The sequence below is a fragment of the Oenanthe melanoleuca genome, chromosome 3 (assembly GCF_029582105.1).
Source record: "Oenanthe melanoleuca isolate GR-GAL-2019-014 chromosome 3, OMel1.0, whole genome shotgun sequence".
NCBI classification, from domain to species: domain Eukaryota; kingdom Metazoa; phylum Chordata; class Aves; order Passeriformes; family Muscicapidae; genus Oenanthe; species Oenanthe melanoleuca.
Genome location: NC_079336.1, coordinates 87,884,142 through 88,028,320, shown reverse-complemented (window position 1 = coordinate 88,028,320; position 144,179 = coordinate 87,884,142). Strand labels below are relative to the sequence as shown.

General features: G+C 40.0%; 3 protein-coding genes and 1 long non-coding RNA gene across 5 annotated transcripts; 2 read left to right on the top strand and 2 right to left on the bottom strand.

Moving 5' to 3' along the window:
* Window positions 1-52,596: 52,596 nt before the first annotated feature.
* On the bottom strand, window positions 52,597-56,977 carry NENF (neudesin neurotrophic factor). The gene is made up of 4 exons (XM_056488992.1): window positions 56,611-56,977; window positions 55,637-55,697; window positions 54,828-54,931; window positions 52,597-54,286 (listed from the first exon to the last, which is right to left on the bottom strand). The coding sequence occupies exons 1-4, from the start codon at window positions 56,773-56,775 to the stop codon at window positions 54,110-54,112; spliced, it is 507 nt and encodes a 168-aa protein (XP_056344967.1). The 5' UTR covers window positions 56,776-56,977; the 3' UTR covers window positions 52,597-54,109.
* Window positions 56,916-57,452, top strand: LOC130251927 (uncharacterized). Its single transcript, XR_008840257.1, has 2 exons — window positions 56,916-57,025; window positions 57,122-57,452. It is a non-coding gene; the product is annotated as an uncharacterized LOC130251927 (long non-coding RNA).
* Window positions 57,453-58,290: 838 nt separating this feature from the next.
* On the top strand, window positions 58,291-75,848 carry PACC1 (proton activated chloride channel 1). 2 transcript variants are annotated; one of them, XM_056488990.1, is made up of 8 exons: window positions 58,291-58,527; window positions 61,998-62,094; window positions 62,778-62,987; window positions 65,022-65,176; window positions 66,021-66,163; window positions 71,275-71,419; window positions 74,360-74,464; window positions 75,161-75,848. In XM_056488990.1, the coding sequence occupies exons 1-8, from the start codon at window positions 58,492-58,494 to the stop codon at window positions 75,320-75,322; spliced, it is 1,053 nt and encodes a 350-aa protein (XP_056344965.1). In that variant the 5' UTR covers window positions 58,291-58,491; the 3' UTR covers window positions 75,323-75,848. The 2 variants fall into 2 exon arrangements, with proteins under 2 accessions (XP_056344965.1, XP_056344966.1); XM_056488991.1 differs by having other exon boundaries at window positions 58,292-58,527; window positions 61,935-62,094.
* Window positions 75,849-77,714: 1,866 nt separating this feature from the next.
* PPP2R5A (protein phosphatase 2 regulatory subunit B'alpha) lies at window positions 77,715-119,602 on the bottom strand. Its single transcript, XM_056488989.1, has 13 exons — window positions 118,818-119,602; window positions 101,699-101,895; window positions 96,817-96,918; window positions 91,929-92,021; window positions 89,849-89,979; window positions 89,587-89,646; window positions 88,257-88,365; window positions 85,875-85,928; window positions 82,779-82,829; window positions 81,957-82,076; window positions 81,742-81,869; window positions 79,646-79,747; window positions 77,715-78,939 (listed from the first exon to the last, which is right to left on the bottom strand). Exons 1-13 carry the CDS (start codon window positions 118,966-118,968, stop codon window positions 78,807-78,809), a joined length of 1,431 nt encoding a protein of 476 aa, XP_056344964.1. The 5' UTR covers window positions 118,969-119,602; the 3' UTR covers window positions 77,715-78,806.
* Between the last annotated feature and the right edge of the window lie 24,577 nt (window positions 119,603-144,179).

Here is a 144,179-nt window from a genome sequence, read left to right as displayed (position 1 = left end):
ACGTCACGGCGCGGGCGCGCGGCTGCGCGGCCCCGCGCGGCTATTGATAGGCGGCGCCGCCGGTGGGAGGCGGGCGCGGTGACGTCACGCGGGGCAGCGTGTGTGCGGCGTCACGTCACTTTACGTCACGTCACGTGAGGCGCGGGGCTGACGCTGCGCGTTCCCCTCAGGATGGCGGGGGTGAGGAGCCGCCCGCGGGTACAGCCGGACCCCGCAGCTCCCGGGACTGACGGCCCTTGGAACAGCGACAGCGTGCCGCGGATTCGCCTTTGTCACCAGCAAGGGAGCCGCTGCCAAACCTCCCTCTGCAGGGTGCTAAGTGAGAGGATAACTCTGTATGGCGCTGCGAGTGAGGGCAAACAGCAAAGCGTGCTGCTCTTGCTGCCTGCTGTGCTCTCCAAGTAAAGAAAAGCAATGCATTACCCCAGGGGATGGTTTCTAAGCCCGCTGGAACACGACATTCCCCACAATTAATTATTACATAAGTATCATGTCAAGGATGCCATTGATATTACGGTCGTTCTCTCAACTGCAGCAATGACAGCAGTAGCTTGTATCCAGAATGTTAAAAGAATGCTGGTTCATTTCTGCTCCAAGCCCGCCTCTCAAGAGCAGCCCGAGGATGTTCGCTGCCTTTGTGGTGCTGGACTCTGAAAGGCTGAAGCCTGGCATTGTTTACAGTCCCCTGCTGGAGCTGGCCTTGGCCTTTTTCTAGGAATCAGATAATGTGAAAAGATACTGGGCCACATGTGTAAGCTCCTAATAGTAGTATTTGCTGGACAAGGCTTACATGTGCTTTACTGTAACTCTTTGTATTTTGCTACTCGGTATTAAAAAGCTGCTAGGTCCTCTTTGATCCCTTCTGAATGCAGGTTGGGGGGGGGTTGTGGTTTGTGGTTGGTTGGTTTGGTTGGGGTTTTTTGTGAAATTGTTCATAAAAGTCAGTGACTGTCTGTCTGTCTCCCAAAGCTGTTGCTTTCTCTAGGCAGACCAGATAGCGAGTAGGTCTCTAATCTGAGATGGCATCTTCCCAGACTGTTCATGTTCAAAGAAAATGTGGTGGACCATGTGAAACAAGGAACTCTGTCATCAAGTAACTTCTGGTACACTAGTCACTGTGAACAAGTGAAAGATCTATAAAAAGTTCACTGAGAGTTACGCAATAAGCACCAAATAAAACACCAATTTAAGCACCAAATAAAGATCCTTGTAGAGGAGCTGTACAGTAGGATAAAATTTCCAGAGGGCAAAACTGAGTGTGCCAAATTCTGTCCCCATAAGATTGATGTGTCTGCATCAGGATGCTCTCACCCTTAAGTATGGGGTTGAACTAAATATAGACCAAACTGAACTAAATCTAAACCAGGGATATTTTCATTCCACAACTTAACCAAATAGTTAATTTGCTATTATTCCCAAGTGGTTTTGAGTAGGCTTAGCCAAAGTCTCAATTCAAAATTGAAGGAAGTAGAGGTTCAGCCCTTTCTGTGTGCCTTTAAAAAGGAATTCTGGAAAACTGTATCAGTAAGTTTGTGCTGCTCTTAAAACTGTGCTCTCCATCAAAAACCTGGATTACTCATTAGCTTTTAGAAATGTAATAGCTGCTAGTCTCCCACTAAGGTGTTCCTGGTTACATGCTGCTAGGGACACACCTGTCAAACAGAACTGTGTTTGGACCCATAAATGTGTAGTTGCACAGATAACTAACTGCTCAAAGTGCAGCAAAGCAGCCCTGGGATATGTTGTCTGGAGATTACACTGCATCTCCTCTGAAGGGGGAATTTGCAATGCTTACCTCACCATTTAGTCACCTGGATGACTGTATGCTGACAATAAAACAGGCTTCTGAGTGAGCCACCAGAATATCATTGCAAAGCTTACTGTGACCTGAAGAGAAAATCTGTACTGATTGTACATCTCTGCAGTGGTGTACCAGCCTATGCTAGAACTTCCCTGTAAAATTGTTAAATAATCTTCTTAACCTAGAAAAAAAAGTCCTGTGGTTTGAAGTGAAGCTTTCCTGGAATTTTCCATGTGCCCTTCATGGCTTTGAGGTGGTGCCCCCTATCAAAAACAACCTTCCAGGAAGTCTGTGAGTGCTGAGCAGTATCAGTCTGTGTGTGAGTCTTGCATAATAAATGCCCTCCTCTGCAGAGCTATGGATTCTACTCATTCCCATCCCAGAATGTGAGGTATTTGCTCAGTGTACTGAGTGTCCTTATGGAAGTTATTGGGAACAGCTACCAGGAATGAAATGGCTCCCATGGGCTGAAAGACAAAAATGGCCTGTCAGTAGCTGGAAAATATTTTCACAAAGCAATCCAAGTGGACTAATAGAGTACCTCCAAAACATAAGCTCAGAGCTTAACTTTTTCAGCCTAGGTGGACACTTAAAAACAGTGGTTTCAGCAGAAATATAAATTTGGCACCTAATTTTGTCCTCCTGTCAGCCCTTTGCTTTCACACAGGTAGCAGCTGTTCTTCGAGTTCCATGATGGTCCCTCTTCACTTCTAAGTGTCAGTTACCCTTTTATCTGAAAACATCTAGCTTTTTAGAATAATCAAGGCATTCTAATTCTTACGAGGCTTGTGAAGGTCCACATACTTTTAACAGATCTATTGATGTTATTTTTAAAAAGACACTCTATATTTTCTGTTGCCTTCTATGTCTGGAAACCATTTTTCAGGGCAGACTAGAAGAAGTTTCTGGTGGAAGCTGGACTCCCTGACTCAACAGAGCTCTTTGTTTTCAAGGAATAGAAATAAAGAGGATCTCTTTTGAGTTTCCTTTAATTATAAGCCTGAGGGCAGAGGGAAAGGAGGAGGGATTTCAGTCTCTCAGTATGATGTTTGTGATTTAGTTCTGCCTGGAGGAGTTGCTGTTTTGTTGCTAAATGATAATTGCACCTTTCCTGTGGCTGTAGAGGAGATTTGGCAGTGTTGCACTCGTGATTTGTGGGAGCTCTCCAAAAAATTAATTGGGAGTTTCTTCTGTGACTTGAACATGCTACTCTCCTTCACAGTCCTAAGGATTTCCTTGTGGTATGATCCAGGGCTGAATGTCAAGTCAGTTCTTGCAGTCTGGCTTTTTCATTCTGGAGAGAACACGGTGCATTTGAAATGTATCTGAGATAGTATTTTCTCATTAGATGGTTACGTTATGCAAGGTGGAGAATGGCAGTTACCCTTAGAGCTATTTATTACACTCGTGGATCTAATGAGGGAAGATGGGAGTCAAGAAGGGACATGACAGAAGTTTTTGTACAAGTGGGGTTGGTCTGGATGGTGAAGGTATATGAGAGCACTAATATTTAAAAGAAGATTTTTAAAAGTGTGTGCAGTTCTGCTGTTATGAACAGCCCTTGATCAGGCATAGGCACTAAGTCACTATCCTGTCATTTTCTTCATGGGAATCTCCTGTCTTTCTAGCAGCACCAAAGGAAAGAATTAACGTATTTTTTTAAATTACTTTAACTCATTCCTTGGATGATAACTTCCTTTCTCTGAGGAAAGCAGAGTTGTCAGTGGTCATGATGACTCCTTTTTCAGGTAAAAAAGAGAAATAAAGATGTGAGCGAGAAATTTAGGATATGTGCAGTCTGCCAAGGGTGTTTTGGGTAAGTTGTTCAGTGCTTTCTGACAAAGATAGGAGATGTATCATGCCCACCAGGGGAACATGGTGAGCATAATGTTAAGGCTGTTTATCATGTAAGTACCTGAGACAATTGGAAATGGCACATTAAAGGCGTTACCTGTTTCTTTTGACCATTACCTGCTTTCTGCAGAACAGCCACTACAGCACCTTTATGAACTGAAACAAGGTAGCTTTTCACAGATTCTGCTGCAGTCTAATAGTCTCACAAATGTATTTATTCCATTTCTGGAATTTGTTACATGACTGAAAATTCAGATAACTTAGCAAAAAGGGTGCCTTTTATTTCTTTCTCAAATCTTGGTTAAAGTTCAAAGCATTCAGCTCTAACAAATTTTCTCATGGTTTACTGTGAATTAATCAAAGTTTAATTAATATAATAAGGCCATCATAGATTTTTATGTAATATGAAACTATTTCATAAGTCTGTTAATTTCTAATTGGCATTTTGATCTACTTGATCTACCCCGTGCTCAAGGTCAGTGCAGGATTATTACCTGTTAGTGTTTGTCATGACAGGATGAATTACAGAATTTATGAACTTTTTGTGGTTGCTGCTGCTGTGTACCAACAGTGCAACTTGAAAACTTACATTAAATATGGCTTTCAAAATTCAGAAATAGATTAAGCCCTATTTCTCTGTTCTCCCTTCTAATCCTTCCTGTCCTCACCCACCTCCACCCTTAGATCAAAGTTTCCAAGAGTGGAAAGTCAAAATGTTTCCCATGAATTGATGCAGCCTGAGCTCGATGCAGCTCAGGCTCTTTGAAACTTTTGTTGTCTTCTGTTTGTTTTGTGCAAAACTTATTGTTGCTTCCTCTGTATCCACCAGGTCCCTTTTTTTTTTTTTTTTTTTTTTTTTTTGACGTGGATAACTTTATTAAGTTAAGACAAAGAAATATCTGTGGTATACTGTAAATCACAATGAGAAATATGTTTTGCTAAGCAGGCACAGTTGTGTAAAGAAGTTTAAAACAAGCTAAAACCTCATTGTTTTCCCAAAAGGCTCCTGTTTTTGTAACTGTTTAGGTTTGTAAATTCTTTGGAATTTGTCTTTTGCCTCGGAATGTCTAACTAGATGGGAGATGTTGAAAATGGACTCAGTAGATCATGACTACCATTCTGAGATTTCCATAAACAACAGGGCACTGTTCACTGTGGAACATTTCTCCAGTGAACACAATGCTTAGAAATCCTAAATCTGTTACTCATTCAGTTGAAAGCGCAGCAGAGGCAAAACCAATGCATGAACACGTGTCATGGCAATATACTTAAATGTTATCAGAATTTGCCCTCTGAGAATTTAATCTTCAATTTTATTGACTTTTCTGCATGTTTAGATATTAAAATATTTTTTTAATGAAAGGATTCTGAGATAGTATCTTCTTTCTGCCCTACATTTAGAAGCAATGAAGGTAAGGTAAAGGTGTTTTGCAAGTAGGGCATGACCCTGTTCCTGTGGAGCTCAGTGACATTTCTTGCTAACTGAAGTGGTGCACAACTGAAGTGTAGGTTTTTGGGTGGCAGAATTTGCTCCTTCTTGGTTTCCTTTCTTTACACAGATTGATTGTAATGTCTACGTTGTTATAAAGGCAGGATGTTCCAAGGCTTTCTAATTAGCTTCTGTCTAATTTGGCATACTTTCTGGAACTGAGAGATTCCTCCCTCATCCCAGTAATATCACTAAATTACTTTTGAAAAAGTATTTCAGTGCTACCACATGTCTAATTATAAGGGAGTTTTTTGCCTTTTAAATTTTATTTGTATTACAAAAGTGAAATTATTTTTATGGATTGAGTTGCATACTGCTTAAAAGTTGCTCAAAACTCTAAAAAAAAAAAATTCCTCTGATTTAATTTTCATATAATCTATAATTTTAGTAGCATTTTAGAAAGGTTCATTGCAATAACTTGTCATGGTAGCTTATGTCCTAAAAGCCCTTTGTAATCTGGAACAAACACGATTTTTTTTAACCTTTCTGCTACTCTAAACAGGATACTTAAAACTAAGCCTGATTTTGCAGTAACTTCTCTGATTCAGATTGCTTTTAATAGCTGTGGTTACAGTGTAGTAGTCTTCCTACCTCCTGGGTAGTTATGCTGTCTTTACTGCAGTCTTTGTAGGGACTTGAAAATGCAGATGAGGAAAGCCAGGTTTTATTCTTTTGCTTCTTGAGAACTGCTGTAGAGTTTTGTTCTTTCATGATTGCTGTTTTGTTTAAATGCTAAATTATTTTGCACTGAGAAGAAACAGGTTTCAGCTGTTGAAAGTAAGAGTGCATCTATAATAAGGGTTATTATGATTAATTTTAATGCTTGTTATCAGTTCTCTGAAAAATATAATTTCAACTCTAAAAAGACACAGACTTGTTTACTTAATGATCCCTTCGAATATATTCGTGTGTCGCTGAGATCGGTGATAACAGGATGAGGTAAGAATTGATTATTCATGGTAAGATTTTGAAGTTCATTGAGAGTTTTAGCACCAGTGGATGATATTCTGCACCAAAAAATTTAGAAATTATCACTTATTTCAGAATGCTTTCGGGTGAGGCTGAATTTGCTGAAAAGGTCTGTTTTCACTCATCTTGGAATATGAGGATTATCTGTTGACGTGTATTTAAACCAAACTGGTGTGAATACAAACCAGATGTTTCTTGGGAACATTTTTATAGTACATTTGAACCCTAAAACAAGGTGACACATTTTTTTAATCACTATTCCTGATTGGGAGTTGAGAAAATGTGTGTTCTAAGTGTTACTTTGGTATTTCTAAGTGGACAAGAATCTGTGATCTTGTATAGCATTAAGTGCTGCAGTGAAAATCTAGACACAGAATAGAATGACCCTCTGTATAAAGAAAATAAATCATGTTTGATTTAGATCTTTAACACGAATTAGGACTCTTTTAAAATTATTTTCGGCAATCATTTTAAAGGCTTGGGTCAATCTTGATTTCCATATCCATTCTCTGAGCCCACAGGAGGCTGTCAGCAAGTAGCTGGTGATGTGTAACAATGACTCTAGGACTGAAAAACACTTTAATATTGTGCATTGATTCAGGAGTACCTTCATGTTATAAAACTTTCAGTGTCCCAGTAGTTTCTTCCTGCAAACCCTCCAAGAGGAGATAACCTGTGTCCCTGGTCTTAGAGTCTCTTCTCCCCTTGTGAATGTGCTACACAGGGCCAGGGCAGAGGTGGGACATAATGGTATTGGAATGTGGTGATACCATAGGTGTAGATTTGTATAATTTCTAATAACAGCAGCAAGGAATGTTATTTGGAGTTATTTTTACTTTTTTATTTCACACAGTGAGGCACAACACACAGAGTCAATGTTTCTCTGATCTTGGCAGTTTCTGGTTAATTCCATTCTCTAGCATTTTGTAGCTAATGTTTTATTATTCTTATTAAAAATAAGACCTACAATTTGGACAGTTCATTCCTGTAAACTGTCCTTTTAATCTGTTGTAAAATTAGCTCTTGAATCCTTCAGTCACAGGAGTTTTGGTGTTTAAAGGATTGGGAAGATGACTTTGCTGGTTTCACTAAATACTTAGATTCATCAAAGAGCATTTCTCTCAGACTTGAAGTAAATTAAAGGAGAGAAGTCACACGGAGGAAGAAATACTTTTTCCCCCTTCTTCAGGTCTCCTTTTGTTTCCATTGGATGAAACAATATACAGAGAACATGTTGAAAGTCATCTGTACTCCTTTTGGGTATGTTCAGATAGCTTTTCTCAAAAGCTTTGTAGTTTATGAAGAACCCTTATTTCATCTGACACTGGAAATCCAGTCAGTCCTTTTCTGAAGTACACTGTGGATCCTATTCTGTCTCATTGTGCTCATGGAGAGATCCCAAGGTTATAAACAAATTCATGGTAGCCATATGTCATGACAGTGTGTCTAGTTTGGGTCTTTGAGGCACAGTTGGAATATACAGACAATATAAAAGCTCATACTGTATAGTATAAATGTGAACATTTTTGAAACTGGCAAGTTCTGGTTGTTTGCCTTCATCATTTTCTATTCCATTTAGCTAAATTTGCTAAGAATATAAACTGGCCATAAAAATGTAATTACAGCTTGATCCTGTACACTGATCTAGAGGTATAGCAGTTCAAAATGCAGTTGGCATTTGGGTGCTTGTATAGCTTTGTCAGTGCAGTTCAACTTCACAGAGGGTGTGTTCATTTAGCAAAGGGTTCAGGCTGCTTCTTGTTTAGGTTTGTTCATACATTTTTTCCCTCTATTTGGTGGTGTTAACCCTTTGCAGAAAGGCAAGAGTGTGTTAAACAGCATCAGTTTGTTGGGTGAATAGAGCATAGGTAATAGCAGATGCACTAATAGATCTCTAACAGTGACAAGGGTTTCTAGCACTGTTTGCAAAGCCTGGCTCTATAAACTCTGACCAACATAAAGCTGAAACAGCTGCCAGATTTACTGTCAATTAACTCTTTTTGTGAGTGCTCACAGTTTGGGTGTCTGGCTATTCGCAGACAATGTGTCAGTTTGAGAACTTCAGTCATACTCATTTAGCAGGCATCCAAGGGTTTGATATCAATTTTTATGGGATTGGGTTGTTTTTGCATGGTGGCTTGTTTGATCCAAGTGCTATTGAAAGCAGCACAAATCTCTCCATTGACTTGGATTAGTTGGTCACTGTATGACATAACAAGCCTGTGTTGATTAATTCCCTGCAGTTCCTACTATGAGCCCACACATAATAATGGAGAACCATTAATGGCCATTGTTAGTCAGTTTCCAGTAATACCTCATTTTTATTTTCAGGCTGAACCCCCCAGTCCTACACAGTGTTATAAATAAACCATGTAAACAAGGCCTCCTTGTCACATTCTTAGAATAGTAGATGCAACATTTGCTGAACGTAGAACTTTCCCAAAGTCATGGTCACAGGTTCATGTGACCTGTTACAAAAGTTGCTGATTTCATTGTTTGGTTTTTGAACATGACTTTCGACTTGTAGCCTGCTGAGGTTGCTGCAGCCTGTAAGCAGGAGGGCACAAAGGGCGGGGTATTGCAGAAAGGTTTGTTGCTCTGACTCAGTTTTTGCAGAATGTAATGCTCATTTCGCTTCTCCTGCTTCCTCCAGCTTATCAGGAAGTGCCCTACAGCACTGCAGTAAGAGAGCACTGCCTGTTCAAAGAACACCTTCAAAACATACTAGAAATAGTGAACTGCAGAAAAGCAAAGCTGTAACCTGTAGTGTTCCTTTCTTAGTTGTGAAATCTGGGGGGAATAGCTATGCTACAGTGTTACTTCTTATTTTAGATGTCTATCACTTCTTGTATATAAATGTCATATAACATTGGTCAATTGAAAACGTCTAACAAATATTTGCTGGACAGTATTGTCTTAACAGAGGAGATGAAGTGTCAGCTTGTCATGTGTTTTTTAGGCTACCTTACTAATACATTGCCTAAATTACCTTAAAATTTATGAATAATTTGTAAATAATAAGAAGAAGAATTAGTGGGGAAGTCACTCTTTTTTGTAGTTCTGCAAACTTGGTCACCCATTTGTATCATTGCAAGGCAGTGTCACTTTGAGGGTTGGTGCAGGTTTGGTAATGTTTGTACCTCCTAAATAGATTGTGATTCTCAGGATAAATGAAGTATGTTTTGAAATTCCTATAAAGAAGAATTATGAACATGGTAAAAGTACCATTTTTTCCTTTTTAGAGTTTCTTGCTCTGTGAGGTGTTTGCTGCCTTTTCTTACATTTCACCATGAGCATCCCTCAGTAATTTCACATGATGGAATACAAAACAGGCCAGAATAGTATACAGATAAAAATCAGTAAAAGGAGCCATTATATCTCTTGAGATATCTTGAGGATCTACTTTTCTGTAGCAGAAATACTTACTATCTCTTTGATTAATGTTGCTGTTGTCTTTAAGTCTAGGAAAAGAAATGTATTAAAGTAGATTGTAGAGTGCATTTTTGTTCTGCACAGTAATGTTGCTTTAATTCTTTGTAAGAGGCAATTAGATAAAGTATGTCTTAAAATATTGTATTGGTGTCTCTACTCCCAGATTAAGTTTTTAGAAGGAAAATTTTTTGATAGAACTTCCTTTACCTTAAGTATCAGTGGTTTTCTTGCTTAAAGTCTCATTTCATATCTGAGGAAAAAAAGAAATAGTTAATAACCATAACAGAGGGGGAAATGCTTTGTTTTGTTCGTTTGATTGGGTTTTTGTTTGGTTTTATTAACATGTAAGCATGATCTTGTACTGATTCTATGTTTAGGAGCATGTTTTTGGTCTGCTTTGTCCCCTGATATCTGCACATGAGACAAGAGACAAAAGGTTTTGTCTTCTTCCCATGCACTGTTTCTCTGTCTCCTTTTTTCATAGGTGCTATGGCATCTCTGCATTCCTGGCCCCTGCACATGGCCTGAGCACAGGAGTCATTTGAGCAGTCAGGGTGCTTTTATGTGCAGACAGCCAGCTCTCCTGGAATAATTCATAAGGACTGCATCAGGAGCAAAACCAGGGAGTTTGGAGGACTGCCCTGAGTTGTGCTGATGGTTGTGTGTGACCCCGACCCTCACTGAGGGAGGCACAGGCCCTTCCCTTGCATTGTTCTACCACTGCTGGTATAGAAGAGCAGCAGATCTGAGTTGATGTGGGCAGTCTGTAGGCACTGAGAGAAATCACACGGTAAGGAAACCCCTGTGACTCCAGAGTGTGTTGCTGTTGTTTTGGGTTTTTTTTCTGCTGTGCAACTCGTCCTCCTGTTAGTCCAAAGAATTACCACAAAGCAAAGTGGTGGTGAGATAATGTGTCGATATGAGAAATCCACTCATTTTTGTATGGCAGGGTGAACTCAGGTGCACATTTCCTGGTTCTTTTTATTACAGTGGATTTTGCTGCTGTCTTAATTATCATTAGTGGATTCCTAGAATTATTAGTGGATTGTATATTCTGGAGAGTTTGAAGTAATTGTGAATATCTGTGAAACACTAATAGCATATGAGTGTTGTAAGCAGGTAGCCACACTAGGAATTGGTGGTGTGAGCAACTGATGGGTTGTGTAGATTGATCTTTACCTGTCCTTTAATTTTCCAGTGCCATATCAAGCTATGTTGTTGGGTTTTTTTGGTTTTTTGTTGTTTTGTTTGTTTGTTTGTTTGTTTGTTTGTTTGTTTGTTTGTTTTAATGTATAGATAGGACTTAAATTAGTGTCAATATTTAACTTGCAACTTGAGCTAAGACTACAACAAAACTAAATCCAATACTGAATTTCAAAGGAGCCTGCAGGAGAGTGTGTCTCTTAGATCAAATAGTAATGGTCGATTGGAAATTCCAGTCTCATCCATGTATGGGCCTTTTGAAGAATGAAAGTATTAATTCCAGTAAACATAAAGGCAAAACCTAGGGAAGTGAGGGCACTGATCATCCAAGCATGTTGAAGACTTAAGAGGAAGTGTAGTTGTACATTTGTTTTGTTAATCTTGTGCAAATTGTATTTTTATTGTAAAGTATTGTTGTTGTAAAGCTTTCAATTCCGTTGAGCTTCCAACTGCCCAAAACAGACCATTTTGCCAGCCATCTCTGAGCTCTGTGCTGCCCCACCTAGATCTCTGCAAGTATCCCAGGAAATTATTCCAAAGCTAGAACAGGCATGTCTAGATTATATTTCAGCCAGTGTTATGACTGCATTTATAATTACTGTGAGTTAACATAATTCTTTCCTTTATGAGGACAGCTCTTGGAGAAACTTCTGTTTCTCTTTGATTTTATTGTTTCTGTTGGTGTAAGATAAAAGCCACTCAAGCTAAAGGAATATAAAAGCTTTTTTTTTTTTATGGAAAAAAATGGTATGCCAGTATGAACACATCTTACATGAAACCAGAAAGTCAGTCAGTTGCAATCTACGCTTTTAAAATTCTAAGCGATGATGTGTACAAGAGGTTGAAAGTAACTTTAAAAAGGACCTTATGATGCATACATCTTGTGTAATTCTGGATATTCTACTTACAGAATTACTTTTGCACGTACCCAGATTTAGTCATGTGTGAATCAACCATAGATAGCTTTTTGGTAGGGAAGTGACATAGCAAGCATTATAGGATGTAAAACAGAAATGGGCCATATTGAATTAATCTTTAGTGTTTGACTTAAATTCATAAGGGATTTAGTTACACTCTTAAATTCACTCATTCTCAACAGGTAAGAATTTGAACATCACTATGTACAGTAGATAAAAGAGGCTTGTTAGAATACTAAGTGACCTGAAGTTTTCTAGTCTAGGTATCATTTAATCTAAATATACCTATCAATGGCTCAAAAAAAGTCATATGCACACAGCAGTTTGCTTCATAAGAATGCTTTTCTGGGATCTGTTAGTTTCCCATGTGAAAGTGGTCTCTCTCTTCCCTTCATTGCTGAGCATCTATATCCATGGCCACCCTCCAGAATCTTATTTTACCTCTTGGCTCCATTGGAGCTCCTCTTGGCATAAGTGAGTATAACTGTGCCCTGGGAAATTTTCTGGATTTTTGTTGTTCCCTGTGCTGGATGTACAGTGCTACTTTTTTTATTGCTCTGAATGCTGAAGAGACATTGTCTTCAAATACTAATCCTGCCCAGATAAATCTTCCTCCTAGAGTTCTGCACTTCTCCTTTTAGTTACTGTTCAAATGGCCATCTCTTTTAACTGACAATGTTAATTTTTCACATAAAATCAGGCAGCACTGTTCCACTGATGACATCAGTTCAGAATTTAAATATTTTTCTTAACACAATGTGTTATACATTATTCATAATTATAAAGTATAGTTACTGAGTCAAGTACATCTCAAAATATATACAGAACTGCTCAGGGTAACCATTCAGTAATGCACTTTGTGTGCCTATGCTAATCTAAAACCTTATCTCTTCTTCCAGGTTTTTAACAAATTAATGTCAAAATCACTGTATTTTGCTTGAGAAGTGTGGGGTTTTTAAAAACAGCTATGTTGATATGCATTCTTTACCAAGCTGGTGCTCCAGATGAGCACCAATTATACAGTTTGGTAATAAGTAATGTATTTTATGCCTATGTAAGAATACATATAAAAATATTATTTATGTCTGTAACTTACTGCTATTCCAATGGATTTGATATTTCCTATTTGTTGTAAATTAGATTTATTTTCCAGTTTAATATTTTCTATATGACTTTCTAATCAAAAGTTTTATCATAAAGAAAAAGAATATGGGGAAGTTATTAAAAACTACCTGGCACAGATAATGGATTTATTTCCTTGTAGTGGGTGTTACTCCATGTTGTCAAGTGCATATGAAACATTTTTTGTAAATGATTGATTTATAGAATGGCAGAGCATATTAAAAACACCCAGTCATTTACAGTAAATATTTAGGTTTTTCTTGTGTTTCTAGTAAGGCTGTTTGGAAAGAAAACAAGTATTGGGATTTTGTGTGACTCACTGTGGTAGGTAATTCTTAGTCTCTGAAGAATATGTCTTCAACAGTCCTTGGAAAGTACACTGTTGGTTGTATAGGAATTGCTTAATGCATTCACAAACACTAAATAATGCTCTACTTGAGTGAATGTTGCTTACAGAGAAATTCCATGCTAGGAATGGCATACCACAGACTGAAACGTAAATGAGAGTGTATTTTGTTTTTCTCAAATCTGTGATCTGGAATGACAGCATAGAATGGTGCCAGAAGGTCTTGGTAAAATCCAAAACCCCCACAAAATACATTTAATTTCATGTTTTGTTATTCACTCTGTAGGTGAGCAATGCTCATCCGTGCTTGCAAATCTTTTAAGAAGATGTCACTGTAATTACTGATGCAGATGTCTGGAAAATGTGTGCTAACTCCTGTAACATGCAGACTATGTATTTCTCTTGTTAAAATAGTACAGTTAATGAAATGGCATGATTTTGTGGCAAGACTTGCATAAATATAATTATTCAGATGCAGAGTTGTGAATTATTTTGGTGGCTTTTGGCATTAAACTTGAAGTGAAGTTTTTTTCACGAAGTAGAAAGTCTGCTTTTGAAATGAGATGTATGTAAACTTGTTCACAGTATTTCCTCTCAATTCCAATCATCCTTATACCATGTGTTTTAAATAGTCCAGATTCCAAATGAATGCTGATGTCTACAGTACAAACATCTGCTTTATCATCCTTTAGTACTGATGAATTATTTCCTCTGTTAAACTCTGGGTTGCCTGTGGAATAATGTTTTGTCTATGATGAACAGGTCCAGTTATCCTCAGTTACTCTGGCTGCAGCACAGTGTTTCACCATATAAGATGCACTGTGGGTATTTTAAATCAGCCCTTGCTCTGTTAACGGCATATAAAGTTGTTACTTGGCAGAACTGTTTTTAGGTTTTCTTATGTGAATGTACTAAATAGGTTTTTTTTTTAGGTTTTTATACCCTGCTTTACCAAATTGAATAACACATTAAATATCTTTGCCTTCTCTGGGCTATTCTTTCTCCTCGAATCCTGTATGTCTGAAAGTTGGCTGTAGAAACCTCTGCTAAACTTCCCCTAGAGTGACTTTCTTCATGGAAGTCACATCTCATATTTAGTTGCTTACTTCATCAGGCTTATTTGCTTAAAAGCTCTGCTCTGTCAGTGCTTAACAATTTAATCCTTTACAACACTTAAGTATTGCATCACCCATATAAAATTTAAAAAGCCAGTGGCCAGGCTGGAAAAGTCTAGGAACCCAATTTCTGTATTGATCTGATGACAACTGTGAGTTAATGGAAGTTCTTTCAGACAAGTTAATTTTCCCTCCTTGTTTCATTTCTGGTTTGAGCCTTTGAGAGTTTGAAATTTTCTGAAAAGAACTGGAAACAGGTTGTTTTCTGGTAAACATGAAGAAGGCAGGACCAAAGTCTGTAAATAAGAGTTCTGAACTGGATCAAATACAATAATTTTTTATTGCACTACTTTTTGAGGTTTTGTGTTACAGTTGTGAGATTAAATTCACTCTGTCAAATGAGAAATAAATTACAATCTCCTTCATGTGATAATCTGTTATCCATATATAAAGTCTTTTTCTGAGCTCAAATCCAGTGGGTTTTTTGTCACACTTTTTGGTTTTCTGCCCTGATTATATGTTGAGAAAGATATCATTACACAGACTTTCCAAAATATTTCCTTTTTGCAATGTACTTGCTGCCAGGCTTGTGACAAAAATTAGTAAATGTATTCAGCTGTATTTATTAATTCAACAGAATGATATCAGTGATACTCTCTGAGCAAACTAAGGTCAAACATTCAAGACAGTAGCATTTTCTGACTACTGTGTTTTAATATTTTAATGAAGCCACATTGTTTATTCCCAAACTTCAAGGAATATCCTCAGTATAATTTTTAATTTTTCAGCTGATTGTCTTTATATATATGACAGATCTAGTTTCTGTTAAGTTTATTTAATTTTATTTTATGTACCTTATCTGCTTGGAGCATTTCAAGGTGGTCAAACAAAAAAATTAGAAGCCACCACGCAAAACAGAAAGAGACTTGTGATTTGGGGGTAAGGAATACTGAAAGACAAGAGAAGTAACAGTTGGTGAAATGAATAAAATAGGGATTGGTGAAATGAGGATTCTGGTAGGATTTTTTTGATGTCATAAAATGTGATATTTCAAATGTAAAATGTTTTCTTAGAATGAAAAGAATTCTTATCATCTTGTTGTGAAGCAGATGAGATGCTTCATTTAATTTTGTTTTCCAGCCAAGCAAGCAAGAGCCTGAGGGAAGTATGGAGATACACAGTTATTTCATTTACAAAAGTGCAGCTATTATGTCTTTATTTTCAAGGCCTCCTTGTGCAGGAAGCTTCTGGGTTGAAAGACCAACATTCACTAAACAACATTCAATAAAAATTTGGATTAGAAGTGTCCACTGGCCCAGTCTGTGTTTTAGGAATTGGTGTTAGAAATTCAGTATTTGGGGTTTACATTTTGGGGAAAGTGCAGTGGAAAGCTGTGATATAGAGGTGTCTTGGAAAGAAGCCATTTGTGGTCAGCCAAGATTATTTCCAAGGTTGTTAACCTCTGTATTCCTGCATTGTGTTTACATAGCTTCCTAAAGGATTCCTGCAGTTTCAGCTGGAATATGTTCCCCAGCCAGAACACTTGTGTGACACATCTGTTCTCATTTGCCCCATGGATGCTCACCTTTCAGTTAGGGCTGAAGTAACCTCTGGCTAACTTCTAAGATAGCTGCACTGGTTAGAATTCTTCATACTCATGTATTTCAATATTAATTAGGCTTTCAGGCTCATTAACATTGATTACTGCATTTTGACAGGACATAGGGCTGTCACCAGGAAGTCTTATCTGTTGGCTAGCAGTTTGCTTAAGGCAAGTTAGCCTGACAGTTGTATTGCTAGAATTTGGAGAATTTGTTGTAATCAACTATTGTTGCTAAGATGTTTAATTCTGTAATGTAGATGCACAGGAAGGCTACGAAAGATGCACAGTTTTCTATTAGAAAAAATTAAATTTCAGTATTTAAAAAATAGTATGTGTTATGTGCAACTAAAGATACATAATCATATCTTGAGTTTGTTTTATTTTATTTTTCTCTTGTAAGTTCTCATGGATTTCCCTCCTCTCTTAGGAGTCTCAATTTTTCCATCGGAATCTGCCGCTTTCAAAAATCTGCGTCAGCTCACTTTGCCAATATTTGCTGTTATCACATCCCAGGTGTATGAGACTAGGGACTGATTTTTATCACGCAAGATCTTATGGAGTATTAGGATAGTATCATTTTGCTTCTCCAGAACGTGTGCTTGGCTGGAGGGACTTGGAAGAGCAATGATAGATGTTCCCTGCTGAACACAAGAGGAGAAAAAAACCTAAGTGCTCAAGTCAATAACACAATATAAAAGGAGGCACTTCAGTTTCCTGAAGCTCAAATTACCTTTTAAGAGCAAATTGCAGACTCTGAACTACTGGAGTTTGTGTGGTAACTGTGACACTGACATTTTGAACTGCCCATAGTGAGAGGAAACCACAACTTAGAGCATTGGCCACACCTACTTGTCCTATATTTTACCTATCTACCTATCTTGGACATCTTTTTCACGTGGGAAAAGATGTTAATCTTAATTTTGATACTCTGTGTAAGCTGCCAGTCCTTTCACAGCCCTATTGATGGTGGCTTGCCAGGGGAGTGGCCATGGGTGCTGTTTATAGGAGGTGTAACATCTGTGGGACAAGAAGGGGTTCACCACCTTGCCTAAGGCAATAGGGAGGTGGTTGCATTATGCCCAGATGTGCATGATATTTTTCCATATCCCTGATCAAATCTTTGTGATTTAGCCAGAATAATTTTTAAACTGCATGAGTAAGAGCCTTTCTGCAGTATGTATTTTTAAGTTCTCTTCAAATAGAGAGTTATTTTGCCCTTTGCTAGACCTTTTTATTTTAATGGTTGCTGAGGTCAATGGATCTTCTGTTCAGATTTTAATGCTGCTTTTATATAGCTGCAGAAAATAGCTTAGACACACAACCCTTATACTTGTAAACCTGAGGAAGTACAGGATCCGTGGACTTACAGGCCAGTTGCAGTATGTGAAGAATCTTCACTCAGAGGCACTACAATTTTAATCTTTTCAATATTTACATGTGCTGTTAGAGGTGCACAATTTCCAACTTTTGCCCCTCCCAACCTTATTATGATGTGCTGTTTAGCTGAAAGTAAGAACTGACATCCCCCTCTTGGGCTCTGTTCCAGCAGTGCTCAGGTCCTTGGGAAGAGACACATCTTTCTCCTGCTGTTTGTCTTGCAGCTGCTTCCCAGTTCTTTAAATCACAGCACTGAGATGCCACAATCCAGATACCAGAGATTCTGCTTCATTTCTCCCAGGCAGAAATGTGATTTGGCACTTACCTTCCTATTCTTTGACTGGAACTTTTTAAGACACCTTAATTTGATGTATTTGGGATTTCTGTAAAAGACTTCATATGCTGTAAATGAAGATGTATCATCTCAGAGACGAGGGTCACATGTTTAATTGCAAATGACTTGGGTTTACTGCATTCTGGTGCAATTTTGTGATGTCCTCACCCAAGAAACAGCACATGATTATTTGTAAGCTTGCCATCTCTGGGAGGAAATTTGATAAGGCTTTCAGGATCTGCCTTGTAAGGCCAGTAATTGCTGTGATCCAATAAGGGAGAGCTCGGTGGTGGCATCACTCGAGAGAGTAAGCGTGGTGTGACTGCTGCTGCTTCTCGGATCATGCTGCCTAATGAAAGATTAATGATGAGATGATGCTCTGTAACAAACATCTAATACTGCCACCAGGTGACAGGCTTGATTTGAGCCAATCAATACAGTTCATTCTCCTAAAGGTAGCTAATGACAGCATGCTTATGAGAAATGAAATGGCCTGCAATCTAAGACAGCCTGCTCCTTCCCACTGTGTCAGCTTTAAAGAAACAGCATTCCTTTTATACCATCATCTAAACCTTGGGAAGAAAGGAGAGTTTAAATTCTGGGGGAAAATGTTATTTTGAATGTTTCATGAACTTTTATTATTAAATGGATCTCAAGAAGGGAATCCTTTATATTAAAAATGAATTAGAATTAAAACTCATTGAAACATAAGTTGGAAAGAAAAATGTCTCGTATTCTCAGAGCAATAGTATCTGAAGGAGAAAAGAGTTTGATTTGACATTGTTGTTTAAAGATCAGGTATACATTTATGTGTGTGTTCTTAATCCTTAGACTGCCTCACTTGCTTATGAAAGGCAGGGGGTCAAGTCCCCTCTATGTCACATTGACCCATCTGAGGAGGAAAGGAAAGAAATTGGAATATCATTCTTCTTCAGGGCCAGATAAATTGCAGATGTAACCTACTGAGTATTTTTTTTAAAAATTATACCATCTATATTAATTCCAGGAGGCAAGCTCACAGAGGACACAGAGGAGGGTCTGTATTCAAGTAATTCCCTCAAGGATAATCCTATGAGAGGCTGAACAATCTTAAAATTAGAAGGCAGAATGAGGAATCTCAAAAAGCTTTTCAAGATTCAAAAAGATTTTCAAGATTTTTTCCTGAACTTCTAAGCCCTTTGAAGTAGACTTTGCATTCTTGCTTTTGACTAAGTAATAATGTGCTGTGAAAGTGTTGGCAGTAACTTACTGTAACCACACATGGAGTAAGATACTGCAAAATATGAATAAGGGAGCTTGACTTTTGAGCTCTTGATTATGATACTTCAGCTTTCCAAGATGCAAAATGGGAGCTCCTTACCTGTCTTTAAGAAAAAAAAAACTCAAACCCCAACCCCCCCAAAACTCAAGCTCGAATTCTGTAATGAAATATTCTGATTTTCATAGCAAAGTAGAATTGCTGTCCTCTAGGTATGAACTGAACCATACTGACCTGGCTTCAGTTACTTCTTAGGTACAAAACAATATTCTAAAAAATCATGATAATTTATTCCCTAGATGAAAATAGTATTTGCTTGGTATTTAGGATACTTGCCTGTGTGGTACTTTCATTCTAGACATCATAAGCTTTGTAAATGTTAGCATTACTATCATTAACAATGCTACATTCCTAATACCTGGAACAAATTGAAATTGTCACCAAAAATATCAATTTGTCATCAAAATATCAGAACTAGAAAATACATTAAATGTAAATAGAATTTTCATGCTAGCATCATTTCCCAGGAGCACAATGCACTGAAACACTCCCTTGCAGTGACTAAGCAGTGTTTGATGAGTAAGACACTTCCTAAGACCTGAAGAGAAATTCTATTAGCAATTTCATACTTGCATTTTGCCACTCTTGCACAGTTGTAAGAAATATATATATTGACATTAGATGACATTTCTTAATGTTTAGCTTTCTAGTTTTCATCATAGAGCAGGGGTGATGGCAAATTTGTCACCTCTAGCTGCAATCTGAGCATCTGTTCCTCAGTCACTGGAGCTGTATCTGTTTCATTTGATTTCTCCCCCTCTCTATTGATTACATTTTCTTTCCAGCCTGCACTGTGATCAATTGCTATCGCATTTCTTGGATTAACTTGGATTTCTCAGCTTTCCTATTTCCATTTCCTTTTTTCTATTCCAGTAAGTGCTTTAAAGTTTTAAATGTTTAAATAGAGCCTCTTTCCCATAAACCCTGGAATTTGCCAGGATCCCTTTTTACAAGAGAAGCATGGGCTAATGGTGAACAACCTGAGAGATGGACATTGCTGTGTTTTTATCCCAGCTGATTTACTTTTGTGGCTTAGGCAGGTCTCTAAACTACCTGCCAGAGCAATGAGGATTCATTGAGCAGACAAAGTGCTGCGTAATGGTTAATATTGTCTGACAATCAGTGTACATTTAGTGCCAGTCTTGAAAACAAAGTCTGTGATCTTAGTGGGTGAAATTGTTGGGTTTGGGGTTTTTTTGAATAGTCTTGCCTGTAGAATGACAATAGAATTCCTGACTCCAGCTGTAAAAATTCATAGTTGCTCAGACTTCAGGGAAAAAACTGTCTCTTCTGTTTCTCCTTGGTAACTGGTGTTTTTTCTAAAATTTCCTGTCAGTCTTCGAGAAAAATACAAGTTTGTCTGTCTTTGTGAGGATTCATGTTGAAATTAATTTCAAACTTGTTCCTATCCATAGTCCTGGGACAGAAGATGGAAAAAAACAATATCCAGAAGAAAAATATGCCAAAACTGATTTCTAGAGAAACAAAGTAGTACATAACGCTGTTCATTTTAAATTGTAATTATTTCCAGATAAAGGATATTGTAAAAGAAATATTCAAAGTATTGAATTTTGTCAGCTTGTTAATAGTTAGATCAGACTTTTTCATAAGAATTGATTTATCTATATCCTTAGTGTTTATCTTTTTTTTATTACTGTGTCAAACTTCTCTATAATTACACTATTTTGACTTCCTTTTTCTTGAATATGAGTGGCAAGATCTTGCATTATGTTTCATTCTGATTACGATTTTGTATCCTGGCACTGCCTTTCCTGGCAACAACTCACCCAGAATATCCTACTGTTCTTTGTGCCACATCACAGTGATTGCTCACAGTCATCCTCTGATGCACTAAATACGCCCTCTTCTTTCTCCTCATTTGTAATTTCCAGCTTGTCACAGGAATTCTTATTCCTATATGGATGACCGTGCACTTTATCTAATTTCTTTCTGTTTCTGTTTTTCAGAGTTCTTTTCTCCCCCTTGGTGTGGAATACAGACTTTCTTTGTACTAACAGCTTATTACAAACCTAGTTTCTCTGCCAAGGTCACAAGGGAAAATATTAAATATGTCTTGAGGCAGCTACTTGAGGAATTACACTTGCAGTTTCTCTCTAGCCCGATACTGGAGTTGTTTGAATGCTTTCTCTTTAACCAGTGTGTGTAGAAATATAAGTACATATATTCCAAATTTTCCTGTTCAATATATGCATGGATCTTAGATTTTATAAATCATACTGAAGCATAAAAATGGATTGCCCTGCAGTAATCAGAGAAGTCTCTGAAAGGTTCTAGATGTTCTTCAGATATTTGTAAAACAGCTCTACTCAGTCCACTGTGCCAGCACAAAGATTTCCAAGCCAAGCATCACATTTAAGAGAAAGCATCTCTGCAATTGTTACTTGCTTCCAGTCTGTGTAACCAGGGCTGTGATTAGGAGCTGCCAGGGCTGGCATGTGTTTTTAAGCACCTTTCAGTAGCAGAGCAAGCCACCGTTAGTAACTGCAGTTTGGGTTATGGCATCCATATCCACTCTGAGTTTTATCTAGTCAGGTCTGCAGTACTGCCAAGGATGAAGCTTATGCAACCTCTTTGGACAGCCTGCTCCAACGTTTGGCTGGTGAGCCATGTTTATTCTGAGCTCAGACTTGCCTGAGAATCATTACAGAATTTACAGAATGACTAGGTTGGAAGAGACCATCAAGTTCATCGAGTCCAACCCGTGCCCTAACACCTCAACTAGACCATGGCACCAAGTGCCATATCCATTACAGTCATATTGGTGTCCTTGGTTACAATGTAAAGATGTGCCCAAAAGTATGTATTCTATCACCAACTGCTGAAACCAGGTGGGGCAGTGATCCTTATCTCTGTGGGAGATATCCTCTGCTAATGGGCCATCTGTTAAAACCAGATGGGGCAATGTTCTTAATTTTTCCCATGACCCACCCTTCCTCCAGGAGATATCATCTGCTAATGGGCCATTGAGTCCCACTGCAAGACTGATAAAATGACATCATCCCACTGGGAGATGCTCCACCCAGGGGGAGGAGCCAAGCCTTTTCTACCCAGATGAAAACTGAGATTTGGAACACCAAGGCAGCCCTTACCCACTGATTTCCAGGGGACAAGAGCTACCAGACCTTTCTACAGGATCACTGCTTCAAAAAGACCCCTTCACCTGAACTGCTACCACCACCCTAACTAGTGGGGTGTCAGGTTGTATTCTAACTGTCAGTGGTTTTTCTTTTGTACTATTGCATGTATTTTATTTTTCTGTTTTTCGTATTATATTGTATTTCTGACTTGGAGTCTCTCTCTGGTTTTGCTTTCAAAACCATTACAATTGGTATGTTGTTGCTTAGTCATGATGTACTTAAGCCAGCACGCACATTTGCACATTGTTATTTTAAGTAACTCTGCCCCTGTGTCCTGATTTATATGTAAAATAGGCAGCCCACCCAGAAATTTGACCAAGTTATTGACTGTGGACTGACAGCAGGGCCTTTTAGTAACTGAATATTTGAGTCTGAGCACAACTTTAGTTCATATTTTCCAAGGCAACCTCCTGCTTCTATTTGCCATATTATTTGGGAAATATAAATCAAATAATTTGGCAAATTGTTCTTCTGATGTCATTCACGAATGAAGCAGATGTTTAAATGATCCTGTTTATCATTGCAGTTATAGCATAAAAGATGAAGAAGGAACCCCTTTAAAACTAGGCCCTGAATATTTTGTTCTTGAGCTTCAGTTGAAGCTGAAACTTTTGGAAAATTTGACTCTGATGTCAATGGGAATGAGATGGGGCTTGTTTATAGAATAAAGGCATTATGTTGGCTGTTAGTGGTGCAATGTGTATGAATAAAAAGGGTTTATCTCACTAAATGTTCAGAGATTTGCCTGAAATCACTTTCAATATCCTTTCTTGTTCTCTATACAGTAAACTATGTAATTAGGGAACATGTTATACAGCAAACTCAGTTTAAAAAATTGATTTTTAAGGCATAAAAGAGGCAGTGACTGAAGTCCTGCCAGGCTCTATCGAATACTCACATGTATTATATTGTAAACATAATATGGTTATACTGTATGTTGTCATAATAATTGGCAATGGTACTAGAGTCAGTCATTGAGTGCTTTGTTCATGTGGTAATAGATGACAAGGGCTACAACATTTGTTGGCAGCAAAGTTGTTTTCCTATCTCTTTCTCTTCGTAAATTTGTTTCAGAATAGTTTTGTGGGTTTTTTCAAACTGACTGTCTTAGGATCCAGATGGCTTTATCTCTTTTTAATGAGATTTGGGATATTTTCCTTGCAAATGGTGTTCACTCAGTGCTGCCACAAAGGCTGCATTCTTCATTTTTCTTAAAGCATGGCACTGTGACGAGAGAGGGAAGGCTCAGCAGTGACCCACAGCACAGAAGGGTGGTTAGACATTCAATGGGATCCAGGGCTGAAAGGTAACCTGAATCAAGAGAGAACATAAAATATTAATCTGGAGGCCAGGAAATGATTTTAGGTTTGTGGATAGCAGCAGCCTAGTTAGTCTGTGTAGGCTTGATTCTGTGATCCTAACTCGTGCAAGTCATGTTACTGGTGTCCAGCAGGCTGACATGGGAGGACAACTATTCCTTGTGAGTAACTAGAAATTTTAGCCCTATCCATTTGCAAATGTTCTGAAGGGGCAGTCAGAATGGAGAACAATTGGGAAATGGCCATTTTTCCTGCAGAAACTCCCAGAGTTGGTTTGTTGTTTTGGTTTTGGTTTTGGTTTTTTTTCTGTTAATTGCTGGAATTTCATGGGACACAACCCTCTTCAAATTTTTTCTTTTAAGATCCAGACCACATGTAATATAGGGCTCTGCAGGATCCTGAGAAACAATTTGTGGTGCATCAGGCATTCACAGTAGGCATTCATTTCGATTGCGAGGGAGTGAATTTCATCTAACACAGGTTTAACAGCTGAGAAAGGTTGTCTATACCAGCATTTCACCTTCCAAATTCAGACTATAAGCCTCAACTTTCTTAGCTTCAGATCCTTGTTAAATCTGCACCAACACAACCTGTCCATCACCATGCTTTTACCTCTGTGTGTATCTTCCACTTTTTCCAGTTTGAGTCAGCTCTTCCTGACTTTAGTTATACATGATGTAGTCATGTCTTCTACCTTTTTCAGGCTCCCATGTCTTCTCTTGTACTGTTTGTGTCCCTGTCCTGCTGTCTGTGTGTCAATCATTTTCTGTCTCATTTCACATTGTGTACCACTCTCAGTCTCAAAGCCCATTTGTGTCTTGTCTCTATTCTCAGTGTCTTTGGACTTCCAGCTGCAGAATTTTCCACCTGCATCTATCTCTACTTCTGCCAGCAGGACAAGAGCTGCAAAACAATCAGTTCTATGAGGATGTCTTGTTCACAAAGCAGGCATAACTTGATTATGTCTTGCACTGATATGTGGGATTTGACTTTCTCTGTTGTCTACACAGGCATTCTGGATCTGTAAAGCTGCTGCCAAAAATCTGAACCTAAGGCAGGGATTGTCTAAAGCTCTCAATCCATAGCAATATCTCAACAATTTCCACTTAGAAAGCAAACAAATTAACATTGTAATGTTTTTTCAACATTGTAAAGATTTTATTTACTGGTATCTGATGAAATTGCAGCATTTTTTTCTTACTGATATGTAGCAACAGGTGCATGTGTAAATTCTGTTGCACAGTGGATTCTCATTTCAGGTATAATCATTGCAAACTGCAGTTGTCCCAGCTATTTTCTCATCAATATTCTGATTGTTTGTTGTGTGACTAATCTGTATTTTAAAACAACATTTGCTCATAAAGCATTATTGATTAGGACATGTTAACAGGTCGTCTCCTGACACCAGTACCCTGCAGAGTAAGACATGCATTGGCTGCATGGGATCAGAACAGAATCAGAACAGGAGATTTCACAGAACACAAGGGAGCTGGAAATTGTTTTTCAAAACCACTATGATTTTTTTCTTGGTGTACTTTACACCCTGTGAGGGGAAATCTTCATGCAACAGTGCTCAGTGCTGTAATTGGGTCTGATTTAGTTTGTACTTTAACCAATGAAAACATCCTGATATCTGCACAATTTTTTATTTTATTTTATTTTATTGTCCAGTCGGCTGCTTTAACAGTCAAGCTTTACAAACCATGAAAAATCTTACAGGTAGGGCTGTACTTAGCCACACCTCTTACTCTAGGGGAAATGACAGAATCTGATAAAGGTTTCCTGTACTGGAGTAACCAGAAGTTGGGCCTGTTTATATCCTCTACACTGGAAAATTCAGAAAAGGATAGTTTTGCCCTTCCTGAGATTCTAAGGTGAAAAAGCACACAACAACCTAGCCATAGGAAAATTACCTCTCCTGGTGTTTTCCAGTTTTACCAAACCTTGTAGCAAAGAAGGAAAGGAGTACACAGACACAGCTTTCCCTTGATGAGTCATCTAATTTATTATAATTCTGCCGTTGATAAAATAATTTGCAAACAGGCTTGAAGCTCTTGTTTTCTTCAAAGTGGCACTGTTTTAGAAAACTGAAAGATCATGTCTTGTACATGTACATCTTACGTGAGAGATCATCTGAGCTGCTGCTTCTTGCACATGGATAAATTCACACCTGTCTTGTTCTGGAGGCTGCCCAAAGGGCAGGTGCAGAGTTTGTGAGCATGAATTGGGTGCTGCACCACTTTGGAGTCACGCTAAACTCTTTGTCCTTCATGGTACCCTACCCTCTCAATGAATGCTGTGGAAAATGTTGGCTGTCGCCCTTTAAACAGCACAGTGTTTGCATTTCCCTTGATCATCGTCCCAGAGCAAAGTTCAGTAGGTTGAGGAAGTGTTGTTTAAGGGCAATTGATCTAAAAATATATCCAAAGGAAGACTACTGTATGTGAAGAAATCATGGAGAGGTTTTATATAGGCTTGTTGATATCTGTAAATACATAAAACAAGGAAGCAGCAGCTTATGACATGGTTATTTCTGGAAAAGCGGAAGGTCTGGCTGTTATTATTGTGCCATGCACAAGCAGTTGCTCCAGAAGAAACTGTGTGTGAAATTAAGAACCCCCAAATTAGAACCATTTCCATAGGGTTATGAACACCCTGCTCCAGATCTGGCTGCTGCAAATCCACGGCAAATCACATATTAATGTCAATGGGATCAGGCTTAGGATTTCCACTTCCCTCTACTGCACCCTTTTAATAAAACCCTTACCTTTCCAGGGAATACCTATTCTGAAAGAAGCCTGAGGATCTGACAATCTTTAGGGAATTGTGGCAGATCTCAACATAAAATATTCCAAAATCAGAGAAGTGGTGTGTTGGTGTCAGCTCAATTCTTCAGACAAAGAGTGAAAAATATATTTACAGTTCCACGTGAGGGAAAAAAAGGCTGGAAGAACCTACTAGGTCAGTTAGTTTGCTGTCTGTGCCATAGGTCATTATTGCCCAGTTACCTCTGTATAGAGTATTTTATGTTCAACTGTGGTAGTAAGCAGGCAAATGCACGCTGACATGCAACACTCAAAATATATATCCAGCCTTGAACTGAAGATGCCATTGAGATTTCCCATGGTAATTTCAGCTATAAATAGCTTGTTGTTTAATAGGCCATGTTTCTACATGAACTTTGTGTTTACACTAAGTAACCATTAGGAACCAGCATTTTCTCTTCTATTAAGTCAAGCTAGTTAATAATGTTAGCAAGTGAGTCTTTTCTTCAAACAGGTCATTGTAAGACATTTTCCTCTTCAAATAATTTTGTTTACTTTTTTATGTTTAAATTCTATTATGAAAGCGTTCTCTCTGAAGTGTGAAACTTGGTGTGGTGATTCACAGCACGTTTCACCAGTGAAAAAGCTGGTGTTGCTTTTTGTCTATACATACAAGGAATGTATTATGACTGGTTTTTAGTTTGGACTTTTTAGCTACAAAGTCAGCTGTTTGTTACCTGTAATTCTTGGTACTTTTCAGACCATGTGTTTTCCAGGGAGAAGACTTGGCTAGTGGTAGATCTGTTATTTCTACTCCCCTTGCAATTTGCTGTATTAAGACATGTTTAATTAGAGCTGGCTTAGTTTATTAAGTCATTCAAATTGTTCTGCATTAATATCTTCATCTTTCATCCTCACAGTTTTATTGACCTCACGAATCTTGTTATCATTGATGCATATATTTATTTTCTTCTCACGAAAGCCCTAAAGTTCATGTTGCAAGTCTCCACTCATTATTACTTTGTTAGATCTTTCAGTTTTCAGTTCATTTAATACATTTTACTGATAGTATTGTGCCAGTGTTCATAATGAGAATGTCATACACTATTAAGTCAAGTGCTTTCCACAGATACATTGCAAATATACAGTTACTTTCATCATCCAAATACTGTCTCATCAAACAATGCAAGGACTTGTTTTACAAGATCTGTTTGCCACAAAACTGGGTTCACTGGGATGATATTAATTATATTCCATCAGTTCCATTCTTCATTAAATTTATAACAGCTTTATTACCTGGAAGGAAGGTCAGGCTCACTGTCCATTAGCTCTGAGTCATCCTGCTGGCCTCTGTTATTATTGGCACAACATTAGCACTTTTTCAGTCAAATGGGATTTCCCTGGAATGCCTTAATTTAGTAAAATAAACATGATTAGCTCTCGAGTCTTCTCTGTCTTAGTTCTTAGGTGTGAGGTAGATGAATTGGCTGACCTAAAAAGGTTAATTTTTAATGCATGTTGTATGACATCCTGCTTGGTTACCAGGGGACTGGAAAATAGTTCAACTTCATCATGTGACATAAGAACAGCTGTCCAAATATGGAGTAGAAATATTTCTAAATATGTCTGTCTCTTCTGCACCACTACTAAAAGTTTTATCATTTCCATCTGGCACAGGGTTTCTATAGCTGCTAGGGTATTGTAGTCTTGAGAAGTTTGAGGGGTTTTTAATTCTTCATGTTACATTGGTGGTGTCAGCTGTGGACTTTCTGCTGATGCCTCTAACTTATTTATATTTTTCCTTTGTAACTTCTAACTCATAGGCATAATTACTGTTTATCTTCATTATTATGCAGTGCTTTTTTGCTTGCACTTGAATTGTGAAAGGAAGCAGTATTTTTAGGTAAAATTATCCTTATCTCAACTGTGGAATTACAGGAATTACTAAGATTTCTTCTTAAAAAACTTCTCACTTCTGATTTTCAATTCAATTTCAACCATAATTTTAATTACTGTGATAAGATTCCGAACTTGCAAGTTACTGACTACTGCAGCACATATATTACACTCATGCAACAGCATCTCCCTCATATCTTCTACTCATTATACATTGTTAGTGTAGTTTGTTGGGTTTTTTAGCACTTAAATGACATTTTAGCATTTAAATCACATTTTATGTCGTTGTGCAGTGTTCACTAATAACAATGACATTGGTGGTAATTTCATGATCTCTGGTTCATTACCTTGTCCAATCTCAGTATGTAAAGGCCTGAAAAAGTAATATTTTAACACTCTGCCAGTTCAAGATTGTCAGAGATTGAGCACGTACTGGGTTTGTTTTCTTGCCAACTTCCTTGGGTGTTGCTACTGTAACATCTTACTCCAACTTATCCCAAATCAAACAGAGGTAAACACTTGCACTGTCCACTTTGAGTTTTCAAGAAGTAAGGTTACCACAGAGGAAGTAGTTTCATAAAAGCCCTGTTAAAGAGGTCTTCCCAAGTCATGGACTTGTTTATCTGTTTTCCATATGATCATATTTTCTCTGAGGATAATGTCATCTGTTCCAGAAGTGATGCTGCAAAAGTGAGATTTCAGATACATTTCATCACAGCATTATGATCTCTATGCAAAATTTTCATCAGCAAGTCTCCCATAGTAGTATACCATGAATGTAGAATCTGAGATCTAGCAGAAGCTAAAACTATATTTTTTTTCTTACAGTCTTGTAGCAGACTCTCATTTTAGTTTAGTGCGTTTTGCCTCTGTGGCTCAGAGTCCCACATATCTGGAGGATGTGTCAGCATTTTGTTCCAACCAATGTATATTTTTCTGCTTTTAGAATAGCTTGTTGTAAATTAAAAGGGATGATATAAAGGGTATTGAGGGAGCTATAGCATCCAGCTGGTTTGTAAGTGATGTTAAAGGCTGCTCCCATGAGTAGAGCACACTGCATGTTTTACAGAGAGAATTCAAATTTAGTCAGCATTCTGAAACAGTAGCTGTTCAGAGATGATAAAGCAAAAATGTGCATTGGGCATGCCTCCTTATTTTATTTTAAAGTACATTATTTTAAATCAAATGCTTTCCCAGGGCAGGGTCCTTAGCACAGTTTTCCCTTCTGACTTCCTCTTTCCTTCCTGAAATAAAATCACTGTAGGTTCTCCTGTCTCCTGTACTCCCAGGAAAAACTGTTTCCTTAATACACATACATTGTGTATTAAACATGGTTTTAGTAATAATTATTTTAGGAATATTCCTGATTAAACCTGCCAATTAGCACAGGAAATTAGAAGTAAATAATTACTTCTTTCAGTATGTTTTCCTATCCAGAATAGTCCCAGATAATGAGCAGAGGAAGACAGTTGTCAAAATTGAGCTGTACCTCTTCTTTCATGGGCTTTCTAACTGAGGGAAGAGAGGAGCAATAACCAAGAAGAATTAGGATGTACAAAGGCTTTTAAATGCAGGGGCTTATTTTTCTAATTCTTATTATTTTATATGTTGCTAAAGTGATCATCTTATGTTTACTTAATGTCATGTTTTCCAGTGATAGAGACAAAAAACTTAATGATGTCTGAGTGTCACACCTTGAACCTGTGGTCTTGATGTGGTTTGTCCAGATCACGTTGCTAAGGAAATTTTTGAGGTCTCATCAGTACATAAGGACACTTATTTCCTTCCAGAATGAAGACCACAGAATGACTTTTTGTGATAAACCAGTGCAGTCCTACTGTAGTAGCAGTGTTATGTTTGACATGATAAATGCAGAAAAAGTACTAAGAGTCACAGTGGCTGAGCCACAGAGTCTTTCTGAGTCCAGACTTGTTTGGATGTTTTGAAAGAGAAAATGAAATTGTCATATGGTTGCTGATTACATAGTGACTGAATTGTTTGAAACTCGAGTCTGCAGCTGGGAAATCCCCAGCATGTGACTGATACAGCTGTGTTTGATAGTGTGGTTAAATTTTACTGCAGGCCTGGGTATTTCACCACATTGCATCTTCTACCTGCCTGTTGCAGCATTCCAATAACTGCCAAACATTCCTTGGTTTTCAGAATTTCATTGGGGTTTGGACATCTGAGCTGCTTGAACTGTGCTAGTCTTTTGTTGATAAAGCAATGGGGAAGCAGAGTTTCAAGTGAGGCAAAGGCAAATTTCTCATTAAGGGTGAATACTGTGGCATTTGTGCCATGCTGCCAGAAAATATAAATCAACTGTTAGAAAAAGGGGAACTTCTGGACTTCTGCTTTTCTTCAAGCTATTTTTGTGCTTATCCATCCCCATCTTGTTCCTGTGTTTCATCCTCCTCTGGCATCTTGTCAGCAGTGGATGTGGTGTGTTGTTTGGGATGGGAGCTCTTTGTTACTTACTGGTACAGTGCCAAGGGTAAAGAGACACAATTCCTTAGGAGACTTATAGGACTTTTTGTAATACTAATCCAATATCCACTCTTAGTTCCTTGGCTGACTTGCTTTGACCCACTGTGTTGTCTAATGTGTGGAAGCGTTGGCACTGGGTGGTGCAAGCTGCTGCCACATTTTCATGGGAAAAGGGAGATGCTGCACTGTGCCCCTTTAAAACTAGGGGCTGCAAGACAGGCTTCTAGCTACTTCCTTGGAAATTTGGATCATTAACCACTATAAACCATCCCTGTGGTGACATCACCTGATAAGTAGTCAGCCTTTTCCACACTTCTGCCACTCCCTGGTGGTTTCCTAACACTCCGTGGGCTCCACTGTCTCTCTGAGAGAGGAACTCATGGCACAACCTGGTAGCAACCAGCAAGCTCCATGGCATTCCAAGGAACCATCTCTTCTGGAGCTTGGGGTACCAAATACTGTGATCCCTGACCAGAGGAAGCTATTAAGAAATAAGTGATCTGATTTAGGAGGAAAAAAAAAAAAAAACAAAAAAAAACTGTGAAGCACCAGGTTACAAAGTCTTCCATACTGTGAGGAAAATGCACAACTTTTCCACTGTTTGCAGAATATTTGCAGGATGATGTCCCTTGAAAATATATTTAGCCTTTTCTCAGATTTACCACATATTTCTTTCACATGTGTGATGTCCAGGTAGAATCCAGTGGAGCTCTGATATTCCTCCTCTATCTCAACTCTGCTGATTTGGGGTTTGGAGAATGGTGGCACCTAATCTTTCTGCTAAAGCTTTGCATAATATTTAAAATACATTTTCCTCTTCGTGTGTATCACCTCGTGTTTCTAGAGACCATGTAGGGCTTCTAAAAACTTATCCCTTAGCGAGGCCTATAGGTATTCTCTGCTTTCACTTCTTTCATAACAAAGAGCAACCTGTGCTTTAGTGGATCTGGTTAAGCAGTCAAAGGGTAGCAGGAGATGACAGAAATATTTGAGAAATGCAGAGCATGGAGTAAGGATTAGCACAATAGCAAAAAAATCATGAGATGAGTTATTATTATTCCCCCAATTTGTTGGTTCCTGGTTTACATATGTTATTAATATTCCTCTGTATTTTGTTTGAGGAAGTAGTCAGATGAAAGGTCACAACTGTTTTATGAAAGTGGATGAATCATGCACTGATTCACTGTGTATAGGCAGTGAATGCTCCATGTATTTGTGACTGTGCATTCCTCTATTAGATTGCCATCTGTTCTGTGGAAACACAAATTACTAGAGATGAAGAAGGCTGCAAATCACTTAAACAGAAATGGTGTTGCAATATAACTTGATGAACTTGAACAGGAAATTGCATAGTTCATTTAAATCACACACAGTGCAAATTTGGGCTGCATCTCCTCACAAATATCTGAGATAAAAGTTAAATGAGCAGGTATTTGCTAGGCAGAAGTAGGATGCACAATCATGCCCAGTGCTTTGGTCATGAGAAGGAGAATGTGCTTGCTTCAGACTTTAGTGATCATAAGCCAGGGCTGCAGCTTAAATATGTGTTGCCCCCCCAGATTCACACTAAAAAACCCCAGTTGTGGTTGGGGTCAGGGTCTCTGTGACAGATATGTGACCCAGAACAGCACTTCTGTTCTTGCTTTCCCATCACTGGCACTGGAGATGGGAAAATTCCCACAGCTGAGGTCGGATGAAGACAGAGAGGGAAAAATCACAGACAAAAATTCGGAGAAAAATAATGACCAAAGATTGTAATCAGGATGATGGAAGGGTCTGGGTTAGTTTTGTTTGCTTTTTCTCTAGGATTGTCCAGGGGCAAAGTTGGCACATTTTTAAATGCCACATCTGCTCACTCATTTGGCAAGCGTGCTACTTCTGTTACCACCAAATTAGATAATGTGGTGGGACCAAGGCCTCCTGATGGGTCACTTGACAGGATGAGGAACACAACATGATAATCAGGGAATCTTTTTCTTTCCTTTTCCCCCTCCAACACAGACAATTTCATGCTTGTGGGAAGGTGCTGTGCTGGCAGCTCTGGGAAGTGACGCGCTGTCGCTGAGCAGGCGCCGCACACACGTGGTTACACCGCACGCTGATCCCGTGTGTGCAGAGACACTGCACCCTTCCCTCATCCTGATGGGACAGCAGCCTCATTCCTACAAGGAGAAACAGCCTTCAGGGCTGAAAAAGCACACCAAGCCAGCTCAGGTTAGTCTTTGTAACTAAATTGTTACTACAACTTCTTGCCAAGACTGGCAAAAGCTTTAGAACTGGAGAATTCTCTATAGTTTCAGCCAGAGCAGACAAGAGTCCATCTTACCAATACTGATGGAAATGTAAAGGCCCATCTGCTACCTTTTAGTTGAGGCAACACCTATAATTCTCACCAATCATGTAGTACAAAGCCTTAAAACTGCCCCATTAGGTCTGCTGGTGCAGCTGTGATAGGGGCAGGGGGCTGCATGGACATTGAGCAATCCATGGCTGGGTACTGCTGCATGGAGTGGAGTAAAGAGAGAAACAGTCCTGCTAGAAATGCACGTGAATCTACTGTAGACTGCTTGGAATCCCAACCCACATTTAGCATCCTATCTAGGAAAGTACTGCTGACCTTTTATATAGGACTTAAGCAGCTGAAAGCTAAGCAATTTCATTGATACATTTCTGGAGTGAAGCCTGAGTTTCTTCTAAATGACAAGTTTAATTACAGCTCCTCTGCTCTGACCTTTAGTTGGCTTTATGTAGGCATCCAGGCTTGCAAGTTGCACATTGTACAAAGGGAGTTCGAGTTTGGTTTTCTCTTACTACACCTACTAGTGGAATGCCAGTCTGATGCACTCAGAAATGAAAATAAACACTGAGCAGAGCAAGCAGAAGCACTGTGGGACATAAAGGTTCAGAATAACTTCATTTGTCCAATGCCATCCTGAAGATTGATTTTTTTTTTGTTGTTGTTTTTTAGCAGAAATAAGTCTAAATAAATGTATTTTTCAGCCTTTTCTCTCAGGTGATATAAGATTAATTTATGTGGTACTGAGAAAATTTGGTGAGTTTTACAGTGCACATTTTTGGAATTACCTAACAAGACATGTATTGAGTATTGCTTCATTCTAGCAGCCATTGTGTTTTCTGCAGCTAAATGAAGGCTTTCCATATTTGGAATATGGACTGACAAAACTGCAAAGAGAGAGAATGTCTCTGTAAAATATATGTAGCTATTTACCTTCAAATGTGCAGGCATTATACAATATAGGATCATAAATGTTTTATCTCTTCTTGATAGGCATGGAGCTTATATCTTTTTGAGATCAGAATGTACAACATGCAAGGGGGAAAACTAGAACTGTTGATTCTCCCTAAGTTTTTTGGTTTTTGCAAAATAATTTCCTATAATTTCCTCCTTTCCTGTAACCATTTTAAGCTGTTTCATGTGTGACTGTATGTGAGGGGTTTCCTGAAATCAGGAGGTTTTATTTTTACTGGTGCCCTTTCTTTCTTGTAAATTTATGTTAAAGAAATGGTACTGTGTTTTAAAAGATGCTTAAGCATGTCATCAGTTCTGGGAAAAATTAGCAGAGGCTACTTGAATATTTGAACAAATTGTACTAATGGGCAATATTAAGTCATCTGGGGAGGGGAAGCACGTATGCAGAAGGAGCTGGGTTTGGAAACTTAAACAGAAAAACCACAGAGTGAGTAGGAAGCTTATCTTGGGTAAGAGTAAAGACAAGCTGAGCAAGAGCTCTCAGAGCAGCATCCTGCTTTACCCACTGAGGGCACGTTCATGTCTCATTTGTTGGACTCTTGCACAGCTGGGAAAGATCTGACCCTGTTAAAGGGCTTGTTAGTTTTATCTTGAAAGTAGAGCTGATAAATAAATTGTGAAGGGGGAAAAAAAACAAAGAGTAAAGTCAGTTGTTGTTTCTGCCTGCTCTGTGTGGGAGTTTTCTCACCCTTCAGCTGCAGTGCAAGTACTCAAGGAGGCTGAGTACCTGGAGCTGGCACAGCTGAGAGGCTGAAACTGTGGAGCACAGCCTGGAAACAGCGTCAGACACCTCCTGAGATCAGTCTGGCACTGAGCAAAGTTGCTGTGCTTTCAGCAGCAGAGCTACTACAGTAGAGTCCCACTCCTTCCCTGGCTGCTCCCTCCCATTCCTCCACTGTGGCAAAGGCTGATCCAGCAACCTTTGCAGCTGTGCTGTGAGTGATGGGGTGAAAAGCCCAGTCAGCAAGGTGAAAGTGAAATGCTTTGAAATTAGAAATTAATGCCAGTTATTAAAACTAACAGTTAAAACTAATTATTATTTGTGAACTTAATTAAAGCAGCTCCATTTTGGAGTTAAAATCTATACCAGTATCTTCTAACTGGAAAAACCACCTGAGTTTTGGCAAGGCACTCAGGTTATAATGTTAAGAGCTGAGTAGTTTGACTGGTGCCAAAGTTAAATGTGCTCCCTCAGTGATTAATGATCAGGCTCAGCCTCCACGAGAATGTGGTTTCACAAGCCCTTCTTTCTCACAGTGGTGTCATCTGCGTGTCACTCATTCCTGCCTGCTGCCACCATCACCTACATATTCACTTGTGCCAGTGTAACAGCTGATGTGGCAGCACAGTGAGCTGGATTGGGAAGCTAATTAATTATTTCTAAAAAACCCTTCTGGGGGGAGGAGAAGGGGTGGGAGAGGTTAATTTTCCTCAGTACAGTTCAACATGTGCCTGTACCAGCAGCTGTCCTGGCACAGGTAAGGTTGTGGTGTAAGGTGATAGAAAATTGGAGGGACCAAGTTGTTCAAGCCAGTGCTGTTACTGAGAAGTTTGTGAAAATACACCTTGTTTTGGTGCAGCAGGAAAGAGGATGAAACCAACTCTTCTGGGAATTTCTGGGTTCCTTGTGGTTACTTTGCTCAAAACAGAGACCTAGCTCGGACTACCTGTGGATCCCCATTCAGATCCCTTTTTTCTGTAGCAGACTGAAGGACTCACCTTGCTTCTAAATTCTGAAAGAGCACGCTGTGCTGGAATGAAATAGATGTGAGTTTATTCACTGGTAGAGAGGAAAAAAAAAAATCCTAACCAACCTGAATTTTTCTGTATGATATTGTTGACCTCTGGTGCAGCCCTCTCATGTCCTTTGCTCCACTGTGCCCTGGGCACTGCTGCCACAGGAGATGGTGCAGGTGGCCTGTGGTGCTGCATGGATGTGTGTCCCTTCCAGGCACTGGCCTCAAATCTGCCTTTCTTTGTGCTCTACATCAGTCCTCCTGGACTATCTTCTTCACTGCACAGCCTGTGCACTCCTTGCCTGGGTATCTTACAGCTTTCCCTGAACCTTAGTTCCCTCTGGTACAGGGGTTACTTGCCTTTCTTTTTCCAGGTGTAGTATAGTAAGATTTTGCTCTTTATCCAGTGCTTTCTACTTAGAGTTCTCACAACTAACTGTGCACCTCCTCATTTCTTACACAGAAAAATAGATATAGGTGATAGTAGCAGTGGAATACAATCATAGCCTGCTCTCCAGCAGGGTGTGGAATAGTTAAATAGCTGTCCTGGCTTCAAGCCACTGCTCAAGTAATCTGCATTTTAACCATTCCTTTTGGCAGCTTGATTAGCTTATTTTTGTGTTTATATATCATGTTTCTGTGGTATGTGTTTTTCTTCACTAGAAATTAACTTTATTTAATGGCACAATTAATGAGAGATAACCAAATCCTGCTGTGTGTCTGCAGGCATCTTGCACTTCATACCTGAGACCACACTCACCTTCTGTTTTTCTGTATTGCTTCTATTTTTCCAGTGCTAAGTTTCCTGTGCTGTTACTGCCCAAGCACACAGTGCTGTCCTTATGCAATGTAGATGAGCACCTGCTCAACCCCTGTGATGCTGTGAAGCTCCTGGGGTCTGAGGAAACAGGCTCATCTCAGTCAGAAATCAAGAGGAACCTGCAGGTTCAGTGATGTGATTTTAGAAACCTAACTGGGATCAGGGTTGTATCCTACCAAACAATGAGAAGCTAATGATATTAAAGAATAAAGAAAAATAATTTTCCCCTGCTGTTTGTTGTAGTAATTTTATTAATAGAACTCATTGATCCCTTCAATTCTGTGTATAATCTGTTAACTGGTCTACTGTCAGAAGCTTTTCTCCAGATTTTATTCAGTTCTCAGGTAGGCAGGTTGCTCAGCTGGGTTGCATCCAGGAGTCTCCCTGCCAGCAGGGAAGCATTTCCAGTAGGTTGTGTTCTGCTGCCTTCTTGTGGTCACGGTTCTGCTCGCAGGCTGCTCTCCAAGGCAGAGGCTGCCAGGCACTGCCCCCTGTGCTGCTCCCTGTGCCCTCTGTGCTGCTCCCTGTGCCCCCTGTGCTGCCCTCTGTGCCCCCTGTGCTGCTCCCTGTGCCCCCTGTGCTGCTCCCTGTGCCCCCTGTGCTGCTCCCTGTGCCCTCTGTGCCCCCTGTGCTGCTCTCTGTGCCCCCTGTGCTGCTCCCTGTGCCCTCTGTGCCCTCTGTGCTGCCCTCTGTGCCCCCTGTGCTGCCCTCTGTGCCCCCTGTGCTGCTCCCTGTGCCCTCTGTGCTGCTCCCTGTGCCCCCTGTGCTGCCCTCTGTGCCCCCTGTGCTGCTCCCTGTGCCCCCTGTGCTGCTCCCTGTGCCCCCTGTGCTGCTCCCTGTGCCCCCTGTGCTGCTCCCTGTGCCCTCTGTGCCCCCTGTGCTGCTCTCTGGGCCCCCTGTGCTGCTCTCTGTGCCCCCTGTGCTGCTCACCACCATCCCTGAATGGCAGTGGGGCTGTTCTGGCTCTGGAAAATTTGCCTGACAGCAGCAGAAACATTCAGGAGGAATGTCTAGAGGAGAGCAGCAAAGATGCTCAGAGGGCTGGAGCTCCTTTCCCATGCAGACAGGCTGGGAGAGCTGTGGTTGTTCAGCCTGGAGAGGAGAAGGCTCCAGGGAAACCTCATTGTGCCCTCCAGTGCTTAGAGGGAGCCTATAAAAAACAGGGAGAACAACTTTTTACTGGGGCAGATAGTGGTAGGGCAAGGATGAACAATTTTATACTGAAAGAAGAGAGACTTCGATTAGATATTAGGATGAAATTCCTTAGTGAGGCACTGGCACAGGTTGCCCAGAGCAGCTGTGGATGCCCCATCCCTGGAAGTGTTCAAGGCCAGGCTGGATGGGGCTCTGAGCAGCCTGGCATGGTGGGTGGCACCCCTGCCTGTTGCAGGGGGTTTTGGCACCAGATGATCTGTAAAGCCCCATCCCAAACCATTTTATGATTCTATGATAAGTTCTTAAGGGAGGAAATTTGTGACAAAGCTGATTTGAACTGTGATACTGGGACTTTGCTGACATAATTTCAGGTTTAGTTTTGAGGTTTTGTTGGCTGTCTCAGCAATCATTTGTAATTGTTCCTTGAATTCAAATGAAGGAAAATTTGTTGGAGAAGTACAAAACAAGGAATCTGAGTTATTGCTCTGTTTCAACTGGTAAAGTGTTGATGAAATTCTGGATGTAGCTTTTTTCTTACCATTTTCTGTATGGAGAATGAAGTGACAATAACAGCTACTTTATCACAGTGTTTGGGGCCTGATTGGAACAAGGTCCTCAGTGCAAAGATTATGTGGTGTAAGACCAGTAATACATTTCCCAATAAAATAGGACCCAAGTTCTTTCAGAGAATCCTGTCTCAGGAGCTGTATTTTTTAAATGTTTGTACAAAATCAGGGTGACCTCATGCCAAACGCAGATCACCATTTTAAAGTTGTTTTTTGGTAAATTCTTACTGCAAAGTAGAAGAAAACTTAGGAAAAATACTTACTTTTCATATAGGCATATTAGAATATGCTTTTCAATATGTTTAGAGCTGAGTGATTAAATAATTGACAATTAATCAGTTGTTGATTTAACCTTTAAATTAAAAAAAAATCTTGTGCAATAACTAGAAATTAGTCATTATAATAGTAATAATATTATATATAGTAGTAATAATTTTATTACTGTCTTGTGTCCATCCAGCTGTAGTGATGTACAGGTGAAAATTCTACCAAGTACCCTCCTGCTCAGAAAAACCACATCCTTCTGTGCTGTTTGCAGGGCTGCCTTGCCTTGGGTGCCAGCTTACTGGCATCCAGGGGTTTGAGTCCCTGAAAGGTTGTTTAGACTTCAATACATGTGTGGTTCCCCATCTGTGGGTTTGGGATAAAGGGGTGGGGTGAAAGGGAAAAGAGAAAGGAATAGATTAATTCAAGAGAGAAAAAGAGACAGAAGGAGATCACTAGTTCTGGTTCCAGTATTGACTCCTGTCTATTATTAATTACTAATAATTATTGGGTATGTCAGTTTTTTCATTAGTAGCATATCCTGATAATTTTGGCTCGTCACATCATATTATCTGGTTTTACCCTATTGACTGATGCACTTTTCTCTTTAAAACCTTTTTAAACACATCCCTTATCTGTATCCCTAACTCCTCATCCTGCATTGTTGCCAGTGAAGTCAGCAGTTGCCTTCACTACTTCACTAAATATGGAAGACTTAATTTATTCCCTACTCTTTTCCTATCTTTTTGTAAGGATCAAACCATTCAAAAAATTAAGTACTGAACATGTGGCAGTGACAAAATTAATTTTTCCAAATAAATTATTTCTAAATTGATATTGCTAATACTTAGTAAAAAATTTATCCCTGTGTTTTCCTTCTATTTCTTCATCTTGTCTTCAAATTGTTAAATTTATAAGCTCTTTTGTGCTGATTTATATTTTCAAATAAGCTATATTTTTATGTACAAGAAATAGTTTAGATATGGCAGGAAAGATACAGAAATTTTAGTGACAAATACTGTAGATACTACTTATTTCTACTAGTAAAGTTAGTAATTTGTTTCTCCTTGCTCTTGCACAAAGATCAACCCACTTAATACTAGGTTTTACAACTGATTCTCTGGAATTTTTATCAGTATTAACTGGGAGCTGTATTTACTATGCAGATAGAAATAAGTAGTACAAATAGAGTTAAGGTTAAAGAAAATATTTGAATAGAAGATAATGAAATATATGTCAGAATGGAAAAGCACTGGATTGAGATCCTGGGTTGACACAAAACATTATAGCTTCATGGAAGTTAATAGACCTATCCCAATTCACATGTAGAGTTCAGGAATAAAATAATGAAGTAAAGCCTCGGAGAAAAAGGGAGACCCATGTGTGGGACTTTGAGAATCCAGTGAGGAAGTCTGCATGAAAACTGCACAGCAGAGATTGAAATAGTGCTTCAGCCACTGGAATCCTTTTCTCTGTTTCTGTATGTCTGGCATTTGGCTGATGAGTGTTTTCTTACACCGGCAGGGTCATGGGCTGGCTGAGAAGGTGGCTGAGTTTGTCTCCTGCTGTTTACAGATGCATTTAGACGGTGCAGCCGCTGGATGTCTCTGGTGCTCCACTCTCTTGGAGCAGGACCAGCATCTGGGAGAGATAAATGGGTCAGTGTGGGAGGCCAGCTGCTCTCTGCTGCCCAGCTGACTGCCGGTGTGACACAGCTCTCCACACAAGACATTGGGAGGTATCAGCCAGACTGAGAGATGAGAAATGCATTTTTCTCCCATTACAAGAGCACTCTTTTCCCCACCCCATTCTTCTCAGCTGTGCTCTGTGCTGCTGTACTAAACCTGCTGCTAATAACTGAGGATTATTGGAAAAAAATAAGTCCAAATTGGTAATGCCTTTCTCAATAGTTACATAGGTAAGCAAGTACTCTGTTAGGCTGGATAGAAGAAATGCACCCAGTAGATGTTGTTTTTCATGCCAGGGGTTTCTGGTCCAGATCAGTTAAGCTGGGAGCAACTTCATATAAACAAGAACTAGATTTCCCTTTTCTGGAAGAGTCTGCACTCTCTGCTTTCTCCGTTCTGAAACAGAATTGAGAGAGACAAACATTTGGAACTTCCAATGAAATCCTGCTCTGAAAAGCTAGGCAGGAGGAGAGAATTTTGGTTTCCTGTGAGAATCAAGGGTACAGGACCAGATCTTTGTCTTGCTCAGCTGCTGCAAAAGGCAGTGGAAATCTTTCTGTAGGCACATTATCAGCTCATTATTGCACATTACTGTTTGTTCGAGGCATTGAACACGTGAATGCTATTCCACACTATTTTCAGAAAGTTTTATCTGTATATTGTGAAACAATATGTTCCTTATATTCATATTGTATCCTTAATTCTTTAAGGTAAAAAGCAACTTAGATAAATTCTGACTGCTAGAAGTCTGATATATTTCAGGATTTTGCTGGGGGTTTTTTTTCCTGTATATTTTTTTCTCAGTATATATGAAAGGAGTTACATAACTTTTTACTTTAGTCGTTGGCCAATATTTGAGCTCCTCTAGTTTATTTATGTCAGAAATGTTTACACAAAGTGATGTATCTTTGTGTACATTCTTTGTAATCAAAGTAGGATTAAACTGAGGTCCTGTTTTCCTGAATGTAGCAGGAAAAAAGACAATAGGAAACAGCTCTTTTGGCAGTAGCCCCAGCCTCTCTTCAATCAGGGCTGCACTCAGAAAACCCTTGCTCCCTTTTTTTCCTCTCTTTGTGGTAATTCAGGATCATTCTACAAAGTACTTCACCGGTTTGGGGTGTTTTCTTACCTACATTTGTAACATTTCTGACTGGGCCACACAATTTTGCTAAAACTACATACACATACTTTTGTGTTTGCATCCACATGGTTCAGATTTTTTTTTTTTTTTTTTTTAATTTGCTTGTCTTGTGCTTGGTGCTTGGGAGGCAAAAACCTATTTGTCTGCATCTTCAGTTATATTTTCTTCTCCAGGACTACAAACTGGATTCATTCCCCTCCATTTTCTGCTGGCTCTTTCTGAGGCCATTCAGGAAAACAGGCAGGAAAAGAAGTTTTGGTCTCTCTTATCTCAGACAGTGAAATTTAAGGAATACCAGAAGTGCTGTTTAACTGTCTAAACCAAGCATTAAACTTGGAAAAATGCTCATTGCCATGTTCTTAAAGTCTAGGGCAGACAGATTTGCATTTTGCTATACTAAATATTTAAAGGCCCTTAGTCCTTCTGGATTTTAGCTTTTCCAGGCTTGTATTGAGAAAGATTTTTGCCTAATCCTGCCTATGTATAAAAACAATAATCAGAAATGGTTATTCCATGCAGCAGCCAGATTGCATGGTTGTTATCTTAGACTGGCAGTGAAACCCCTGGAGAGCTATTTAATTATGTAAATTAGCATGAAATTAGAAAATTATGTTTACTTTGAATTTGGGGGGGTAGGATGCTAGGGTTTTTTCCCCTGCAAAATCAAAATAAGCATCATCAAAACATATGGGTTTTTTCTATAGCTTTTAGCTAGATTTTGCAATTGCTTCAGGTTCATAAGTAGTTATCTCATCTGTATCTTGCAACAATATTTCTCAAAACTCCCAGAAGTGTGGAAGTCTTACTATTCTTCAAAAGGAGAAATGAAGGGAAAGGGATAATAATGTAAACAGATGAACAGTGAAGTCCAGAGCTCTGAAGTTCCAAAGTTTTCTTTTAACCAAAAGCAAGTGTCCATTTAAATCTAGAATTATGGAAGAAAAGTGGATGTATAATGATGTTCATAATCAGAGAGGTACTTTTTTGGTGCTTAATCTAAATAATGAAAAATATGTAGGTTTCTATGCAGGATAGAAAACATGAAAGTTGATCTTGTAGGAGGCTGCTGTGGTCTAGGGAAAAGAGGGGGGACTGGATTCTAAAAGACTGAAATTCAGCATAGCTCAGTTGGAGTTCTGTATTTCTATTGATGTACACTAGTTGAAAATTGGTTTATGATTTCAAGTTGCATAGAAACAAAGCAAACAAACATTAAAGTACTGTTATAAAAGCATCCATCTAGGAAAACATTTGGAAAGAAAAATGCAGTGAAAACAGCACTCTTTCTAAATTAAATTTACTATTGCATTTAATAGAGTTTCCTAGTAGGGAGTTCCTGAAAAATGTGGACTGAAATGTGAAGCAAGCTGTCAATGTTCTTGTAGCTGCCTCAATGGTATATTTACAAGAATAAATGTCTTAATTTTTTTTCATTACTTCTAAAGAAACTTTCTAGAGAGAAAATAAATGCTTCATAACCACCTGGAGGAGCATTTGCTATGATTGTTTCCAAAGGAGCAGCTTAAGAGTTTCATAAATATCAAAGTTATTAGGCTCCTAGAAACAAGGAAAATTGCCTGTAGGTGATTTCTACTTATACAGAAACAGCTCCTCTCTGAACTGCAATCTTCTCTAAACTTTCTCTCCAGGCCTGTTGCCTATTACTGTGCTGTCCTGTTCCTACTTCCTTTAGCTGTTTTGAATCAACAGTGGGTAGAGCAATACTTAAATGAAATGTACTTGAGGGTGAAACATGATCTTACAAATTACAGAAAATAAACAATATTAAGTGGGGCTTGTGGCTATAGGCAGATCAGAAGCGGTCTGATGGGAACACACTGACTTTTTGAAAATGAAACAGCTGTGACACACTGTCATAAAACCATAGTCATGGCTGGATTTGAAGAAGAGAAAATCTTTCCAGAAAGAAGTCTGAGAATTTTTTTTTTCATGTATTGAGTTGCTATTTGGTATGGAGTAGGAGATGCTTCTCCTTTATTTTTGCTGCTTTCCCCACCCCCTCTCTCCAGTGTTAAGGCACTTCATTGATAACTTTTTTAAAAAATATAAAATCATTGTTTTCTGCATAAACAGGATAATATATATATATAATGTATATGTATATGTATATGTATATGTATATGTATATGTATATGTATATGTATATGTATATGTATATGTATATGTATATGTATATGTATATGTATATGTATTATAGTGGTCATACTTGGAATAAGAGCTCTGTCCTCTCCTTAAAGGTGCAGGAATAATAAGGTGCATCTTATTATTACTCAGCTCACAGAATCATGCTTAGGAAAGGACATGCTAGAAAATGGGGTGTTCCTGTTGGGATTTCATGTCAGGCTTTGGGTCCTGATGGGCTTTCTGCTGGCTGAGCCTTAAAGCAGCCTAAAGGCAGCAGAGTTGTTTTTACAGAAGGCAGCAGGGGGCTGGAACAAGACTGAGCAGTGCTGTTACTGCACGGGAAGGTGAAAACTGCTGGGGCTGTCCCCATCAGGGCTGAGCTGCTTCCACACAGGAGGGGCCAGTGAGCTGTGATTTAGTTCACAATATTGCCTCCCCACTTGGGATGCCCATTAGATACAAATGAAGAGGGCCTTGCTTTATTCTTCTTTACTTTTCTATGTTCTGGTAATTTAATTTCATATGTAGACAGCTGTTCATCATGTCAGATATTTGTATTTCACATTCCTCACGTTTCCTAAATTCTTTGTCCGTGGGGAAGAAACATTCCTAAAGTTGTGGCAAGTTCAGAAGTTTTACATAGGAGCTTTTATACAGACCTTTATTTTTGAAAGCTAACTCTGGAAGTACATTGCTGCTATTAACACCCCTGGGAGACTGGATCCCTCTAGAAAATAAATGTATGCCTCCTTAGCAAAGATAATATTGTAGTCTTGATTGAAGAGTGAGCTCTTAATTCTCTCAACTGCTGGTTTTGGCAAATCCATCCCTGATTCTCTGTTGCAGGGTATAGAGTAAAATGAAGAAAACCATTTTTTCTCCTTCAGGCAACAAGTAAGCCTCTCCCTCCCTCCTTCTGTGCATTCAGCTGCAGTTGAACAAAAACCATCACAGGAACTTAAAGGGAGAAATATGATCCAATATATATTTCTTCTAATCACTATGTGCAATATGAAATAATACTTAATTCCCAACAGCTCACTCTGTTTCTTCTTTCCCCACTTCATTGGTTTGAAATAACGAGGCAGGAACCAGCCACACAGTGAAGCTGGCTCTCACTCTGCTGTGGCTTTCAAAACCAAAATCTCTGTTCTCTCAATTGTGGGACTCTTACTCTCTTTTTACCACTAATTCCTCCCTCCTCCTCATCTTCTTGATTCTCCAAGAGCTTTTCAGTGTGCCCCACACTGGCAAGATGAAGTCCTGCTGTATATTTTGTCCTGCCTGTCTGGGGAAGCTGAAACTTAGCATCCCTTGGACTTCTCCAAGCTGCTGTGTGGAACTGAATTGTCTAGAGTGCTAATCATCATTGGATTATTCAGACATTCTTGATGCAAAAATATGTACTTTAAAATAATCATGTAATTACAGAATTTGCTTTTAGCATGAATATATTTCTTCTTAGTGACACTGAAATTATTTACTGCTCCCAGTATTTATATATTGCTTTGACAGATATGCAGTGGGCTATGAATAATTTTAAGGTGGTACAGTTTATTCTATGCTGCTTAAAAGCAAGGATTTCCCCCCACCCCTTTTACCCCATCACATTATATTATTAAAGGACACAGCTGAATTGTCAGCTTTCCCAAAACCTTGGTGTATTGGCTGGAATGATCAGATTAATTGCTTAACCATGTCAGCACTAAGTAGGAGTACTGAACATGCTCTTGCTCTTGCTTTATCTTTTCCCTAGCAGTTCTTCAGGTGGTTTGATTTTTTTTTTTTTTTTTTGGTTGGTTGGTTTTATTGGCTTTTTTTTATCCTTTTAGTTTAAATATAAGAAGTGCAAGCCAAAATAGCCAGTAATGTGGAAGTGCAGGCTTCCAGGAGCTGTGTGGGCTTGGAATAAACTTTTGACTTTGTCTGGAGGCAGGATGCTAAGGCAGCTCAGCTGGCAGGTTAATGGTGGTTGTCATGAATATTAAATGACAGAACCAAAACAAAACTCCCAGAGAGACACTTATGCACAAATCTTACTTAGCAACACAAGCAGCTCAGACAGCTGGCTCTCTGTAGGCTTTCCTGAAAGAAAACAGTGCTGAGGCGTGTTAGGATGATTTTTATAAACCGGAAAGCCAATTTGTGATGTGCTGTTTGAAAGTTAGAGGCCCTAATGATTTATAGCTTGAGGCAAAAAAGCTGTTTTCTGAAGTAGATAAATAACAGGTAAATTATATCTGTGCTGTTCGCCCTTGGATTAAGTGCTTTGTAATATTTTTTGAGTTTTGTGCTGTCTGAAAATGTGTAAATAAATATGTACAAGCTTTACTGTTGAAATTCATGCCAACTCTCTGGTGTGCAGATTTAGTCTCACTTTTCCCTCTGAAGTTCCTCTAATCCCTTTTTTGTTTTGATTTGTTTTTTTTCTTTTTGGTTTGGGTTTTTTCTCTTAAAAGAACCCCCAAAAAACCCCCCATTGCAGGGCACAGAATAATGGACTCCATTTGAGTTTGTTTCTGTTTTGTGGTTTGTCCCAGACACGGTAAGAAGTTGCTCTTCACAGAGTTCCTCCTTTGGCTTCTGTGGTGTAAAGCTACATGTACCTCCTGCTACATGGAAAAATTGCAAAAGAATTAAAATTCAAGAAGCCTGGATTTATTTGAAGTAACACCAACAGAGATCTGGGATGATTCCATTGACAGCACTGCAGTCATGCTGTTTCCAAAAGGATATCTAAAGGTGAGACATTCTTCAGGTCCTAGACAGTAATCTTTGTTACATTTTTAAGTGGGGATCAGATCCTTGCACATATCTTCCTTGACTTTCATAGTTATTTAAATTTATACCAACTTAATATGTGGTTCAGTGATTTCCATACTCCAAAAAGAATGAGCTAAAATAACAGAGTAAGTTTCCTCAGATAACTGCATCTAGGCATGATCCAATGTTGTGGTGTTATTCTGAGTATAAAAAAAATAAAATAAATCTAAACTATTTTTAGGTGCAATGAGTCAGTCTAAATGAGTTGATGGAAAAAGATATAAATGAAAGGACAGTCCAGTTAGAGGAAGTTATGGAGAGTGATGCTTTTATATAAACATTCTACAGAATTCATTTGGCTTTTCAAACTCTGTCTATAAATCAAGAAGTGCTTTCCAGTAGCTCATGGAGACCTCTCAAGTCACATGGTGCTGTCTACTTTCAGTTCAATGCCATTGAAAATAGAATATATATATGCATAATTTTTTTTTAAAGTAGTATTTTAAAAGTATTTCTGTTAATAATTAATGCAGGTATTCTGGTCATTATGATGTGACTACCAGCAGTGTGCACAGTGAAAAATACAAGTGGCCAGCAGATTCCCAGCTATGAAGAAAACACATTCAGTGAGTTGATTTTTCAGCTAGTACCAGGAAAACCCTGATTTATTTCTGTTGCTCTTAAATCAAACAGCCTAGTGGAGGAGTTTTTTTAAGGGTAACATAAACCAGATACATTTAAAAGATTTAGACTAGCTTATTTTCATGTTTTCATGGTATCATGAGGAATTTACACACACTGCCTCTGACAGGGCTTGCAATAAAATGAGCTACAGTATTGTAGAATAATAGTTTGTAACTATTTTCCTATGTGTTAAAGCTTCCCATAAATACATATTATTTGGATCAACATGGGGTAAACCATACTCACTTCAGCTGAAAGATGAAGCACCACATACGTCTTTGGAGTGAGGAAAGTAAAAGTTAGAGGACCCATAAAGTAGAATTCTTGATACTATGGTCATCTTGTGGTGCCACTAGCCCAAATGTCCAGCCAACATTACCTTCCTCAAGAGGCTGGAAGCCACAGCAGGGATAAAAGTCACAAGAAATTAAAGGAAAACTCTCAGCAGCTTATTTAACAGCTAGGAAGGATGGCAAAGCTGTAACAAAGCTGAGACCTGCACCTTCATTTCTATGTCCTGGGTCACCTCTTCATTGGCTAAATTCCAGCCTTCTTTCTTAAACTGCAATGGGCATTATTGAAAGACAGAATGAGGAAAATTGATGTTACGGACTGAAAAGCAGCAGTGTGATTTTCCATGAATCCAGGCACCTGCAAGGTATCAAAGCCAAAGGCATCGTATTTTTGGAAAATGAGACTGAGGTTGTCAAGCAAGGAGCCAGCAGTATGAGCTGTTTAATTCATGCTGATTTCCCCAGAACTGAATCCAAGGAGGATGTCACACTTTTCTGTTCTCAAGTTCAACCTTATCTCTGAAAGCATCAGCAAGTTTCACCTCTTCTGAAAGAGCACTCTCCTGTGATTTATTTAGAATCTCCTGCTGCTTCTTGTAAGTAGAGTTTCACTGCCCTTCCTTTGCTCTGCCTCACATCACTGTATTCACTGTATTGATACACAGTGAATACATATGAACCTTTCAACAGCCTGTTTCCTTCCAGCTGCAAGACATGCTAAACTCAAAGGAATGAGAAGGAATTTGGGGACAATAATAGTATTTAATGTGTAGAGTCATAGAGGTTTGGCACATACCAAACATCCCTGCTAAGCTCACGTTCCTAAAATACTTTCAAGTTCACTAAAATTGATAGTTTGGTCTTTTACTCACATTGATACTGAGAGGTTTTCAGACTCATTTTGCCAATCACTTTTGTTATTTTTGACCAGTTCAAGAAATACGTGGAATACAACATGTTTTAAAGGACTGTTAGACTGCTGCCTTTGTCTAAATTGCTTGATCTCTGTTGTGTATCTCAGGTGCATGTTTGTCTTTATGTAATATGAAAATACTTCACAAATGCCTTGAAAGTCCTACTGCCCTATTCTTAAAAAGTCTTGCATCTATTTTAAAGTACAAAGCATAGTTAAATAATAAAAAAAGGAAAAATCCTTGAAATGCCTGAGGCACTTCCAAGATGTCTTACCTAAGAATGTAATCTCAATTTAAACATGGATTAATCCCTTTGATTACAACTTTTGCCTGAAGTATATTTAGATGTGCTGCACAGTTCAGAGTGAACACTTTGCTTTTTTTGTGGAATGGTATTTATTCTTATTAGTAACATTTTTAGGAGTTTTGCTCAAACTTAACAATGAATAAAGGGATAAATGTAATGAATAATTTTGAGTTTACTTGGACTTTTATCTGCAGTGTAAAATAAAGGCTATGGAGCCACAGCCCCCAACGAGGCAAATAACCTAGGATACTCTTGATCTGCCATGGCTATTTTGAACCAGTTATCAGTTTAATCAATGAAGCTACCCTCCAGGCAGTGAATTGCTTGGTAACTAAGTTCTGTGTATCCAACACAAATGGTTTTAGAATCCCTGCAAAGCAGCAGAGAGCAAGGCATGAGGAAGTTTTCAGTCATCATCTAATTCTGTCTGCCAAAATTGGCTGAAACAAGTGCTACCTTTAAGGATTTTTTTCCATTCAAAGATTTTGCTATCTACAACAGAAAGGTGAAAGCTCTAAGTTTCAGCTCAACATTCAGACATTCCTACTAGCTTAGGCCTAGCTTGATTTGCTTCATGTGTTTTACTCTTTGTACACCACTGAGTTGTTGAAATCTTTAGAGCCCCAGGAGATACATCAAGAAGTGGATTAAAATTTTCACAAGGCAAGAGTTTAGATTGAAGTCTTTTCCAAGGCTTTATCTGCTGCTTTTGCAGTATGGGAAAACTTTCAGTGAAATCTGGAAGGTGAAATACAGACCCTGGGACAGTGATTTCTTTTCCTTTTTCAGAGAGGTTCCTTTAAGTAGAGGGAAAATTAGGTCATATTTTGATTTCTCTTGGCTGGCTCATCTCCAAGATGGCCTGCACCCAGTTTCTTCTAAACTTTTAACTTCTCAGAAGGATAATATCTCATGTCAGAATGATAAAGAGTCATGTCAAGAAGTACTGCAGAACATGGTAATCTGAACATTCATCAACACTACAAAATTTCTGATAGCAACAGCTACAAATAACTTACAGGAAACATTAAAAGAAATTGTTTATTCAAGAGTACTTCCTGTGGCTCTGCAGTTCATCCAGGTGCATAAGCTCTATTTTTCACAGAACATTAATCTCTGTTTCTCTTAGTTTGGATTTCTCATCAACAGACTATCCAAGCCAAGATATAAATCTAAATTTTGTAAACAAGTAAATCAGGACTCACACTTTCTACTGAACAGGGAAAAAAAAGCTAAACCAGGAGGTATTATGTAAAGCCTAACAGATGGATAAGGGTAAAAATTTACATTATCATTGGCCATATTTGACAGAAGCAAAATAAGGAAGCACTGCTATCAGACCTGCTCTGCCAGATCTACCTTGCCAGTACAAATTACCCCAGTAGTACACTAAATTCTCTTTTCTCACCTATTCTGTTCTCTAGGTTAGGGGTTCTTTGGACATGCCAAGGTCAAAATCCTGCCTATGCTGTTAGAGTACTTCTAGCAGTGATGCCCACCTATCATACCTAGGTCTTTGACAATCTGACTGAAGGCGAAAAAATCACCTTTTGCTAGAGCACTGATTTTTCTACCAAAGCAGACAGATATATTGTACATTATAATTGTCTGAATTGGCACTCACAGACAGAGCTCTGAGTGAAGTGCTACAAATGTAAAAGTTTTGTGATTTTTCGTTTGTTTCAAAGCATTCACAGCAAGTACTAGTTTGTTTGAAAACTGCCTTTCTGTATACCATGTAAATAGCTTTTAGGTTATAGGTTCATGTGCATTTTTATGAATATTACTTATGGGATACAGATTGGTCATATAAAATGCTTGGTTTGTATCTTTTTCCTGTATGGACAAGAAAACATTAGAGAAAGGAATAAATGCATGATGGGTAACAAAGTGTGTGATTGTCATCCCTTACGTCAGTTCTGGGATTTCAAGATAGTCAGTGTTCATCTGAAAATATGCAAATGCTAATCAGAACTGCTTAGCACATCTTCCTGATGTGCAGCTGAATCCTTCTGAATGGTAGCTTTTTCACTCACAGCAGCAGTCAGATGTTTTTCATTTTTTTTCCTTTCAGTTCAACTAGATTAGCTGAAAAATTGGCATTGGGCTTCCTAAGTGGATCTTTCCACAGCTCTTCCATTTTCTCTTGAGCAAATGCAAATTACTTTGAGCCCATTTCAGATAAATACATTCATCTACAAGAGCCAGAATACATATGTGAAAGTAATCTAAACCACTTTTTCTTGTTCTATAGGTTCTTGTGAATCTTACAAGGGAAAACTACAGCAATTTAATACCTTTCCAAACTATCATTTGTTGAATGTATTGCCTGACAGTGGTTTTGAAACAAAAACAAAAGGATCTGATCTACAAACTATTTTGAGGCTTCTTCCATTCTAAAGCACCATCCTAAAACAGATAAGCATCCTCTTTTAATTTTTACTGAAACAGGGAAGCCTGGCAGGTCTGACAAGTACAGTCTGAACTGGGATCCCACATTGATTTCTACATTAATGTTGTGATGAATTCACAGCCAGTGGTACCATCAGACACAAAGTAGCCTAAGCTGTAGTTTTCAAAGGATCACAAGGCCTTTTCTGCAGAAGAAAACCAATACAAACTTGATTTAAGCCAATGAATGACTCATATTTTTTGCAAAGGGCTACAAAAAAATTGGTGTCCCTATCCACGTTATGGATAGACAAAAATAACTTCATGTCTTATCCTAAATTCTTGGAAAAATCTCAGCTGCTCAATCTCCAGGATTCAGACCCCCTATGTTTCAGCAGGTGGTCTTGTTTAGATTAGGATGCAATGACTAACAATACACTCTTAGGAGCATTTCTCTTTGCTGGACTCCCCACAACTGCAAAAAAATGAAGAGAATATTTGATTTGCATTTCACAAACCCTTTACTGAATTTTTGTTGCTTATACTTGCAGTCCTAATGCTTCAGTTGTTAGTAAGAGAAGTCCTTCCTAAAGCAGGGGTGATAGAATTTCCTCTGACAAATGTTCTAGGGTCAAAGTGAGAGACTATTGAAAAGACTGCCAGGTGAGAAACACCAGCCCAGGTTATGCATCATCTAGGTAAAGTGAACCTATCCAGTAATTCATAACATTCTGAAGAGTAAACTATTATTAAATACTAAAGGAAGGCAATTCTTGGTGCAGCAATTAACTGAAACCTTAGACCTAAGCTAGCAAGATGTATGTTGGAAGCACACAGCAAAAATAATGACATTTGTAATGTTATCTGGAAGCAGCAAGCAAATTGAAAAGAAATTCTAGACTCTCCAAAGGAGGTGTGCAGTAGGAGGGCAACAATAGAGCTTTGCACAGCTTGCTTGTTTTGAGTGCAATTTATAGATCATGAGGGCACCTGTTTTACTGGAATAATACAAAGGTCAGGGAAATGCAGCTGCCTGAACAAAGAAGCCATGGCAGACAGTTTGCTTTCAAACAAAACAAATTTCAAGCCATTGGCAAATGAAACAACCTTAGACATAAAAGAGTGTTGTTGAATTAACACTAAAAGAAATACTGTGGTACTCTGAATGTATTTTAAAAAGCAGTCAGTGAAAATGTGTTCAGGATGTGTCCACTTAAACCCTTATTTTTGTAACACTTCTATTGAGTGGGAACCCCAAGTGAAATAGCCTAGGAAGCGATTAAACCTTCAGTTTCCAAATGGAAATTAAACCAAAAAGGAAATGTTTTGCATTCTTAAGTGCACTCAGCTGTGATAACCTTGTCTTTAGTAACAGAAAGGAAGGACTAAAGCATCCCCCTCACAGAAAGAGTGAGAGCAGGTTGGATTCCTGAGACTCTTGCTTTGCAAGAGGGGGTTTTGAAACAGGAGCACTTCCTCACTGAAAAGAACCTGAAATTTAGTACAAGCAGAAGCTGAGGTACCTGCTTTGACATCAGCAAAGGTGATTTCATGGGGAGGACAGGAAAAGCAGGGAGAGAACAGGAGCACTGAGCCATTCATTGGGGATGAGCTGCAATCCAGCTACAAGGGTTTTTTTTTTTGAAACCTGGATAGTGTGATCCCAGATGAAGCAAGGACTTCTACAGTAATCACAGCAGCACAACTACTGAAGCTGTCCCATCAGGAAGCATGCAAGGAAAGGAGGAGAAGGGCAAAACTAGTAGGCACTGAAAAACTGTTTGTGAAATGCTGGCAATTTCCAGCCACTATAACCACCAAACTCATGTGCACTCCCACAAAGACAACAGGTATCATCAAGGAGCAAACTCCCAGCTGCTGCTGGCCTCTAATCAAAAGGTCAGCAGTAACAATAATAAATAGTAACACACAAATAATTATCTGAAGCAATAGTAATTTCTTATATGCTGGTTTATTTTTTCTACTCAGAGCACCATCCAATAGTGGTGGGGCCCACAGAGTCCCTCCTGCAAATTAAGTGGTTTAATGGTGAGACACAAAACAAATCCAGAATAAAATCTGTAACATTGTGAAAGAGTGGGCAAATACATCGAAACAGCCTTCTAGTTATTCAATTGGCAGGCAGCTGTCCCCTACAAACCAGAAGATGGAGAATCATCTAAAAAAATCTTCCCTTCATAGAAAGCTTAAGAAATAGAACAACACAGAATCATATTTTTATTATATCTGTATTATTAATAAAGAATTGGGAGCAGCTGCTTTTTTTTTCCCATATAAATCAGAATTATGACAGTGACAGATAAATCCACATATGGGACAATTCACATTCTACTTAAGTTAGTGAAAGTCAGAGGTTAGCAGCAATTTATGCAGCTCAGGCTTCTGCAGTCCTCTTGCTGCTGAAAGACTAACAGGGAAATGCCATAAAGGGGGTCTGCTTTCACCCTGCAGGATCTCCAGTTTTGTATCAGCTTAAGAGGAAGAGGAACATGGCACTGCACACTTCATTAAAACAGCAGTGATGAAGCCAGGGTAAGAACAAAGAAAAACTAAGAGACATAAAAAATAAGAGCTGAAATTGTAAATATAAAAATGCTAACAACATCCACAGGACACTAAACTGTTGTAATAAATTCGTGCTGTAAGAGTATGTGGCAAACAGTGGGCTATGATTTCCTCTTTTTGTCAGAGAAAGACTGGAGAAAGGTAGAAGGAAATCATCATAATCTAATATAGATGACATCTTTGATTTCTTTTTTGAAGTAAAGCATCATTTATCCCAACCTAACATAATAGTCTTATTTAAAATGTCACTGTAGTCCTCATGGGGGAAGAAAAGATTTATTTTTCTCAGTTTACAGCTGTAGGCTTTGCACAGTACTGCATAATACTCTACAGTAACTACATTTGAGAAAACTGAGTGGCTTTATATCCAGTATTCTCCAACCCATCAAACATTAAATTCCAAAATGCTTTTGAAAATGTAAGCCTCTGTTGCACCTGTCTGTATTCATGATACCTACATTCACATGAAGCACAGAGACTTGATGTTAGCTTGTCCAAATAATTCATTTACACTTTTCCAAGGAGTGGGAAACAACTCAGGATTTACAAAAAGACCAGTCATATTTCAATTATTAAATGCTTTCTTCTCTCTTCTAAGGAATGTAATTTTACATTATACACTTCTTAACAGAGAAATCCTGGCAGAAAGAACTTGCAGGTTAAATAATTCCTGTAATTCCCAGCAAACAGCCCAGGTGTATGACACTCCTACAGATCTGTTTGTCTCCTCTATGCTATGTGTGTACACACACACATATTTTCTGAGCAGAGAACTGACTCATGATAGCTAATTGTAGTAATAAACTCCATAACACAGGGAATTAATTTAATATTCTGCTGTGCCCTTTCCACAGGCATTCTCTAGGTACAAAAATGTACCTCAAAACTCATCTTTAATGCTGAAATGTGGCTGATCTTCAGGTTTAAAATCCAGATTGGGGCTGCCATCTTCATTCAGAATTCGACGAGAAGTATAGCCAACAATTGGATATTTGGCTTTATAAACATTATTGAAGATGTCATCCAGGGACTTCAGTTCCTCCTCTGTGAGTCCTGTCTAAAAGAAATAAAAATAGAGATGTTTACATGCTTTTTTAAAAAAATGATTACTGTAAATGTTAGGGTCAGCTTTTGGGTTTACACTGCAGAGCATGATGAACAAAATTGATAGTACAGCCTGTAATTGTATTCTTTCCATTCAAACCCAGCCTTGACAAAACTTAAAGGTATTCAGGCCAAACAAGCAACAAGCCACCACCAGAGCTAGCATTCACTGCCACATCAGGATACACCAAAGCAATTGACAAAGAAAGGAATTCACTGTCTTTGTGAGCAGCTTTTGAAACAGCAGGTGATTCCCCTTTTACATGCTTACAGATGTTGTATTGATTCCACAAATTAAAAACTTTGCTCTTGAAGGCTGTTAGCATCTTTCATGACCAGTAAATATATTTTATGTATCTCAGAAAACTAATGCATTTTGATTTTAAATATGAGTCAACTTATATAAATACAAACAATTTAAAATCATCACTCGTCATCTTGCATAATAATAAAAATTTGCAAAGTGGAATAAAACTGATGGCCCATTTTCTTACTGTGTCATGTGTAAGATCTGCTGGATCCAGAGACATCTTTGCAACTCCTCTTGTTGAATCTTTTCCAACTAAAGCATTGTATGGGGCTCCTTTTCCATAAAATTCTGTCAGATTAAAAAAAATAATAAAATCCATTGATGATCTGACAATGCACAGGGTATGTTCTGCCTCCACCCTTCACCAGCCTGTGAACTGAATGTCAGTAAACTGAAAGCAACAACTCAAGTCTAAGACTCTTCTTTCCAGAACTGACTTTGGATTTCCTCCTTCTTGGGGTTATACAGCTGTTGAACTTCCTATACTGCATTCTTAAAATTTACCTATTATTTAGGGCGTTGTGCATTACATTCTCATGAGATGTTTTTAGTCTTGTCTAATTTAGGATTTGTAGATCAGCTAACCCAACGTGTATGCCCAAAGTTAGTACAAACACAGTAACAATCTATTAGTTTACTTATGTTGACATCAAGGCAAGTGTCTAAGACCCTCGTGGTCCCTTCAAACTTTTTACAGCAAATTTGGATTAAGTAGCAGGAGTTCAAATTAGGGAAGGCACAAACAGCAACAGTTTGTTGGAAAGTGCTGGCTTGTCTGTCTACACATTGTGATCTCAGACCAGTGTAAGTTCTAGACAAAACCTTAATAAGGGAGCTGTCAGAGGAGGAAAATCAAGTGTTTTAGAAGAGGAAAAAGTGTATCTTTTTGTCACAATTGAACTGCAGGCATCCAATACACTGGGAATATTTAAAAACAAATGACTGAATAATGACATGAAAGCAAAGTAGACAGCAGAGGGGAAGCACACTAACCTTTTCCAGAGGTGACATCAAACACTACTCCCTTCACTGCCAGGTAGATGGGCTGTCCTTCCTGCAGGGAAAGCCATCAATACATCCTCAGCACTTAAGCACAGGCAAAAAGCAGTTTGTTTCAGCTGTGAAATCCACAACCTCTCAGGACACAAATTCTTTGTTGTATGTTTAATCTTGTTATACCTCCATGCATGTTCCCTCTCTAGACATTTCTTGTTGTGCTTTAAACTGCTCCTAATACTCTTTGAAGATTCAGTCATAAGCAATGAGAGAATCTTTTTAATCTAAACAGTGCAACCATAGAAGACAAGTCCCTTTTGCAAGTCACCTCTTGTCTGCACACTAGTCTGCTTGAAGATTGTCTACGGCATCTTTCTATTCCTAATGCAGATGGATACTGCTCAAAATAAAAGGGTGTGCAGCCAACAGCATTATTTGATTAAGAAACAAGGATAAATACATAAACACACGTAAATCTAATCTGCTGACATCTGTTTTACTTAATAAGCCAGTGCTTCTGCTTTGTGTTTTATCCATAAGATGTAATTTTATCCAGACATTGGTTAGTCTCCTCAAAGTATCTAGAGAAGACCCTGAGAAGGTCAGACAGTGAGTGTTTCAAAAGAGAAGCAGACGTGTATCAATAAAGGACTTCAGGACTTTAAAATTAACTTCGGCCCCAACTCATGGCAATCTGAAATTCTCCAGCAGGAGCACCGTGCCAAGGAGGGAGCGAGTACAATGGGCACAAGGCACCTAATTATCCAACTGCGTGTGTGCAGCATCAACGGCGGCCGGGCCGAGGGGCAGGCTGGAGCACACGGGTGCTGCACACTCTCTCAGACTGCAGCCCCAGAGCCGAGAGACGCAAGAGGCACAGGGGAGGAGGGACGGCGGGGCAGCACAGCAGCAGAGCGCCACAAAGCCGAGCTCACGGGAGCCGGGGCTGCGCGGGCCCGGCCCGGCCCTACCTGGTGCCCGTCGTATCTGGCCAGCTCGGGCTCGGTGAAGAACCGCACGGGGGCCTCGGCCGGCGGCCTGAAGCGCAGCTGGGGCTCGGGGCTGGCGGCCGGCAGCAGCAGCAGCAGCGGCAGGAGCAGCACCAGGCCGGGCAGCGGGGCAGCAGCGCCCGCCATGGCGGGGAGCGCGCACCGCCCCGGCCTGAGGCGGGCCTGGCCCGGGAAGGGAGCGGGGCGGGACTGGAGTTAAAGGAACACGGGAGGGAAAGGAACTCGGCCTAAAGGAGAGCGCCGGGGTCCCACAGGGACAGCGCTGAGGGGACAGGGCTGCTCAGCCTGAGGGAAAGGAGGGCTGGGGGAGCTTATCGCGCCCCACGGCTGCCTGGAAGGAGGCCGCAGCCAAGCGCGGGTCTGCCTCTCCTCACGGGTAACAATCGATAGGACAAGGGGAAACAGCCTCAGATTGTGATTTTTTTTTAGATTTTTAGGTTTAGATGGGATATTAAGGAAAATTTCTCCACAGAAAGGGTGGTCAGGCACCGGAACACGCTGCCCCCGGCGATGGTGGAGTCAGCATCGCTGGAGGTATTTAAAGGAGCATGGATGTGGCACCTAAGGATGTGGTTTAGAGATGGAGTTGGCGGCACCATGACAGACACCTAATAACAAAAGATTTCTCAATTTTTCTCCTTCTTCCACTCTTGAAGTTTCTCTGCTAGCTGTTTTCAATGTTTATTCACCAAATCAGCGCATGCGTTGCAGGCTTCATCTTTGTGACTTGAAAAGCACAGACAATTTTAGCCGAAGAATGGAGAAAATAAATAGGAAATTTTCAGATTATATGTTTTCCTTATGCTATAAATACGGCATGGGGGAATATTCAGGACTGGCAGAAGAATAAGCTTGATGTTTATCATTCTGTATAGAATTAAGAAAATTAGAAACTTTACAGTTCAGATACATGGATCATCACATCCCTTGCTGCAGTGCTGATAAGTGAGAATCTGAAGGATTTAAAGCCCAGATGTTTGATCCTGTAGCATCCACTTTTCCTGACTATAGTGCTGTAATTCAAATGTATAATAAATAGGATTGTTATTGTCAAAGAACCTCAATCTTGGTTATTAACTTACTAAGTGTGGGCCTTAGGCAGAGGGAAACGATCTAGTCAGCAGGGACTCCCTTACAGTGTTGCATCTCAATGCACAAAAATGTTGCACGTGCTTTTTCTTGATGACGAAACATTAACAATTATTTCCATGCTGGGCAAGAAAAAAAAAAAAAAAAAAAGAAGCTGTGTAGGTATTTGTGGCCGCGTGGCTCGTGAATCAGCCCTTCCGCGGTTTTGGCTTTTATTTTCCTGCAGTGTCCCATTGCTGCGGGCAAGGGGGGTCACCCCGCAGGAAAATTAAAAAAAAAAAGAAAAAAAAAAAATTTAAAAAATTAAAAGGGCAATATTTTGGGCAGCTTGGAGGGGCAGGCTTTCCAAGTCTGCTTGTGTTAGCAAAGTTTGTCCGCGAAGCAGAAAAGGCTCCTCTCCCCATCAGCGCCTCTCAGGGGGCAGAGCTGTTCCCACCCATCTCCCCTGCAGCCCCCTGGGCGTGTGCCGAGCAGCCGGACCGCAGCGCCCAGCCTGGACTACGGCTCCCGGCAGCCCCGGCAAGGGGCGGGCACCGCCGGGGACGGGAAGGGAAGGGAAGGAAGGAAGGGCCGGCCCGGCGGCTCGGGGGTCCCGGCGGCGCCTGCGTGGCCCTGCCCGGGCGGGGCAGCTCGGCCCGGCCCGGCTCGGCTCAGCTTGGCCCGGCTCGGTTCAGCTGAGCTCGGCCCGTGGCTGCCCCGCCCCTGCGGTGCGGCGGGCGCTCCCGGCCCCGCGGCGCCGCTCCCGCCGATGCTATGCCAAAGCCAGAGGTGTCCGCATCCTACCAGGAGGTACGGGGTGCCGGGCAGGGCTGGGGGTGGCGGGCGCCGGTGCCCGACCCGGGGACAGCCGGCGTGAGTTCGGCTCGGCTGGGTGCCCTGCAGGGCGGCTCGGCTGCGCACGGGTCCGTGTTTTACCTGTGGACGCGGGTAGAATAGTGGTCAGCAGCTGTGTCAGGTGCGTACACCCGGGTTTGCTAACAGGGGAAGGTCTGTCGGGAGTGAGAAGCAGAGCTCCGCATCCCAAACTGAAGGGCGCTTTATCACCCTGCCAAAGCCCGAGGCAGCGCCTGGTTTGCATATCAATGTACAGGCTCGGCAGCGCGACTTCCTTGCTCGTTCCTGCCTCTCCTAGTAGACCCACAAGCAATTTGTGCCGAGTTAGCAGCGGTAGAGAGTTACAGCAGAGCCCTTTGGTTTGTGTCTTGCAGGCAAAAGGGATGTAGATATTTTCCTTCCTCTACACGTGATGGGTAGTTTGAGGCTCAGCTTTAATACATTCTAATTTAGTGTGGTACTGTCTGTTTAGTTTCAGCTTCTGGTTTTCTTGCCAGGCTAGAAGGCATTGGAAGGTGATGAATCAGCAGATCAGCAAGATGCCTGTATGAACAAGTTCTCCTTTTATTTAAGGGAGTTTTATCCAGTAGGAAGGTTTTAGCCCACCACTCTCAGATGGGATTGACTTGTGTGCTCCTAGGGAAGAGACTTGAGAGAGTTAGTGAAGCTGCATTAATGCTTGAAGTGTGAACATGGACGATGCATGTTATGTTTCCACCTTAAGTATCAGCCACCACTGACACTGCTCCATATATTTGGGTTTATCCCAAACTGTGGCAGAACTCAAGATAGGGTGTGTGTAAGTGCAGCACCTGTGTGTCCATTCCTTCTCCAGCACCTGCAGCAGTCTTTGTTGCTTCTGCCCCTGGCAGGGTTCTCAAATGGCTGGAATTGCCTTTTCTGAGCTTCTGTTTTCCAGTGCTTTTCTGTGTACAGGACTGAAAAAGATATGTCCCATGCTGGGACATGGGCAGGTTCCTGTGGTTGTTTCTCCCTTAGCTGTGTGTGCTAAAGCCAGAGGAATGCTGAATGAAGGTCTTGCTTCTTGCCCTTCCTGTCCTTGACCTCCTGTCCTGGCTCTCCATCCTATTGCAAGCTCAACTGCCCTGCAATCTCTGCTCCTTCTGATTGGCACTATGCTTCACCCTTTATCAAGAATACCTTACCAAAAATAGGAAGGGCTGCCTGTGAGGGTGAACCTGGTTGGTGTGCTCCAGGTTTGTTGTTGGCAGAGTCCCTGATTCCAGGAGGAGTGACAAGTGTGAACTGGAATCAGCTGTCCTGCAGTAGTGCTCTGCTGGCTTCCCAGTCACTGGGGTTGGGTTTGTAGGTCTGTGCTGCCCTGCCTTACAGGGTCAGGGTGCTTTGTGCTGCTCAGCATGCAGTGGCTGAGCCATGCACAGATCTTGGTGGCCTCAGTTCAGGATCTGCAGTAAAATACAGTTGTTTTTAGGGAACAGGTCTTACACATCAGCTCAACCTGCTTACTGCATCTAAAGCAGTGCTAATAGTCCTGCTCTTGCCTGCCTGTCCTTCTCTGGCTTTATGTGTGAAAAGCTGGAGAAACATTGTGAGCAGAGATAAGAAAACATAGTTGCATATTGTTTGGTATTTTTTGGTTTGTTTCTTAGGAGTCCTGAAAGGTTGTGTTTTCTGAGCTTATCATAGAATCATTTAGATTGGGAATTACCTCTAAGATAATTTTTCTTCCACTTGTTGAAAAAAATAACTGTAGGTCCTCTTGGGAGGATAGGAAATGTTGCTTATTTTGTTCTTTTTTTAAACTTGTGTTGGGACCTCCTTGTCATCAGAAATAGAATTCACTTACTCTCCCAATAACCTCAGTCAATGAGATGCCTGTACCTGGGGAATCAGGGAGGTGTGGGGGTCAGCTGAGGAACTGCAGTGGCTTTCTAACTTACATTACATTTGTTGGATCAGCTCTGATATCAGGAATTTGCATATGTATAAATGGAAGTGGTTTCTTAGCTGATTTAGTATAACTAGTACAGGAGGTTCAGTGAGTACTTTTCTTGGGTCAGATAAACAGAACCAGCATGTTTCTACAAAAAGGATCAGAGTCTTCATTTTCCTTCATTTTATGGTGATAATTGAAAAAGATATCTTCTACTTGGACCCTGGTAAGAGTGTTGCATGGGAACTGAGTTTTTAGCCTACAAGCTACCTGTTCACTTCTTGCCTCTTGCTGTGGGAAATCAGGCTTTATTTATGTACTAAGCATTTCAAAACAGCTGGGTAACTGCTTTCATCTTGCTTTGTATGGTGGAAAAGAATACAGAAATACAGCAGGAGGTGATGGAGACTCTAGGTCAGACTTTGAAAACATAAAATGAGTGGACTCCTTCCTAATATGTGCTAATGATGATCTGGTAATGGCATAATGATGATTTCAGTACTGAATTATAGTTGGGTGAAATAAAAGCACTCCCTTATGGGTACATGCATGTTACTGTTGTGTAAGTTAGGGGTGTAGTGTTTAATAGCATTCAGTGCAGCTGCAGCATTAACTGTGCCCCCATTTTCCTTGAAACAGGAACAGAGCTAATGGGTCTGCACTGTTGTAATCTCTGTGTCAGTTCCCACCACGAAAGCAAACTTGGGAAACATACAAGAGATACTTTATATTTATGATGTATAAAATCTGTAGTACTTCACAATATTGTGTGGTGTGTACCTGATGTGACAAACTTCTGACTCTGACAGAAGTGGCCTGGCAGTTTGAGCCCAGAGCTCTGAATAGCAAAACAAGAAAACATCTGGTCTCTGTTGGTGTTTCAGAAACACTGGAAGGCTGATTAGTTGCATAACCACTAATACATAATAATCTGCATTGTGAGATCAAATAAGGAGCAGAAATATAGAAATGCTTGACTGTTGTCTCATGATGACCCAGCCACCTTGTGTGGCTGAGACTGTATTTCAGTGCCTTAACACCTGTCAAAATGCATCTCGTGCTTTTTGTACCTCTTTATTAAGAAGTGCTAATGCTCTGTTTGCTGGTATGTGGTGTGGTTTCTTTATGCCTTAAAATACATTCTTCAGTGACAGAATGAAGTTCCCACTTGTCAGAGAACATTGTCCTAATTGTGAGGTTAAAGTGTGTTGGAGCTGCTGGGGAAATAATTACTTTGAAGTTTAATGGAAAGGTGATGTTATTGTTGAAGCAGCAGGGTGGAAGTAGGTTAAATTTGTAGCATGCAAGTCACTTAATTTTTGGCTCTAAGTCGACAGAAATGTAGCTTTTGTCTTGTGAACAAGTGGAGCAGATGTTGGGTGCCCTTGGCCTGGGAGCATGTTTTTGTTTGTTTGGTTAGTTGGAGCCTCTTTCATTTGTGCCATAGAAATTCCAACAATTGCAAGTTGAGAGCATGTTTGGAAATTGAACCACTGTTTTAACTACACAGCTAAGTGAAGATGTGGAGCGAGTATCTGAAAATCCAACAGAGGGGAGAGAAGGAGAAATGGAAGTTAATGAAGATTCCAGCTCTGCTATTTTACCAGGTGAGAACTATTGACCCAAAACTTACTGATTTTTAGGGCCTGTTGGCTGCTGGTGCACATGGCTTTGGTTGTTTTGGTTTTATTATTTTATTGCACTTCTAAAAGTAAGCAAAACACAAATTTCACTACTTATTTTACTTACTTCACTAATTTCACTTACTTATTTTATGTGAATCAGCACTGATGGAAATCCAAGGAGATTTTCTAAGGACTCATAGGATAATATTTCTTTGTCAGGAGCTGTGCTCAATCAAAACACCTTCAGCACATCTGACTCTGAGATAGTTAGTATGTCATCTTCCTGTATGTTGTGTCTCACCTGAGTGGTAGTGGATTGCAAGCAGAGTCTGTGCCAGATTTACATGAGCAAGATACAATATTGTATAGATGCTTTAAAATAGATTCTTAGTATTTAGGCTGCTTTTGGTGGGGTGGGGCAGTGGCCTTAAGCAGAGTGCCAAATTCTGGCATGTGAAAAGGAGGTACAGTCTTAGGTTGACTACACCTCATGCTTGAGAAGGAAGCATCTGCCTGGCTGATCATCAAACCCAGAATTAGCTGTGGTTTTTTAAATCAAGCTGAGTTTGAGGTTTACTTTCCTTTCATGTGATTGATCTTTAAATGAAAATTCAGCAGAGCTATCTGTATTTTAAAGTCCTAATCCATGTTCTGTTTGGTTCCAGATGGTGAACTGGGTACCACTACCCCTTTTTTGCGTTTCAGCAAGACCTGCCTAAAGAATGTTTTTTCAGTAATTCTCCTGTTTATTTATCTACTGCTCATGGCTGTAGCTGTGTTCCTTGTCTACCAAACCATCAGTGACTTCAGGGAGAAGCTCAAGCACCCAGTGATGTCTGTCACTTACAAGGAAGTGTCCTTGTATGATGCACCTGGTAAGAGTGGTAACAAGCAAAATGGGTTAAGTTCTTGTTCGTGTTTTTCTTGAATTGTTTTACATTTTTTACATTCATTCTTCAGAGCCCAGAGTGCATATAATACTTTGACCCAGGTCTTTAATTTCCTCACTTTAGATTAAGAAGTTGTGTTGACTTTGCACAGAAATGTTAACATAGTATGGGAGATTTATGGGAGCTTTCATGCCATTAACATGAATGGCAGAAGCTGTGGAGAATTATTTCATAGATAGGAAGTGTTTTCAGACTCTAGAATGAGTCCTCTTCTAGGGGAGGGAGATAATTCCTTTTGGAAATACTCCCCATACTGTATCATTCAAGCAGAGTAGCACATAGGATGTGTATCAGAAGCTCAGTGTTGCACGGGGCAATGAGATGCCATTCACGGCAAAGAACGTGAATTTCTCAAATCAACCACAAAATAACCACAATGCCACTTTCTGCTTCCACCCTGCCTTGTTTACAATGTGGTATTACATCAGTAGGCAATGAAAATGTGATGTGACTGCAGGGAACAGTGCTGGCATAAAAATACAGCGTGGCAGCAGAAGCTGTTGCAGTTTGCAGAAGGAATTGCTCCACAGGAGCATTTTTGAATAGTGAGTTCTGTTGTTATTATTCTTTTTAATTGTCCAGTAGCCATTCATAAGTAGAGCCATGGTAGCAAATGCAGCTCAGTCAGTCATCAGTGAGTTTCTAGTTTAGCAATAACACTTCTGTTTGAAGTGTTACCACATTTTCTGAATACCCACTTCAGTAGTTGTGGCTGAAAGGTGTTTTGAGTTATTGCCATATTACTGTAGTTGTTTTTCTCTATGGCCAGTTAGGCCCAGCTCTGGAAGTAGTGCCTTATGTTTGGGCCATATGAATCTGACTGTTAGAGCAAGCAAACTCAAGCTTTTCCCCTTTTTATTTTGTTCCCCGTGTGAGCCTTTCATACAGCAACAGGAAGAAAATAAGCAGATTTTAAATAAGCAGAGCAGCGTACATATAAATCTAAAAGTATTGTTGGAGATCCCTGCAGATCAGAGAACCTAAATCAATGTAGTCCTTTATTTTATTGCCCTATTAAAATGATGACAAGTTGCAAGCATGGAGCTCTGAAGAAAGGAATAAAGCATTTGATATATGCTGAGTGCTGTGACATTTCACATTTTGGTGGGCAGGTCATCTCAGTTGAGAGTTAATGATATCTAATCAATCATACTTTTTTTTTTTTTTTTTTTTTTTTAAACTTAGACTATCTTCCAGCAAGCTTGTTTCCAGTAATAAATGTGGCATAGGTGGTGTAAAAGGATTTTGAGGTTTGGCTCTTGTATTTTGCCAGCCTTCCAAAGCTGAGGAGGCTGAGGTTGTTTGAATGCACTGTTGGACTGGAGCAGAAGGTTTATGGCATATGTGGATTTGCATCCAGGTGGGGTAGTTGCCTGCCCTACCCAGTAATGTAAATAACAAGGGATGTAGCAATTAGTGCATGTTTGATGGCTTTGATTTTTATCATGATGTCACATTCAGTTAACAGAAGATGCTGTATTCTGAAGAGCATCTTTTCGCTCCTATTAGCTTGGCCAGTGATCTTTGATCTGTCATGTATGATATGTACATTATTTCCAATTAACAGTTGATGTGTAAAATGCTAATATCTGAAACCTAAAGCTCTACATGTCCCATTTGATGCCCCCAACATATTTTACAGATTCATCTGGGGTTGAGGGACTGATGGATTAGCTGCTGGCTTGTGAGAAGACTAGGGAAACTTGCTAGCTTCTATGAACCTTGAATTGTAACAGAATATGAACCCTGATTTTTTTTCAATGCATTGTGGGGGTTCTGTCCTGATGCAGTTGGTGCTTTTATCCTGCTCCAGAAAAATGTGGAAGTGCATGGTTTAATTTGATTGTTTTGTGGCATTGTAAGGATAGCTCAGCATCCTGTGGGATTCAATTCCAGAATGACAATCTCTGTCCTCATGAAGAGAATCAGTGCTCTCCAGTGTTTTTTCTCCCCAAACAGGTATTGCCTTTTACCCAGGCAAGGCTCGGCTGCTCAGCTGCAAGCATCATTACTACGATCACATTCCCCCTCTGATAAATCCAGGTCAGCCAGGAGACATTGAATGCACCACTCAGAGGATCAACTACACAGATCCTTTTACTAATCAAACTATGGTAATAACAATATGATAGAACAAAGCTTATTCAGTGTGGGTTTTCTGCTCATAATCTTGTTGGAAAGTAAAACTATGCACTACATGCTGTAAAAAAATCCTTGCTTCTGGTTTGGATTTTTTGTAAGCCATCTGTCATTTTGTTTTCAGAAATGTAAAAGACCTCAGTCAGTGTATGTATGTGTTATGGAAGATCAGCTGTCCTGTGGGTGTGTGCAGCACAAAACCCTTAATGGGATAAAATAAGTCATTTTTCACAGTGAAACTCACTTCATTCTTCCTCTCAATGAACTGGGAAGCATTTTCCTTGATATTGTAAATCTGGCTGTGATTGAAAGCAGTGTCAGTATCCATTAAAAGAGGATAGCTAATTTCTTCTCATATGTTTGCTGGGAATTCATACATTAATTCCTGCTGGGAATTACATACTGTGTTTGTTTCACACTTGGAAGAATCTTAAATGGCCACCAAGTGTTTCATTACACTGAAATGCTTTGAGCCAGCTACATGGGTACATTGAGTGATAAGTATGTCTTAAATTACCCTTAGAAGTGCAGGGGAGCTTACTTCTGTATAAACAAAAGTCCAAAACTCACAAATGAACATATTTAATACTTAAGTATTAATATTTAAACCCTGAATCCTGATGTAAAGACCTTCTTTTTAAACTAAAAGGAGGGACTGAAGTGGCATTCTTGTTAGATATTTTAATAGATGTGTACTTAGTGGCAGCCAAGAAACTCTGTGTGTATGAGATTTCTATAGAGTATTAGTGCCAGATGGCAAATTAATGAAGAGGAAATGAGGATTCCTTTGCTGCTCTCACCATCTCTGTTTGCTTACAGAAGTATGCTTTGGTTGTTCAAGGCCCTCGTGATGTGAAGAAAAGGGAACTGGTGTTTTTGCAGTTCCATTTAAATGAAACAGACCAAGATTTCAGTGCCATTGACTACCTGCTGTTTTCTTCTTTCCAAGAGTTTGTCAGCAGGTAGGTAAAGGGAGGATGAGCCTACTTACTGTCACAATACTTGTGAAAGCAGGGTGTTTTCAGTAAAAAATCAGGCAGGATTTTATCATTTTTTTAAAATGTTTGGGCTATGTTGATGGTCTTTCATGCCTTTGTTTACTAATCTGACGTTTAAAAAATGTACTCAGGGCTTTTTCAGTGACAAAAATTGTTCTTCAGTTGTGCTTAAACCACTTTTTGCTGCAATTTCTAAAAGCTTGGAGTATGTTCTGGCTTCCTGCTGTCTGCTGCTGTGGGTGACCTGGAAGTGTGCTGTCCTGGCTAGTGTGTCAGGAAGTGCATCAAGAACATGAATATTTCTGTACCATTTGGGGGTTTTTAAAGCAGTTACTGTGAAGGTCAGATCCCTAGATTGCTATGTTGTGATTTCATTGAAAGATTAACTTCCATCTGTATTACTGGCTTTGTTTGAGATTCTACAGAATGATGTAAATTCATATATAGGGTTTTCAAAATAGCTTTGTATTGGTTTGACATTGGCATCATTGGAGTATCTAATCAACCTTCTAATTTTTACAAGAATGGAATTAATCCTGTCTTGAACTCTCTTGAAAGACCTGCTCCTTTTTCCACTTCTTGACAATAAATTTCATACTTAGCAGTTTAATTTTTGAGTTAATTTAAGTTCAAGTTCTGTTCTTCTCTCTGAGATCCAGATTAATAGTTAGTCAAGAAATATTAGTCATAGTGACACCTGATAGAAAACCTTAATTTGAAAATAGATGCTCAGTGAGAAAGGGACAGGGGATAGAGGATCTATGCAGAACAAAATGAGGTGAGGGAAGGAAGAGAACAGATTTTATTGTAGCAAGGCCTTCTCAGAAGCTTGGACATGGTCATACTGATGCTTTTCAAATGGATCAAAGACTGGAAGTGTTCAGACACAATATCTCTAGGTGGCCAAAGACCAGTTAGCTGGATTTGCCTTTTACAAAGCACTTCTACTTCAGTGAAGATGTCCTAAATCTTTAACTATTTTCTGTAACTGTACTGAAACACCTCAGAAAATGCTAATGTTCTGGGTGTTCTAGGCATTGTTATGTTAGGGTGAGAGAATACCAATTAAGAGTAGTGGTGTAGAAGGTGCTGCCTTTTACTTCTGTTGTTTTTCTCTGGTTTTATGGCTTGTGCTCTGGTTAGAAACACAATGGGACCAATTGCAGCAAGGTGTTCAGCTCTTCCTGTACTGCCAGACACAAGCAGTGCCTGAGACCAGCCCTGGTGTTGCACCTGGCTCAGAGCAGGATGAACAGCTCAGTCTGTGCATCCTCAGGCCTTGGAAGGCATGTGGGAAATGGGGATGTTTGTTTGGGGATGCAGCCTTTGTGCTTGCTAGAGGCAGGTAATAGGAATGGGAGTTAAAACTGGTTTTGAACTAACCCAGGTGAATGGTGACATTGGCAAGGGGATGGAGGCCTTAGTGGTAAATGATCTGCATGTCTGGATGGAATGCAGAAAAAGAACCAGCTGTGGACAACAGGCCAGTGGTGTCTTTTTTGCAGCATCCTCCAAAACTTGATACAAATGGAGTGGCTTGTCTTGCTCAGTACTGTGTTTGCTGTCCTGGCATGAACTGGCTGGGCTCAGGGCAGGGTGGGAGTTTACATTTCTCCTGACTGTGAGAAGTGCATGTCACCCTGCACTGTGTTTGTGGAGAGCACTCATTCTGTCCAGTTTCCAGCAGAAGAGAAAATAGAACTGATTTCTTGTTCATCAGCAGATGCTAAATTTAGCTGATGGGAAGTCTGGATTAAGATATCTGTAGAAACTATTGTGTGTCCTTCCATACAGCCTCTGAAAACTTCAGTTACTGGCCTCTGTTAACTGCTTTTCCTCAGTGTTTCACTGGTTGTGAGAGCCCAGAATCACACTGTGCCCAGCAGTTCATGTACAGTGTTATCAGAGGTGCCACAAGTAATGAAAAAGTGACATCTAAAGACTTGTACCTTTAAGAGATTTTTTTGTGGTGTAGTAAGTGCTGAGGACTTAAGCAAGGTCCAGTTGTTTCTGTCAAGGGTTTTATTCTCTGCAGCTCTTCTGTTAAAATTGGATCAGACTCCATGAAACTGGCACTGCTCACTGGTTTTGTTCTGGTCTCCACAGAACACTGCTGCACTGTGTGCTGTTGTTGGCCTCTGAGCTGGAGGGAGATGCTACTGGCTTCTTTCTTTTTCTTTTTTTTTTAAGGCAGTGGCAGCTGCTGTCTGTACCATATTAATTGGAGGGAGGGAAATAATGAAACTCTTGCAAATGACCCAAAATGTGTGGCTAAAAATACAAGTTCCTCTCCTGAACTGTCATTAGGATAATACATGGAGTTCAGAAGAAAATCCTCTGAGTATACTCCTGACAAAACTCTTGTTAGTGTAGCATGTCAAATAATTTATGATCCTGTAAAAGTATGGATACCAGTGTGAAGAGATCAGAGATTATTTAAGGGTCTAAACAGAGCTCCATGTTAATGTCTCTGACCTGGATTGCTTCATGCAGAGAAATACAACACAGAAGGGTTGAGACTTTTGGTACCACACCAACCTTTATTAGATGCCATGGCTGTTTGAGAGTTTCCCTCTCTGGGGAGACACAGAAGCAATAAACACAGATTGGGTTTGAGCCATCTGTGGGTTTGGCTCTTGCTGTTGCATTGGAATATGCTGGTGGGATGTCCTAAACTTCTCTGCTCTCGTGGGTGGTCCATAGACACTGGTGTTAGAAGGATCCACTGCAGCACTACAGCCCAGCACAGAAATAAGTTAGTGACTCCCACAGATAAAAAAAAAAGAGAAATAAAAAAGGAAAAACACCAAACAGCAACAAAAAATGAGGTGTAGCTTGTGTGGGTTGTTTGTCTTTGGTGTGAAGAGGGAATTAAAAGAAACTGCCTGGAGAACTGTTTTTCATCTTAAAATCCCTGTCCTGTCTTGTGTTCACTTGGTTGTGTGTGGTTTTAAAGCTGTTATTTGCCCTTTGCTATAATTTGTGCAAAGCTTGTGCCTCTCTGCTGTGCTCCTGCTGTCCACCCCCCTTTTTTCCCCTCACTCTGTGGCAGTGGTCTGGATTATGGAGATGCCTCTCAGATCACTTCTCCACAGCTTCTCCTAAGATATTATTAATCCTTCTTTCCCAAGCCTGCAATTACTGTCAAAGGCAAAGCATACTGCTGCTGTATGCCTACCATGGAAGTTGTGGCTGTAACCTTCAGCTCTGTGTCATAACTTCCTGCCTCATTTTTCCATGTTGGCTTGGAAAGCTTTCCTGGGATGCTGTATTTAGCCAGCCATTAGGCATATGACTGGCTGGCAGAGTGCTAATTATGTATGTTCCTCTTGAGTGGCAAAGCACTCCAGTGTTCCCCTGTGCTGTCCCCTCAGCTGCTGCTCTGCCCACATCCCAGAGAGGGAGGCAGTTGTGGGATTAGGTGTTCCTGTGTTGCTCTGCTGAGGAGCAGGAGGCTGTGGGCTTTGTCCTCACATCTTTCCTGTGGGAGGTAGAGAGGTGCCATCCTGTTGGGGTCATTTAGTTGACCTCAAAATAAAGATATTCCCTACAACACCCTGGGAACAGCACCTGTCTTGATAGGTAGCAAAGTGTGTTAGTTTTTCTTTCCAGAGCCCCTTCTCTTTTCTGTGCATGTGCACAGTGGAATTGTGTGTTTGAGTCCATTGCCTGAAGCCCTGACTTGAGAGAATGGCTCTGCTGGGTTTTGCCTTCCTGTGGACATGTGTGCATTCACCTATTAAGCCTGAGCAGGTGGTGTGGTACAGAGTAGCCATTAATGTGATATTTATATCAGTGCAGTCCTTTTGGTCCTTGTAGACAAGGCACCTTGGTTTGTAGAAAGAAAAGAAGCCCCAAGTTTGAAAACTAAGAAAAAAGGCAGGAAAACTTCAAGTCCTGTCAGTGTCAGACAAATCTTCCTGATTGGCCTGTTCTGGGGCAAGAGCTTGCTTCTTCACCTCTGCTTTTCTTCTTTAATTCTTTGCATTTTTCTCCTGGAATACCACCTTAGTCTCCTAAACACCTGGTTATGCACACCCTCTGCTTAAAAGCAAAGAACTCTTCCCCTTTTCCTAGGTAGATGGATTTAGTCTGGATCAAAACCCTCTCCCATCTTTTAAGGACCAATATACCCTGGCATGTCTCTACAACCTGAAATCTATCTTAGTAAAAACAGCCTTTAATGATTTATGACTTCTCCCAGTGGTTTGTTTACCCCTTCTTCTCAAATGAAACCTTGTTGGAAAAGCAGCTGCAGGGCTGGGCTTAATTCACAGGGATGACATGAAAATGGTTAAAATCACAGTACTGAGGAGCTCCAAGTAAATAGCATGGTTAATTCACTATGTCCTGTGCAGCTGGTAGAGAAGAGATGAAGACCATATATGCCCTAAGGTTACCTCTTTACCACTTGCAGCATGAGTGGTGTTGCAAGCCTTAAAGATTTACAGTCACAGTATTAGAAAACAAAACCCCAACCAAAACACACAAAGCAATCCTGCAGTTCTGGGGGCTGCAAATAGCTGTGATTGCATATTGGGAAAACAGCCACATTATTGGAGGTGGGAGCCTTACACCAAAGCTGCAGTGTTTCCAAAATAATAGGAATATCCTGAATGTACATTTTGAGGCATTTTGAGCATGTCTGCATTGCAAGTGGTTTATTTGGCAACCAGAAATGAGGTGAAGCACCCTGTCCTTCCCCTAGGCTCTTCCTGCTGTCTCTTGCTTCTTAACATGGTGATGAGTTGTTTCCTGAGGTCCTGGCTCTGCTCCTTTCTGCCCCAGAGGTGACAGATGAGCAGAGCTAAGCTCCCTGTGAGGCAGAACACTCCCTACAGGCAGGCACAATTCCAGGGTCTAGGCACCAGGTAAGTCTCCTCTGCCGTGAAGGATGCACCAGTGAACTGCTAACATTTATGGAAACGTCACTACACAATGTTTTAAATACATTGAATTAAGCAGGTGGAGGATAAAGGGAATTATGAACATAGTTTGAAGTGCCTGTGAGTCTGACACTCTCCTTCCTACAGTGCTTGGTTTGGTCAATAAAATAATGCTTTTTTTTCCTTTAGTCCAGAAAAAGCAAAATTTATGAAGGACTGTGAAAGCTCCTACTCCAGCTGGAAGTTTTCTGGAGGCTTCCGAACTTGGGTCAAGATGTCCTTGGTCAAAACAAAAGAAGAAGATGGCAGTGAGACTGTTGAATTCAAACAAGAGGTAAAAAACAAAGAGAAGAAATACTCATAATGTTTTGGGAGTTGTTTTTTGTTTCATTGGATCCACAATGCCACTTTGCACTGAGCAGTTTTCACTCTAGTTACTCACACTGCTTCTCAAGAAGGGATTCTGTAGAAGTGTAAATGTCTTGATGTGCTCAGCTCTTGGTGTGGCCTCATGACAGAGCTCAGGAAAACATCTCCTAACAAGGAGGCCAGAAATCCAGGCCTCAAATGGGTTATGGCACCTGTAGTCTGAGGTGAGGGTCCCAAGAGACTGATACAGAAATATTAACTCAGCTACCTGCAGTTCAAGGTGGAGAACAATTGCCAAAGGAATTGTCTAAATAACAGCTACTGTTGGAAAGAGGTATTGTTTAGATTGCCACTGATGTCAGGATGGAGAGGTAAATGTAAGCCTTGTGTCCTTTGTAGCATTCTCATGTCTGCATTTTGTTTGGGTCTGGAATTTTTAGCTGTTCAGTGTCCTTAGAAACATGGAGTAACTCCACTTCTTGTATCATTTAAAACTAGAAAATATACAGGTGGAAGATGCAAGCTTATCTAGAGAGGAAGTGAGCCTGACTTCCATTCATGTTCTGCTCACATTAATGAACAGGAAAATTACTGTGTTTTGAGTTTGTTTTGCTTCCAGTGTTGAATGGAAAGGAAATGTCTCACCAGTGGTGAGAAAAGAAAATTTTAAGAGCTGTCCTTTCTAGAGGGTGTCTCTTACAGAGATTATACTTTCTCTTAGTCCATGGTACTCTTGGAAAGAGTGTTCTGAGGAGAGCAAAAATCAAGCAAAATCTTCAGTTTTATCTTTAGTTCTCACAGTCAGGTGCTACATGGCACAGCTTTAAGGAAAGACCAGAGCTGTGACTGTGAGAGGGTACCCTCCTACTCCACTGGAGAAGGACAAGAGGCAAATGCCAGAGTCATGCAAGTCCCAAATTAATACCTTGGTTTGGAGGAGAGGAAAGAATGCATCAGTCTGCTGCTGCCATGTAAGCACTGCCAACAGCTGTCTGTCTGTCCTTCATCACCTACAGCTCTGTATCATTTGCTCTTTGGTGCTTACCAAGTGCAGGATTTTTGAAAGTCCTCCTTTGTGTGCCCAAGTCTAACATGTCTCAAAGTGGAAACAAAATGCTGGCTCAAATTCAGAAAAAAATAGACCTTTTTATGGCCATAAACATCTCTTTAGTTCAGCAGCTGTGAACTCTGATCATCAGAGTAAGTGAACACTATTGCTGGTTTGGATTTTCTGTTTGTTTTTTGGGTTGGTTTGTTTGTTTGTTTTATTAAAACCTAGGAACCGGGAATCAGATCCCTATTAATAATACAGCAGAAATTGACACAGCTCAGACATAAATTGCACTTGCTTTGTTTGACAATAGAGCATCTGCTCAAATTGCACCAGGAAGTCCATTAGCCTTTCAAATCCCAACCTGGGAGCTGGCATACCAGAAGGATGGGTGCAAATACTAGGTCAAATACAACAGTCACTCACTGTGCTAACTAGCCCAGCAGCCATTCATTTGTATTTTCTTCCTTTCCCATTGCCTTTGTTGAGCCTTGTGTGCTGTTTGTTTCCTGGTGTGCAGTTTTCCTGGGTGAGTGTGGTTGGGGGGCTGGTACCCTGCAATTAGGAATGAGCTGTACAAGTGTGGGGCAAGTCTGCAGCAAAGGTGTTTGACCAGAAACCAGGAGCTGGGGAAGCTCCATATGCTCTGAGTGTTCTAGCTCCTGCTTCTGCTTCTCTGCAGCCTAAAATCTGTTCAGGGATGAAGAATTAGAGAAACTGAGGTATTTGTAAAGAAACTGCACCATGGGAGATGGGAGGCTTCTGTGTCAGGTCATCCTCATGCAGTGGGAAGGCTTGTAAGGAGATGAAGAGAGTGATCTGCCTAGACTTCCAACTCAGCCATCCTCTGCCTGGAAAACTGGCCTCACAAAACATAGAAAAGGCATGTTCTTCCGTCATTTGTCTCATCTTTGTGTCACAGCCCTGATACAAAGTCACGGTGCTGCTGGATTCATTGATTCCAGTACAGAATTAAACAGGACGAGCAGCAGTGCTCCCCTCTGCAGCAAGATGTAAACACTCCTTTGAGGTTTGGAGAAGGGAGAAGTCCTTCCACCACTGTGCTTTCCTGAGGTCACTGTGTGGTTCTTGGGCTCTTGTGTTGGCTCCTAGGAGCAGGGGGCAGTTCAAACTGTGCTGGCTACTGCCTGTGTACAAACCCTGTGCAGTTTGTGCCCCTAGGCTGGGGGCAGGTGGTACAATACAAGTGTTTTCCTAGGGCCTGAATGTCGTAATATTTTCCTGCTTGTGGTTCTTGAGAGACTGGTTTCATGTGGCTGTAACATAGTCTGGTATCCTAACCCAGTTCCCTCTTGGAATTGTGTTACAGCTCTCTGCTGGGCACCATTAGTTTAAAGTGGTTAATGGGCACTACTGGGAAGTATGGTTTTGGTTGTTACACCTGGGCTTCTTTCCTTCCATGTTCATTATGCACTTGCTAGAATGCTCTAGTTTATTCTATAACCCATTTTTCAAAAAGAAGGGATCTTCCTGTTACCATTATGTGGTTTTCTGGCAAATAAAACTAATTTAACATTCATTCATGAGGATTTTCCAAATGTTGTATTACTGCAAGTAAATGAGTTTTGGAAATTAATTGCCCCCTCTTGAGAGGCAATGTAGAAATGATATTGTACTGTGATACTGAGTGAGAAATAGGAAAATAATATGAACATGAGACAGGGAGGAAACTGCCCTTGCCCTGTTTTGGCAGCCCATTGTTCTAGGTAGAGAAAGGCTGTGGTGGAAGTCCCTAAATAGTCTCGTATTTCACCTTCTCTCAGGCCTTTTCTTTTGCACAACTCATTGTACCATTGAAGAAAGTAACCTGCACTTTTCTTTCCCTCTTCCCAGACCAGTGTGGTTAACTACATTGACCAGAGAACTCAACCAAGGAGTGACCAGCTGTTCTTTGTGGTGTTTGAATGGAAAGATCCTTTCATACAGACTGTTCAGGACGTGAGTGACCCTGGAGTCCCTTCCTGAATCACTGTCTGACTATGCACACTCGTGGTTTGTGTGTGCATGCACTTGCCTCTCTTACTTCCCTTCAAGAAGCAATGCAGGGAAGAGTGAGGATACACTGAAATTTCAGTGTAGGCTCTTCCTTATGTCCAGTAATGCATTCTGTGTGGAGCTCAGGACCATCTGATGCTTTTCCTTGGGCTGGTGACACTCAGCATTCTGCTTGCAGCTAGAGGTGCCCATAGCTAAGAAAAGAGCCTGTTCCTCTGTGTTCTAGCAAAGGGTAGCTTCAGGGCTGAACTTTTTGCTTAAATAAGTCTGCTTGGGTAATCTGATTTAATGTTTGTTTTTTTTTTTTTAATTAATTGACAAGAAACCTAGGCTGAAATAAGAATAAAAATAGCCTGGTGTATTTTTAATCAATTATTAGAATAAATTCATTAGAATAAAATGTGGTACTGTATTTACCTGACAACCAAGGTCCAGCAGCAGCAAAATCTACAGTGTTGGTGTGTTCTGGCCCAAAGCCAGAGTGTGAATTCAGACTGTGTAGGACAGGAATTGGTCCCTTGCACTCCTGCTGTCCTAGCAGGACCCAGGCACCTCCTTTAGAGCCTATTCCCACACATCTCACTTCTCTCCACCTGTGTGGGATCAGATGAGGGGTCTAATATTTGTCATCTCTTTCAGATTATCACAGCAAATCCCTGGAACATGATTGCTCTTCTTTGTGGAATCTTTCTGGCCCTCTTCAAGGCAGCAGACTTTGCCAAGTTAAGTGTTAAGTGGATGATCAAAATCCGAAGAAGGCATCTGAAGAGGACTCGTCAAGTAACAAACCACATAAGCTGAGACTGCCTTTTAACTGTTCATAGCAGGAGGGATAGAAAATAACTGGAATAAACTGCAATCAGCAATTAAAGCTGAAAACCAGGTATGTTTCCTTCCAGAGAGATGCTGGCTGGAAGAACAGCCTAGTGAACTGGCTTGGAACTGCAGAAGGAGCTGACTCTAGGTCTAACAAACTCACGCTTTTCTAGTCCAAGTTTAACAAGTTTACCTCGGTGTATGGGGGAACCAGGGGGAAAGGAGGGAACTCACTAATGTTCAGAAAGTCATCACTGTAGTAAATTGTGAAGAAGTGGACAGTGTTTGAACATTTCTCAGCCAGACCGTTTAGTTTCTGCATCAGCTGTGAGCTGCTCGTGTGGCACAGCCACTGCCTTGATGGCACTCAGTGGAAGGTAAAGGACTCTGAAAACATCCTGGCCTCTCTTCTCCAAAGTATGTTTTGAAACAAAATACACTGGAATTCTACTACATGTCATCTTTAAATCAAAGTACGACGACTTTAATATTAAAGAAATACTTCAAGTAATCTATTGTGTGCCTTCTTTGAAACTACCTGCTCTCAGGTTCAGGAGCTTTGCAGGAGGGCAGGAGTGTTATGGCATGAGGATAAGGTGAAAACCTCTGATCAGTCCGACCTCAAATCAAGCACCAGGGCAACCTGGCTGATCTCAAAGTCTGTCTCAGGCTGTTTCTCCCTCTTTCTGGCAGTCTTTCCTAAGGAAATGAAAAATAAGTCTTTCATCGGCAGGGCATGGAACTGTGATTCTCTGTTCTATGGGGAATGCCTGCTCACCAGCTGTGCTGGAGTGCTGGTGTCTTTTTCTTCCTTATAAGTCCCTTGTTAGTTGAGTTGCCTGACTTGGACGTGTGGAGTCTACAGGGAGCAGGGCACCTCTGTGTGTTTGCTGCAAGGATGCCAACTCACAGTTTGCTTCTTCCTTCCTCTTCCAGCAGAGTACTCAGAGAAATAAGTGTATCAAAAGTACACCCTCACCTTTCTTCCCTGTTTTTGGCATCTGAGGACGCCTTTTGGGGCAAACTTTCCTACTTTTAGCTGGCTTCCAGAGCAAATTAAGGCACTACATTGACCAGACACAGCTTGAAACAGGGGAGCAACAACTAATTGTAGTAAAATAAGCACAAAAGCAGCACTGCTGTTTGGGGGAAAATGTTTAATCAGGCACAAAGATATTTGTATGGGAGAAAGGTGGAGTCCAGTCCCCACCTTATCTTCAGTATCAGGAGCAGTGATGGCTCCTGAACAGCTCAGGCCAGTGCACAGCAAGGGAGTGAGATTAAACTGGACAGGAGCAGCAAAGGCCAAACACTGCATGGTTGAAGCAAAAAGAGCTACTCCATCCCTGGATGATGGGGAAGAGGACAGAAACCAGGCAGGGAGTGGGGGATGGATAAAACCCCCCACACTTAACCCTTCCACATCAAGAAAACACTCACTGACTTTGTTAACTAACAGCCTATGTTATGACAGCTGAGCTCTCCTGATGCCACACTGCCAAAGAACACCCAACTGTTCCTTGAACAAATGATATTACAGCAGCTAGTTCTTGGATTTTACAAAAAATAAAAGAAAAATTAGAAACAGTTGGAATCAGTTTCTGCATTGCTTCAGTTTTTTTTGCTAATGAGGTCAGAGAAGGTAAGTTGGAAGACGATGTAGCTGCAGCTGTGGGGTAAGAAGAAAGCAGAGTTGAATAAAGGATAAACTCCTTTTTGCAGTATGTACTATTTTTTCCCCCTCAATAAACTCCCACAGCAGTCCACTTCAGTCACTACATCTCAGCTGTCAAGATGCTTTGTTTTATAAGGAAATGTTACAAGAGCAGGCCAGTAATGCCAGCCAAGAAACCTTTCTTTTACATACCTATTTATAGGAGTGATTCTGACAGTAAGTGTTGCACAATTTGGAAGGCTATCTTACAGCTCCTGTGTTGTTTTTTCTATTACTGATGTCCCTATTTGTAACTTTGGGAAAAACTTGTAACAACTACAAATGCCAGTGATTTATTCCTTGAACCCCAGCGAGGTGTTTGGGTCCCCAACATTTAAGTTATTTTCATTTAGGCTCTAGGACAGCTGAACAAAGTTTGTCACACCCTGGGAACTTTATTCTTTTAAGGAAAAAGGCACTAAAGCACTAAACTGAGGTGAGCTGTGCCTGTGTGACTGTCCCATACCCTCCGTGAAACAACTACTTAAGAGACAAAAATGAAGCAACAAGTGTAATACAGTTGACTCAAACATAGTAGCAGGGACTTCCCCACTTTTTCCACTCAGTGAAAAGCCACACTGGACACTTAAAAAGGTTGCTTGTAACAGCTCTTCTAGTTCCTCTGGTCTTCAGAAACACAAAGATGTGAGGTACAGCACTAAATACAAACATAAAGACTTTATTGAATGCTGCTCAATTCCCCAAAGATCTTTCATTACAAAATTTTTCCACACAACTGCAATTTAAGAGATTGGAATGGTACTCTGATAAAAGATGTGAAAAAATACTTGATCAAGTAAACAGACAAGACTTCTATTGTCAACTTTCCACCTTTAAGAAACAGACTGCATTTTCTTTAAAGAAAACAAGGAACAATTTCTTGACATTCTTCCCTCCTTACTAAAAAAAAAAAAAAAAAAAAATAAACTAATGCCAATTTTGGTCTCATTCTTCAGTCCATGAGATGCTGAAACTAATGCAGAAACATCCAAGATGGGTCTCTCTTGGAGACTGCACCACTCTGGAGGGTCCTTGGGCTGATGAGGAGCATCATTGATGGGCTTTCCAGAGGAAGCTCCATCCTCAGCTGTAGCAGGAGCAAATCCCTAACTAGCCCAGGACCCAAGAGGCAGCAGGAATGGGGTGGAGGCACTGGTCACCCCAACCTGCTGCAGCTGATTCTCTCCCTCCCTCTCCTCCTTTCTAATGTGAGCATTGTATAAATCTAAATCTGAATCCAACCAGGAATTCAAGGACAGCTCTGTCTCTGTCTCCTTTCAATGCTGTAAGGGGCATATACTGAATATCTCAAGTTACTGGTAACGTACCTTGGTTTTATTTGAGAAAATACAGCACAACTAGAAGCCTTTTCTATCATCTTAACCAAAGTATGCAGCAATGTGAAAAGCACATATAAAACAAGGAAAAATGTGTATGTAGCAAACTATACCACCTATGTGCAACACAATCAAAAATTCAAGTCATAATTCTCACCACTCCCATAATTATTTCACTCATTAAGGATGATAATTCAGTTCTATGAAACATTGGAAATGACAGTATAATTGGACAAATTTACAATATGTTGTGGTAATGACATCACTTAACTGCTGTATTTAAATTCAAATCTTTACATTTGCCAGAGGAAAAAATTGGCTGTTTCCATTATAGTGTTGAGGTTTCTTTTGCAAATCCTTATATATTTCAAAAGGGTACAAAAAAAGAATGTCTGCCTAGTAGAGGTGGTCATTTCTTTTATTTGGCACTTGTATTGTGTGCATTGAGCACGTTGTGAGTGCTGTTCTGCTTTTCTGCCATGGCTTTCTTAAGCTTTAACTCCTCCAATCTTCTCCACAACTCTTCACGTTCCAATTCCTTCTTTTTCTCTCTGAAGAAAAGAGTGAAAGATGAATTTCAGATGTGTTTTAAGCACAATCTCGAGACAGAGAGTAATTTAACTGTGACTTACTAATTCCTCTTCAAAGTTTTTCTCCAAAGCTATTTTTAGAGGCAATTACAATTAAAAAGAGCATAACAAGCAAGTAAGGGTAAGTGGTTGAACTGTACCTTTACTCCAGCAAATGCACACAATTGCTGTAGGGTGGCTTTGCACAGATGTCTGCTGTTTTAAGGAGGATTTTTATCACATGCACTCAAATTAAGGGACTGAGAATCTCTGGGGGGGTGAAGAACACAGCTACCAAGGAGGCCTGGCAGTGGTCTCAGCTGGCCAAGGGTCACCTGTGCCCTGCCTCCCTGACTCCAACAGTGCTGCTGAGTAGGTTAGTAGGGTAAGCAATGTTTCTACTGAGCTGTGAAGAGTTCTCCAGCTCCATTCTCTCCAGACCCCTGAGGCAGCACAGCCAGCAGCAGCTGAGAATCATTTCACCACCCAGGAAGGAGCACATCCCCTGCCCAGGCAGGATGGGGAGCTGGGGCCTTCCTGTCCCTTCTCTGGGCTCAGCTCCCCCAGGGCACTGCCAGGCACCCAGCACCAAGCAGCTCCCCTAGAGCCCCACAGCCACAACAGCAGAGCAACATCCAAATCACAGCTTGGACATTCATCACTGGAAACTTGGAAAAGGGCTCAGTACCTTTGCCTTTCTGCTTTGTACGAGCTTGTGAGTTCATCAAAAAGTTTGCCATTCATTTCCATCAGGGTTTTCAGCACGTTGTACACCAGTGCCACAATGGTGCTGTAACAGAGGGAGCACAAGCCATTAGATGTACTCAGTGACAAAACTAACTTTGGAAAACAAGCATTTGATTTCTTTTTTGGATTCCAAGCTTCTTATTCAAGATACTACTGTAAGGTCAGGGAGTTTCTGAAACAAAATCCTTTCCATTTTATTAATTTACAGAGGAAATTATAGTGTAGTGTTTTTTGAAATGGCTATCTAATCTTAAATGCCTGACTTCTGTAATTGCACAGGATATAATTATTCATGCTGTAGCTGTACTTTAAAGCCATTCAATTATGTGAACCTTTAATAAACCAAGTTTTATTTACAACAACTGTAATATTTGAGCAATGAAATATGAGAGTCTAGAGAAATAAAACTTCGGGCTTGTAGCTTCAAGAAGGCAGCAGACAAACCACAGGCTTAGTGTGGTTTAGCAGAGCAAAGCTCTCCTAACAGTGTTTCTGGCTAGCATGAGTCTTGCTAGAGAACTAGAATCAGTAACATCAGATAAGATCTGGGTACCTCAGAATTCCCTTCTTTTTATTTCAATAAATCATCTTAAATGTGTTATCCCTTTAAACCCACTCATATTTGTACAAAGAAATAAAGAAACCAATAAAATTAAACATTAAAATGCCTGTCATTAAGTTTAATCACTAAGCAAAAAGCAGATAAACTGTTCTCCCTGTCTTCTCCCTCACTAGCAATTCCCCTCTGACTGCAAAGCTGCAGCCCTGTGACCTTGAAAAAGGAGTCAAAAAAACCCTAAGGAAATGACTAAAGAACCAGGTTTGCCTTTTCAGTGCCCTCTATCCATTGTGGCACTAGGAAATCTCCCAGCTGTTCATGAGATCCTTGTGCACATTCCATTCAAAATGCACAGTATCCTTTGCCTGTTTATAAACTTATTTTCTAATTTCTTTTTTTTTGTACCCTGGCTTTCATGTGGTTTGAGGACAAAAGCTTATTTAAAGTTTTGGTTTTCTGAGAGGAAAAGTTGGATTTTGAGCAAGAAGTTGATATCCATATAAGACAACCAGATGGATAAAAGCAGGTTTTGCTGCCCTCCAAAACAGATTAGAATCAAATTCTTCCCCAAACTTCCTTGTCCTCAAGTAGGCAATTATCTTGTGTCTTTTATTTCCTTTATAAAGAGCAACTTCTGCCTGCAGATAGGGAAAGAGGGACATCCTCCAAATTTGAGGTCCCAAATACACTGATACTCCAAGGACTATTCCCCAAAGTTTACATTCAGTCTCAGCTGCTATGTTTGCAACCGGACACACCATCTAGATAAAACCAGAATAATTGCAAAGCCTCCAAGGGCTTAAAACAGCACATCTGTTTTACTGCAGGGCTGTGGGAGGCTCCTGCTCACCTGGCTTTTGCCTGTACCAGCTTTCTATTCTGCATACTAACTTGCAAGTTGATTCAGGATGCTGGCACCAGCAAGCTTTTCAGTATTTCATTACCATTACTGCTGCTTTCAAACACAGGAATATCAATATTTAAACTTGTAGCACTAAATATAAAGTGAAGTAGTCACTAATTTCTCAGTCCTACTATCCTTTTGCTCTTCTCTGATAGGATCTTTTCCTCTTCTTATCACACTGATTAGCAATAAACACGTAAGAAGACACAGACAATTGTATTCATCTGAAGTATTAAAGGACAGCAAAGCATAAATAGAATCAACCCTTGGAAATGGTTTTGGTCTAAGGAGCATTAATTTGCAATTTGAACTAACACAAAGGATCAGATGTGATTACAATATAAAGACCATCATCCAATTTTCTCACACTTTTTCAAAAAATTCCAGGTCTCCATTGTAACACTGCAGAACAGTGAAAGAAGAACACAGCTGGAAGTGACACTCCATGTAACACCCAGAATAGATTTAATCTGATTTAAGTAAAAATGAAGTCACATGTACAAATTCTCAATCCAAACCTGATACAGTGGACAATTTATTTATGGTGCTACAGATAAAGTGAAATGTTACATACGGATTCCAGTGTTCTTTGGAGATCTTGTACAAACTGCCAAACATAATTGGTAGAATTTTATCAATGTTCTCCTCAATCAAGCTAAGAATATATTCGTTATTCCAGAAGTACAAAGCTCTTTCTGCAACCTGAAACACAAAGTTAAGGATTCATAACAACCATAAAATGAGTTATCACAAGGTTTGTTGGGGTTTTTACATGCTTATTTTATTTACCTGAAAATGTGAACTTGATACACTCTTGGATATTTGCTTAAATAAAGGCTCTTCTATCTTTTTGAACTGTGTTGGTTCTATAACATCTAAGATTTCTTCAATTTCACCTAAAAACATTACCTGTTCATTTAGAAAGGAAAAAAGGATGAGAATGTTTCATATCACCACTGTAAACAAAAGCAAACAAAATACAGTTTATATATTAGTCATGAATCCTGCAAAGAACACTGCTTGTCATTACAAGGAATTTAGACATTCACAGGGGTTTTGCAGCCTAAAAGAAGTCAATCGTCATTCTCAGCTAACAGGTTACAGCTCTCCTCCTGGACTTCTTTTGTGCAAATACTGAATACTTCACCAAACTGCTTCTGCAGAAAATGAGGTTTTCCTTCCAGTTTAAAAAAATAGGGCACCTTATTTCAAAAATGGTTGCAGAGATTATCAGAGATCACCAAAGTAGCTTTTGAAGTGATAAGCAGTTAATTCCAACATAAAATTGCAACCAGCAGAACTCCGTGTAGCTGGCACAGAAAAATTTACCACCACTTGCAGCAAAAGACACAACAGTGTTAAGGGACATACTTTTAAAGAGCTGTTGGGGATAGAATCTGGTGGGATAAATCAAACTCCTGGTTTTTAAACTCCTTTTAACTACATAGAAGAAACCAGACTGAATCAAATGACAAGGGTGAATGCCTCAAGAAGCTGCAAGAACTGCAGGTTTTCTGCAACATCTCTTGAAAAGCACAGCAGAGAGGATTGTGAACCTGCCCCATCAGTCTTTACATCACAGCAGACACCAGAATGAGACACAAAACCAACCTCTTTCTGACTGCATGTTTTTGGCCAAAATTTGAGCAGTCCTCTGATTACCTGTATGAAAAATACAAACAAATTAAGGCAGGAAAAGTTTCTACTATGTACTTGATAAGAAAAAAAAAAAAGGTACTAGTTTGCTTTTCCTTATCTAGATGTTCAATGAAAACTGAATAAACACTCATTTAAATGTTTGTCTTGTTTAGGTTATCAGAATAACTCAGACACTTACTGCTTTGTGTGCTTGTGATTATCCATTCACACTCTGCTCCCATCCCAGTACTCACATGAATTGACAGGATGCTGATCACATCAAAGCACACAAAGTGAAGTTAACCCCCCTGTAGCTAAATAACACAGAATATTTTTTGTGTGAATATTTTTTCTGCTCATCCATACTTAGGGGAGCACCTGCCTTGGTATCAAAGGTTTGAAGCCTGAGAGGAAACAATAAATGCTGACAGGACTCTACAGAAGAGCCATAGCCTCCAACTCTTCCTTTTCTCTGCCACAGTTTGATGTGTTAGGCTGGAAACTAAAGCAAGAAAGATGTGAAAATGTATTCTAGTATCTACATTGGAAACTACCTTACACAAGACTGGGAAAACAAAACCTTTGGGAAAATTAATTGGAAAGTACAGCCCCCAAGAGGAATGGAAGGAATACAGCAAAGAAAAGCTGGAGGCATTTTTCCTAGAAATAAACATCTCACATGGTATCTAAATTAAAAAATGAATGCTGGCTTTAAAAAGAGGGGGAAAAAAGCTGCAACAATGTTCCAGAAGCAGAAACATTCTCAGAGCCTTACAAACATTCTGAGGAAAGGACTTCTATTTTTTTTATGATACAACATCACCTAATAGATCATATCCAAAGGGAAAATTACTCAATTATTTAAATACTTTCCATATTTGCTTTTTGTCATGTTGATTTTTTTTTCCTTCAGCTTTCCAGCTGGCTGCTTCATTAACAACTACTTATACTATCAAAAGTGGCTTTCCAGAGAAAAAAATTAGTATGATTAAAGTACACTTCCCAGCATAAATTACTGCAAGAGTTTTTAAATATACTTTTAAAATATACTTTGCTGGAGAAGAGACCTATATTCTCAACTTGATAAAGGAATAATATGTTCTGAGCATAACAACAAGATACCTATTCCTTGCTCCTCCTTGCTGGAGTATCAGTTTGCAGCTTGACTATGCTTTTATGTTAAAAAGCTGATACCTACACATTTATGTTCATGGACTGCTGTTTTTACTACACAAGATTAATATTCTTCCCTGAGCTACAGGATTCATGAAGTGGCTTACAAAGGCAGGCACCTGCTGGAAAACTTAACCCATGTACAAAGGCTGCACATTTAGCCTGATTCCTTCCATGTAAAGGCCATTGCACTCAGCAGGGTTAGGTAACAAACTCTTCTTGTCAGCTCTGCAAACATCAGGACTGACCTGAGGCAGACTACCATAGCTACAAGAGCTTGGATTGAATGTCCTCCAAATTGACCCTGAGTGACAATCCCTGCCAGAAAAATAACAGTAAGGTATGTGTGAAGACAGCCTTCTGATGGAGTTCTTAAAATATTACTTGACCTAAAGCCAAGAAAAATTTCCAGTGCTATCTCATCAGTTGCCCCAAATTTTAACATTTCCTTTCCAAGCATTTCAGAAAGTTTCTCAAAGCTTCCCTTCTTACTTTATTAATTCCTTTATACAGCAACTTCTACTATACACCCAGAGTAACAACCAAAGCAAACACAAGCAGTGACTTTGCAGTGAGTTCTGGTGTCCTCTCCACCCTGAATTCACCTGTAACTGATTAAGAAGCAACCACAGTTGTACAGACCACAGTCCAGATGAGCCTCAGAACTGCACTGTGGCACTGCTCTAAAGCCCTGCCTTCTACACAGCACTTTGGGCTTGGATCCTGCACCACACTTCTGTAAATTTGTGTCAGGAAGTTCAGATCTTGTCACATTGTCACTTCATTCAATCTTGCAGGTTTTTATGTAACACTACATTTTCTGCTCACATGTCAACTTTAACTGGCAAAATGCCTGGGCTGTTTCCTCACTTGGCTTAAGGAATACAAGTTACAATTCCTTTCTCCTTGCCCTACCCCACAAAATAAGCTCATTGACCAGTGCAGGGGGAAGAAGACACATCAAACACACAAGGGAAATCCATAGACACCCTCCGCCACCTACAGAATAACTGAAATAGCTGAAATGGCTGTGCAGAAAACAAGTTGCCACTGAAAGACCACTCAGTGAAGATCAATGCTGTTTTCCCAAAGCTGTTTATCTTTTTTTTTATAGAAGAAAAATTTAGGTCATAAGCTCTTCATTTTTCTGTCACAAAAGTGGTAAAGTATTTAAATATCAACATAGCCCTAATGGAGATATTCCTGACTGTCCAACTAAAACCAGTTTCTTCTACAGCTGGCCTGACATCACTCTGTGTCCTCACGAGCTGCTGCACTACCCTGAGCCTCTGTTCTTCTTCATGGGCCCTGCCAAAGCCTGTGCATAAACCCTTTTCAGCTGAGCTGTCAATATGTATCACATAAGATTCAGCCTGGCAAAAGCCACAGATGCCTGAAGCACCTAAGTTTGACTGCCAAGAGGCACCCCAGGAACTGAGGAGGCAGGACAGAAACACCACATTTGGAATTTCAGAGTTCTTTCTGTCTAAATGAAGTGTTGTTATTCTTTTCAACTTTTATTTTGGGATTGTTTACCCCCTAAAATATTTCAACTTCATGCAGTGATTACGCACAAGCAATTGGTACCAAAACCACTGAAATTTTAGTTTTTATTGAGGAGATAATAAAGTCATGACATGCTTTCTCATTTGGGGTACTTTGTTCAAACTTTTAGTTATATCTGTGCTCTATCTTGGCCACAGGTTAAGAGATAAGTGCCCTTTCCAACTCAGAATTTTTTGATTATTCTAGATTTCATTTCCATCCCCCCAAAAAAAATCCTACCTATCCATCTTTGATCAGGATAACACAGCACTGCTGCACAATTCAAAAGGTTACACTGCAATATTTAATTGAAATTAAAAATAGAAAGACATCCAACTGAAAAACACTTACAGGCTCTGTTAAAGTTGTATCTTTTTCCAGGAACTGTACAACACAATAGGCGAGCTGGAATGTAAGTCATATGGTTATTTAGTTTAAGCAGACACTGTTTGGACATTGCAGCATTAATAAGTATCACAACTTCTAATGGAAGCACTTCAGATTATGGGGGGGGACCCAACCCAAGACACCCCTACACAGCCATCTCATATTAGTCCAAACTAAACAAAACAGCAATTAAAGCAGCAAGATATATAGACCTGCTCTATGTTAAAAAAACTTCCTGCATACCAAAAATCATCTTTTGCTTCCAACCTAGAAAATTATTTTTAAGCTTGGCAGATATTTCCCTAACTCACACCCCATATCCAGACTTTTCTTAACATCAACTCCTGTATTGACATTACAAAGCTATCACTTTCAAACATCTATACTGGGTAAAAAAGGCCGTATTTCCAGTGAAAAACAAGCTGTAACACAGTTTTGATTGGGCACACACTGCACATTGCTCAGGTACCAGACATCTACAGCACACAACATTCAGTGTAAGATTACAAGTGAAAGAATTTGAACATATTCCAAGACCATAGGAGATCAGGCAGCTGTTGTCCAGCTGAGTGTCCTATCCCAGTGCAGCAAAGGCCAACAAGTGCCTGTGGAAAGGTGGAAGGAGTGGGGAGGCATAATGTGATTAAGTGACCAGCACTGCTCTCCCAGCCTCTCCTGGTTTCTGTGCCTGCTCAGGCCAAGGATATTTCATGTTGTATAATTACTCAGAGTTTAGTTACTGAGCACATAGTTGAGTATGCAGAACCATACAATAATCCTACTATTGAACTAGTTACCATCCCAGATTCCATTAAGACTGATTTTAAAAAGTCACAGTATTTCACAATATAAAGCAAAGACAAAAAATATGTAATATGCATTACATTTTAATACTCAGGATGCTTGAATTTAAGATTCCCTTTCTTTTTATTTTTTTAAATCTCTTATGCCAAAGCAGATAATTACAATGCTGGAATTGCAACAGGTCTAATTTTCTTTTGCCCTTAGGCTACTGATACATTCGTACAGATTCAAAATATAATAAATGTCACACATTAATCTCATAAATCCCATTATATGTATCTATTCAGTACAGTAATGCTCTACTGTTCAAAGACCCAAAGACTCAAGCTTAATTCATCTTTAAGGCTTTAACTTTTAAGGGTAGGCTATACTTTACTGAGCAACAAAGCAACCAGGTCACATGGGACTGCAAAGCAGATTTAACACTGGTGTAGACCTTTGGGATAAAATGCATCACACGGTGCTGTGTGTGCACCTGTCACTAGTGTTTTGTGAAGGGACAGAGGAGTGGCCTGGTCAGCAGGACAAATGCTACTTTCAGGTACAGCTGAACTAGCAGGGTCCTTTCAGTAGCCATGGACTGGATTAAATGTATCCCAGAGAAAAAGGGCAGCTTGCTGTACTGATCTGTCAGTGAGAACACCTTTGGGAGGTGACCAAGCCCTTTCATTTCCCTGACTCATTTCATGGAGCAGCAAGGCAACAAACCACAAAGACAAGGATTTGATTAATTTAAAACTTCATATGAGAATTAGGAATTAAGTCAGATCTTGATCCTGTTTGTAGGCTATTATACAGACATAATGATTTCAGTTTAATTAGAAACCCATTTGCTTGTATCTTTAGTCTGTATGGAGCTGTATTAGTGAGCTAAGTTACAAAAGCAAGTTTTAATTAGCCACAGCAGAATTACTTCCAAGTTTGCATCAACCATATTCAATACTTGAAGTGCCATATGTCTGGAAAGGATACAGATTATTCCTCAAATGAAATGCTGAATGTCTGTGGCAAGTATAAGAATCAAAGTCAGCTGAAGAACTGCAGCATTCTGACAGCGTGTCACGGATCTACATAATTCCTGGCTGATCCAGGGAGCTACTGTGCATTTCTGCCATTTATAAATGGCAACAACATTCTCCCTCCCACTCCATCACTGGTGCAGCTTTAGAAAGAAAAATAAATACCTGGCCATACCCAAGATTCCTTTATGTGCAGCATTTAAATTACATAAAGGAAATGACAACAGCACAAGGCCCTGGGATTAAATGAAACTTAAAGTGTGACAAGACAACAAGCAAAAAAGCTTCCAACTTCAGTTGATAAGTCTTTGACTCACTGGTACATTCTTTCACTTGTAATATATGCCAAATATTATATAAAAATTAACATTTAGATATAAGATCTGGAAGAGTTTTTTAAAAAGTGGCTGAATTTGCAAATATTTTGGAATATCAATATTATAACAAAAAGTGTTTTAAATTTTACCAGTTTCAAATGTAAATACAAAAACCCCACCACTCTTAAAAATAGGCAAAAGCTTACCTGTGCATGAAACAAAGCTAATCCCTTTGCAGTATGCATGGGAATCAGAACTTTCATAAGGAACTGTTTGTGTTCTGCTTTCAGTGGCAGTGCAAAACCATTGATAATACTGAAAACATGAATAAGCAGGATTTATTTTTATTAAAAAAATAATTGTTTTCCTAGCAAGTCAAGAATTTCTGTAAGTTCAACTGAGACTCCATTTCTGATTGTTTTTAAACTTGATTATTTTGAAGTCATAAAATAGCTCTACATGTGTATAACCTTTAAAATTCTGGTATCATGAGAGTTTAGACTCTTGGTAAGGAATACCAGAGAATCACACTAGAAGATAAATAATACTCATTAGATGAGCTGAAGTATTTTTATCATGACCTTCATCAAATAAAATCATCTACAGTAACTCTTGCTGTCTAATTGTAAAGCCTAGACAGATGTATCAGGAAGCTGATCCATTTCACCCACAATCATTAGCAACTTGCAGAGAAAAAAGAATAGATATTACAATTTCAACAGTGCACTTTTAATGCTTGTTTTGAGATTGTTGAACAACCTTTCCCTTCAAAAGCAAAGTTTAAAAGTTGTCTCATTGATTCAGTCATCTTAAATATAAGAGTTGATGAGCTATAGAACAGACAAAGTCCTTCAGTAAAAGGTTAGTTTCTTCTGCCCCTTAAATTTTAGGCAAGTCTGAGAGAATAATGGGATCCCTATCACTTGATTTTTTATGAAGATTTGTTCTACAATAGCTTCACCATATTTGTATTCTCAGTTAGACCAGTAATACAATTTTCTACTGTGAAATGCGTGACAGTCTTGGAAAGGCAGTAAAAAAAACTACCAGAGAAAAATTTCAAAGTTAAATTGAAGTTAGTGATATAACATGCAAAAAAAAAAAAAGAAAAGTAACTAAAAAACCCTAGCACTTACAAGGCTGTCCTGAATAGAACTGAAGGAAAACCAGCCTGCTGAACATTAAAACATTTCATTCTGCACGAGGGCAAAAGTTAACATTCATTTTCTGAATCAAAGAACAAGTCATCTATCAGGTAGAAGATAAGCAAGAGTGGATAGGTCTGACAAACAAGGACCCTTGAGAAACATTTTTTGCCTGTCATGTTTAAAACTTGCACTGAAAAAAAGAATGATTTATTCTGTGTCCTAATTTGATATTCATGTGGTAACCCAGACAGTATTAGATTATCAGTGACTGCACTTCATCACTCATTACTGTAATAATTCTCTTCCCCCCTCCATTCCCAAAGCAGAAAAGCTGAAGCAAACATTCACAATAACGTTTTATATTTCTTCTTTGTGATATCAAACTTACCTTCCTAATATCTCAAGAAGTTCAGCAACACCATTGAAGTGCTCTGTTTCATATATAAACCTGTTACCAAAATAGACAACCATCAAAAATTGCCAGAAGGATCAGAGATTCCAAAGAAATAACCCTTAGTAAGCTTCAGATATTTGAAAGCAAGATCACAGACCAAACACAGGTCTTTTATTTCAAGAATAAATCACTGCAGACCCATACTGTGAAGGAAAGATAAAATATTCCTCAACCTAGTCACACACACAAAGCATACCTGAGGAAAATGTTGTTTATCTGTTTCCTGATGAATGCTCTTAAACCAAGGAATTTTCCATAAATTCTATGAAGAACTGTCTTTAGGAAATCACGTTCTCGTGGGTCTTCACTGTCAAAGAGCTCCAACAACTTTAAAAATTAAATTGAGATGTATTACTTTTAAAAGACTAAAAATTTTGGTTTTTTACTACCTGATTTGAATTTTATCTTTAATTTACAAGTTCACATTAGGAAAAAAATGCTGTACATTTTGTTTAGATGTCAATAATAGATTTTCAAAATTACATTTTTAATAAAGCTGATTATTTTCTAATAAACTCATCAACTTCATTCCTTTCCTGTGTACAACAGACACTGAAGTCATTCCAGTTACTATTATACTATCAAAATAAAAATATAATTGCAAACATGAGATGATCAAACTGTAGGTAAGAGGTTTACACTTGTTATTTAAGAAATCAGAATGAATCGAATCCGTATCTATATAGTTACAATTTCTTAATCAAAATCCTTTACTGCTTATCTCAAAACAGTACTTGTGTCTTGATGGCCAAGCAAAAGCATTCCTACACAAGAAATTTTACAATTAAGGAGGGGGTCATAGAATAAGCACAGGATATGCAATTATTAACCAATTCCCTATTAATACAAACTAGATGCTTCAAGAAGCTAACAAATTTCTTTCTTCCACATACTTTCTTCTTCTAGAAAGTTTTCCAAGGACACAGAAAAGACCATGCTCACTCAAAGACATAAAAAAATATTCCAATCACATTACAGACCATAATTTTTGTTCTTTTTTTTTTTAATGCTACATGCCCAAGCAACAGCATATTCAGAAATGTTAGCTGCCTTGAGCAAGTCAGTGACAGCTCAAGCAGTCACCAGAGTCTCCTGCTCAGGTCTAAGCTTAGGTATGTCTGTACCAAGCAGCACAAGGGGCTGGAAACAGCAGTTCAGGAACTTGGTTCAGGCCCATTTCAATTTTATATTTAGCAGGAATTTCTCAGGGTCACTACTCCACGTTTTTTCCCATATATAGCTAGCTGTTGGTTGCATTGTCTCTATCTTGTACTCTAGAGAAAGAGCAAGTGAAATGTGAGGAAGAAACTCTGCAATGTTGCTCTGAAGGACCACAGGTCAATTGGTAAACTGGATATCCACAGCCAATAACTCACTAGGAGCATCGGGCTTAAATTTTGTGTGTAAGTTGAATAAAACTGAGAAGAAGGAAATACTAATAAACATGAATAGCAGAACCAGAAAATAAGTGGGAAAATGCAGTCACTGAAGGCAGAGAGGGAAAGCATCCATCTTGTGGCCTTTTCATTGCTGTATTGTGGTGGCCTGCCATGAAGCACTCACTCTTCAGATACTGAGCAAACAAGTAAACAAAATTTGGCAAACAAACATTTTGGCACAGTGAAAAGAATTCCCACTGAATTCACCTTGAACCAAAAATTGTTATTGCATTCTACACTATATTTCCCTGAGAAGTTCTACTCAACATGAAATCTCACTTCATTTTCTTGCTCATAGTTGCTTTGCAAGATGAAGCATGACTTTCCTAAGTAATTTCTTACTTGATTTCCCTTCTGTGGTTAATACACAATAGTAAAGAGAATTTACAGTATCTAGATACAAGAAGGTGTTGAAACACATTTCACGTACAATAAGTACATGAGCCTTTTACAAGAAAAAAGGTTTGCTGTAAGTTTTCCCATGGTAAATCTATTTAAAAAAAAAAAACAAACAAACAAACATAGAAGGACTACAAAAATATAATTACCACATTGTTGATTTGACTGGAATTAAGTTACAAATCATGAAAAACAGAACTTTACAAATTCCAAGTATCTTGCATTGCAAAACACTGAGGTTGGTATCTGAAAACAAAGTTACATACATACAGCCCCTGTGGTATGATGTGCTGTTTATCTAGTGTTTGGCAGAAACCACTGCTGCAACAACTGAAATTTACCCTGTGACAACAGGAAATCTTTAAGAGTCCATCTGATAAATTAAGCTTGGGAGGTGATCTTTAAATGCCACTTCCAACTTTAGAACTCCCCTCTTACCTGCTGTACAAATCTCTGGTCAATGTATCGCTTCGCAATGCTGGGCTGAAAATCCGGGCTCTCCAAAAACCTCAGGAAAAACTCATACACCAGCTACAAACATGGAAATGAACATTCTGAAGTTAGTAAGCACACTATAACACACATCTCAGCCTTGTCACCACCACCAAAGTCAGTGGGACTATTCATGTGCTCAAAAAGTACAAAAGGAATCAAAGCCTAACACATCCCTGCTTAACCACAGCTTCTACTGGAATTTACTGAAAGAATTACAGTAAGTACCCAGAACACTTGAAATCCCAGAAGAGTCAAAGCTTAATAAATAATCTACTGAAAATACCACTAGTGGACAAAAAACAAGTTCTAAATGTTACATTCCTGCCATGTTAAGAACTTATTACGGAGAAATAGGTTACCAAACATTTAGCAGCACTGAGAGTTAAATTAAGTGCTCTAATGTTACATAATTCCTTAAAGATATGAAGAAAAATCTACTAAGTGTTTCTGAAATTAAGCTTTGACCACAAACTCAGAAAATGAAAAGTTGTATTAAAAACCTGAAGGAATTCACAGAACCTAAAAGAGTTCAGATTAAAATTAGGCTTCTATATCCTGGAAACTCAATTATAATATCCATTATGGCTTGTAGCATATTATTTCTACTCATTCAAGTTCCTATTTCCTACAATCCCACAATGCCCAGAGATAAAAAACCTGATAGGAAATAGAGCTACCAAAGGCCTGGGGTAGCAGAGAGTGGCTTGAAGAGGCCAGAGCAGAGGTTCCATATTTTGGGGCTCATCAAAAGTCCAAGACAAAATACTGCATTTCCATAACAATGGCAGATTGATAAAGTACACAATAAAGTACACAATATCTCTTCACTAAGACAGAACTGAGAAGAAAGATGCCTTATGTTTTGATTACATTCAGAGCTGTTGATGTTCTCAATGCCTATTTCATAACTCCTTATAATTAAACACCTGATTAGTAATACTACAGTGCAATTTAGGTACATAATGCCATCACTAACTGGGCTTCTAAATAAAACCCACACAGAGCTGTGCTCGTACTCACAGGCACGAATTTCAACTATTACCACTCTGAATACTCAATTAAATCAAGAACCAGCACCTGAGTAATTCATAATGTAATTAGGAATCTCACTTCAGAGAAATGCATGACAGTAAGGACTGTCATGTAGAACATTTGAGCTGACAGTGACTTATGCACAGCCTCAAGGAGGGTGTGCTGTATCTGCAAGGCAGAGGCTCAGAAACTAAAGCTACCCCTCACTTTGTCCCTCTCTGTAAGAGGAGCTTTTCATATCAGCAGTTTACATAGAATAACAGGACTGTTAGGGTTGGGAGGGATCTCTGGAAATCATCTAATCCAACCCCCCTGCCAAGGCAGGGCCATCTAGAGCAGGTGACAGAGGAACAGGCGGAGTTTCAATGTCTCCAGAGAAACTTTCCTGGGCAGCCTGAACCAGTGCTCTGCCACCCTCAATGTAAAGTTCCTCATCTGCTTCAGTGTATGGCCATTACTCCTTGTCCTGTCACTGGCACCACCCTCTTGGCACCATAATAGACAACCCAATAATAGAATTTTAAATGTTACCATACTCCATCCTCTGTCTTAGAAAGAGCTCAACGACAGCTGTTTAATATCTCCATCAATGACACAGACAGTGGAACTGAGAGCACCCTCAGCACATCTGCAGATAATACCAAACTGAGCAGGTGCCTTGAGTAACCTGATCTCATGTAAATGTCTCTTCTCATTGCAGGGGGCTTGGACTAAGGTGATTTTTAAAGGTCCCTAACAAAACCATTCTGATTCTAGTGATCTTTTCCAAATTATCAACTAGATAAATTCATACAGAAATGGGCAACATCTCACCAGAGGGAGGTTATATAGCACAGCTTCATAGGGATTAATTTTGGAATTAATTTAATCAAGATTTCCATAATAAATTCCTATATGAAATATGTCTGTCAGTGACAACAACAAAGAACAGCCATGTGTGATAACTGCTTAGACAATGCCACAATATTAGAAGCTACCACCAGGGGGGAAAATAGAAAAAAAAAAAAGTACATCATTTTACCAACAAGAAAGGACAAGTTGACCCTGAAGCCCTAGAAGAATAAATACAGGATGAAACTCAAAGACTGCAAAGTCACAGTTGGAGTTTGAAGAAAAAGCTCTGCTAAGGATTTGCAAACCCTTAAGCTGAGAAAGGGTTAACCACAGGATGACTAAGATCCCTCCTCACAATGAGGCTATGGAAGTGACAGATGAAATCCTAGGATATTCCAGGAAGATACTGACAGCACAGACAGAGATGCACATACCTTCATATGCTTGAGGAAATTTATTAAAACATGAAAGGATACAGAAAAAGAGCCACCAGAATTGTCATGGGATAGAATTCTTTTTAAGAGTGAACACTAAATTGGCATATTTTGTTTTCCCCTAAAGGACAGGGGAGGAAGCATAATTATGGCTTCTTTCCATAAACAGATATGGGTATCAAATAACTTTGGAAATCCTTGTGAGCCCTGGGAGATACATGAAGGCCTCTTCATCCAGGAAGCAAGTTGCAGTGGCCATTCCTGAAAAAGTCAAACTCTCACTTCTCCTGTATGCTAATGTTTGAAAACTTAAAAGCATAACAACATCAAACTAGGGGCACCAAAACAGATTCTGGCCACAACAGATCCTACCTAAAGGGACAGGCATGCTCAGCTTTCTTGACTTTAACAGAAACATGACATTTGGAAATACTAAATCAGGGAAAGATGTTGGATTTAGGTTTTTTTGTTCTCAAAACTGGTCTGCTTGGGTCAAAGAGCTATGAAATACAACTCTTAATGGTTTAGTGATTCAATCCTGCAGGGACAACTAGAATATTACTGCTTTAAACTACTAATTCCACCAACTCTGCAACTCCCTAAGCTTCAAAATGCACAGTGGCTTTAAATGCCAACCTGTCCAACCTACTTTGGCTGTTCCAAACCATCTTGAGCATTGCTTTAAAGCAACATTTTTCAAGTGCCACTCATTGTACTGAAGGTCTGAAGGCTTTTGTTGTGGCTACACACACTGGTAACTTACTAAGCAATTATGTCAACAGATTCAAGCAGAGAAGAGTAGAGGTTCAGATTTTTTTTTTCTTTCCTCTCACAGAAAACTGGCTACCTGACTGACAGATCAGGATAGAATCTGGAATTTTTTTGTTATAGATCTGTCACAAATCCCAGCCAGCAAAACATCCACACCTTCCTTCCTTAAACAGTCCTTCAGACTATGCCAAAAATAATTGTGTATTTTGCTGGGGAGGAGAATGGTTGTATACAGACTTTATTCCACCCACAAAATCTGACATTTCCAGCAGCTTTGTGGTCCTGAAGGGCAACGAGCAAGTTATCCAACTCGGTCTCCTATGGTCCAGTAGTACATGAACTGTAAAAGGACAGAGTGGGAAACACAGAACAGTTTCCACTGTGCTGCAACGAGTGATCAATTCCAAGGACAGGATGAACAACAGACACATACATGAGAGGGAAGTCCACAGCCAGACAGCCTGGCAAAAACTCCCTTATTAAAAAAGCAAGGAAGACACCTGAAAATAAAATTTCAAATAATTCAAATAAACCTCTTTCAATTCCTCTCAGACAAGCCTAAGACACAATTGAACTGATCGCAAAATACGCAGGCCTTTTTCTATCAACTGGACTATAATTTAATTGTGACCTAAAGTGAACTGAGCTAGCATTTACAAATTTACCTCTGAGACACAGGTTTTAGAAGTCAGATGGTGCTGCTACTGACTACAAGAGACATTTGCTTAGCCCTTGCACCCTCCCACCCAACAAAGTCAAGCCTCTCATCTAGGTTCAGTTACAGACATTGCTCCTATAAATTAGAATCAGCCATATACAAGAAAATAATTATCACAGCCTTTAACCTACAGTTATTTTCTGTAATAACTTAATTCTTGTTTGGTTTAAGTCTGAAATACTATGCTGAATACATACTTTTTAGAGTCAATATCAGAAGCCCAGTTTTTAAATAAGAGCATTTGTGGATGCATTAGAACTGTAATATTACAGGGGCAGAGTAGCATTTTAGTTCTTGAGAGGAGACAAGAAATGGTATGCAAATCTGCAGCAGCTTAATCTACTCACTGCTAGGAGTTGCTACTTCTCTTTTCTTTTACAGATACTACTTAGATAAATTCAGCAAAGAACTACCCCAGATATGTGCTTGGACATTTACAGCTTCTAAGAGTTAACTGAAAATAAATTCAGCAGCATTTCAAATCAATCATGTGCTATAAGAATCAGGAGAAGGCCACAGAAGTGCAACAATGGAATAACCATGCAACTGTTACCAAACAACGATGATATTGTGAAGTTTTTGCATGGAGGGAGGGAAAAGGGTGGGGAAGAAGGAGGGGATTTCTATTTGCTCAAAGGACAAATAAAGGCTATTACTCTACTTTTTGTTATTGCCACGAGAAACTGAACTGTTATTATTAACTTCTCCTTTACTGGAACATTAAAAAGTTGTTCAGTTGCAGAAAACAAACCTCTTAGGTGAAGAACATAATTATCTAAAATATCCAGAGTTTCAAGACACACATATACTACTTAACAGTCAATCTCTCTGTTTAAAAAATGGTATTTAAGCCATTTAGAAGAGTTACATTCAGCCATATTTATACATTCTAACAAAAGCACCACTTTTTTGCCTCTCAAGTGTAAAAACTCAATTGTATTATAAAAGCAATTTTTTTTTGTTTTTAACAAAGGCACAAAATGACTGAAGTATCCACATTTCTTGCCTTACAAAAAGGCTTGAAAGTAAAGATCTCACACACCTGTATGTGGGGCCATGAGGCTTCAAGAGTTGGTTCATCTTCTTCTGGATCAAAATCTGGGTTATCACTAGGTGGAAGTGTTCTGAAAATATTAGAACTAATCTGCAAGCAAAAAAAAAAAAAAGTATCACTGTTTATGCTTTCACAGCTCACACTCATTAAGGTACTGCATTTATCCTGAAATCAAATGATACAAAACCATCTAAAAACAAGTAACATAATAAATCACTAGCTCATTTTTTCAAAACTGCAGAATACTAACAGCCACAAGTCAGTGAAAATAAGAAAGTAATTTTTGTCTCAGCTGCTTTACAAGCTTGTTGCTAGACATGATTATATTCCAGACTCTTTTGTGAAACTATGGAAGTTTAAAAAAAAAAATCAGTTTCCCTATAAAAAACAATTTTAAACTAGGTGACACCAACAGATGTTTTTATGTAAGACCACAAATAAAATATAACTAATGAATGATGATTTAAAGAGACCTCTCTCCATGTAGTGAGAGCATGTCTGTCATCTAAGGCAGACAATCCCAAAAATGTATCTTGTTTCTATAGTTTTTCACTTTACTTGATTTCAAAGTATTTCTGTTTCCATTTTTCACCATTGAAAATTTCAAGATGTTTCAAGGGTTTGGAAAGTTAGGAACACATAACCATTCTAGCTTTTCCATTTCACATAGTAGCTATTTTTCTTAAAGTTACACTAAGTTGCTTTTAGTATGATACAGTCACATCAAATCAATTTCAAAAGGACAAGTTTAAAAAGGTTTCTTCAGGGATTTTTGAAGTATATTAAAGTGTGGATAGAAGAGCATTCAGATGTCAAAGGAAAAATGTCATCTCTTGCAGCAGATATAACATACTGGATTTAAATCTCTAACACAAACAAAAGAGAACATGAAGTTCATTTAATTTCTGCATTTTATACCATTCTTTCAGGAACAAGACTTTCCAATCATCTTTCAAACTCTTTTAGTCTTTTTGATCAAATCTGTTTCAAGTAGCTGCTTATCACCCGAGCCTACTAAGCACAAAAGAAGCTGTTTGACAGTTTGCAGAAAATCCTCCTGCACATATTCCATGGAGTCTCCAAGATGTTTGAAGAATCTAGCAAAAGGACTTTAGAAAGATCCTGAAGTCACCCAGCTGGCTCTGCACATAAGAACCAGCTGCCTCATTAAACAAGCTATTGCATGAAATGACTTTTCATTTTCTCCTATGCCCTTTGCTCTGTGTCACTGTCTCCTGTTGGGACACAGCAAAGCTGTGGTGCTGCTGTCCTGGACTGGAAGGGCAATGAAGTTTTCTGTGGATGGGCTCAGCTGCCTCCAAGCCTGATGCTCAGGAAAAACAACAAAAAACAGAACAAAAACCCAAACCAAACCACCCAAACAAACAACCCCACAAAAACCAGTTTGGTTGAAATTTTGTAAATGCAAGCGACTTGGGGTTCCAGATCTCAAGAACAAAAGGCTGTGGAGGAGAATAGGGGGAAATAGGAGTCAGAGAACATTAATTTTACCCAAGCTCAAACATTACAATCCTAGTTCTCTTATTTGCTTTGTCTACTCTTACCAGGTACTCCAAAAAAACCCTCCAGCATAGGAATCAGCCTCCTACAGAGAGTGCTCTACCTCTGCTTGTAAGTGTTCAGGGAACATCTCCTGAAAACACTTCATTTTCTTTCTAGATGCATCTTGCTGAACTGAGCTGGTCAGCCTTTAGCACAGAACTTCAGAGTAGTGAGTAAATTTCATGCCCAAAACAAAGCTACTAAATGCACTTCTGTAGCAGTGACAATTAGCAAGCCTCTCAGCCAGGCCTTTGGAAAAACAATTGTATGATTTTCAGAGTATTCAGAACTTCCACTAGCATTATGCACCTCCTGAGAATATACGAAACTTAAAATAAACCTTGCACCCTTTTTAGGCACTAGCCTGTCTCCCAAAAAAGCCCACTTAATTTACTTTGTTTGCAATACTTTTGCAAATGCTTCTCTATATCCTCTGATATTATTTAAAACATTATTTTTCTTTCCTAAGTGTCTTATCCCAAAACTGTGATTTCAGAAACACAAACCATGAAAGGTTTGTAAAGCTGGATAGACTTCCAAATAAATCCAGCATCAGCTTTCTATATTAAATCTCAAAGTTTTCAAAAAATGACATCAGAAAATGTGCCAGTTAGTGTACTGAGATACATCAATTATATTTTATTAAAACTAAACAGACAAAAAGTCCCTTATTGTCTGTACACTTCATCTAAACATTTGAAAGATACTAGGTTCAATTCCAATTTCTGAGTGTACAGATTGAGCATACCTGATTTCTTTTAAATCCTGAATTCACAACCCAACAGCCTGTTAGGACAATCTCATTATATTAGATTTTTATATTCTGCTGGGGAACAAGGCAAAGTTGATAGGCACAAGGAAATGAAGAGTTACATGTACTGAAGAGACATTTCTGTCATGTTCCCAAAACTGATGAAAGGTAGAACTTTCTAATTTCCTAGGAAGTTTTAAAACTTAAAATACTCACAATGCCAAACCCTAACTTCCTTTTAGCTCCTGAGTGCTTTGAATAGAGAATTTCCAAACAAAGAAGACACTAGCTGTAGATGACCCATAACAAAGGTACACTGATTGCTGTGCTACACCTTCTAAACTATCTGTGAGCAAAACTCCTCCTCAGCTGAAGGAAAATCAGCTTGCCCAGGGCACCAAAAAGACAACCTACAGCGTGTCCTGCACATTGTTTAAACAAAGACTTTTTTTAATGATGTTGTTCCATCCTCAGTGGCTTGAAATGGCATTTCAAGCTCCCTGCCTCAGAACCCAAGCAGGAACCTGTGTGATACCTGGCTCCCAACCCTCTTCGGAAAGAAATTGTTTCTGCTTCTGCCACTCCAGCTTTTTTCAGGCATTTTTTTTAGTCTACCTGTCCTCTACCACCAGCCAGGTAATAGCTGGATTTCATTAAGGCCATTTATACTATTTCATCCAAAAACACGCTTCCAACTCTACAGTAAAACTCAAATATCTTTTTCTTTTAATGCAGGAACACTGAACAGCCAAAAAACTTCAAACCAAAACAAAAGTGAAACACTAACTCTTCAATCTCATACAAGTTTTGCTACCAAGAAAGGCCTGACACAGGTGTTATGTGGAGGGAGAGACAGACCCATGCAGATTTTTTTCTGAAAGCTGGTACTTCGTCCTAATTCACAGCAAAGGCCTTGTCTGCTGCCAGTTGCCAGGGAGATTAGAAATACTATTCAAGCTTGGAGGGATCTTTTGTCTCAAGCTCTCAAAAAGCTCTCACTGAGCATTTAAAGCTCTCACTGAGCTTCTTCACTTTCTGTCATTTTTTTTAGGGGAGGAAAGGAGATGGAAATTTGTTATGGAAGGAAAAACAAGCATCCACAGAATCCAATCATTTGCACAACAACAAAAACCTCAAAAGAACAGCTCGACACCACCTTATCTCCAAGAAAACAACTCCAATATAAAAGAAAACCTCCCTTCAACAAATACTATGGGCTACTTAGTATATTCTTTCTTCTAACAAGGAGCTACAGAGGGCACACAGAGTAAGAAAATACTGCCAGGATTCAGGCTTGCTGCCAGCAGCAGCAAGGAAAAAAAAAAAAAAAAAGAAAAAATAGAAGCCTAAGAAGAGGTGAACATACTTTGTCCTTTATTTTCTTATGTAAAAAACATTTAGGACAGAAAACCAGGTCCTTTAAAAAACGAAACTATACAAAACACCCCAGTGTCCTAGATTTTTTTGTAAAACTTAATAAGCATCTGCTGAAACAGCCAAAATGATTAAAAGGGATTCAATAATCCTAGCCCTCCAGTATTATGGCAAAACTTCCACTCTTATTTACACTAAAGATCTGATCTTCCCTACGAGTTGCCCAGAGAAAAACACCAAACAAACCACCAAAAAAACAAACAAAATGAAACTTAAGAAAAAGCTAGTTTGTACTTTATAGAGACTACACAAGTTGCAGGCTATATATTTGAACTGCTTGCTCTGCTTATGTTCCTGAGAGCTCTTTTAAAGTCAGCATTTTGTCTATGTAAACTTCAACAAAGTTTAGAGAACCATTAACATAAATGCATGGCCACTAAAGTAATTGTTTTTATATTTCATATTTCTAGGGAAAAAAAAAACCTTCAGATTATTCTCAAGTGTCTTCCAGTTACATTCCCTGTGCATGGAGTACAGGCAGATCAAAAACATAACTTAAGTAGCATTTGAAAATGCACATAAACACCTGGGAAAGTCAGCAGATAACAACCACAAATATTTTGTTCATTATTCAACAAGCCATTAGTAGCAATTGCATGGGACAAGTCATCCTATGGTTTATAACTTCAGCAAACCACTTAGGCTACTCTAGTACAGCTCTCCAGGGCCAAAATAATAACAAACAGACACAAAATATTTACAAAGTAGAGTTGCTTTCTTACACTGATAAACCTTTCTGCTGTCACCACTACCTGCAGCAATTACTACCAGAAAACTTTAGCCTAATTCTCCATTGCCACCAGTAAATAAAGACAGGCAGCACTGAAATATTGCCATTTTCTGAAAGAGAACTACTTTAAAGCTTACCCAGACTGCAAGTATCTGCAGTGTACCACTTCTTTCATTTTAATTAACCTGAATGCATCATGTTTCAGCTAATAATTAAAACTTGCAAGTTGTTTGTTTTTACAAGCCTTTCTGAGCCAAGTTATCATTAACAAATTACATTACATTGTATAAGCAGAATAACTAACCACAGTTCTGAGTAAAATGCCATTAGAGTCATAAACTGATTAAGATATTTTATTAAAATTCAAAATGTAACAAGAGCATTCTACTTACCATTTTCACTATGTCAGCATATGCTGATTCAACAATCACTCCACGATTTGTTGAAACATACTCAACCAGTTCATTCAGTGTTGCTCTCTTGATTTCTTTGCTTTTCAGGTCTGAAACAGAGTCCATGAAGTCAAAGAGCACACAACACTGTTGCAACTTCTGACAAAAAAGATCTTGCTGTTCATTGAAGGTGGCATCTATAAAAGAAAAAAACAAAAAACCAAACACTTAAGTCTGTAGAAGCAAAGACAAGATTTCTAAATGTGTTTTGTTGACAAGAATTTGCCTATGACTTGCTTTTTTAATGGGGAAAAGTTGTGCTCATAGTCAGCAAACTAATAGCAAATTATCAAGCAATTTTGTCAAAACTGAAAATATCTGTATATTAGGATGGAACACCCACCACCCCCAGCTTTTGGAACATGAAAGAAATAATGGACAAAGATATGGCAGCAAATATATTTAACTGAATTAACTTTATTTGAAATACCTAGACATTAACAAGTCCCAGCTCCCCATCACCAAAAGTCATATCCAGAAGCAGTGCATCAAACTAACCTTTCATTCATCCGATTTGTCTCATTCTGTTGCCTAATCCTTTATTATGTAACCCGCTTAAAAGCTGTAAAATCTGCTTTGAAGGAACCTTGTCTTTTTACCCCAATGCAAAATGCTTCACATACTTTTGACATCATGTGATCAACATTCCTCTGAAGAAAGAATTCCAATATTTCAAAAGGATTAATCCTGAATTTTAATGTTTTGGTCTAAATAATTTATGACAATCTTAGTCATATAAGGGTTTTTCCAGATTTTTTTGGCCTATTAAGACAATGTGTTTCGCTGTGAGTTAGCATTTTCATTTTAGGATTCAGTACCTCTATAATCTGATAAGCAGAATTCCTCCATTAGCATTTCACATTTACTCTAAAAGAGACGGATTATCAAGCACTACACTCTTCAAAAATTTAATACATCCTTAATATGTCATAACTGTTTCAAAGCTGCATGATCATAACAATCATTAAAAAGTCATGGTTTTAACTGAAATTTTGGTTTAATGTGTCTTTTGTTCTTGTTTTCAACTGCTGTTAGGGGTTCAAAGCCAGTGCACCAATATGGCATCACCTCATCTATCAGCCAGTTGGCATTTCACTCACTCTGGTGAAAAAACAGCATTCCCAATTTTATCTCCAAATAAAGAATGCTCTCCACTGAAGAATTTTCAAGGCTGGTCTACAGCCTGACTGCATCCCTTAGCATCATTCATTCACTGCACTATTGCTATGAGCACAGCTATGATCAAGACAAGAAAAAAGCAAGTGAGTACTGAAAATCTTAAATCTCACTTTAAAACCTGAACAAATCACAAAAAAATCCCATGCTTCTCTTTAATGTTTCTGAATTATTCTAATCAATCAAACTTCAGTAAGTTCACTCTGATAATGCCCATTTCACAAGTTTCCTACAAAAACACCTTCCATTAAGTGGCTGGAACAACAACAGCCAACAGCAGGTTTCATATTCAGTAGTTATCTGACAGAATTGTTTCGTTTCCATAAGCAAAAAGTAATTTCTGAAATGGACTGACACGCCTCCACTGTAAGCCACAGTGCTCGCTGTGCCCTGGCAATTCAGGCTCCAGAATACTGCATTGTGCTCCCTTTCCCCACCTGACAGCTATGATCCTATTAGCTGAGCATAACAACTTCAGGGAGCTTTGGAACGAGCCAGCAATTACTGCCCCCTCATGAAGAGAACGATTCACACTTCTGAATGTCAATTCTGCCATTTTAGCCGTTCTTCTTTTGAATAAGAAACCTTGCAAGATGCTTGTTTCACTCAGATAACTACAAAGGCACGAATTGTTACACTCTGCAAAGTAATGAACATCAGCTGTAAAAACATTTGTAAGTTACGTAACATTTCAGCTCAGATCTTCTAATATTCTACAGTGGATTGCATGAGTAAGTATTGTATCATAGCAACAAAGCAATAACAGTGACATACTGAGGATAAAATCCAAAAAGCCTAATTTAAGGAACTGACACAGGGAGGGCAGCTTTTTCTGTTGCTAGTCCCAAGCTGATAGCCAGACTAGAACCAAGCCTAATTTTATTTTCCCTCACTACAAACTCAACCATACTTTGAGTTACAAAGGTCCACAAGTGAGGCACAGCTAATACAATACAGTTAGCTGATGATAAATTAAAAAAAAGAATAAATAAAATAAAATAAAAATGAAGTCATCACTAAGTCATCACTTAATGATCGCTAAGCAAAATTTACTTTTTAAAAACCAGCAGACAGCACCTGAATACTTCTAACCATGGTTCAAGCAGACTAAAGACCTCAGGTTAAAAGCCTGATTCATACAAAATAATTAAATCATTTATTATCTTCCCTAGGATACCAAATAAATTCCTGCATTAGCCACTTCAAGCTAGACACCAGAGAAAAACAGAATCTCTCCCCTGCCATGCATCAGCAGTCCATTTCATCAGCAACCTGATCTCTCTCAATTGGACATGTTTGCTCAAATGAAAAACCTGCCCATTAATCTGTTTTGTTACTATTAAAACATTTAAAGTAAAACCAAAGGAAGTATCTTCTAAGCCACTTCCTTTCTTTGTACTTACAAGGGGAAAAACAATTATTTTATCAGCTTATTACTCTAGTCATCTGCAAGAGATGAAAATTAAGTGCAACCATGACAAAAATAAGGTAACAAGAAAGCCATCTCTGTTCTATCAGCACAATCTGTCTTCATGTGCTCAATCCCTGCTTGACACATTGCACATTTGTCCCAGGAATGTTATGAAAGGTACCATGGGAACCACCAAGTGATTGAGGAAAATTTGTTTGTCAGATACGGTTCTTAACTTTTCAAAGCCTCACTTTTAACTATCCCAGCACAGTGAAAGCTAGACAACTTTATACCACAACAAAATCATATCACAATAGTTTATTCTAGTTCTAGGAATGAAATAATCTGTGCCACCATAACTGCATAAACACTAGAGCTTTTAACTTTAGCAGCTGAACAACCCACAGCATGATTTTTAAACCAGCTTCAATCTAATATTCCATGAAGATTTACATCATACATGTGGAGTCCAAGATAATGGTTACTCTTCAAATACCCTAAATACCATAAAGACCACAGAAGATAAATTAGGTTCAAAGACAGTGGATGCCTCAATAAACTAACCCTGAATCAAACATGATGATGGGAAATCCTGAAGACAAAAACTTAACATCCACCACCAAAAGAATGATTGCAAATTATGATCCACTTTAATCATTACTTGCCTCTGGTCATTTCCATAATAGATAGTAGAGAGCTAGTACCTGATTAAAATACTTAATTTGATTGTTGCACTTCATAATACTTAAATTCTCCACAGACTATTTCTACTGTTTTCAAAACCCTCCCCCTCATTACAGACAGTGGGCATGATAACAAAGGACAAAAAGTAGCAACAATTTGACTTGGAAGCTTTCCCTGAGCAGAATTTTTAAACAGTTGAAACTGCATGATTGTACAGATTTGTGTCTAAATTGAATGCTTTCAGATTTAAAAGGTCATCAATGCAAATCTAAGCATGAAATATTGAGTCAAGAGGCTAATCTTTCTAGGGAAGGCCCATGCAAAATATGGAAAGAAAAAGAATTTACAAGAGCTATCTCACTGGTACATAACCAGACACAGAAACGCACTACAACAATATCTTCCTACAATATATTTCTCTCTTATGTTTACAGGCCTTCCCCCTGGAAGGAAAAAAAAGATAATTCTCCTTTCTCAATACAATTGTTTACCCAAGACCTTGAGTACAAAGCCAGAGAACTCAACATAATCCTTGATTCATCAGCAGAAACCAGACTCTAAATCCACAAAAACTCTCTCAGCTACACAAATGGCAAGTTCAAAATTCATCGTTCCCCTGCCAATACCAAACAAACCCTCTTAAACATTTGCAAACATTTTCCATTTATTTTTTTTAAGTCTCACTAATTAAATATTTCTACTTTTTCCTGAAAGAGCCACCACAGGAAGATACAGAGACCAGAGAAACAACCAACCAAGGAGCTTTTGTCTGCCAGCCTCTGAATGCAGTCCATGCACAGCCCTTCCAAGCACTTAAGAGGACAATATTATAGAATGAGGTACCACATATCTCCTTAGAACTTGGTGACAATTCTACACTTCTACATAATTCCTTGACTAACTGAATACATGAAAAGGATCACGCCATAATTATGCTGCATTCCCCAGTGTGAAGTTTAGGATTTAGTCTTTGCTGTCTGGTTACATTTACTGCACTGTATTCAGCTGCACTCAGTGGTGGAGGGATCTGCTGGAGCAGGACAAAGCCTCAACATTGACATGGAGAGAGGAGCACTTGGACTATGAGACACACTAGGTTTGGTTTGGGGCTTTTAATATAAAGAAAACAACACTTGTACAGCCTGCTCCTTTCAGAGACACCATTAGTCTGAAGAGAAGGTAGTGTGATAAACTCTGCCCAACATACACAAACCAAGCACAAGGAGTCCCATTTGACCTATATTTAATATTTGGTTTTGTCCCAGAGAGCTCTTGTGTATGATTGCTGTGATCTCTCCTAGCAGCTGAGTGCCAGTGCTGATGTTACAGGCATGGCAAAACATTGCTAGGAGATGATGCAGCTTTGGTGCAGTTGATGTTACAACAGTGTTCCAAGCTTCTCAGACATCTCCATCTGCAGCTGGGCAGGCAGCAAAGTCGCTGACAGAGATTGAGAGAGGTCTCTCTCCCTGCTACCCCCTTTCCCATTTACTCCTCCCTTCCCCTTCTCTGCTCCAGTCACATCCATCAGCGCTGGCTCTGGAGCTTGTCAGGCTCTTCCTAAGCTGCTTTAACTCAATAACATGGTCATATTAGTGAGGTGTAAATGGCTTCTGGAGGGGCCTGATGTGCATCAGCTCTGGCAAAGGATTAGAGATGGGAGCAGAAGCTCTCCGCTAGTTAGCTTACCATCTCTTCTGGAACCACATCACCCAAGTATTGGGGCATGGGACAATGTGTAGGTAAGATTTTTCAGTTAGGTTAGGCACTTTTGAGAATAATACATTTTGGATTTTGTGTTTGTTGCAGGGTTTGGTTATTTTTGGTATATTTTGTTTTGGTTATTTTGGTTATTTTGCAGGGTTTGTTTTGTTTTAAATCACTGTAAGCTCCTTTATAAAGAAAAAAATGTAGCTCATGTATACTTGGCCCTGGTAGTGTATAACACTCTCCAATAACTCCATACACCTGTAAGAGAAGTTCCCACAAGTCCAGCTTTTGGCAGCTCAGCAGCCCCACTGAAATGATGGGGATACTCAGACAGCTCAGCACAGCACTGTAGGTATACAAGGAACTTTTCATCAACATTTTCAGGTTTTCCACATGAAAAAAAAACCTTTGTTACCCTAAGGTATAAGCACTATTTTTGGTAGACTAGGGTTGTAGGTTTTCCCTCTGCCCTCTCCAATCAAGAGTTCAAAGAATATATTTTCAAATTGCCAGTCACCCCAAAATCTACAGCTGTTGCTAGAACTCTGGAAGAGGCTGAGTGAATTTTTCTGCATGTTGTCAGTAAAGAGAACTCTGACTTTGCAGGATGGGTAAGGGAGTCAGAACAACATTATGTATCTTAAAAGTTAACCGGCCCTTTATTCAATAGTAAGTTTGCTCACTAGAGAAGGAGATTTGGAAGACAATGAAGTAAAAATACATTTGCAATCACTGAAAGGAAATTTACACCACCTATAGGAGATAAACAAAAACCAAACCAAACCAAAACAAAAACCCACACAAAACAAACAAAAAAAAAAAGGACTTGGCACAGAATTGCCAAGTTGGTCAATCCATGTGCTCACACTAACATTTAACCTCTTCATTTCAGAAATGAGGACTGCAAAGGGCAATCAAGATAACAAGCTGAGCTTCTCCTTTACTTCCATTTTTAAGTAAAATATTCTGCAGATTGTCATCAGGCAAGACTTGCACAGTGTGGCACCCTCCACAGGGTAAATCTCCAGTTTCTTCTGAAATAGTAAAAGGATCAGAAATTTTGCTCATTGGAATATTCTGAATTTAAGATTAATTCTGTGATGCATGCCAGAGAAGGGAACACAAAAAAAGGAAACCACGTATTAGAAGTAAAACTACACAGGAATAACAATCAACAATTCCTTTTATTCACATACAGCACTGTGGTTTAGAGTTAGTTACAAGTCTATGCTACAGATAATTTTTAACTCATGTAGTAAAAAGTACTCCTGGAAACCTGTCTCCCACCCAGTAAGACATTGTTTGTTCAGAATCTCATCTGCTGCTCCACGTGGCTAGCAGCTGACCTCAACAGATCAGTTCAGAAAATCTGAAAAGCCCACGCTGATCTAACAACATCTGTCACAAATTCTGTGATCTGCAATGATAATGAACTGCAAGTGTCTTATCTAGATTGTTTCTACCTTCTTCCAGGCTTTCTTACAACCTCATATAGTGTCTCCAGCTACCACCATGATAAATCCCTTGATTTTAATTAAGATTTGAGTTAACCAAGACACTTCAGAGAGTAAGAAAGCATGCTGCTGTGAAATACTTTTGTATTAATAGCCCAATTTCTTACTGTTTAATTACAGAAGGCAACAAGATGCAAAAAGTAATACAAATTATCCTATTCGTCCTTAGACTCCAATAACTGGGCTGGCCAGAATTCACAGTATTTCTACCACACTTTCGAAAAAAAGAACTAAAGCACCACTGATTCTTTAAACAAATAAAAACTCACCAAGCATACCAATCACTGGAACAGGAACAAAAAAAACCCTGAAGTCACCTTAACAAAATGTACAAGTTTAACAATACAGAGGTTACCTAAAGAGCACACCAGCAGTTCAGAATCTAGCTGAAATTCAGTTCCATGCAACAACAGAAAGGAAAAGCAGGGAGAAAAATCGTCCAACGCACTGACACAGTTTAATCAGTTTTGTTTTTCAAAGTACCTAGAAGTTGAAGAATGTGCACATGGCTAACCATAGTTTTGTTCAGAGAGATACTGTATTAGAAAAGGCAAAGAAGTTTCACTTCTTACACAGCTGAAGTGTTATACTTTAAAAAAAACAGTTATCCCCACCCCCCCCTCACTGCTCTCCTACTTCGAACAAGCCTGCTCCCATCTATAAGTCAACTATATTCTCTCCAATGCATTCATTTTTGGCACACACTACTACTGTTTGCTGTCTTCATTCAAAACCCAAAATGCAGCTTTAGACACTGATCATATGGCAGGTAAGGTTTTTTTTCAATATATCCTTTTTGAATATATCCAAAAATTAATTTAGAACAGGAATCTGCACCTTTAAGGAAGAGACTTCTAAGTTTAAGTGTGATAAATCCTATCATGGAATTCATATGCACAGCCAGGTCATTCAGTCAGGAAAAGGGGGACAGTAATTAACTTCTTGAATGGGTAATTGTTTCTCAGAAGATATGAATATGGGATAGATAGTACCTTAACTTAAAATTACAGAAATTGATACAAAGGCCCAAGAATTGAACTGCTTTCCCAAACAGAAAAGGCACCTCCTAAATGGCTTTTTAAATATTGAAATGCAACAAAGGTTTTTGTTATCATAAAACAGAGCCCTCCTAACAAGAAAGCAAATAAAGATCAAGGTAAAGCCCTGTGGATGTAAACAGGCCCTTTCTTTAAAATCTAAGTCAGGTTACACTGAATGAGCCACAAGGTGAAAGCACCCAGAGAGGCTGCACAAGCAACTTGTTGCTCCACATAATTCACTCTTGTGCCAGGAAAATGGCCCACCAGCAAAACCCAAGAGACTACAGAAATGGAAGGACACTACAGACCAAGCTTCTTAGAGTGACAAACCAAAAAGATCAGAAAGGACAAATTGTATGATGCTCCATGTTCCCAAAACATGGCATTGTTTACACTTTTCTACAAATGGAAGCACTTGCCCTTAAAGAAACACAATTTATCAAAGTGCAGTGGTTTGACTAAGTACTGGATTTTCACATGTAATTTTGAAGATGCAATAAAACCCTTGAGGGTGTGACAAAGTGGACTCAAGGAAGCATTCCACATCTACCCTGCTAATAATTAAAAGGATAATCTGAGCAGCTCTGCTTCCTATTTTGTCCCCCAATAGCTCTGCACAAATTTTACCAGGGCACACAGACAGCTGAAAATCAGGTGACAAAGTTGTGTGCCACACAGGTTCAGTAAAAATTTCAGCTTAATACCCATTATCCACTACTGCATTTTCAATTCACAGGGACCTGAACACGTTGCCTGAATGAAACCAGTTGATTTGCACCTTGTAAGTCTGAAGGGACAGCAACTGTATTTACAATTTAAGTTCCCTTTACATGAAGTCAACTGCAAAACTCCTGTCTGACTGACACTATGGTAGTTTATAATTACTGAGTGGTAATTATGAAGTATGCCATAAGTGGATCTGTGTGGCATATTATTAACAGATTAAAAATCTATTAATTTGTATTCTTCCCCATCCTTTCCTCACCATATCCAAGTATAAAATTAATTTTGAGTAAGATGATGAAGTTGCTCCAGTTTGACATCACATTAGAACATGCAAGTCAATACAAATCAAGTTTGTTTACTTTTCAGAAACTGAAGAGACTCATGTAATTTTTACATGGCAATACTAGTGCTAAGTTAAATATAAAAATACCTTTTATTGAAACCAAGGGTTGCTATTAAACACAATTTAACAGAAGTACAGAAACTCATTTTGCAGTTAATTTAGCACTTAGCTTTTAAACATAAAGGAGATGCACAGAGGAGTAATTTAATAGGAAATGTGTGCCAGAGGAAGCAGTCAATCTAACTTTTCAAAGACAAGGAAAACCCACCTCTTCCTTTGAATTCCTGTGTAAATCTGTGTGGAAGTTGCAAGTACTGGATTAACTCCTGGGATAAATACATACCCTACAAATTGCCTAAACAAGTGTTTCTTACTTTTCAAAGCCTTCCAGGATCAATAATATAAGTAGCTACTTTACAATTATGCTGCAGTTGCAAGAACTATGATTAAATTAGACAGGAACATAGGTGAAATCCTGGTTGTGCTGCACCCACTGACCCAACTCACATCAACCTGAACGAGAGCAGATCATCCTGAGCAAACACGAAACATTTGAGAGATCTCCTTGCTTAATTTAAGTGAAGTAAGCATTTAACTTCATAAATAGAAGGCTGAGATAATTTTTTCATCAGTTTTAAGCATATTCTAATAGTTACACTCTTTCTACCAAAAACTCTAAACACAAAGTGTTCAGTAATGAGGGAACCTGCACTTGAAGTCCTCTCCCATTTGGCAAAACCTCTTGGCTATTTTTAAACTCAATTTACATCATTTTGGTGTATTCGGTTTATTTTGATCCTGCTTCCTACTTTTATGGGAAAATGAACAAATATGTATGACCAAATCCTGTCCTTCCTGACTTTACTGTGGGACAAAGCCCATGTCTCTCAAGAGGGTGCTAATACTCACATCTTCATTTTTCGTCTCAAAACAACAGTTTTCCTACAGAATCTAACTATGCTGAAATTCACAAGTTTGTTTCCCCATACATAATTCAAGATCTCAGCTCAGTTCTAACTTGCTGCTTTTACATAAATGGGGAACCAAAATTTTGCTGCTTAACAAGACTTCACTCTTAGATGTACATCATATTTCAGGCATAGAATTTGTAATGGAAAATGCAGTACACTCTTCAAAAGTTTTACACAATTACACTAAAACAGAACCTTATTTTAAAAAACATTTCCCCCCCCCATACTCTCCCATATCATTTTACTTAGGATGAAATTAATACAATAAAAACTGTGTCTCTGTATTTTGAAGGACCAAGCATCTACAGAAATAAACCCATTAAACAATTTCTAAAAGCTCACCTGCTTATGCAGTGGTGCACTCTGCTAATCCTTTAATACAACTGTAGCAGAAATGAAGCTGTTTCCCCCTGTTTGCTGTGACTTTTTATTCCTGATCATTTTCAGATCAGCCTTCCTGCCCCATGCTATACTGTCCTTCTCTAAACTTGCTCAACCCAGCTCCTCTTTCAGCTCTGAGAAAATCTACTGTGCCACTTCCATCATATTACCCACAGTTTGCCAACTCTCCAAGCATGTGATGGTCTCAGATACAAACTTCTAATCAGTCATTTGAAACTTGTATAACGTCTGGAAAGCTTTTCTCTTATTGTAGGGAGCAACTTAATCATCTTTTAAATTCTTAGTGTTCTAAAAAGCTATCTACTAGAAATAGAACATCTTCTATGTTCTATTCAGCATTGTTCTTGAATAGACATGCACAAATGTAATTTTTGCTGTTATTCTACCTCCACCTCCCAATTCTCCAGCAAAATTTATATTTCTCTTCTAAATCCTATCATATCAACGAAGCTGACAAAATCGATTACACCAAAGCTTTACTTGGTAAGACCAAGAGAAACAATGGCAAAGAGAAGAAACTTAAGATGAGAATGAGACAGAAATCTTTTCCCAATACTAACAGACAATGCAACAGCACCATTTTTGTTTCTACTTTTTAATCTAAAGCCTTTTTTTTTCCACCATATGCATGGCAGCAGTACATGCTATTATTTTAGCAGGATATAGGTCTGCTGAATTCTGATCAGACTACTTAATTCTGATCAGCCCTCCCATAGACTCCATACCCTTAAAATACTGAGACCTAGTATCCTGCACTGACACTTCAGCCTTTCCCAGCTTCACTTCCCATCCCCAAATGTAGTTATGCTCTCCTCCATTTTAAATTCTAAAGGAAAAACTCTCACTTGATGAACCAGCTAATCTGCAATCAATTCCTGATGTACAGAACAAGAACTCTAAGCCTGAGAATCTTCAGGAAGATCATGGGACGTTCAAAATCCACGGCTGCAATGAAAAGTTATGAAGAAATTAGAAGAGAATATGGTAAGAAACATCTCCAGAAAGTTTCACAGCCAACAGGAGTGTTGAGACTCCAAACACTGAGCTCCCTGCAGCCCCTGGAAAGGAGCTGGCCTCTGCCCTCTCTTCCCTCTTAAGCTTTTCCATCATCTCAGCAGTTCCACACCATGCCTCTACCTGTAAGGTACTGCTGGGCTCTTGCTTGTACAAAATGACAGGTTTTGCCTACACTTGGCTGCTGTCCTAGCAGTACTGCAGACAAGAAGCCCAAAGAAAGCTACACAGAGCAGCATCCCAGAGCACAGATGGGAGCAGCACAGCAGATCCTGATGGAGCTCTACATATCAGCTTGGTAAATACCAATTCAGTCCTGTTGCAATTGGACCAAACAAGAATTTGGACCAAATGAGATTCATCTGCATTAAGAACCACTTGCTAAGCTCCATAGTACATCAAGCTTTATTAAACCTCAACACAATTCATGGTTGGTTTGGTTTTATTTTTTTATATTGACACTATACAAATTATCTTTCTTCTAGTGTTCAAAGTAGCTTGAATTGGTTTTGCTGAAACTAAGAAAATTAGCCTGAGGAACAGTTGCAAATAAAACTGTCCATACTTGGCATGGAAAACTTCAGCCCAAACAGTTCAGCAATGCTGTAAGCAACTGAGAACAAGGTCTTGTGAAGGAAAACTGAGGGCAACCTTAACTATGAGGAACTCTGCTTTCAAGTCAGAAACATACTATGAAATAGGCATTTTATAAACAACATTATTCACTGGCCACAAATTCAGCAAAACTTGAGAGAAACTAGTTCAGCAATTCTCTGATGGAATCAATGATTCAGACTTTAAAAAGAAGCTGTCACCATCTAGTTTTTAGCAGAGCATTTTGCCAAGGGAGTCTTCTAAAACAGGTGCTATTAACTACCTATTCATCTAATTGGGCTGCACCTCCAACCCTCCAAATCCACATGCTGCTAAAAGCCACACTTTACACCTGCTGCATTAAAACAGCAGTCAGAACAACAAGGAGCTAATTTTTACAGCCTTCTCAGTGGAAGTATCTTTTTTTCATCACCATATCCCCTCTGTGCTTAAAAAGAATATTAATCTGTCAAGAACTGTTGATATGACACCTTTTCAAAAGCACTGAATGATTTTAAGATAGATGCTAAAAAAACTCCCAAATCTATAGATTGAAGTAATAATCTTTTGACCAACTCCATGGAGAAATAACTCCATCTGTATTTCCTACAGCAACTAACATTAAATTCAGCACCTGCAAAACTACTATCTGACTAAACCAGAAAGCAATGAATATGGAAAAAGAAATCTGATACTATGCTGGCACTTGGAGGATGTGAAAGATTGAAATAGAAAAGTTCATGTGAAGACCGTCAATAGGCTCTATATTTAGGAGTTGCTTTTGATGGAAGTATATTCTAAGACCAAAAATTCAAGTCTAAGGATAAAAAAGGTCAATTTGTTAAGAATTAAAGACTAAAATGTTCCACTCCATAAACCAGGAACAGTTCCTTAATATAGAAAAAAATTCAAACAGCTCATTTTTCATGGAACTACTACAGCTTTTTCATCTGTTAGAGGTTGTTTATTTCTCAAGATTGTAACTTCACTAAAAAGGAAGTTTTGACTACTTCATAGTGCACCCTGCTGAGATTATAGTAAAAGGTAAACATAAATTCCTCAGAGAACATCTTCATTCTTCATCTAAATTAAAGATTCTCACTTTTAAGGAAAAACTCAGCCAAGATGATCACAGTTGCAAGGGATGTTGAATACAAAAGGTGGAGGATGGAGGACCACAGAAGAGGAAATAATGAATCATGAGGGATACAAAAAAACAAGTGCAAATCTGAGAGAGAAAACTGTCCTTTCACTTATAAATATTTATTAAGGCTGCAGTAAAAGTAAATCATTCTAAAACTTTGAAGCACATTTTCCCTTGGGGAGCAAAGGCAACTTAATACGACAAGAAAATTCTTGCTGTTTTTAATTCCACTTATTTATGTCACTCTGAAGCACACACTATGGGACTCAAAACCAGCCAAAGTGTGAGGCTTGAACCTCAGATTTAACAACACTAAAATTTTACCTGTCAGCAAGGTTACCAGGCCTGCCTGCAACATTTCCACAAAAGCTTAGCTTGAACACTGCAATGGTTTTCAGCCAAACCCTAGCACTCTCTCAAACGTTTAAGTACAGAAAATAACCAAAGTTAACACCTATTTTACACCCTGTATTTGAATGCTGACACTACACACTAGGAAGTCCTAAAAATGTCTTCTCATTCCATTACACTCCACCTCTATAAGTCTCAGCTCCACAGAGATCCCCCTAACTATTGCTAGTCCGCGGCTGAAAGATTTCTGGATCACTTTCCAATTCTCTTGTAAGGGTAGGAGGCACCAGGAAATGTTTATTCTTTCCAGCAGGAGTTGACATGTTTGGTACACAGGAAAAAAAAAAATCTATTTGCTTTACAGCTTGACTGGTCATATTAACTGTACTAAATAAAAGCAACAAGTTGTGTTTTCTATTCACCACTTTCCACATATATTTCTACAGACTGCTTCAACCAAAAGTGACAGGGACAAGCATGGAGAGAGTCAGATCAGGTTCCAAGGTCAAACTGCATCTCTCTTTCAAAAATGAAGGTAACTGCCATGTTCTATTGTAGTCTCTTAAAACAATTTCCTATTGGGACAAAATTATCACTTCTTAAGACAACAAAAACAACACTCCCTTTGCCAGATTTCTTTAAAAGCAACACTCTGAGAATTGTCCATGAAAAGACAAAATCCTGCTGTGTGCAAGCACATTTTCTTGGCTGAAGATTCTTTAAAATTATTCTATTATGCAAACTTTAGGTAACAAAATTAAAAGAAGATTGGGGGGGATGATTAAACAATATTTTTTCTTTTAAATAGAATCACTGTGTCTTCAGTATTTCTTATTTACTGGTTAAATTATACAATAAGGTGGACACAGTCTTGAATAACAATGCTTTAGGAAATCTCCTAAATTAACTGAAGAAGAAAATACTAAGTTATTTTGTGTATCCTGCCATTGGACAGGTTTTGCTGAGCTTTCATCTAAACAGGATAGATACCATCACACAAAGGTAAGCTGAGTATTAATCACAACACACTGTTTTACCATCCCTCCTCTCAATGTCACTCCCCCAACAACATCTCTGAAGGGATAAGTTCCTACTACTGGGCACAGCTTGAGACTGTTACCCACTAGTAAGAGAAGAGATGTGTCAATGCTAGGACACAGCCGGAGCACAGAATTTTGGTAATTCATAGCAGCAGTACAATTAACTGCAGAAATACGTATTTTTAAGATTACCTGTCTAAAGGCTTTGAAACAATACAACTCAAATTGTGTCTCACCATCCGAGCTGGCCATTTCAGTGGCAAACAAAACAGCCCCTACAGAAAAGCAAAAATCCCACAACACTCTCTACCCAAGAAGGTACTTCCTAAAGTGATGGGTAATTTATATTTTTCTTCTGGAATATCTTTCCCTCCAGTAAAATAGATGCAAGTGTTTTGGGCAAGTCTGACAAACCTACTGAGGAGTTTTAAAATACTGTTCATACTTATTTCAGAATATTTTATCTTAAAAGCAATGAAACAAGACAATACCTATAAACAAGATGAAATATTTTACAGCAGCATAATACCAAACTGCTTTTTCATCTAAAAATATTCCATTTTCTCTCAATACAGGTCTGAAATACCTCAGGTTTAACATTTATTTGAAGAGGTCTGTAAAAGAAAAAACTTATTCTAATTACTTAAGTGTATGTTAAGTACTCAAAGGCATCATTATAATGACTGCACTTTCCTTTTTCAGCCATCCCTGGGAATTCTGGCTCATGATTCTGTAGATGATACTACACTGGCAGCATCAAAGCTATTGCTGAATTCCTTATCAACTTTTAAGAATAAAGCAAAGCTTTTTCTTCCCAAGACATATGTGATTAGAATAAATAGTTTTATAAAACAATCCTTTTCTAGAGAGAGCAAACTCTTTCTAAACCTTTTTTTGTTTCAGGGGCAAGGAAGGTTTAAGAGGAAAAGGAAGGATGGGAGGGAGGGGAGCCTTAACAGATGAAAAGAAATCTCATCTCCACAGCTAGATTCGTTCAGGACGAATCTAACATCACAAAGCTAAGGGAGAAAAACAAGCAAAAGGAGTGCTGCTTGACTTTCTGCAAACTGGCTACTTGGGACACTACAGCTCATAAAAGTATATTTTGCCCACAGTTTCTGTTCTGAAGCACGTCTCCAAGGCAAGACTTCACTTCTGAATCGTAAGTATAAAGACTGAAGGGATTTTCCTTTAAGATCTTAAGGCAATAAGGCAATTCAAACTACTATAAAACCCCACATAACTGAAGAAATTCCTCTGGTGGTTTATGGCTTCAAATTTCCAAACATCTGAGCTGCTGATGCCATGCAAAATTTCTCTGTGTTACAAGTAAAGAGCTGTAAAACCACACTGACAAAACTACAAGACTTAATAATGCAGAGTTAAAAACTTATTATTAAAGTCCGAGCTCAGCAAAGAATGTAAACTTGGAGATTTTGCTGATTCAAGCTGGAATTACTCCCTGCATAACACACATATGTTTAACTGTCTGCTGGACCAGGACTCAAACTTTCTGAAGTCTGCCACCTATGTGCAGTATTTACCAATGGCCTTTACAAAGTCTCAAGTGTGGTTTCTGAAATGCAACCCCGAGGAAAAAGTATTGTCTAAACAGCACAGGAACAGGAGAAACTGAATCTTGATTTCAAACAAATTATCCAGGTTATAAATCCCTCAAATCAAAGTAGTGGGCCAAGACAGCACACAGCTTCATAGAGAAAGAGAAGCCCAAAAGAAGAAGCAAGAACACCCCATGCTGTTGTTAAAACTAAAACCACTGCAACAAACATGTTAAAACCAAACAAACAACCCTGCCCTTGTTACTCCCCTGCCTAAGCTTATTTCTAGTCAATAACATTTCTGCTGAGAGCCAGATTTATGATTCACGTACATCTGCCACTCGAAGAACAGGAAAAAGTGACTGCCTTGAAATACTAAAAACACGATTGTAAATGCCAAAAAATCAAACTGGAAAAAAAAAAAAACCCAAACCTTAGTACCTAGGAATATTTTTAAGTTTGCTCTATCTTATTCGGATTTTGGATGTTTGCTGCAAATCAGATGGGTTTTTTTCCACCATCACACCATCATATGATGCAGCTTCAAAAGCCTTAGGACTCTAAAGCCAGTGGAAGCAAAATTAACATGCTAGGTCACATTAAGGTGATTGCTCTCCCTTATTTTTCAAGTCCCTGACAAATGCTTTAATAACAAGTCTGGTATTCTCTCCCCAACGTGCAATTTTAAAAATATACAGAAATGTATTTTGATATTCAAAGACATAGAGGGTTGCAATGAACTTTGCTTCGTGTTTGTGACAATGAGCTGAGTCTTCTCAGATTTAGATGCAGCACAGCAGATAAAACCTTCACTATTTCCTTTCAGCAATGCCAGCATCCAGAGTTCTCATTCACTCGAGTGTTTCCACACAGCACTGTGCAGGAGGGAGCCTCCGAGGCAGCTCCCGAGATCAGAAGGCGGCTCGCACAGTGTCCGAGAGCGGGAGGAAAGCAGGGAGCGGCAGAACCCAACTCTCGCCGGTAACTCAGGATGTGGTGCCACGGGCAGAGTTCCTCTTCGCAAAATCCCCCGTGGGAGGAGCCACCGCTCGCTCCCAGGTTTTAGCGCCGAATTGCCTGCCCTCCTGAACTCAACTTATCGCACGCATTTTCCTCAGTAAAACCTTAAAAACCTCGCGAACCAGCCAGAAAAGGGGGGTGGCGAGTTAGCGGAGTCAGCGGCCGGGACAGCGAGCGAGAGCCGAGCCGTGCGGCGCTGGTTCGGAGGAGGGGTTCCTGCCGCGGGTCCCTACCTGGCCAGCACCGGGGGCACGGGAGGACACGGCTAAAGGGCAGAGGGCACGGGGCAGGGGCCAAGCCGGGGCGGGCGGTGAGAGCAGCGGCACCTGCAGCCCGAGGGGAGGGAGGGCAGGCTCGTACCTTTGAGCTGGGGCAGCGGCGACAGCTCCACCGGGCTGCCCTGGCTGCGGAACTGCGAGGAGCCCTGCGAGCGCTTCTGCCTCTGCGCCTTGCGCACCGATTTCCGTGTGAAGCCATCCACCTTCTCCGCGGCAGAGATGGCCGCCGACATGGCTGGGCGGCGGGGCGGCTCTCCACGAGCATATATTGCACCGGAGGGAGAAGCGGGCGGGCAAAAAACAAAGGGGCTTAAAAAAAAAATTAAAAAAAAAACCCAGCAAAAAACCACCACCAAAAACGAAGTCCTGGCTGCCCTCACACACCACACGGGCGAGGAGCGGAGCGGGCTCTGCCGGGCGCTGGGAAGGCTCCCGGGTCGCTCCTCAGTTCCTGCTTCCCTCGCCGTTTCCTCCCCGCGCGGAGCCGGCGGGGGAGCGGAAGGGGGGAGGAGGAGGAGGAAAGGGAAAACAAACAAACAAACCCAAAGACAACTTTGCCCGGCGGAGCGGGGGCGGGCGAGCGCCAAACTTTCCCTGCCGGGGTCCCGCTGTCCTCAGGGCAGGCACGGCGCGCCCCGCCGCGGGACGGGCTCGGCGGCGCCGCTGCCGCGCTCCCGCCTCGTTCGCTCCTCGTCCCCTTCAGTCGAACCCGCTGTCATCGGCCGGACTCGCCCCGGGGCTTCAGCCGCTCGCTTCCACACGCCCTTTGCCCGCCTTCAGCCGCCGCCGGGCGCTCCCCGCGCCTCCGCCGTCATCCCGCCTCGCCGCGCTCCGCCGGGGGCCGCCGCGCGTGGCGCCGCCACAACCCCGCAGCCGCCGGGCAGCGGCCGCGCAACTTGGCGGAGCGAGCGGAGTTGAGCGGAGGGAGGGGAAGGGGCGGGGCGGGGGCGGTGGCAGCGGCCGCGGTTGGCGGCGCCAGCTGATTGACAGCGCAGAATGGCCAATGGGAGAAGAGGAGAGCGGAACGCCCTCCGCACCGCCCGCGGCGGCCCGGGGAGGACGCGGGAGTTGGGCCGCGCGCCGGGGACCGGATGATTGACAGCCGGCTCGTCCAACCGGGAGCGGGAGAGGCGGGGCGGGCGGGGATTCCCGGCGGGGGGAAGGGGAAGGGGAAGGGGCGGGATGGCGGGCGGGGCGCGCGCCGGCCAATGCCGCGGCGGGGAGGGGAGCGGCGGAGCGGGCACGGCGGGACCCGCGCTCCGGTGCTGGGTACGGGTCACCGCTGGAAGGGTGCTCGACCGGGAGCCGCGGCAGCGCTCCCAAGCGCATCTCCGTGCGACCTCCCCAGTGCTTCCGACTCCTTTTTTATTTATTTATTTATTTATTTTCCTTCCCACCCTCCCGACGCCTTCCCTTGCGTCTCCGCGTGGTTGTTTGAGGATCGCTGTTTTCCTTTCGGGATTTTTCCCTCCTCGCAGCCGGAGTGGCGGGCTGGAGGCGCGGCTGCCGGGGCCGAGCACGTGCGGCGCTTCCAGGGATGGATGCGCATGAGAAGCTGATCCTGCTGCTCCGCCCGGGATCAGTGAATTGGGCTGTGAGAAAGGAGAACTGCGGCCGCAGAAGACTCTGTGCGCTGCAGTGAAGTCCGGAATGGAGGAATCGTGTGCAGTGAATTCTGTGCTGTCCCATTCCCATATACAATTCCCCCCTCCCCCGTGCTAGCACGTGGGATGCCTCGCCTCGTAGCCATTCACGTTTTATGCGCATCAGCACATTTCTTTTTACTGTACAGTTTTGGATACCAATTCAGCAAATAAGTATTTGTAGTATTTTAAGCACACGCTCAAGTTTCAGTAGCTGCGGTAGGGCATAAATACAGTAAGATCACCATAAGTGTTTGTAAAATGCCTTCGTGAGTTGGACTTTAATCTTGGTGTGTATAAACCATAAATCAAAAGCCAAATGATTATAGCTTTATGTGAACATAAAAGACTAAGACTGTGGAAGCCTGTTCGGTGGAAACTGCTCTGCTTCCTTCCGTCTCTTTCCTTTTTCCTTTCCTCTGTCAACACAGTCTCTAACTTGTGCACTTCTCATCTTTGCTTTTGGTGAAATAATCTTTAGTAGAGAGAGGGAGTATGGGCCATCCACTTAAGAGTTGGACTCAATGATCCCTGTGGATCTTTTCCAGCTCAGAATATTCAGTAACCCCTACCTGCTGAGCTGAGCTCAGGGAATCCCTTTCTGTACACTTTAGATTCAATTCTGCATACAGCATATCTAGAAATTATAGAGTACCAGTGTAATATACTTTCATCTTTCTTGTAGGTGTTGTAAACTTTTAATTTCTTTTTATTACAAAATCCATTTTTACAGACAACATAGCCATCTTTGAGCACTTGTCCTTTAAGCTGCCAGCTCCTGTATTGATTGCAGTAAAGGAAATCCTTGCATTCATTACCTGGTAATTCCCACTTCACTTCAAGGCCCACAGCTCCTACTGAGAGATCACTGTGGCCAAGCCCCTGTGTCGGTGTGTTCCTCTGTTCCTGCCTGCCCTCCAGCAGCTGTCATTTTCTTCTGCACCCATTTTTAGAAACTGACACTGCCCAGCATGTCCTGTGTAGAGTTTATTGGCAACTGAAGCCTTGCTGCCAGTTCCCAGGGTAAAAGAGTCTACCTTAGAGTTTCATCAATATGTCAGAGTTTGGTAAGGAAGTTTTATGCAAGTTCTAGCTAATGTAAAAATGTTTTTTTCTGAGCTTTAAAATGTTTTCCACAAGGTTGATTAGGCTCAGAAATGATGTTTGAAAATGTCCTGTAAAAAATCTGTTGGCAGTCAAAATTCATTGCACCAAGACCTCCATAAATAATAGGTGTAGTCTTGCAATGATGGGATTTTCATATTGACTGCACTGAAAGATATTTCAGACTGCATCTTCATGTATCATTTGAAATGAGTCAGCTGCAAAAAATGAAACTTTTATTCTCTCAAATAAATGAGAAATACTTTTAGCCACTGAGTTTTCTTTTGCCTTTTTAATACAACTCTTCTGTTTCAGAAAAGAATAAGCAGCATCTCTGGTGACCAGCTACGGTTTCCCAAACTGAAATGGTAATGTTTGCTTTAAGTTACACTTGAAGTCAGTGGAAGTACATCAATGTATGAAATCATTGGAACATACAGGCCTGTAGGACTGGAGATAAAAAATGAAAGTGAGAGCAGTGAGTGGCAGTCTGAAATAACTGTGTTTGAGAGGGCTGGAGATTGCCCTTCCCCTCTTTCTGCACATAGTGCTTCCTACACAGCTGTGGAAGCTGCTCTGAGTCAGCCTCTGAAGCCCCTGGCTTGCAGAGTGTGTTTAGAGGCACACAGGGACCATGCCAGGTTACAAGCTGCTGGCTCCAGATTCAATTCATTGAAGTCCATGGTGTCCACAGAGAATGTGAATAGTAATTTTATGCCAAGTTATTCCCACTCCTGAATCAGGGCCCTCAATATGCACTGAAGCCTTGATTCTGCAAAACCTCTCTAGCATACCTCTGGCTTGGAAGAAGGCTCATTATCATTCATGATCATTATTCTGAATGGAGAAGCAACATTCTGGAGCAGATTTTACTGAAAGTCACATTTACCATTCTTTTCATTTAGTCCCAGAGGATTATTTCCTGCACTTTCTTATCATCTTTTTACCCAGAAGAGAAGCCTTTGGAAAGGTGAACAAGAACATGACACATCATTAACTTGCAGAATGCTGGCCAAGCTGGCTTGCAAACCTGGTGCTTCAAGTACCAGGTTGCTACCAGATTTTTGCTGCAGGGAGTTGCCTGGCTGCCAGCAGATGAGGAGTTAACTACAGCTCTGCTTTCCCATTCTTCTGTAGAGGTGCTTGGAGGCTGAGCTGCCAGAAATCCAGCTCTTCTCAGAGACAGTGGCAGGAATGTTTTAGTAAAGAGGATGCCCTAAGTGGGTGAACTCTCACCCAAGAAGGTTTGTGGAGAAAATTGTATTTTCCCTCTCAAAAATGAAAATGAAAAGCTGTGTGGACTGCAACTGTGCTTATGCTTACTACTGCACATGCCCAGCAGTTTTTCAGGGTTTTTCATAGAATCATAGAATGTCCTGGGTTGGAAGGAACCTTAAAGTTCCAACTCCCTTGCCATGGGCAGGGACACCTTCCACTAGACCAGGTTGCCCAAAGCCCCATCCAGCCTGGCATTGAACTCTTCCAGGGATGAAACATCCACAACTTCTCAGGGCAACATGTTCCAGTGCCTCACCACCCTCATAGTGATGAACTTCCTCCTGATATGGGATCTAAAGCTACCCTTTTTCAGTTTAAAGCCACTGTCCCTTTAAAGCCTTGTCCTGTCACTGTGTGCCCTTCTAGTGAGTCCCTCTCCAGCTCTCTTGTAGACCCCTTTAGATACAGCAAGTGCTCTAATGTCTCCCTGGAGTCTTGTCTTTTCCAGGCTGAACAACTCCAACTCACTCTGTCTGCAAACGAGAGAGGCTTAGTCCTAACTTAAAATACCTTTTAGACTAATGTCCCAGTAAAACCAAGTGAGATATTCACCTAGTTCAGCATAAATTGTATGTTTACATGTTCTGTAGGCTGCACTGGGTAGTAGATGTCTAGCATAGGTGTTCCCAAGTCTTCTGCTTGGTAAATCCTTGAATAATACAGCATTAGTTGTCTCAGGGCCATCTGTCACCTTCCTCCCAGAGCAGAATTTGAAATTCAGGGACTGGAATTCAGAGGTTAGTTGGCAAGACCTTCTTTGCAAGGGTCCTGAGTTTGACTTCCTTCAGCATCCCTATGAAGACATCATTACAGTCTTTCCAGGCAAAACCATGTGTATGGGTATAAGCAGGCAATGGATTGTTAAAACTAGCTCTGATTTTTGTTGTGATTCTAAAAACCTTTGAACTGAGTATTCTGTCAGACAATCCAGTGTGATTGTGATGCAAATAAAAGAAGTATTTTAAGAATTTTGTACGAACAGGCAAAAATACACTGATTATTTTAACTGATAGTCCAATGAAAATGTGTCCCAATTTAACTCCTTAATTCTGCCTGTGTCTTGAACTGTCATTTTGGGTATAAACAGTGCTGTGTGAGAATTCTACAGCTATCTTTCTGGCTCAGTAAGATGCAAAGCTTCCCCTAGGGACATAGGTTTACAACTAAGCTTTCAAAGTCAGTTAGCATCTTTGCCATAATGTTATTTCCTTACAAAAAATCTACAGAACATGAGCATATGTGTATTAATTAATCTGTTCTCTGTGCTGAAGATTTGTTTATATTTTATATATAAATAAAATGGGTAAAGATCTTCAGCTAGAGGATTCATATGCATTTTTAACATAACAAATGGTACCTGTATTCACTGAAATACAAAAATGACACCAAGCCCCACCAACCAGCTGCTACTGCCAACAACAAAAAACACTGGAGCCTTTCCACTACCTCTTCCTACATGCTTTTGTCTGTGGCAAATCAGACCCTTATAAATGCCCATGAGCACTGTCTTCAGCTTTAAATATTGTTCAACACAGCATTTGGGAAATAAGAGGGAGCTACTTCTGGTATGAAATACTTGCATGTAGAAAAAGAACACCTGGAAGCCTGAGTTCTTTCAGGAGTAATTCCTAATGCTCAGTGAAGGGAATTAAACAAACAGCAAGATTTATTCTGTCAGCTTCTTAGCAGGCTAACAAGAACTACTGCATGCTAAGAATCAGCTGCTTGGAAACTTAATGAATGTGGCAGCCAGAAAAGTACAAAACATGGCCAAGAGTTGCAAAGCACATATATATATAGGCTGCAGTGAAGAGAAACGAAAGGATAGGGAAAATCTGTCCCTAAATCCAAGGTGGAAAGGCTTTGCTGTACCAGGGTTTCCAAGCACTTTGTGTAATTTGTAATTCTGTAAAGAATTGTGTCTGCATCTAGAACTGTAATTCTATTCCCTTGTAGCTCTATTCTCCTTGGGGAATAATAGCAGAAAAGTATTTTTATATTTTCCTGTGTCTCTGCTGCGATTTAGCAACTGGAAACAGAGCCAAGTCTGCTGAGCAGCCAGCTCTCCACTGGTGACTGGATTGGCACCCCTTGAACCAGGCTCAGATCCCAAAAATACCTTTCCAGCAGCATTGTTTAACCTCATTTTGCAAAGCCAGAATGAGTGATACTAGTACAGAAGAGTCCCAAATATTGATTTAATTAAAATCAATCCTTCCACTCCCTGGTTAATGAATGAAATGAAGTCACATGCCCTTATGGATACTACTGATTTGTTGTATGGGTTACTAAGTTTTTGTTGTTTCACGCTTTCAAGTGTTTTCAGAGCTGCAAGAGACTTAAAAGAGATAGCTATGGCTTTTATGTAGTAACATGATTTCCAGAGCTGGATATTGGGGGGAAAAAAATTAGCAAGTAAGACTTGAAATAAAGTGGGGTAAGCACACAGGAGAGATTGATGTGAGCTTTAGAGAAATGTAATGTTGTGGTGATTTACTCATTCCAAAAGTATCTATTTTAGGTGTCTCGGTGGTATTTCAAAGGCTGTGCCTCCATGTCAGGGCTCGTGTCCCTCGGGGAAAAGCGCTGCCCTTCCTAGAGCGCTGCTGGCTGATGGAAGCGCGCAGAGCAGCGCCGCGATTTTCCCCATTAGATGCGCTGGGACAAAGGCAGCGGGGCTGCTCTGTGCCCGCGGAACGGGGCACTGCAGCCAGAGCTGTTCCTGAGCAGGATGGATGGAGGAGCCCCTGGTGCCCTCCGGCTCGCTGTCCCGGCGGGGCTGAGCCCGCAATCCCCGCCCTGCGCTCCCCTAATCCTGCCCGGCCAGCGCCGCGCTTCGCCTTCCCCTCCGTAAATTGTTCTTTTGTTTAGCAGGCTTTACCCAACACGGTTTTATTTCATGTGACTGTGCTATTTATGGAGGAGTAAATATTGCCTAGGGTCTATTTAAAAAGGCCAATGACCTGGATTTTTTTCCATTTGAATTATCTCCAAGAGTCAGACATGTATAACTACTGATTCCCCCCCACCCCTTGTTTCTGTACGCTGCAATCATTTCTAACATCTTAGATCAACACCAACTAAAAAGACAAAGATTTTGAGTGAAATAAAACTGCATGTGGTATGAATGTGATCAGACAGTATGTGACCTTGCCATTTTTGGAAGAGCTGGATTCCATCCTGATTTACCAGTTAACAACATAGCATGTTTTTAACCTCTGAATATATGCCTTTTTGTGCTGTTGTAGTAATTTGAGTTCATAACTCTGATTTGTTCCTTTTATTGTTGTTTTTACAAAACCAATTATCAAGTGTGTTTTCACAAATTATAAGTGAATAAATAAACAAGTCATGTTTACAGAGGGGGAAGATTTAAACAGGCAGATGTTCGTCTTGCTGTTCCTGCAATCTAAATAGCAGTATCCCTTTGCTATTGTAGAAAGAGAAAGTTGAACATTGCAGGGAAAATGCTGCTATATTTTCACTTTCAAGAAAGAGCTTTGTGAATGCAAACAGGTAGACAAATATCTGGAATATTAAATAGATTTGAGTATTCTTTGAAGTTGAGCCAACTTTTTTAATATATATTTTTTCTTAAGAGTATACAATGAGTTGATCACCTTAATATAGTGGGCTTCAACCTGAAATTTTGCTTAGACATATTTATCTTTACCCAGTCGTGTAAAGGTATGAAAAGATAGAATTTTTTTTTACTGAATGCCATTTAATATATGTTCTAAAATTTGTGGTGTTTACCATGTCATTAAAAGGCACCCTGGCTTCAGTGCAAAGCTGACTTCAGAAGTCACAACCCAATTTTTAGCTGGAGAGGTGGAGCAGGTGGACAGGGATGGGATTTCCTCAGGCTGGTCTTACCAACATCACACCTGATAGCATTTCTTCAACATTCCATCTTTCCTGGGGAAGGAGCACACAGGCCAACACAGAATTCAGTGTCCTGGTGGTGAAGATGAGCACATCTTCAGGATTATTGTGGTTTGAACCACACCAGACCAGCCATGCTGTGCAAGCTGCCCCATATATATGCACATATTTGTATATAAATATATATACATTTACATATACGAGTTCTACCAGTCCTGCTTGAACCTTGGGGAAAATGCTAAGAAGGAATGGCAAATCTTCTTGCCCTGCTGATGTCTTAGGAGAGACAGTTAGTTCAAAGAGTTGGGGAAAATATTGCACATAGCTATTTGCTATTTCTTCAAATGAAACAAAACTGAGTTGTTGGAAAAGATTATTTACAGACCAAAAAAATAAAAGCCTTTCTTTAAGGTTTTCCACTTAAGCACACCCCTTATGACTTCAACCTTCTCATTTTTAGTGGTCCTTTTCAAACATTGGAGTTTACCAGCAGGTTATTTCACACTTTAAAAAAATGTTGTCTTCCTTGAGTAAAAATTGTTAGTGTGAAATAAACTGCACTCAGTGACACCTACAGCCTCCACTAAGATGGGAAGTACAGTGCTGTTTCATTCTCAGTTGTAACAGGTCTTCAGTTCTTGTTTGTATTACCTAACAAGAGTTTTCAGATTCTAACTCAGGCCATCTTTTAAAAATAAATTAGCTAAAGCCTTAATTAGCCAGCACTGGTCAGAACAGATCACAATGACTGCACTTGCTACTTGGTCTGCCTCTTATAAGAAAAGAAAAAAATTCCAACTATTTTCTGCCTTAATAGACCTCAGAACTGTTTGTGGTGAAGCAGAATAATTATAATATAACTGAGCACCTGCTAGTTCATTTCTAGATTATTAAATTATATGCATGTTCTCACACAGGGGTATCTCAGATTCCCCTTACATTTTTACTGGTGGCCTGATTATTCCCTACTCCAGGCTTTGGAGACCACAGAACCACCAAAGTCATCAAATCTACATTGACATAAAATGTACTGATGCACATAATTTAGGGAAAACTCCTCAAATGAGCCCAAAGGTCAGATTTTATAATAAAAGCTTAAGTTTCCATTTTCTGAAATTAATTTTTAAAAAATATTAAGTTTTCCTTAAAAAATTACCTTGAAGTGGGTATCTGGAAAGTAAAGCCATGGTAGGCAGCAGAAGTATGAGCTGATGTGTAAGTAAAGCTCAGAGCTGTTCTAAGAGAATTAGTTTTAAACTGGTTTCTATAGTTAAAAATGTCTTCCAGTTTTATTCAGTACAGGCACAGTCAACTATCTTTTTTCTCAATTACTCTGATGGATAGAAGATGGGATCTCTTCCTGATAGCTTTTATTCATTTCACTACATTTCCAAAGCAATGCAGACAAATTGGTACACTAACCATATATATTTGATTTCTGTGGTTCATATCTCTGAATGTATGTCCTAGATAAAAAATTATTTTCTGTCTTCCATGATTGCTACCACTGAGATTTCAGAGGATATATGTGTTCTTGGCTTTTTGAGATAGGAATGCTTTGCTGTACTCCAGTATTGAATGTATTGCTGTCTACACACATAATTACTAAACACTGCAAAGCTATTGTGACTGAAATGTCTTTAGTATTTTTTTTCCCTGTCCAACAGGGCAGTGGGGATTTCAAAAGCTTTTGTTTCTGCAGCTTTATTATTTTTTTGTAGGGGAAAAAAAGGAAAAAAATCAAAATCATTGTTACCCAAGTCTTACTTAAAGATCTGTGTTGTCTTGGCTGGCCAGCTGCTGTTTGTGATGTGAAAGTAGGCTCAGTTCTGCACTCTGTCTTAGGAAAAAACCCATAAAATATCTCTTTTAAATGGCATTTAAACTCTATTTGATCCCAGACATGTGGGGTGGCTTGCATATTCTACACATCTGATGAATTTTGGACAATGTTTTTGTAAATGCCATGTTTTTAATGTGGAACAGGCCTTTTGCTGCTGGGTCTGTACCACATATTTGCCAGAGTGATGGAGAGGAAGAAGGAACAGGAACAGGATTTAAAAGAATACCAGTTCCAGAGAGTGTCACAGAGGAGGAAAAAGGGGAAGACTTGTGAGTCTTTCAAAGGTTTTGAATTGGAAAGAAAGACAATTTTTTGAAGCAGGAGAAAAGGCCACTACAATGACAAAGAAAGGCACTCTGATTTTGAGGAGACAAGGTGAGATGCAGGAAGCTTGTGGATACTCTACAGGAGATCTGACCTATTGCTAAACAATAACATGGAAAAAACACCTACAAAGCTGCAGCAATACCAAAGGATTAGCAAAAAATCCTTATCCCACCACAAAACCTGTTTGGGAAGGGATGCTTCCTTCTTTGTTTCTCACACTTTAGAAGTGGTTGCCACAGCCCAGCCACTTTATGCATTTATTAGGATTATTATTACAGGTCTGAAGACATCTGGAAATCTGTGCAGATCACGAGAAGAGACTGTCATCAGTGCTTGTGAGAGTGGGGTTATTTCCTTTATAAGTAGGATATTGGAATATTCTGTTCATCTGATTAATAATAAGCACATCATTTAAAGTATTTTTTCTTTTGTTAGATAGTACAAAGTGAAAAGAGTTTTCATTAATTTATGTTTTCCCTCCTGCCCAGTACTTTTGTGACCATCCTAATTTCTAGTACTTGCTTTGGGCAGCTGTTTTAGCTCCATTAGATTGAGGAAGTTCATCACCTTCACCAAAGATATACTGATTGATATTAGTTGAGGATCTGGCAATTTCTTTTTTTTTCTGCCCCCAAGCTATATTTAGTTTTTACATTTGTTGTTTTCACTGGTGACTGAACTCTTTTAACTGCAAGCACTCTGAGGCTGTAGGAACTGTGTGATTTACTGTTGCTTTTAGCTCTGCACACCACAGATGAAATTCAGTGTAATACTTTCATAGGCCAACTCGGGCTGTGTGTCTTTAATCAAGATTGCATGCTGCTATCATTTGGCTACATCTCAACATTAATTAGGCATTTTGAGGAGTAAATAATTCTAATACATTTAGGTAAATGTTAATAATCTGGTAAGGAAAGAGATCTTTTATGGACCAGGTAACCAAAACTGTGGGAGCAAAGAGGCTTCACTCAGTTCAATTTGATAAATGCTTGTTGTTCTGTAAGGGGGGCAGAAGAAACAGAAACTGAGACAGGGCAGTAAGAAAGGGATCACTGCAGCCACAGAAGCACCAATAGCCTGGCAGTGTTAAAAATAATTTTAAAAGACAACCTTTGGCCAAATTGCTAACTAAAAAGGGGGTTTGGTTTGTAAGAAAATCCTGCCTCTTCTGCTGCTTGATTCCTTTTGCCTTCAAGGACACGGGATGTTTTTCCTCCTTATAAATAAACTGAACTGAACAAAGTAATACTGGTTCCAATTCCTTCTTCTACAGAAAGTAAATTGTACATTACCAATTCTAGTTAGGAAATGGTTAAAAGAAGCAGCTGCTCTAATGGTTGCTGTCCAAAATCAGAAGTTTTCTGTTTCCCTTCCTCCTCACAGTTGGTGATCTGAGGGCACAGACCACATCCTGCTGTGGTTGGTACCTAAGGTGTGATGCTTTCCAGGAGATTAGGATAGCTCTCTCCAGAAAATACTGGTGGGTATAGAGAAGGAAAGGAAATACACATTTCTATGAATACACATTTCTCTTGAAGTTAGAAAATGTTATTGTCAACTGACTGCAAACTAGTCCCTCACTGCCCTTCCTTCAGTGTTAGGGATTAATGGTTTCCAAAGATGGATGAGAAAACACTGGAAAACTGTTTAAGTTCTTTAGTTTTTACCATTGCTTCATGTGAGTTACAAGCCTAAAGGTCTAGTTCAACATAAAATTCCTAATAATAATAAGGCAGTAGAATTCTTTTTTTTTTTTTTAATGTGTCTCAGAATGCTAATGTCCAGATTATGCAGGCATCAGAAGTTATGTTAGAATAGTGTCAGGTTTCCATGCTATGTCACTATGATGCACTTGGAACTATCAGACATTAAAATATTGGCTTCTTGACAACATTTTTTTGCAAACTTATCTGTGTCGCTGTGACCTTTAACTGGGATTTTTCTTGTGTGGATTTATACAAAGAAGGGAACAGCAAGCTGTGCAGCAGAACTAGAGGGGCCTGATTTCCTGTGGTAGGTGCCTGGGGTCCTGCAGCACCTCACTGACCACAGATTATTTTCCCTATGACCTCCCTGGTTCCCTAGTGTATGATGTAGGGGAAAAAACGTAGTATTATTTGGAAAATAAGCTTACAAAACTTGTTCCTCTTTTTACATAGTTAATTCAGTCTATCAGTGAGCAAACTGATTTTTCAAATTTGCCTCTACAGCTCTTTCCCTTGTTACAAATTCCTATGACACTTGATCAGGTAAAGTGTTCAACTTGTAATTAACATAATTTTACTACCACCATACATTTTCAGAAGTCTTGTCTAGCATAATTTGTTTTTAATGAGCTAGTAGGGATTTTTTGTTTTCATGGACCAAAAATTTTGAAAATATAATTGTCCTTATTTCTTGTCATGGTGAAGTTGCCAGCTAGATGGAATTATAGCTTTTGCATGAGTTATGAGGCAGCATTCCTCTGAGAAAACTTGTTTCACTTTCAAGGAGTGTGTGTGCTGTTAAGTCAGATCTGCTGGTTATTTTAAAAAATGCAACAGATTTAGGAAGATACACGTGCTGGATACCAGGGATATCCCTCCTTTATGGAGTTGCTTTATTTCCACTATCTGAATTGCCAAATGTGTTGCAAGATTAGCAGTATTTAGTGAAGTTTCTAAATGCAGTGATGTGACTATGTGAGAATCATAATTTTCCATGCTTGACTTGTGGATGTGAATGCTTGAATTTGGTTTTATGCATGACAAAACCCTCAATTTCATATTGTAAGGGGCTCATCTACATGTGTTATAGGAAATCCTTCAATCTAATCAGCTTTGGCTGCATGGTATTAGACAGCTGCCTATGCAAAACTAGATACAGACACTTATCAGTTTATCTTTGGATAATATTTCTGTTAAATCAGACTTCCAATGTGGGAAACTTCATATCTTTTAGACAAGCCATGCTATATGTGGTAATTCTGCTGTTAAAACCCACCCTTTTTTATTTTCTCTTGCTTTATCTCTGTGGGCAGCAAGAAGATAACATCTTTCAGTGCTTGCTACTGCCACTGCCATTCAGGACCAGACACAAGCAGTTGTAGTGTTCCCACAGTCTTACAGCAGGAGACAGAAGTCAGTCTTACAAAACAACTTTAAGGAAGGAAAATTGCAAGGTAATTAACTTCTAGATTCCTGTCATCATGTCCAGGCAATGCAGAAGTTAAGAACTGATAGCTCAGAGAACTGTCTGCTTGAATATCTGTCCATGCCAATCAGTCAGAGCTTGCATCACATCACTTTTGGAAAGAGAAGGGACTGGTACCTTCACAGCAAACCATCACTAGGATGGGCAGAAATGGGATTCCAGAAATGGGAACTAGACTGTATTTTTAGCTATTAGGTCAGTTTGTTCAAAGTCCAGTAAATTTAAGTGCAGATAGATAATCACTGTGATTCATAGTGTGCAGCCAGCATTAATTCCTCATGTTCTAACAAGGAGCTGCAATGTTTAATATTAGATCCATTTTTATAAGAGAAGAATAAAGCAGCTGGACTATAGTGGACTATAGTTGTGCAGTTTCCACTGAATACTGCTGCCCTTATTTGAGTATTTTTGTGGCTTGAAAGAGTGGTGTGAGCTCTTGTATTTTTTTCTTGCTTTTTTGTTTGCTTGTGCTACTGCCTTGCACTGTTTTTATTTGCTTTCACAGTAGCCCATTTCTTTGTCATTTATTTTGTTTTATGATATATCTCTCTCTGATAATCAGCTGGCCTCATTTCTGTGATATGTCATCCCAGAATGTTGCTTCAGCAGCTGAAAAGAAGTGTGAATTTCAACACCTCATGGCTGCAGGCAGGTTTTAAACAGGCAAAACAAAATCCTTGGGCTGTGCCTGCTGTTTTGCTATACAATAGCTGTACAGACAAAAAAAAAAAAAAAAAAAAAAAAAAAAAAAAAAAAGCAGATGTGACTCCAGGGCCCAGAAATAAAAATGAAGGTACAGCTCTTATCCATAGTGGTGAAAAGACTCCATCATGTCTGAATATTGACATCCTCTCACTATTGTTGGTGGACTGTAGAGAACAAGTGCTGTTATCAAGTGCTCATTTGTTTGCTCAGGTAGGAAAATTTAGGATCCAAGGCCACCCCTTTTAAAGACCTGGTATATTTGTTTTCCATGAAGCCTGCATCTGATGGTGGGGCTCTGAGATGCAGAACCCACCTGAGCCTGCCAAGCACCCCTTGCCCAGGGCAGTTTTCCTACAAGGGCTTGAGACTCTTCTACACAAGCCATGCAACTTCTGCACACTGTTATTTTTATCTGTACTCCAGAATAGCTGTAGACCCGTTCTTCTTGGTGCTGGATAAGCCCACAGAAATACAACAATTATTAAGGTGCCTGAATTAGGGATCTCTTCTCCCTCTACAGTCAGTGGAGATTGCAGTTGGCAGATGTGCTGAAGTTGCATTCTTGTAAACTCTCAGTATGGGGAAGATGAGGCATTGATGTTTGAGACAGTTGTCCCAGTTTGGAGGACAAGTGTCTGCCAAGAAAGACAGAAGCTTCTCTTTGAAATGGAGAATGTAAACCCCCTCCCTCCAAATTATTATAATTTCGAAATGAAGGGGCACTCAGGCAAAGATATGCGAAATAGGAATAACAGTTCTTTACTTGGAAAATTAAAATAGAAATACAGTATTACAAAGAAGAAATCCAAAACACTGACAGAGTCAGAATACAACCTGACACCCTGTCAGTCAGGGTGTTGGTAGCAGTCCCATTAAATGGTGGCTGCAGTCTTCCTGCAGTGGCAGATGTGGTTCAGCTGAAGCAGTGCTCCTGTAGAAGGTGCAGTTTTCCCCTGAAGGTCCAGGGATGATGTGGAAAGGTTCAGTTTTCCTCTGGAATCCAGTGGAAAAGGCTGCTTTGGTGTTGAAAATCTCAGTTTTTATCAAGGTAGGAAAGGCTTGGCTCCTCCCCCTGGCTGGAGCATCTCCCAGTGGGATGATGTAATTTTATCAGCCATGCAGTGGGACTCAATGGCCCATTAGCAGATGATATCTCCTGGAGGGAGGATGGGTTGTGGAAAAGATAAAGATGACTGCCCCACCTGCTTTTAACAGATGACCCATTAGCAGAGGATATCTCCCACGGAGATGAGGATCACTGCCCCACCTGGTTTCAGCAGATGGTGATAGAATACATACTTTTGGTCACATCCTGTATTGCAACCCAAGACAACGGTCAACTAACTTTTGGAGTGAAACTGACCTCAAGTTTGTACCTCTGAAAGATGCAGTAAAAACAAAGGGAGAAAGGAACTGTGCCACCTTGGACAAAAGACTCATTTGCTTTCATTGTGCAGGCTATGTATGCACAGTCATGCTAGTGCAAACCAGGAATTTCACCAGAAATCTAGGAAAGAAGCCATACAGGTAGGAAAAATAGGCACACAACTGTATGGCACGCCTGCTAGAGTCATGATCAGTATGTCAGAGAGAGATGTGGTCTGGGTTGTTTGGCTGATGTCATGTTTGAGGTAAAAATTGTGGTTTTCTTGCTGCTAACCTCCTTCCTAGATTTGAGAGGTGATAAATGAAAAATGGTTGGAGGGCATCTAAGTAATGAATTGGGAATACAGTCCGTGGAAGGACCAAGGGGAATGGCAGTTTGGAAAATGTTTCAAGATAAAAAGCAAGTCTCAGTTCTGAGGCTGGGTTGAGGGCATGAGGATGGGAAGCCTCTTATTTCTGCTTGATCTGGACTCCTGGGGCAACCTCAGCCCATTTGTGAGCAGCTCCAGAGCACAGAGAGGCCAACAGGACCCTGACAAGACTTTCTGCTGCAAATACAGACAAGTTCATATCGTGCCTGCTTTGAATTACCAGAGTATCTAAAATGTTTGCAAAGCTCTTGTTAATAATTGTGTTAACTCCAAATAACACACTTGATAATTGCTAAAATTGTAGGTAAACCATATGTTCTGGTTATGGTTCTGGTACAGTTTGTTCTCCTCAAATTTGAAAGGATGTTATTTTTCATAAATTCTTGACAACAAGTGAGCACTATGTGAACACAAGAATGAAGGAACTGATTCATAGATTTGGAAGTAATCTGCTGCTGCTCAGGTCTGCTATTTATTTTTTGTATTCTCAAATATTTATTCTTTTTATCTGGGCTTCTCTGCTGTGTGTGTTGAACTCCACTGCAGCTGAGTGATTTATGGGGTCCAATGGCTTTGCACAGAGGATCATCACTGACTGAAGCTTCTGAAATCTCGGGTTCTTTGGGTCTTTCACTGGTCCAGCCTTTATGAATAATGTAAGCTCTCTCCATTTTTTATATTCCTTAATTTGAAACTCTGAATAATGTTCTCTGAGTCTCATTTCTGAGCAGTCATTTATTTGGGTGACTTGGGACTACAACGACATTCTGTTGGACATTCAAATTACATTCAGATGAAGCAGTTTTCTTACCTGCTTCAACATTTTATCTCTTAACCTCCCAAATCCAGACTGCAAGTTTTCAAGGTGAGATGAATTGTTTCTGTACCATGTAACAAATTTCTGTGGGTACAACCAAGGTAAGGGTTCCCTCTAGAATGCCAGATTAGGTTAAATATTCTAATACATTTTTTTTTCTGCTCAGAGATGAGCATGATCTGGATGTAGCACTTATGTACTACTCAGCCTCAAAAATAGGGTTTTTTTGTATCTTAAGGGATACACAAAATTTGCAAAGTGTGTTGGATTTAGTTCCTGAATCCTTGAGGCCCATTTGTGAACTGACATGTTTGCAAGGAAAAGCAGGCTGGTGCCAGCAGCTGGTAGAGACCAGCCACCTTCACTCATGAGCATAAGCAGGGTTCTCTGACTTGGTGATTTCTTCTGATTCAGATTCTAATTACCCTGTAAAGCTCAGCTTTCTTGCAGCAAGGAAATTGGGGTTTAAGGTCCATCCTGATCCATCTGACTGTTTCCATGAATTGCAGCCCAAGCCACTGGTGACCTGCAGCTGGGAAAGCAAGAAAAGCCCAGGAGCAGAGAGCCCCATGGTGCCAGCAGCTCAGGAGGGTGCCCTGCAGAGCCCTGGCCATCCACTGTGCTCTAAGGTTTTAAGCACTGTAAGGCACAGCCTTCAATGAAACATAGTGCAGGTTCCTTCATAAACTGGCTTGGCAAGACACTGTCACAAGGCCCAGGCACTGCAGACTTTTCTCTTTTTATGTACAATAAAAAGACAAGATGAAACCCCTCAAAGATGAAGCCTTTTGCTCTGTGACTTGCTAATTTCAGTTTCCAGGCATCTCTGAGCTAGGAAATGAGTCATATGGTTATTATTTACTCATCAGCTCTGCAGTTTCTGGTGTCTTAATCATTTTAGTTGTAACTGGGAGTGTTACCTTCTTCAAAATAAAGGCTTGAAAGATGAGCAACTAATTGCAGTCTTCACTCCTTTGATTACAAAACAGCTGTATGTACAGGGCTGCCAGCCATATTAATGCCTAGGATGAGGTGCTTTCCTGCAGTGTTTGGAGGGATCTCCCAAGTAATTGGTCTATAAGGAGATTTAGAAGAGATACAGACAGTAATACAGAGATATCCAAGTACAAAACCACAGCCCAAGGGCTTCCAGTGCCCCTGTGCCTGGGTGGACCCTGAGCCCTGCCTCCTGCTGTGCTCATGGGGCTCAGAGGGACCAGATCTTGTCCACAAAAGTGCTCCAAAAGTGCCATCCTGTTGGATGGTTAGATGGCCCCTCTGTGATATCTTGTTTTCTGTGATTTGTCTCTTCCCGAACAAAAGTGGGAAAAAAATAAATCCACTTTTACAGTCCTTTATGGCCTCCAATTTTGACATGGAGTCATTCTCACTGCATGCCACCCCTTGCACATGCCACTCCTGTGAAAACGGAGAGAGAGTTTGGCAGTGGCAGCTCTCTGTGGAACACCTCCTGAGCCTGAGTAAGCTGTGGTAGCACTGCTGGGGTGTCTGAGCACCTCAAACTCCACTGCCACCATCTCTTACTGCTGCTGCTGCTTGCCAGGGTTAACAAGTGTGATGTACTTTGGGGCTGTCTGCAGTTTGGAGTGACCCACAGCAATGTCTGGCTTGCTTGTGTCACCTTCCTTCTTTGTGCAGCACTTGAGGAGCTCAGTGTCTCCTTTGCTTTCTCTGTCAAAGCACTGTGGTAGAGGCACAGACCTTTCTACAGAGATTTCACATTCACCCACAGCTGCTGCTGCTGCTGCTGTAATTGCTCCTCTGCTAACAAGTGCTGTTAGTGCCTTATTTGCTGTCTCTGTCACTGCCACAGAGCTGTACTAGATGTCACTTAGCCTTGGATTACTGCCCTTTTCAGTAATCACTAGACTTTCTCACTGCACATCCCTGTAGGATTTTTCACTTTGCTTCTTTTAAGGAAGCACCTAAGAGTGCTCCACTGGAATACAAGAGTTGTGGTTTGAACCCCACGTGCAAATCTGTAAAAACAAGTTGTCCCTGCCCCAGTTAAACAGCTTACAGTGTCAATTAAAAAAAAAGTAAATAAAAAAACCCCACAGATTGGAGAAAGTTAAGCCATTTCTGTGCTGCATTTCTGACATTTAGCATTCCTCTCAGAATTACTGGCAGGATCAAGACTCTCTGAGAGCGTGACTGCTGGTTCCAGAGAGGCTGAGAAGAAGGGGAACAAATAAATTCATAAGTTATCCAAAGAGTTCCTCTTTACTGCAAAATGCACACAAACCATAACCCAAGTATCACACTGTCATTAAGTCCTATCCACTTACCAACTTCATTAGTTCAGGGATTGTGTTGCCTTTAATCTTTGTGATCTGGGTCATTGCAGGATTCAGGCTGATGTTTGAGTCAGTACAGGGCTTCAGTTTCCTACTCCTAACACTGTGTTCTGCAGTGTGTCTGCTCTCACTCAACTGCAGTAAATGTGAAGGAAATCACATTTTGAACCCTGGCTTTTTTTCTTTAATAGTCACATCAGTTAGGTCCTTTCCTTGTTTTTTTTTCCCCTAGGTTGTTTGAATGACATTAAATAATCACGGATCAAACACCCACCATACTGAGCACTGCACAGCCCTGTGCTTCCCCAGCTCCCAGAGATAAAATCTTGAAAGTGTTTCAGGCAAAAGTGAGTTTCCCTGTCTGGAGCTGCAGATTAGTTCCCTGAGTGATGTTTTACAGCAGCCTGGTACCTACCCCATCTGCAAGGAGGACATCAGTGAAATGCAAGCATCTCTCCAATGCCCTTTTCATGCTTCCCTTTTGAAAATGCAACTGCTTCTGCAGCTGACACAACTGGCAGAGACATCATCCAAAAGTTTACAAGAGTTGCAGGACTTCTCCCTGGACAGTCAGGCTGTGGTTAACACAGACAGTCCTCCATACTGATTTGTAATAGATGAGCCTGGGCTCTCAGACTTCTCATGAAATGGCCAGTGCCAGCTGTGGCATGAAAACGTGTTCAGAGGTGGTGACTATGCTTCAGATGGAAGATTCTCTCCCTTTTTCCCTCCAGCTTGTGACTGCCTCAGAGCAGGACAAATTGATGTGTGCACAGGGGCTTGGGGGCATGCTGACTCCCTTCAGGAGGCATGGAGGAGTTACTGCAGCAGTCATCTCCTGTTGTCAGGAGTAATTATGTCAGTGTTACCAGAGAAGTAGGGAAGAGAGATGTACAAATGTAGGTACCTTATCCAGATTTGTGGGGTGGCTGTGAATTTCTGATTCAAATGTTTGATAAATCTGAATGTGCAAGAGCCTCAGAGAGAACCTGCATGGGGAAAAACAAAATCTGCACTTAGGGAAACCTCTTTGCAATGGAAAATAGGCTGGTGAGGCAGTCTGCTGGTAAGAAGAAAACTACCTCTCTCAAAATGTATCTGTTCCCTACCTTTCTGTATGAAAATGCAGGACTAAGCAGGTAACAGTATTGCTTAACATCCACCTGTCCTGCTGGAATAACCGGACTCATGTTGGCCTTCTGCTCCAGCTGGTTTGTTAACTGCGCTCACAGAAAAGAAGAGGAAGTGAATGTTGTCAGGAAAAATGCAATTTAGATGATTATACATGTAGGTTTGATCCAAAAATGCTGCAAGAGGGCTGGGAGGAGTCAAGCCTGGAATCAAACCTGGGAAAAGATTTGGCAGCTGAAGCAACATACAGAAAAGTGCAGCAGGGAAGGCAAAGGGGGGGTTGTGATAAAGAGATCTCTAAAGAAAACCCCAGGAGAACTGATAAAGAAATAAGCAAGTTCAAGTAAAGGTGAATTTGGTTGGGACTTATACCTAATTGACACAGGGGTTTTATTGACAAACATATGATTTTTCTTTTGAGATAGATAGATAGATAGATAGATAGATAGATAGATAGATAGATAGATAGATATACAGCCAGTGAAATCTGCACTCTGCATACAAAGGTATAAAAAAAGGATGCAGTCTCCATGTGTTTAACAGGACTAAACTGTACCAGTATACTTGCTACTGTGCCAGAAAGGCATTATGCTGTTCTGTGTTAGCATAATTAAAGTAGAAGAACTGGTAAGCATAGATGAATCCTTGAAGACCTTGGAATGTTGTCTGGAGTCATGTGGAGCTGCTGGCCTCATTTGTATTGCATTGCTTTTTAAAAATGTTTTTCTGTTTTGGTGTTTTACCCCAAAATACTTCCTTATTGCCATATAATCCCACTGAGAGTTCTGTATGTGTTTAGCAGCATATGCTGGCTTGTTTCTGAAGGGTTTCTTTTTTAATATGTAGGGCTGCTGAAACTTTGAAGAGAAATCCTGAATCACTTTCTTAATGAGGTGTGGAAAGCGAACTGTGGGAATAAGTGGACTTGGCTGGACTGCAACTTCCCTAGATCCCCGGGGAATTTTGAGTGTCTGAGAGATGCAAGAGTCCAGAAGAAGTCCAGTTAAGAATATCTCAGAAACATGAAGTTCCTGAAGGAAGTGCTAATCATCATCAGATGCATTCTAAACCCTAGCAGCTCCTGAGTTTTGAAGCATTTACCCTGTACCTGCTGCTTCAAAGGAAGTATGCCTGAAGGGAGTAGTTAGTAGCTGGAAGGGAGTAGCAGCATTCACAATAAAGTCCATAAATATTATAAGGCAGTAAAAATATGCTCTAAAACAATTAGTAGTATTAACAGGAGTAACCTCTCTCAAATACTGGAGCTTCAACAAAATGCATGGGGGAAGATTCTCACCTCCCTCATCCTTTGCCAAAGGCAGATACACGATTCTAAACGCCAGGGAGAGGAACAGCAAAGGATTGTTGTGCCTTGGCCCTTGGGAAAGATAAGCCAGATTCAGGAGTTATGAGAGGCATTTCTGTACCAGTGCAGAGAGGGGACATTTCTCTGAAGCAGTTGAAATGTTTTATCTGCCTAGGAGGAGTTACAGGAACAGTAATCAATGAGAAACTTGTGAAGTAATCTGGAGGATTTTAAACGGAGACAAAATATCCTTGGGGGCCTGGAGAAATATGTGCAACCATCTTCCTTTGAAGAGAATGAGAAATGACTTTTTTTTCCCCCTGTGGTTCAAACAGTGCTAAAAGCAAACGGGCCTTGCCTTTGCTCCAGCTGAAAGGATCTTGCTTCTCTAAGCAGGAATATTTGGATTCTGCCTGGGAGGCTGGCACAGCTCTGCGTGCTGGATACCTGGGAAGTGCTGGGTGACCACAGACTCACTGCCATGTGCACTCCAGCATTCCTGTGGCAGGAGAGGCTCCTTAATAAGCCTGTTCATAATGGAAGTGTGAGCATGCAAGCTTTATTACCTGCCAGCTCACCAGGAAAGTATTCCATTCCTGCACCGAGGGATGTGTAGCCAGGGCTGGCTAATTATCCTCAGCTGCGCTGCCAGGAGCACGGGCTCGCTCTGTCCTTGGGCTTCTCACTGATTCACACAAAGCAGGAGCCTCCTGCTCGCCCCTCTGAATTACTGCTGGTCTTACTGCAGAAGAAAATTGCTGGAGAAAGGCAAGGACGTACCAGGAAAGAGTTGGGCTCGCTGCTTTATGAAAAAAATTGAGGAGACATTGATGTCAGTGTAAATCCTCAACTGAAAAATTCTGTGCCTGCAGCATGTGTGACATTTGAGATACCCTTGGAAAAAAATATTTAAAGGACTTTCTGCAAACATGGTCCATTATAGTCGTTTAAATTGCAAGATTTAGACACAGAGGGGTTTTCTCTGCCTCTTCTAATGCTTGCAAACTAAAGCTCTGAGACAGACCTGCAGTGTTGTCTTCTCAAAATCTGTGCAGAAGAAGTCTGATTACAGAAACACTATCAGGAGCTTAAGAAAAATAAAATACAGCAAAAGAAAGTTGAGGGATTAAGAAGAAAAAGAGAGTATAAACTCCAGCCAAACCAAAGCCACAGGAAATGGAGTCTGAATGCAAGAGCAGCATCTAGACAGAAAGGGACTTGGCAGGAGAGAAATTGTTGCAAAGAGTTCAAGGAAAAATATAAGACCCAGTCCTGTAAAACAGTGCTTGTGATGAATTCTTATCTCTGCAAATGAACCCATTTGCATGCCTCTGCTATCATTTTGTAGGTCTAGGATCTCAGAAAAATCATCTGCTACAAGAGGGTAGCAACACTGGAAAGATAAGGGGGGAAGAAGAGGGCAATGTGTGGGGTAGAAGGATTGCTTGCTTAAAACTCCCTTTGGCTGGGCAGCAAGGACATAGCCACAGATCCACAGAGACAGGTAGTGGCTGTTCTTTACCAGATGGATGGGCTGTTTGTTGGGAAAACAGTGCCTCTGCTTGTGACAAAAAGGGGTACGTTTCACATATGCTTATTTGCCAGTTCTTCTGTTTCTGTCAGGATACTCTTTGTGATGCTGGATTCCTTCCCAGCCTCCTGCAGATTTTGGAAAATCTCCCAATCAGCTGCCATGTAGAACTGCTTTGAACTTAAAATGAGAACAGCTGAAATGCACCCAGTGCTGGGGGGACCCTCACAATCCTTGTTCCATTTCTTTCCTCCTCTTTAGGACCACCAGGAAGGTGGCAGGCATCATCCTGGGACTAGCACTTGTGGCAGTGAGGATTGCAGTACAAGGTGAAAACTTTTGGAGACAGAAGCTTGGATGTTTAATTGTAGGCCAGTACCTGATTAATTTCTAGGATGAAATTAAATCTCTCTGTGGAAAGGGAGGCACTTACCCACAATTGGGGTCCAGCTGTGCAGGGTCTGTTAAAGGGGCACCTATTGCAGAGACATAAGAGTGTGTGAAAAGGCTGAAAAGAGAGTTATTGTCTTACTGTGGAAAAACAGGTATCATTCGAATTTTTTTGTAGAAAAATGAACAACCAACCTTCCTTTCAAGGAACAGACACACTGCTGAAGAAAATGCCATTTGTCCATGAGCCCTCTGACAATAAATGTGTCTGAGTCAGGAGAAACAGAACTGCAAACTGTGTAGCTGATAAGGACAGGCAATTAATTTAGCTGAGGTGTGCAGTAGGTAGGTCTTACACCAGTGAAAGTTGTGTGCAGCTAAAGCTGGCTCATAAAACAAACATAACTCTGGGCAGCTACTTGGCAAAGTCCTATCCTGCTTCATCCCCTTTGGAAGCACAGTCATGGCACTGATAGGTAACATTTTATTTGTTGGTTTGTCTGATGTTTGCATACAGGGAAAGACAAAGAGATGCCCTGAGAAGTGATTAATACTGCCCTGGATATCCCTGATACACCCAGAGCTTTGTTTACCTCTCACAGCACATCTGAGATCCCCTTCTCACCAGCTTGAGGAGCTCCAGAGAGTTGTTGATGTGAGTGAGACAGCACAACAACCCACTTTCTTCACTTCCTTCCTTACACTCTTGCATAAAGCTGCGGTCACCAGCACAGGAATAAAAGTAATGCACACTTTTTTTTTAGATCCTTCTTTTTAAAGGCTTTATCAGGCTTTTTTGCTTAATGCAACAGCATTAGGCTTCAGCTCACTGCAGGGACCCTCATGGTTGCAGAAGATGGTGCAAAGTGCTGCTCACAAGGGGAGGTGTAGCCAGGCCACATGTACCTCTCTCAGCTTGCCTTGGGATGGAGGTTAGAACAGATTTCAGCAGTGATGTAAAAAAATTACACCACTGTAAGTCCACCATCTCATGGGGATTTCTTGCAACTTCAAAACCTCAAACTTCAAAAAAAACTTCTGTGATAAAGGATATCTCACTTAGGAGGGGTTTGAGGCACACAGGAAATTCACAAGGATGAGCACTCCATTGTTGTTGAGTTGGTGGAATTTAAACATCCAAGATAAGAGCTTTGTTCCTCTACAAAATACAGGGAGGGGGAGCAGGATTTTACACAAACATAGCTCTACCCACCTTTTTTTTTTTTTTTGTCTCCAGGGCATTTGAAAACAAAAAATTCTTTCATTTGTGTTTAAAAATCAGGTTGTCTGTTCTGGTAAGAAAACGCCTTGTTACTTGAATTCTATCACTTGCTAGATACAGATATCTTGCATTGAGATAATGGGCCAATTTACAGATGGGAGTACTGATCTTTAAAAATTCATCCTTCAGAATTTATCAAGTTTACTGATCCAAGTCTATCTTAAGGAAATATGCTCTAATCTGTCTTTTTTTTCAATACTGTGGAAAAATTAATAGATTTTAGACTTGAAATGTTCTATTGCTTTCCTTGATAACACCTGTCCAAGTATCTGGGTGAGGGAAGTATATTGCTTGACTTGGCCAGTCCCAGTTTGTTGTCTGTTTGTATCCCTCATCAGTTCATAGATGCTCCTGAAAAAGCACACACACCCCTGGCCAGATGATGCAGCACTGGGGTGACAAACACAAAACACAAAATCCAAACACAAAAAAAAAAAATCCAGAAGATTCATGGGCTCATCTCTTACTGTGCATCTTAAGGATGCATTTCACTCCATATCCTTTAGGAAATACTAAGTGTTCTACCTCAGCCACCCAGGAGAAGCAACTTTGGCACAGTTCAGAGATGCTGAAGCAACTTGGGAAAGGATTATCACCTTCAGTAAAGTAATCAAAATCAGCAAAGTACCTGGGATTTATTTCTTTTCGTGCTGAAATCTCCTCTGCTTCTCACTTGGTTACTGTACAGTATCCAGGAGGAGAAAACATACACCAAACTGGGAATTGCTTGAGTCAGCAGCATTGATTATGCTTTATGTAAATACAATAATGTCACCTAATACGTCACAAGGGAGAGGATGATTTATTGATGTCAGTGATGCAAGAGGAATATTTTGGTGCCAGCAACCAGAGAGGAGAGCCAGACTGCTGCTGCCTCTGGACAGATGTGTCAGCAGTGCCCTTTGCTTTCCCAGCACATCTGCCCAGGAGAGAAC

What these genes read in the sequence shown, in the direction of transcription:
- NENF (XM_056488992.1), bottom strand. Translation starts at nt 56,775, where the DNA reads ATGGCGGGCGCTGCTGCCCCGCTGCCCGGCCTGGTGCTGCTCCTGCCG. An exon ending in TGATGTCACCTCTGGAAAAG is followed by an intron (nt 54,932 to 55,636) that starts GTTAGTGTGCTT and finishes TTAATCTGACAG; the next exon opens with AATTTTATGGAAAAGGAGCC. An exon ending in CAGATCTTACACATGACACA is followed by an intron (nt 54,287 to 54,827) that starts GTAAGAAAATGG and finishes TATTTCTTTTAG; the next exon opens with ACAGGACTCACAGAGGAGGA.
- PACC1 (XM_056488990.1), top strand. Translation starts at nt 58,492, where the DNA reads ATGCCAAAGCCAGAGGTGTCCGCATCCTACCAGGAG. An exon ending in TGTCCGCATCCTACCAGGAG is followed by an intron (nt 58,528 to 61,997) that starts GTACGGGGTGCC and finishes TTAACTACACAG; the next exon opens with CTAAGTGAAGATGTGGAGCG. An exon ending in TCATACAGACTGTTCAGGAC is followed by an intron (nt 74,465 to 75,160) that starts GTGAGTGACCCT and finishes CATCTCTTTCAG; the next exon opens with ATTATCACAGCAAATCCCTG.
- PPP2R5A (XM_056488989.1), bottom strand. Translation starts at nt 118,968, where the DNA reads ATGTCGGCGGCCATCTCTGCCGCGGAGAAGGTGGATGGCTTCACACGG. An exon ending in ATAAACAACATTTTCCTCAG is followed by an intron (nt 89,647 to 89,848) that starts GTATGCTTTGTG and finishes TTTTGGTAACAG; the next exon opens with GTTTATATATGAAACAGAGC. An exon ending in CTTCTTGAGATATTAGGAAG is followed by an intron (nt 88,366 to 89,586) that starts GTAAGTTTGATA and finishes TCATGTTTTCAG; the next exon opens with TATTATCAATGGTTTTGCAC.